This window comes from Ceratotherium simum, chromosome 12, assembly GCF_057802395.1.
Source record: "Ceratotherium simum simum isolate JZ-2026a chromosome 12, ASM5780239v1, whole genome shotgun sequence".
In the NCBI taxonomy this organism is placed as follows: domain Eukaryota; kingdom Metazoa; phylum Chordata; class Mammalia; order Perissodactyla; family Rhinocerotidae; genus Ceratotherium; species Ceratotherium simum.
Window position 1 is genome coordinate 5777723 of NC_141911.1, and position 144179 is coordinate 5921901.

General features: G+C 40.1%; 2 protein-coding genes across 12 annotated transcripts; one reads left to right on the forward strand and one right to left on the reverse strand.

Annotated features, from left to right (window-relative positions):
- Positions 1–233: 233 nt before the first annotated feature.
- Positions 234–31235, reverse strand: KCTD9 (potassium channel tetramerization domain containing 9). Of its 3 annotated transcripts, XM_004433570.3 has the most exons (12): positions 31138–31235; positions 21147–21268; positions 18984–19027; positions 15497–15593; positions 14822–14880; positions 14237–14365; positions 10532–10599; positions 10349–10444; positions 9464–9613; positions 5321–5426; positions 4204–4337; positions 234–2391 (listed from the first exon to the last, which is right to left on the reverse strand). In XM_004433570.3, the coding sequence occupies exons 1-12, from the start codon at positions 31183–31185 to the stop codon at positions 2275–2277; spliced, it is 1170 nt and encodes a 389-aa protein (XP_004433627.1). In that variant the 5' UTR covers positions 31186–31235; the 3' UTR covers positions 234–2274. The 3 variants fall into 3 exon arrangements, with proteins under 3 accessions (XP_004433627.1, XP_087293467.1, XP_087293468.1); XM_087437341.1 differs by lacking the exon at positions 10349–10444; XM_087437342.1 differs by lacking the exon at positions 21147–21268 and having other exon boundaries at positions 31138–31201.
- A 721-nt stretch (positions 31236–31956) lies between these two features.
- Positions 31957–86559, forward strand: CDCA2 (cell division cycle associated 2). Of its 9 annotated transcripts, none has more exons than XM_087437336.1 (16): positions 31957–32059; positions 32851–32914; positions 33007–33180; positions 34370–34524; positions 39118–39243; positions 46491–46641; positions 47912–48111; positions 49611–49695; positions 55577–55785; positions 57820–57904; positions 58623–58867; positions 63336–63411; positions 64711–64799; positions 65745–65882; positions 78354–78525; positions 80948–86559. In XM_087437336.1, the coding sequence occupies exons 2-16, from the start codon at positions 32851–32853 to the stop codon at positions 82156–82158; spliced, it is 3180 nt and encodes a 1059-aa protein (XP_087293462.1). In that variant the 5' UTR covers positions 31957–32059; the 3' UTR covers positions 82159–86559. The 9 variants fall into 9 exon arrangements, with proteins under 9 accessions (XP_087293462.1, XP_087293460.1, XP_087293461.1 ...); XM_087437334.1 differs by having other exon boundaries at positions 31957–32048; XM_087437335.1 differs by lacking the exon at positions 31957–32059 and adding an exon at positions 32206–32291.
- Positions 86560–144179: the final 57620 nt, after the last annotated feature.

Consider the following 144179-nt stretch of genomic DNA (forward strand, 5'->3'; position numbering starts at 1 on the left):
CATGGTGGATTTTAAGAAGAGGATCATAAAATAATCATGCTTAAAGAAATAAATTTGAGCAGCAAATAAATTTACTTGAGCAGCGCTTTCAAAGAGACTAATAATCCATAATACATGTTATGCTGTATTTCCTCTTCCACCCAGACCCTGAGGGCTGGTGACCAACAAATATTGAAGAAATATAAGTAAAATACAGAAAGTGCTGATTTTCAAAAGTAAGACAAGAAACTCTCTTTCAACATTTCATATCATTTATTAATGCAGTATACATGAGATCCAAAATCTGCAGCTTCTAAACATACCATATTTAGAGCTTTCAGATTCTTCTGCAGTTTTAGGTTATGTGTACAGAGGTACCCTTAAGTGGATGAACAACACATTCTATAATTATTGAAAATATAGTACAGAGTGAAATGATTTAAATATAATTGACTATGAAAATAGATATCTCTCAATACTTCTCTGTTTTGGTACAAATAATAAAGCAAAGAAAATAATTCATTTCTGAATTTGCTTTCCTTCACCTGTAAGGGTCTAATCTCCTCCCACTATGCATATGTACCCTTCACCTTTAAGGAAAGCTTTGCATATGTATAGAAGAAAAAGCTACGTAAATACTGAAGACATGTCATTCTTCCAAAGGAGACAAAGTGGTTTTAATGATTCATTGCCTCAAATTGATGAGTCTGTAGAATTCAGAACTCATTTGGACACAGCTTATATCCCTGCTCTTGGGGAAGACATAAGGACACGGGTTACTGGTAAGGAGGGACGGGCCCTATCTCTGCTTCTGCAGACAGATGATGACTCAAGAAAATCAGGCTAAAAGTGAAGACAAAACCAGAAAATATAAGTAAAAGGACCACAGGTGCTGACTGATTGGTATCATATCTTGGACCAGCCAAATGCCTTGATTTTTACTAAGGTTTTTGGTGGGTATAATCAAACTGTCAGTTTAAAATCCTCTCATTCCCCATCATACGGTTTTCAGCTGTGATTATCTTATGGTGACTTCTAAAAGATGACTTGGCCATAGTCATTCATATTTTATAGCTTTGATTGCAGTGGATTGGGATTTAATACCCATTTCTAAGCTGCCCTATTTACACTATTTGGCATATGAATTAAATGAATAATACACCTTGAGAGGCCGGCCTGATGGCACAAGACGTTAAGTGGCCGTGCTCCGCTGTGGCGGCCTGGGGTTCACCGGTTCGGATCCCAGGCGCGCACCGACGCGCCGCTTGGCAAGCCATGCTGCGGCGGCGTCCCATGTAAAGTGGAGGAAGATGGGCACAGATGTTAGCCCAGGGCCAGTCTTCCTCAGCAAAAAAAGAGGAGGATTGGCAGATGTTAGCACAGGGCTGATCTCCTCACACACACAAAAAAAATACACCTTGGTTTTTTGGTTTTGAAATATCTTGCTGTTTGTTTTGACAGTAAGGAGGAACTAAGCTAGTAGTGTAAATAGATAAAACTGCCTGGTCTGGCGTTGAGTGGAACTTGCTTAGAATGAAATTCTAGGGAATGCTCATTTAAAAGTTGTAGCTATAGGTAAATTCTTCCTCCATCTGGAGAGTTCCACTGTAACTTCAGCTGACAATGATGCACAATGATGTCTTTCCTTCCACTCTGCCTCAATCAGTAAGAATGAAGGATTTTCTTAATTTAGCTACTGTTTTGTTCTAAAAAAATAAACATTATAAAAATGAACCTGAAGAGAAAGCCTTGGGGAGCCTGATCTCACCATATTCACACGGTAGGACAGGTATTCAAAGGAGGGGAGGCATCACTAAAGCTATTCATAAACCTGAACAAGCTTTTCAAACTTTTCATAAAGTTTAACAATTTAAATATCCATACTACATCTAGAGATTCCATAAATATAATTGTATATGTTGTGCTTTTCATAAATTAAAATCCTCAAATGCATTTCAAACCAAGATGGTATTTCCACATCATGCCTATTTCAAAGCAAATATAATAGATACTATTCCTGGTCATAAAGCCAGGCCAATCCCCCTATTCCACTCAAAAGGCAGCAGTCTAATCTAGCTTCCCTACGTCTAGTGCGTGCTTCTCTGTTAAAATCAGAATGTGGAAAAAAGTCACTTTTTTCCCTTATGCACCACTGAGAACAAGCATAATCCACTAAATGTTTTTTTTTAATTCCCTTACAGTGTTATTTCTTCTAGACAACTGAGTGGGCGGAGAAAGAAGAGTGATAAGGAAAACACTGTTCATCTTGTGCATCTTCCAGCAGCCCTGGAATTCTCATCTAACGCTCTGTGACATGTGCAGCGGTGTCAGCATCTCCTCAAATATAGCTCCTTTCACGTTGGAACCTCTCAGGTTCGCTTCTTGAAGATCACACCCAGACAGGTCGCAATTCTGTAAGACAAAAACCGTCTTCACGTAACGAATACAGACATTTAAGGCCTCATCTGTTTCCTCTCAAAATAACTCCTGGGGCACATTAGGAAAATGCTTCTATATAATAAAACTCAGTTATTTCTGGAAAATTTCCATTTTAGAGGAAAGCCAGATCTTTTTCTTTGTTTGTGGTCTCTAGCTGGTGCTCAAGCCGACCACCACAAACACACATAAACACGGCTTAAAGGGGAAGCACGTCCCTTCTGCTCACGCGTCTTAGAATCAGTCATTTAAAATCCAGAATGTAGTAAATATCATCTAAACAATTTTACCCCAGTTCAAGAACAACGACGAAAGGCATGAGGGCAGAGAAAGACTATTAAAAAACACCTGAGAGAAAGAGATTTTACCTAATAATTAAATTGTGGAATAGATTTTTCCATTCCCCAACCCTGACATTTTTATAGCAAGGAACTGCCTTTTTTTTAACCCCCAAATTATGTGTACACTTCAATGAGTTTTAACAAATGTATACAACAGTGTAACCACCACCACAGTTGGGAGCTGCTTTTAAATTTCTCTTGAGATCACAGAGTGACAGATGACAGAGATTCTGGGTAAGCCCCTGGGGATGGTGGGGACAATGGTTAGAGAGAAGGGTGACTGCGCATAACCTTTCAGGACAGAATGTCAGCAGCTGCCCCTCAACAGTCAACCTGATGAGTCTATGCAATCAGTAGGACAGAGGGAGGCTTTTGCTTTTTAACCACAGTGACTGCATGATAACTAAAACCAAGGAAAAAATCATCACCTTAGGTGACAGTAACAAATAAAAAATAAATAAATAATTGTGCTTATGATAGGTTTATACCTTCAGCCTTATGCTGGTTCTTTCTTGCCTTTAAGTTTAACATGGCCTGCTACTCTGCTGCTAGGAGCTATCAAGAGAGCAAGGCCAAAACATTTAAGAAAAGTCAACAGCAAGTTAAATTTTGACATATTGTCCTCTACAATCCCATCTTTGCCCGATTTTCTTGTATAGGGCTGTACTGTTCAATATAACACCAGCCACATATGGCTATTTATATTTAAATTAATTACAATTAAATAAAATTTAAAAATCCATTTCTCAGTTGTGCTAGCCACATTTAAAGTGCTCAACAGCCATATGTGGCTGGTGGCTACCGTACTAACCAGCCACAGAACATGTCCAGCATTGCAGAAGGTGCTACTGGAAAGCGCAGACGTAGACCCGTCAACAGCTATTGAGTCTGCTAGCTAAATGTGCAAATCAAGACAACATACAGAATACAATTCGGATGAAAAAGATGACTGGACAAAACTAAAATCTCAAGTTGAGATTCAAAAAGAATATAATGCCAATTTAAAATAGGCTTTCCCTGAACCTGATTTCAAACCTGGATATCATTTAAATTTTTCAAGCAGTTCAAGAAATAGTCTGGCCTCATTTAGCTGTGTGGAATTAAAACTTAAGGAAAATACAATGAATTACATTAATAAAGCATCTATCAAATTTATCTACTTGAGAGAGACCCAAAGAAACGAGGAGAGATGAAATCAACTTACACTGAATGCCAGATGGACCTTCAAATCTGAAACTGGCATCTACCACTTAGGTAACCGAATCCTGCTCTGGAATTCAGCTTTGTTTAAATAAGCAATTGAAAGGAAAACATCCCTCCAGCTGCGCTGGCATGTTACCTGGCAGTTTTTACCAGACACCTACTTTGTTTATGATTTCAATAAATTTTGCATGAGATACTCAGCAATTCTAGAATAACAATAACTCTTTAAAAATTGATGACTCACCTCTAAATCAGTTCCTGCCAGAGTTGCTCCTCTGAGGTTACAGTTCTTCAACTTTGCATTTTTTAAGGTAGCAACTCTCAGGTTAATTCCTGTCATTTGACTTCCTTCCATATCCACCCCTTTCAGATTAGCACCTAAGGTGAACATATTGAGGGAGCAGTTAAACTTAAAAATATTTATAGTCATCTACCTTCAAAAACACCACAAGACAACTTAATGGAGGTGAATGACGACAGGCTCCTTTAACTTTTGGAAATGATTCTATGAACTATAAATCTCCCTCTCTCAGCCAACTGCCATATATAAAGAGTTCATTGTTAACGATCTGTTTGCTTACACTATGAATTAAGAATGTTTTAGGGCCGGCCCCGTGGCTTGGCGGTTAGGTGCGCGCACTCCGCTGCTGGCGGCCCAGGTTCCAATCCTGGGCGCGCACCAATGCACCGCTTGTCTGGCCATGCTGAGGCCGCGTCCCACATACAGCAACTAGGAGGATGTGCAGCTATGACATACAACTATGTACTGGGGCTTTGGGGCGGAAAATAAATAAATAAAATCTTTAAAAAAAAGAAAAAAGAATGTTTTAGTCTATATTTTTGAGGGAGGAATTCAATTCGGTCTTCTGATAATTAGCACTTTTATAATATGCCTCCATAAGTTTATGACAAGGGAGATAAGTACACTGTCTTCTAAATGTACAAATAAATGAAGTGACCAGTTCATAGATACAACAAAGCAATAAGGAATTCATAAACCAAACTTTACATCTAAACATGACAAAAACTGCCTGGCTTTGTTGCAAAATGAAATTCTTAATTTTGGTCAGTATAAGAGTGTGTTGTTCTGTTTGAAAGTTTAAGATGTTGATACTTAATTCTCCAACTAAAGCTTCTCCAAACCAGCTTAGAGGCTGGTTTTCCCCGAGTTCTCAATGTTGGTTAACGTATGACTGAGACCAAGACATGACTTATCCCTTTGCAAATTCTCCAAGAATAATGACAGAGGAAATCTACCCCTCTACGGTTATCATGTTTTATCCCTAACAACTATTTTCCTGAGCTTTTTACTTAATGGTATGTTTTCACCTTAGAAAAGGCAATTATAGATAGACTCTCACCTTCTAAATTGGCTTTAAGACCAGAAGGATCTTCAAAATTACACAGTTTCAGGGATGCTCCTTCTGCATTAGAACAGAGCATCTTGACTCCCTGGAGATTTGCACACTGGCAAAGAAAAGAGAAGAGTCCATGTTTTATGGTTCATAATTTTGTTTGGAAAAGAAAAAATTGGCTCAAACAGTAAAAGAAAAAATAGGAAAGGGGGGGAAAAGCTCAATTCAATACACTCACAATCAACATTTTCTGTTTACAATACTGAACTCAATAAGAACTGAGAACTGTTTTCAAGAAATAGTCCTTTTAAAAGAACTGTTTTAGGGGCCAGCCCGGTGGCGCAAGCGGTTAAGTGCGCGCGCTCCGCTGCGGCGGCCCGGGGTTCGCTGGTTCGGATCCCGGGCGCGCACCGACGCACTGCTTGGCAAGCCATGCTGTGGCGGCGTCCCATATAAAGTGGAGGAAGATGGGCACAGATGTTAGCCCAGGGCTGTCTTCCTCAGCAAAAGAAGAGGAGGATTGGCGGATGTTAGCACAGGGCTGATCTCCTCACAAAAAAAAAAATAAATAAAATAAAAGAACTGTTTTAAAAGAAACAAAAGCCAAATTAACAACAGCATGCCCAACTTACATGAAAGTTTAGATAAAGAAGTTGGAGAGGCAGAAATACAACATCCCTATTTCTATTTTTATAAACAGGCATGACACTACGACAGCTGAGATATATGGGTAAGGTCAATCAATGAAATTCTTGGGGTTCAATCATGCTATTACTACCTTCATTTCAAAGGTCAAAATACTAAGGCCAGCAACTAAAGGCATCACAGAGCTACAAAACACTAACAGGTTGTTGGTCGGGTCTTCCTATACCAACCATTGCTACACAACATTGTCAACTTTGAGCACCCAAATCACAGTGCAAAATACACAGAGTAAAAAGCTAGAGAACATATGTTAGAATTTTAAATTATGTTAAATCGTCTCAAAGGATTCAATGCCATCAGAAATGAACTCTAATAAACAGTAGCTAAGGCAGGAAGCAATCTATAAAGTTGCTATTAACATTAGACCTTCACAAGTTATAACCACCAAAGTAGATGATGAATGTAAAAGTGTTTTAAGAACTGTAAGGCACCATATAAATGATAACTGTAGCTGTTATTAGAATTAGAACAGTGGAGAAACCTAAAATCCTACGACTGATTAAGTTGTTATACCCATACCTATCAAGAAAAATCCTTATTTCTTAAGTGTAATTTCATTCACCCAACAGTCAATTCTAGTGAAAAGGAGATAAGCTACAGATCATTTCAAATCATAGATAATTGACAAATGCACCCATATTCCCATCTACACCTTCACATTAACACAAGGTAGTACAGAAGTTCAGACTGATAGGAAGGATAATGAGGACCTGGAAGGAGCAAAATAACTAAAAAAATGACTGGATTTTATATACTTGAAAATATAACAAGACAGGAAGCTGATACATGATTTTATTTATTTATTTATTTATTTATTTTTCTGTACGTAATGCTCCCAGGTAAAAGAGACTGTAAATATTATCAAAAGTTCACAAGATTATTATGTAAGCACTACTCTACACTCAAGGCTATACTACAGAATCTCACAAAGAAACAAATATACATGAAAATCAGCAAAGTTTTCTATCTTCAACCACAGAAAGCATTTCACTCTCTATTCATCAAACAGTAAGGCAAGTCACCAACACTGCGAGTTTAGAACCTAGCTACTAAGTACACCAGTGTCGCAACTGTAAGAGTTGAGCTTACTATATCAAAGGACGATGGGTTTTGATGAAAGCAGTTAGGTTATTACCATTATTTTTTAAGTATGATAATGGTATTAAGATTATGTTTTAAAAATGGTCCTTATCTTTGAGATATATAAAATAAATATTTACATTATAATAAATATAATATTTATTATTAAATACTTACATAATAATATTTACAAAATAATGAATTGCTTCAAAATAATCTGTGGAGAGGTATAGACAAACGAATTGTTTATGTGCTGATATTTGTTGAAGCTGAGTAATGGAGGTACAAGAGAGATTCATTTTATTATTCTATTTCTGTATAAGTTTGACATTTTCCAAATGAAAAAGTCATTAAAAAAAAGAAATAAGCAAACAAAAATACATACTTTAGAGTCTAGTTCCAACTCTGGTAACTAACTAGCCTTTTGGGCTTGGGCAAGTATCTAGGTTTCTCAGTCTGGAAAACAACAGGGTCATACTCTATGATCATCAAGGTCCCTTCCAGCTCTTAGTATTCTATAAGTCTTGGACTGGGAATATGCAATGGATACATAAGAGCTGAATTATTATACCAGCTTCTATGCAGCAGGTTAAAGGCAATAACGGCAGGCAGAGCATGTGGAAGAAACACTCCAACGCATGCTGACAGAATAGTGTGGTGTAGACATGGACTCCTTAACTGTGATAGCAACTGAGATCACCTGGGTTGACAGCAGAATTGAATGGTTCCTATGGAAATGTTTCACAGCCCACGAGGAATAAATTGGGTGAGAAGTTCAGCAAGAGTGGTGGAATCATTAGGTATATCATATGTTGCAGAGTGCTTAGCACACATCATATTTTGCGGACACTGCAATACATATGGCTATTCATCAGCAGTCATCTTCAAATGCCAAGGACAGTTAGCAATTAGTTTTGACTTTCACAGCCTACACACTCTGGGCAATGACTCTTCAACATGAGCCATTTTTATCATTAATAATTAAATTTACAATTCTATACCACTTCAGTTTATCAAATATATACATATATTTTATATATATATATATATATATATTTTGGCCTTCACATCAATTATACAATATGGGTAGAACAAGTATTTACAGATAAGAAAATTATGGTTCAGGTTCACAGTTAGTAATACTCTAATTAAATAGAACTCAAAACCAGTTGTATTGAATGATCCAGTCTGTCTTCTTATCTTTTACTTTTGGTCCTTAACAAAAAAACCTCCCGACATTTCACTATTTAAAGGTTAGGTCCTTTTCTTTGTGCTGTTGGTCTTTTGCTTATTTTGCTACCAATTTGATCCTTCATCAGAAGATGGAACAAGGAGAGTGAAAATAATAAAAAAGCACATTGGCAGATTTTGTTACCAGATCTGATAAAAGCTTCACGGAAAAATAGGTTGCAACTAAGGAATAAAACCAAAATTATAAAATTTGGTAAACATTTATTCAGTGATTACTAAAAGCAAGGTACTATACTGGATGGTGTTAATGCAAAAGACATACAGACATGAGCCTCGGTGTTAAGCAGTTGTTAGAAGTAGGTTTCACTTTTGGTTCTGCATATATCCTCTAACCCCAAATTAACACAGATACTTGTTACATGAATACATGCATTTACATATGTAAAAACACATACACATCTATATATATACATACACATAAGTAAACACATACACAGTCATGCGTCACAACAACAGGGATACGTTCTGAGAAATGCATTGTTAGGCGGTTTCATTGTTGTGCAAACATCACAGAGTGTACTTAGACAAACCTAGATGGTATAGCCTACTACACACCTTGCTCTATGGTACTAATGTTATGGGACCACCATTGTATTGTGGTCCGTCGTTGACCAAAACATCATCACGCAAGTGCATGACTGTGTATGTAGAGAGACAGAGAGAGCCACTGAGATACTAACTTACACAGACTGATGCATATCATGTTTATTTCAAAATATCTCTGCCAAATACCTCTAGAGCAATAACATTTTTCCACATCAGAAATGAGGTTGAACAGAAGATTTCAAAGGTCCTTTTCAGCTTTACTCTAATAATTTACTGAAAATATAAATCCTGATAAATAAAGTGCACTATAACGAGGAGATCAGGACCTAATTTCAAGATTTAATTTCTTAATTAGTTGCTAAACCTCTCAGGTCTCTGTTTAATAAAGGATATCGAAGTTGCAAAACCAACTCATTTCACTTTCAGAGCTTTCAGTGTCATTATCAAATTATCTGTTTTCAAGTAAAATCTCCAGTAAGAGACAGATATAATTTCTGCTTTTTGAGACTATTCGATAGACTAAATATTTAATTTTAATTTTCTCTTGTAATCAAAAATGATTCTTACATCAAGCACTGATCCAGAGAGATCAGCTCGCTCAAGGTTTGCACAGCAGAGATTAGCATGTGCAAGATTGCAGCGGCTTAAATTGGCCATTTTGAAGTTAATGTATCGAAGGTCCAAACGAGAAAGATCAGCACCACTGAAGTTTAAACCCTAAAATTAAAAAACACAAATTGTCACAACATTTAAACCATCTGTTGTATTAAATTTAATTACTATAGCTATCCACCAAGTTTTTTAAAAGCACTTGGCAGTTCAGTCATTCGGAGTTTATTACAAAACATGAGCAAATGGAACTCAGACACATAAAATCAGTGTCCTTAATGCGTTCTTAGTAAAAGAAACTCTATTTACACATAACATTCGAATGCAGCCTAGCTATACCTCATTTATGTGCAGAAGAGGGATTATGTTCTAAAGAGGGATCTCTGTTAGCCACGTACCTGTTGATAAGGGTTATTTTCATTAAACCTGGTTGAATTTAAATATTTTATTAATTTAATAATTCAAGATAGTTTTATTTTTAAAAATAAAACTGGTTTTTAAATAAATTTGGTTTTTAAAATCTTTAATGCTATAATTCATAAAAGTATCTGCCGCTGACTAGCCATACATAACAACTGTACAATTGACTTTTTATTTTAATTGCTGTAATTTCTATGCATTACTCAAAAACTGCTATATGAGGCATAACCAGATAATAAAAAAGGCTATTACATCTCTTTTTTGCTAACCATGTTAGGATTTAATCAATGCTATGACTCATAATTAAATCATACCTTGCATGAAAAAGGAAAAGGTAAAAAAAAAAAAATCCTAGAAGAATGTAAAACTTGATTCACAGATTTGCTGACATAAATAACTCATGTGCAAGTCTGCTTTGACTACCTGGCAACGCAATTCTGATTTGGTTGGAGTAGCTAGCAGAAATCGGACAAATTCCTTTCGAGATATTGGTGAATGATCCTCTGGTGGCTGAGAATTCTTGAAAAAGATATTAAGAAATTAGTGGAGCTTTTTGGGAGATAGCTACAATAAATGTAATATTGACTAATGTAAAAAGAGCCTTACCTTTATTGCCACTTCTAGGTGTTCAATCAATGAGTCAATACCAAAAAATCTGGCTTCTTCTAACACACCTATCATAATAAAAATGATTTGAATTTTACAGAAAACTATTCATTTTAATATTTATAGAATTCTTTATGCTAAATGGAAGTGAAATTCAACCCATAGGCTATCAATCAATACAGAAGAAAAGTAACTAATGCTTGGAACATACATATAGAGTATTTTTTAAATATTTTGAAAATAAAGTTTTCCTAAACAGTTCATATTCAGCAAAGAAAAAAATGGAAAATTAATGAATTAGAATGAAAGCCTTCCATATTTCAAAATTATTTCTAAAAATTACTTTAAATAGGCCACAGGCAAAAAAATCCTAATATCACATGTTCCTAAAATACCTGATAGAGTGATTTGATTGTGAATCCAATAACAAATGATTAGTTCACCTAATCTTAACATTTCATTGACTTTTTCAATGGAGCAGATCTGAATAGGTTTGTCACAAATATCTTGAACTTAATGAATCAGAAAACTGTAGAAATGAATAAAAGTCAGCCAGACTCAAAATGAAAGTCAAAAGTATAATTCAGAAACCTTTCTTATAGGAGAATCAACTTTTAAAAAAATTTCTAAATGATAAAAGGGATTTTATCTATCATTTACTTTTCTTAACTTGGTAAAAAGTCTGTATTTTCTAGCTGACTCGGTATGTATACTTTCTCACATGTGTTAATAAACATCTTCATCAGACCATGTGGGAATAAATTTGGAATCCATTCTCCTTCAAATGAAGACCTTGGTCATTCAGTTGGCTGAGTCTACTTGTTAAAAATCAGTAAGGACTCAGAAATGATAAAGAAAATAAAAGATGTAATCCTGCCCTTCAAACAGTTCCAAGCTAATAAGGGTAACTATACGTAGATAAAGAAAACCATGGCAGTTATTTGGGAAGAAGAGGACGATCTTTTCTAGAAAACCCAACTCCACCTCCAACATTCCAACTGCAAAACAAAGGTCACCTGAGGCACAGCACACTGCTCAGGGAGCCGCTCCAGCACAACACTTCCCGGTCCACACCAGAGCGGCTTCATCTCTGGCTTCCTCATGAAGGGGGCAGCTACACTTCAATATCTGTCCCTCGTAGAAACCATCGTGAAAGGTTCTAGTGGGCCTCACTCTTAGTGTGCCAAGATCTTCTGAGTAAATCAGAACCTCCCGGGGAACGTGGTAAGGTTTTTTTTCTAATTCTAGGTTCGGGACTAAACTTTAAAAACTTCCAGAGAAGCTTTATAAATTCAAAAGGCACCCGCGGAGGACAGTTGAGGAAAGGAAATAACATTTAGCATATTTTCTGTTAGCACCAGTAAGACCAGGATTTGAATTCCAGCTCTGCCACTCACTGCCTTTCTTGTTTTAGAGAAGCGACTTAATCTCTCTCTTAACTAAAATCTCACATCTGCGAAATGGGGATATTATTACCTTCCTCAGAAAGTTGTTAGAAGTATTAAAAGAGATAACGCATATATACTACCTGGCATAATGCCCAGTGCCTGGTAGGTCCTCAATAAATGATCATCATCATTATTATTAAATTATGTGTTCTGACATGACATTTAAGACCATTCTCTTTTTACTATATGAAACTGGGGTTCAGAAAATTCATGTTAACGTCAGGGAAATAAATATTGAAATGCTAGAAGAGTTCTTGAGTTAGTAGACTAATTGGATTGAGGTGAGACTTAGCTAGGAGGTAGGGAAAAGATGATTTAAGTCAGGGTAAGAGGGTTTTGAAGACAAATGAAAAGGAGGACGTGAAATCATTGGAAGAAGTGAAGGGCAGTAAAGGCAGGGAGCAAAATGAAATAATGAAGGTAAACAAAAAACACACTCTGATAAAAGCATAAATTAGGAAGAGCAAGAAACAAGGTCATTTAGTAAGTGGGAGGAAGATAAGTTACTTCAGATTATTTTAAAGCACATAATTATGGGGCAACTTGTAGCCCATGTAAAGAGTTTCGGTGGAAATTGTACTAATTAAAAACAACGCTTTATAAAAGGAATCCAGGAGAGAGCTCTGCTTGCTGAACGACTAAATAAATAAGATCAATGGCCGAGAAGCATGAAAGAGGAACAACCAACGGAGGCTGGTAGCAGCCTGCCCTGCTGAAGGCTGAGAGCACACAGATATGGTATTTCTGATGTTATTTCCCAGGCAAGGAGAAGACGAAATGCTGTCAATGATACAAGGAAAAGTTAAAATGGGACGCGTGAACGAGCCCACGGGACACCTAAAGCTGAGGTTTAAACTGCACTCGGGAGAAGAGGGTGGCCATTAGAGTGAAGAGTAGCAGTGACACAGGTGCAGAAAAGAGTGTGCAAGAGTGGATCACTGGTTATTTTCATAATAATATTTCATAATAATAATTTCTGCAGAATGACTTAAATAGAAAATAGGTTATAGAAGGTTTAAAGCAACAGTTGGTAGAAAGTAAAAAATAAAAAAGCAACAAGAGGGCCGGCCCCGTGGCTTAGCGGTTAAGTGCTCACGCTCCACTACTGGCGGCCCGGGTTCGGATCCCGGGTGCACACTGATGCACCGCTTGTCTGGCCATGCTGAGGCCGCGTCCCACATACAGCAACTAGAAGGATGTGCAGCTATGACATACAACTATCTACTGGGGCTTTGGGGGAAAAATAAATAAATAAAATTATATTAAAAAAAAAGCAACAAGAATTTAGTTTTGAATCGTTATGGAGCTAGATGAAAGGGTCAACCAATATTTTTTGTAGTGGGTAGGCTTTAAAGGCAATATAAAATTTAATACAGCAACAACAAAAGTTATTGAGTGTTTTGTATTTTACTATAGAGATTGTAAGCTAGCAGCCCCCAGGCTGATTCTGATGTGTTTGTATGTAGTGTTTTCAAAAATCAGAAGATTTCACATAAAATTTTAGATTTCCAGCTTTTCTTTAAAAATCAAGGCTCTGGCACCCTCAGTCCACACCCTCACATGGCAACAATCTGCGCAAGCTGAGTAGGAATGTGCACTCAAGATCACCACACTCCCCACCATTCCTCAAATCAGATCAAGTTTAGTCACTTGGAGGCCTATGAGCTTTGAATATGCAACCACTGCTTTACAAGGGCCCTTGTCTACAACAGCTCCATGAAGCTTCACAGAAATCTTGTGATGTCATCAGGGATGAGTGTATTTTTAACACTCAGTTTTCAAAAGGGACTCAGAGAGACTTTTCCCAAATAAATCTTCGAGTAAGTTGTAGAATTGAGATTCTAATCTGATCTTATGATTCCAAAGTACAATTTACCCACTCGACCACTCTACTGCTCAATATAATGGGAAGGTCCATAACGTGAAGCCAAGTCACAGTCACAATTCAATTTAAAAAACGACAAAAAAATCCTTTAAAGTCCCTTGTGAAAAAATCTAAATTTATTTAGAACCTAAAATTGGAATTTACAGATTAGACATATGCCCATATATGCAAAGACCATCTACCTGAAAGACTACCTGTGCCTGTACCTATTTCCATATACATATATACTTGTATACATATAAAAACACTTAATTTTAATAATGGAAAAGATATACATTCACTTTATGAAAATATACTATGTTACTAAGCAAGTGAAAACAAAATAGAAATCATAAACTTAAAAAAGTGTGAGGAATTATACTGAAAACTCACCCAATAAATTAATGCCATCATTTACAATGAGCTGTCCATGACGCAAATAATTCAAAATGGGTTCAAAGTACTCGGGACTTCGGTCAATTAAAAAAGCTCCTCTATGATCTTGCTTATTTCCCCAGACACCTGTGTTGCATTAAAATGAAGAAAGCCCCCCATAAACAAAAAACACAGTTAGAAATTCATGGAAGAAAAATTGTAACACACCAGTAAGTTTTTACTCTTATAAAAATTATTGATCTCAGGGGCCGACCCAGTGCCGTAGCGGTTAAGTGTGCGTGCTCCACTGCTGGCAGCCTGGGTTCAGATCCCAGGCACGCACCGATGTACCGTAGCTTGTCAGGCCATGCTGTGGCGGCATCCCACATAAAGCAGAGGAAGATGGGCAAGGGTGTTAGCTCAGGGCCAGTCTTCCTCAGCAAAAAGAGGAGGATTGGCATGGATGTTAGCTCAGAGCTGATCTTCCCCACCAAAAAAAAAAAAAATATTGATCTCATTAAAAGTACAGAAGGACAGGATTTATAAAGTCAATACAGCTACAAGCAGATCACACAAATGTGAAAACAAATGCACTGCACTCACCTTTGTCCTTAAACATGTGGGCCAGCATACTGTCGGGTTCTTTATTCACTAAAGTGCTCCTAAGAATTCAGGGAAAAAAATGGATTTCTCCATTTGTCTTTATAAACAAACATATTTAAGTCAAGAGTATACTCGATCCCAGCTGCTCTCTCAAAAAGATGCATGCTATAACCTGGTAGGAGTGACGCTGGGAAACAAAAATGTGCAGTAAGTTGCCACTTATCCAAATCCCTTCTAATCTGGCTCTTCCTTTGATTTAAATATTGTTTAGTTTCCTCTAATTTAAATACTAATCTATCCTTCCAGCAAGCTATCACATCACAATATTCTTCATCTAAACTTACATTTTTCTTATCCCTTTAATATAAGCAGTTGCGGTCTCTACAAATTTCAACATTGTTAATTTTTACTTGTGTTGCATATATATCACTGGATATCTAAAAAGCACGTTCTAAAACACTAAATTCAGGCTTTTCATGCTTTCCCTGGAATGACCTGTGAACCATTTTTCTATTCTTTTATTGAAAAAAAGCTTTCTAAAAAATGGTTTCAGATCACATAGTATATTTAAGCAGCATTGGAATATCTTCTAAAGAAATCAGCAAACTGAAGGAAAAAACAAACAGTACATAGTGCCCCCAACATACAAACACACACCCATGCACACGCACCTACCGTGTAGTTGTAAAGTACCGCCCTCCAACATTTAATGTTAGCCAGTCTGTGTGTGATCCTGACAACCCTTCAGGTAGTTTAGAATCTGTCTGAGGATCTAGAGATGACATGTAGAAAATAATAATGCCATTAGGATTGGGAATTTCAGGAAGATGGTGATAGCATCATTTTTTAAACTAAAAACACACGCAAGAGCATACCAGAGCTAGCAGGACAGCTAAATCCACAGCCATAGACAGCATCTAAAACAAAACTAAGTGATAAGGTATTCCCACCAACACCGACAGCTAGAAGAGCAACTTGCTATCAGCAGCTTTGACGGAAGAAGCTGAGAGAAACAACAGGGTATGTGATGAACCTAAGAATTCCAAAGTAATCCACACATACTCACTTCAAAGCTCAGCGAGTCTATGTAAGAAGAGCAGACTGAAAGTGGGAGGGGCATGCCCACTCCAACCGTGGGTTATGCAAGTAGTGTGCAGTAAGATCTAGAGAGGTTGGAAATGAACTCTCAAAACCCACCAGCCACAACTCCCTTCTAGGACAAAGCCCCATATTGAGGATAAGATGTTGGGAAAAGAACTCAAGTTGAAAAGAATAAAGACAACAGAGACTAAAGAAAAAAGAATCCACACAAAAGTCAAAAAGGTCTAACAGAACCAAAATCTATCAGAAGGTGACTTCCATATTTTTTAATACTTCACAAAAACAACAGAAAAGGGAATTCTAGAGCCATGAAATTAGAAAAACTTTCCTAAGTCAGCCCTCCCTTCTCAAGTTAAGGAAAACTAATTTCATGTAAAAATGAGTAACAGAAAATCCCATACAAAATTTTTAAAGGAATAAGGAGAATTACACATCCATAGTCAATGAAAATGTGCCAGAACTAAACGTCCATAAAATAGATAAACACTATAATCTAATATTGCAAACCATTCTAAAAGAAGTAAATAATGCAAGGTATGAAAGAACAACATAAACCAGAATTTAAAAATTCAGAAATGAGGTGAGAGAAATCAGGAGAGAATCAGAAATAAAAAGAAAAGCCATTTCAGAAACGAAGATTCAATTAGAAGAAACACAGGAGTGACTAAACACAACAGATAATGCCTTAAGGGAAATAAAAGATGAAGAGGAGGAGAGCTTTAAAAACCAAAAAGAAATGAAGAAAGAAACAAAAAGAATTTAATAGAAGATTTCAAATACAGAAGACAAATGTAGAAGACCAACATACATATAGTAGGAGTTCTCAAAAAAGAAAATCAAAGCAAGGGAACAAAATAAATACATAATTTAAAGTTCAAGAAAACTTGTGAAATTAAAAAAGATTTGAAACTACATATTGAACAGGCCCACCACATATCTGAGAGAATCCGACCAGAACAACCTAGAACACCAGAAAGAGTGTACTAAATTACTATACTTTAAAGAAAGACAATAATCCTTTGGGTGACCTTGGAAAAATAATCACTTATGAAAGATCGACACTTCATGCTAGAATAAAATGGAGTAACATATTTAAGATATTTAAAGATAGAAAATGTGAACCAAGGATTTTTTTAATAGCTTAATTGAGGTATAATTGATATACACCAAACTACACATCTTTAAAGTTTACAATTCGTTCAGTTTTGACATATGATTTTCAAGTACAGAAGCCAAACTGACTTTCAAGTATAGAAGCCACAAATTGTTATTAACATGCACGATGTTAGAGAACACTGTTCTCACAAGTTCTTGTAAAGAATCTGCTAGAAAACAAGTTTCAGACAACCACTGAAGGCATCAACATAAGGATTGGAGGTAAGTATTAAATATAGTTTGACGCCTTCCAGTAAGTGACGGCTTTAAGGGAGAAACTATAGTATAAAAATAATGGCTATATATTCTGACAATGTAGAAACCACACAATTATTTTTTAAGTAAGGGAAGAAAGGAATGAGCATATGCAAATAATGTTTAACTGTCTTTAATAATCACATGGGTATTGAAAGTATTAGGACTGTTACTGACACTTTTATTGTGTTTTGTATGGGATGAAGTAAATGAATAATTAATTGGGTGACATTATAATTCCATCATTCCCTATGTCCCTGAAAACCAGGATCATTGATATGGAAGAAAAGAGACATAGATGTAAGATAGAAGTTAAATAAAAATCTTATAATCCTGATTATAAACCAAAGTATTGGTATGAACCCATGAGATATTTTATCTATCTATACATTATGTTATACATGATATAAAGCTTTATATCATATAATGTATATTATATATAAATTTTATCTCTAGCTAGCTATATATTTCCAACTTTGTCCACCAAAAAGCCTAGTAACAATGACGAACCCAGTAGCTATGAGCCTCCCTACCACTCAGATTGTGTCTTGAAATGAAATTTCCCACTGAAAGAAATCAAGGCTTCTTGGAAAACACATTGATCTGGGTCTAGGACAGGAGAAATATAAGATGAACACTTTGTTACTCCAGATAGTAAGGAAGGTATAAAAGACTAACGAGTTATGTTAAAAGGACTTGAAAAGGTTTCCATTGGCCAAAAGTAAAATAATCTAGGCATCAATAAAGGCAGAGGATGAAAACACGGCAAATATTTTTAAATCCAAGAGTTCATAACGGTAAAACAAAAACACTAATCAATCACTTTTGATTTTGTTGTTTGTATGTATGCAATGAACCAATTAAGTAACCAGTGCCTGCCAACCACTCCATGAGGCTAATGGATAAAACAAGATGAAAATGAATGTTTGAGCACAGTTTTAAGGTAGAGACAGAAGAGTATGCACCTACTTCTAAGTTGGCAACCGCCTGTGCGATGATCCTGAGAACTCCCTCCACTCACCAAACACAATTACTGTGATGGCTTAAACAAACACTTAAATATTCAGGGTGTCATTGTATGGAACTAAATATATCAAATATTTGTTAAAGATTATTTACCTTACTTAAGCCTTAGGTTCTTTCTTTTGAGATACACAACTGTATAAGCTTTCCTCCAAATCAAAGGGTAGTGTGTACATGCGTGCATGTGTGTGGTTCATCTCAAGTCACTTTTGACTGATTTGATTTCACTACCGTGAATAACTGTCAAACACTACTTATTTAAGCAACAAATGGTTAAAAAGATAGCACTTAGAGAAATTCTGACATCAAAGAGAAAATTTTAAAAAACATTTGTAGTTTCTAAAATCAAAACTACCCTATCATATCATATTTAATGAATATGTGCACATCCGGAGCATTTTAAAGGCATGTAAAAGATGAGGTATCCATACTAAAATGAGATCATATAATTCAAATTAAAAATTTACTTTAACACACACATCCAATGCAGAATCAAAAAAGGTACGAAGATCCGAATACTGCCACAGGATGCTTTTTAATGTTAAGCTTAGTAAGCACATGTAAAATATTTGCCATTTCATCTTTTTTATTTTGGCAGACAAAATTGGCTTTTAAGGAATTTACTTACCAATAAACGGTTCTCCTTCACACACAAACAAAACATCATCGTCCCTGGGGAAATCAAAATTTAAAAATCCACCATCAAAATCCAGAAATCACATTAATTATCTGTTGACTAGAGGGACTATTCCTTAGAATTACATAGAAGATAGGTCTACATCACAAAGAAGTTGACGATCTAAGTTTCCAGTGATTTGCTTAACCCACTGGATTAACTGTCTTTGGATTTAAATTCAAATAAGACCCTGCATATGAAAGTACTTTTGAAGTGGAAAAACAAAACCTACTATACAAATTATGTGAATTCAGCTTTCTTATCAATTGAAGAATGTACTATTATCGTATCAAAGGATACGATTAAAGCTATAGCCCACTCTTTTTTAACTTTAATTCTGTAACTCTAAATAAATTATTGGGGGTTTCTCCCAAATTATCAGCTGCTTTGTGCTTTGGAAATGAAAATACACTTTCATATTAAACCTAGGAAGAATATAACTGGAAGTACTCTGCTGTAAATACTTACCCACTATACACCCATCACAACCCCAAATGTAAAGGACTGCACATAATCCACAATTCTAGATTATCAGTGTATGCCTTCCTCCTCTGCCCCAATCTATCCCACCATTAGTGTAAATAAACAATCAGAGATTGTACTGTGTACCACAAACTGTTAAACAGCTTGATATTTTATAGTTCAGAAGGCTTCAGTCATAACCTTTTATGTTGTAGAAATTTTTATTTCCTATAAGAAATCATAGGAATATACTGAATTTTTCCTAGAAGCGGAGACTGTTTGTTAAGGAGAAATTTAAGTTGATGTAAATCATTCAATAATGTGACTCAATTATCCATAAAAACTAAAAGAAGCTGAGACAGATACTGAAAAACTAAGAAATTCTCCTATCTTATTTGAATTTTAAATGCAATCTATAATCTTTTCTACTTGCTCACCATGCCGGTTAACTTTTTAAGACTAGTATGAAAATTTGTTTGCTTCTCATTAACAAAAATCAACTACTAAACTATATGACCTGGGTAAGTCATCTAACTTCTCAGATGTTTAGTTTCCTCATTTATAAAATGAAGGAACTAAAAGTAATTAACTTCCAAGGCAGTATATTACGTTGAAAGGTCATTCCGATCTGGGTTTAAACAAAAATTAAAATTTGTACACTATTATAATTTAGAGAATCATTATCTTCACAACTTCAATTAAAAAAACCCACACTGGGGCCAGCCTGGTGGCGTAGCGGTTAAGTTCTCCAACTCCACTTCCGCGGCCCAGGGTTTGCAGGTTTGGATCCCAGGCATGGACCTATGCACCGCTCATCAAGCCATGCTGTGGCAGGCGTCCTATATATAAAGTAGAGGAAGATGGGCACGAATGTTAGCCCAGGGCCAATCTTCCTCAGCAAAAAGAGGAGGACTGGCAACAGATGTTAGCTTAGGGCTAATCTTCCTCACCAAAAAAACCAAAACAAAACAAAACCACCCATGCTTTGCCATTTAAATGAGACAACCTGGGCAAAGCAAATACAACATAACTGGCACAGAGTCAGGACTTAATTTGTCTTCCCTTCCCATCTTCTTTCTTAAGCCTCTTCCTGCTCCAAAATTCTATGATCTTATGAGGATGGAACGAGGTGAACTAGGCACTTGTTTTAAAGAGATAAATCTGCCTGGGATATTTAAAAAACAAACAAACCAAAAACCACGATTGTGGTGGGTCACTGGTGAGTTAACTCTGCTTAAAACTGTATTATATTTAGCAAGTTTTCACCCAAGTAGGTCTCTGTAATGTTTTCAAAATTCAAAGTATTCTTAGGAAATGAACTGAACAGTAAGCAGTGGCATATAAAAATTAAAGAGATTAATTAGATTTCTAACATTAAAATATGCATCTTATTAGATCCATCTCTAGTAACATAAAGAAATTCCTCATAGCCAAATGTGAACTGTGCATGGGTATGCTGGAATGTACTGAGGATTTCTATTTGTCATTTGGACACATAAGTCCAAATGATTTAAATCCAGAGAACAAATTCTAGGCAATCATTTGCCAAAATCCTGAATTCTTAGCAGTGATTAAACTACTGCTTCAGGGAAACAGCACAGCACCAAGAAGCTGGGGCTCACTGTAGACAGCGTATAAAAAGGGGAGGGTTACCTGATCAAAGCAATATCATCAATCAGTCCACCTTTCCCATTATACACACTGGTGGCTTTTATGCCGAGTTTACTGCTGGCCACAGAAAGCAAATCAGATAAAGTTCCATATACAGCGACCACCTGTAAACACACCACATTAATGTGAACAACTTATATAATGAATTTCATCACTCACAAATTCCAAACCACCACTACAAACAGGACTAAACAATCAGATTACCATATAAAAGGAGATATGAGAGGTTCTTAATAGTGTCCCTCTTTCTTCCATGACTCAGATATTTACTTAGTGCCCCATACTGCTGAAATCCAAGACTAGAGAATAAGAAATCCTGACTAAAAACAACCTACAATCCTAAGGATGTTGAAGAGTGCTCCAGTTCTTCAGACAGACTGCACTTGAATTTAGATTCTGACATTTTCTAGCTGTTGACTTAGACAAATTATTTAACCTCTTTGCTTCTGTTGCTTTACCTAGGAATGAAGAAAATAGTCACACCCATATCACAAAATTGTCATGAGTTAATGCATGATAAGAGCTTAGCAGAGCGCCTGAGATCTATTAAGTCTTTATGATTATGTTTTTACATTATCCCTGTGTTATAGGAATGGTTTATTTTTAAAATAGGAATGATTTACTGCTGTCTATTATAATATTTATTACAGCAACTACCACATGAAAGGTAACAACTTCCCACTTCACTTATTTAATTCTTTAATAACTATTTATTTTATAAAAGCCAGATTTTAGCTAACATTTTAAATACAGCAAACGGTTGGGTTACAATGACTTGGTTTGTCCTGCTTTAAATCAGGCACAGTCTGATATATGTGCAAGATATATCCACCGGCTTAGGTAGTAGGGTGAGAATCTCTACATGTAGTGAATTTTTTGCTCCAGCCCTAACTGTAACTATGTGTTCCCAGTGGCTGAGTGGTACAGCTGTCCCATTACCAGTTAGGATCTATGAAAGTTATGAATAAAAAGTGGTGAGGAGCTGAACACGAGGCATAAACAGCCAGCTGACTTTCCATAGGACAGTGGATAAAGGTGCCATATGAAAAGGGAAGCAGCTGGACCTTTGTTCACAAATGACTGGAGTACAGTAGACACTGAACTTGTAGGTTAAACGAAGTGAATAGCAGGGTATGGAGGGAGTTGTTTGCTAATAATGAAGTGTGCAATTTTTCACTAGCAGAGTACTCAGATTCCAACTGTTTTTTCGTGGATCATACGGATAAAAGGCCAGAGAAGTGTTGTAAGCTGGGGCATTTTGGGCAAGGATTGTAGGCAAGCAAATTTATTTATTTATTTATTTTTTTGTGAGGAAGATCAGCCCTGAGCTAACATCCATGCTAATCCTCTTCTTTTTGCTGAGGAAGACCAGCTCTGAGCTAACATCTATTGCCAATCCTCTTCCTTTTTTTTTTCCCCTAAAGCCCCAGTAGATAGTTGTATGTCATAGTTGCACATCCTTCTAGTTGCTGTATGGGGGATACGGCCTCAGCATGGCCGGACAAGCAGCGCGTTGGTGCACGCCCGGGATCCGAACCCTGGGCTGCCAGTAGTGGAGCGCGTGCACTTAACCGCTAAGCCACAGGGCCGGCCCTAGGCAAGCAAATTTAAAGGGAACTAGGTGGATTATTAAAAATCATGCACAACTCAAGTGTCCATAAACAGATGAATTGATAAACAAAACGTGGTGTGTATACACACACACACACTCACACACAATGGAATATCATTCAGCTACAAAAAGGAATGAAATTCCAATACATGCTACAACATGCATGAATCTTGAAAACATTATGCTAAGTGAAATAACCCAGAAACATAAAAGGACAAATATTGTGTGATTTCACTTATATGAGGTACTTAAAACAGGCAAATTCATAGCGACAGAAAATAGAGTAAAGGTTACCAGGGCAGAGGGCAGAATGGAGAGTTATTGCTTAATGGGTACAGAGTTTCTATCTGGGATGATGAAAAGGTTTTGGAAATAAATAGTGGTGACGTTACACATACTGTGAATGCACTTAATTCCAATGAATTGTACACTTAAAAACGGCTAAAATGTTAACTTGTATGTTATGTATATTTTACCAGAAAAAAAAAAAGAACGCAAAGCACTTGGCACGGTGTCTTGCACACAGCAGACACACCATAAATGATGTAAGCCTGAATAAAATGTGCCCCTAGATCTCCTATCATTTTTCACCTCTGTAACAGAGCCTGGAATTCTAACCATTATTGCAGATACACATTCCTGGGAGAAAACAGAAAGTAAACGAGGCATTACGTACATTAAACCTGGCTGTGCTAAGGCAGAGGGCGTAAAAAGAGAAAACAGAGAAAAGAAAGGACCAAAAATGCAAAGGACCAAGAGACTGACCAAAGCAAATGCAAAAACAACTTTTACAGTCTGGAAACTGCTCAGGGAGGGTAACAAAAATTCCCTTTCCAACATCAGCATTCTTGTCATAGTTGCGATTATACTAAGAATTTTCTAAATCTTGCTCTTTCTCCTCTTATTTATCTTTGCTTCTTGTGCATCTTTACAAGGCTGTATTTTGCCTGACGTTATCCCCTCATTGCCCTAACATCAACCTTCTCCCCCAGCATTTTGTTTCACTTCTCTCCCTCAACTGGCCATGTCATAAAATGGATGGAAATTTAATACATCTCTTTATATTATGCTTCTGTATCTAATTTAAATATTAGAGCATAACATTTTATATCACTTACTCTTCAAAAATACAATAAATTGTTTTCTACTTCCATATGATTGACGATTTTTCCTGTAAGTCAATTTTTCCTAATGAAAATAAAAGCCACCTGCCACGTTGAAAAGCTGCACTGTCCAATTTGGAAGCCCCTAGCTACAACAGGCTATTTACATTTTAATTTATTAAAATTAATTAAAAGTTAAAAGTCAGTTCATCAGTTACACTAGCCATATTTCAAGCACTCAACAGCCACACTGGTTAGTGGTTACCATATTGAACAGCACATATATGGAATATTTCCATCATCAAACAAAGTTCTATTGGACAGTGATGTTTCAAAGAGCAGAGTACAATGAAGAACAAGAAACATCTATTTTAATTCTCTTAGGCTTGACCACGACATAGCAACCCACAGTAACAAAGTGATAGCCTCCAACTCAAAACCTGATGGTTGTTTTATATCGACAGTTGAGTAGTTGCCATCGTCCATTTCTTTCCCATCAAAGTCAAATTTAACTATAAGATTAAAAAAAAAAACCCACACATACAGACTGCCAACTCTCTGGGTAATGAAAGCACAACAGGTGTTTCTTTGGAGGTTGCTAAACTATTAAGGAACACATTCTAGGTATAAATTGAGTTCAACTCTATCATCACTTAAATCAGCCCTAACATAGTATGGAACACAATTTACCATTTCACCAAATGTTTTCCAATCTGACTTCTCACCTAGATTGTAAAGGTTTAATGAAAAAGTTTTGATTTATAAAAAGCTGTTCTTTCTTCTGTGAACGTAGGGAACCAACCATCCCCTGGTAATGCTGATGAGCAGCGCTCAAGAAATACATCCTTGAGTACTACCACCCGAATTGCCTGCGACATCCAGACAATAACCCAGCCAGTTGCAAAAGAAGGATCCACCCTAATTAAATGCTATGTTACCTGGTTTATAGACCTTTGACAAATATTTCTTGTATGTCGGATGAAATTTTCATTGCTTTCAGAGTGTTGAACTAGGACACACCTTTTCTGTATGTGAGTCAGTTATAGCCTTTTCCACTCACATTATTAATAAGTTTAAAAAGTACACAGTAGAAATGCAATTATAAAGTAATATCCATAAAACTACTGAAAGTGGCTGCCTTTAGATAATGGAATTATGGTTGACTTATTTTCTTGTGAGCTTTTTGTTTTATTTTCCAGATTTGTTACAATGAATGTATTATTTACGCAATAAGGGGGAAAAGTTATAATTTAAGGTCTCCATTGCTCTACTCATTTTACAAATAAAAATTATTTTAACAGCTGACAATTAATCTAGCCATTGACGATTTCCTTTAAATGAAATAACCAAAGGGCCATCAATTAGAGAAAATAGCACTGAAATTACTGCAAAGAATTTGAAAATTTCTCTGAAGTTGGGCCAACATACTTGCTTTTCATTTGGAGGGCATTTTTGGCATTTGTTTTTCAACTGGATCACTTTAGCTTGATTTTCTCAAGCATACTAATACTAAGAAATAGATGGAATTATATTACAAATATAATATTCAAAATTAGTCTTTTATATAAACCAATCAGAACATCAGATTTAAAAATAGATATATGTCAACATGAAGTGTTGATACACATGGAGAAGATTTTAAGTCGGTGAGAAAGTTTCAAACAGACTGGCACATGTACCTTTTTTATATGACAACTTTGTTGGGAAAAAGCAGCAACGCAAATCTTGTATATCACGGATATGAGCTGTTACATACTAAGCTTACTCTAGTCCTCCGAGAGGCTGACATTTATAAAATGCTCATGCTTACAAGGGCTATTTGCTTCACGTGTGTTACACTCCCCAGTGTGGACCTAAAGCTTCCATGTCACTGTGATTATCCTCTTTAATAACCTAGGCACTATACGTAGAACGGAAGCATTCTATGGAGTAAATTGGAAGCACGTCTATTAAAGTTTATGACTACTATATGATACTACTATTTAACTTAATTCTTTCTAAAGTTCAGATCCCCTGACAAGTGAAAGCTATCTACAATTGCGAAAGTAAATGGTATACTGTGCCTAGCAAGACATATCAGTTTGTTTTAATTTGCCTTTAAACACCATTTTCCAATTGTAACCTATGTTACTCAAATTTAAAAATTAACACCTGCACATGTATTTAAAACATTTTTTTCTTATATGCCCAGAATATCTATTACCTCATACACAATCAATAAATACTTGTTGAATTTATGCAGGACGATTTACGTAAGGGAACCACCAATCACAATTAATAACTAAATGTTGAACTCAATTTACTCTACCTACACTTTTAGTTTAACATATTTAAAAAATTAAAATTATTTTATTCCCAAAAAGGATGACATAACTAACTTTAGGTCAAGAAGGAAAATCTTAGAATTAAAAATTAAAAAGTCTGAAAATACCAAGAGTTGAAGAGGACGTGGATCAATGGGAAGGTTTATGCAATGTTGGTCGGATATAAATTACTGCAATGACTTTGAAAAACAATTTGGCATTATTGTGAAAAACGAAACATTCACATACCCTAACACCCAGTAATTACAACTTAAGTATATACCCTAGAGCGGTGGTTCTTAAAAGTGTGTTCCCTAGGCTGGCAGTATTAAGATCACCTGGAAATATGTTAGAAATTCAAATTCCTAGCCCTGCCCTAGACCTACTGAATCTAAAGCTCCAGGGATAGGGCCCAGCAATGTGTTTGCTCAATTCCTCCAGGTGATTCCAATGCATGCTCAAGTTCTCGAACCACTGCCCTAGAAAAATGCTTGCACGTGTACACCAGGATCTATATACAGGAATATTCATGGCAGGACTGTCAATTTAATAGCAAAATATAAAGAAAATAAACCACCCAAATGTCCATTGACAGGAGAATAGATAAACTGTGGTAGTATTTTTATATAATGGACTATGATAAAGCAGTGACAATGACTAAGCTATCACTGTGTGGGACATTATGGATGGAATCTTAGAAACATTATATTGAATGAAAAATGCACGTCCAAAAAGACCACATACAATATGACACATACATATAAAAAGCAAAACTATTTATTAAAAGAGATTAAAAAAACATGGCAAAGAGAAACACAAAATTCATGAAATTGGCTGCCTTTATGGGAGAAGCAAGGGGCTAGGAAAGCAGATGCCGAGCCCATGGAGTTTTGGTAATATGCTATTTCTTGGGTTGTGTGGCGGGTTTACTGATATTTGTTATATTATTTTCCTTTTAATTTTTATGCATATTAATATTCTTTATTATTTTATATGTATCAAATATATTTTTTAAATGTTTGAAGAGCAAGCCCTCCCAAGGTTCTTGTTAATGTTTAGATTTCAATAAGCAAAGGTTCACCTCAATTTTCACCTTTCTTCAAATCAATTCAATATAATGGGTTCAAATCTGGATACTTAATACCAACAACATACTTCTGACCTCATATCAAAGCCAGAAGAAAACAGTTATCCTGGAGCAAGACTGTCAACATCAGTACAGAATGAGGATCCACTGCATATCCCACTATGTCTGCAGTGCCTGGCACAGTTCCTCACTCAGTTCCGTGCTGGCTGAATGAATGAATACGCGATCTAACAGGCCTATGACTTGCATAGCTCATTACTGAATATTCTGAAGTAAAAAAAAAGCACCTTATGTTCAAGATGTACATCATCGTCACTGGACATCAGGTTGCTCAGAAGCCACTCACTACATTCAGATATGAGTCCTCATTTCAAATTCCTTAATGCCAACTTTTACAAGAAATACTAAAAAGATAACAATGCAAATTCTGAGATTTTGAATTCATACGGAGAAAGGACGAAAAGTGCAAGCATAGGGCCGGCCCCGTGGCTTAGTGGTTAAGTGCGTGCGCTCTGCTGCTGGCGGCCCGGGTTCGGATCCCGGCTGCGCACCGACACACCGCTTCTCTGGTCATGCTGAGGCCGCGTCCCACATACAGCAGCTAGAAGAATGTGCAGCTATGACATACAACTATCTACTGGGCTTTGGGGGGAAAAAATAAATAAATAAAATCTTTAAAAAAAAAAAAAAAAAGAAAAGTGCAAGCATAAATGACTTTTTTGGAGCAGTTTAAGAAAACAAACAAAAGAATCCCCCAAACTTAAAGATCCTAATTTTTTTTAGAACTGTGGCCTTCAAAAGTTTTTGACCATGGAGCTCATTGATAAAACATATTTGGGCATGTGCTCAAACCTTTGTGTATTTACTTATTTTTGAACTATATACCACTATCAGAAAGAATGTTTTCCCAAATGATATGAGGATTTTTATCGACTTAGACAAGTTGGCCAGTAAGAATCCCCTAAGTATTTATCATTAAATTTAGTCTGCCAAATATAAGATTGACTTTATTAAAAAAAAAAGAAAAAAATCTGAAACTGTTGTCTTTATGTGCTGGAAAATATTTATTTTTAAATGTCCTGCTAATTGGGATGACCCTATTGTCTAGTATTTCAAAGAACAATATACACTTAGGGAGAGGTTTACTGTTACCAGCAGTTATTAAATAGGCCTTCAAATAGTCTTCTTTAAAATTTGGCATTTTTTACTTCTTCTCAGAGCCAAAGAGATCCCTAGTTTTTCCCTCATAGTTCATATCAGGAGGAGTGGCAGCGCAGCTCTTTCTCTCTGTTTACTCACGCTTGCATACCTAATACCATCTTCAGTCTGCTGCTTCTTTGAAGCAATCTTTTACAGCCACTTGGCATTTTGGTGAGGGGTTTAGTTAAAACTGCATAATACAAGTCTTAACCTGGCACTTGTAAGCTAAAGTCCAGCTAACACATTCAGTGACTGAAGGCACCTATGTCTTTCCAGGTTGGAAAAATCAAGTTTTAATATTATTTTATATTTTTAAGTAAAAAATAAAAGGTATTGCTTCTCAAACTCTACTAGATCCTCTCGCACATCCTCTGTGGTGTAGCATCTCACTCTGGAAAGCACTGTTTTCGGGAATGCACAGGCCTCTCTTGAACATCAAAACATTCACTAGTTACGCTTATGTTTATTCGGTATACAGAAGTCAAGTCACCGGGAGCACACGATAGAGTCCCCTGCAGTGACTCTGTGCCTCCCCAACCTCAGGCTTCAGGGCCCAGTCTGGCAACCACTGAACAAGCTTTATAGGAGGGAAACTTATTTGAAAAAACAAATATTATTCTTATGACCAGGAAGTAAAAACAGAAACTAGGTAAATAAGGAGATAATGAAAGTGACACAGATATTTCAACTGGTAGATGGGAAATCAAACTCTACCTTGTACTAGCACTTTGTTTTAGCACATTCTTCTTAACATCATGTCATGATCATGCCAATCCTGGCTAAATACACTTTATTTACATAAAAATGCAGGCTGTTATGTATTATTCTGCTCTTTTTTGTCAAAAAAGAGTAATGATTTTTTTTTTAATCAGCTGAAGGGAGAGGAGAGGAAACACTGACAACTTTGGCATAGAGTATGTTTTCCATTTGAATAGTAAAGATTATGGCATGATTTATTTTTTAATACTAAATCATACTAGTATTCTCCAGTTTGGGTTTTTATGATCTTTGTAACATAAACCTATTTATATTTAATTATTTGAGATGTGTTTTTTCCAATCTTCTGAGATTCTCTAGCAAAATATTTTTAAAGCAAAAAAAATTTAAATCCAAAAACCTAACCTAGTCAAAACTAGACAGCTTAAAAAAACCCAAAAACCTTATTAAAAGAATATGGTACAACTAACCCAGCCAATCTATGACAACAAAATTCTGCAGTTTCAGAAGAGATTTAGAGCACAGTTAAATCTTTATGACCGAGTCTAAACATCTTGTCTTTCAGGGAATAACAAAGACATGATGGATAAAAAGGTCAATCAGAGGTCTGTTTTTGAGAACATATTACAATTGTAACTTTGGATATACTAAATCTTTCTTCCAGTAACAATATAAGTTTTAGATTATGAGTAGCAGCTAACAACAGACAAAACAGGTTTAGAAAAAGTTAATAACGGTCAGAAATAAGTAAATCTTGTGAAGCATATTTTGAAGTAGCATTTATGAAAACTCAAGAACTTGAATTTATGTCAGTTGTTTCTTATGAATGTTTTTTATGAATATTAAATCTCTAAAAACAGGAAAACAAAATTATAGTCAACAAACTACACTGTGGTTCAAATTTTTAGAGCATGTTTACTCAAAGTTGCAGAGTAGTTGGAAAGCCATTTTTTATATCGTGGCACAATTAAGTTATTTAAAATTTCACGTTTCCAAAATATGAAGGAAACAAAGTACTCTGGCAAATAATAATATAATGAGGCCAATTTACCTTTACCTTAGTCTCTAAGGCTTAGTTACTTCTAGACGTCATTTAGCCACACCATATATGTCTGCCTCGAACAGTCAAATTTTCCAAAGAAGCCGACCAACTTTCATGGGTGGGGCAAGAGGCTGAGAAGGAACAGGATTCATTTTGGCTTGCTCCAGTGTTGGAAAAATATTTAGTACCACGCCCTCAACAAAGGCCTAACACAGCAAAGAGTAATGTCAAATCAATCCATTTTGGTCTACTGTCACAGTCCTCTAAGGTACTAAAATAAGGCGAAACAACAAAGCAAGTACACAAGTTTGGCGGCAGCGGGACTCGGGGCACCTAAAAGATGGGGGGAAGGAGACCATCAAGAAAATGTCTCTAATTTTTAATCCTCTATTCGACCTACGACGGAAAAATAGTTTCTTTATCCACTGATAAAGAGTTTAATTCTTTTATCTGATCACCCTTACATGTCTTAGTGGTTACCACCACTTTCTGGAGCAGATCATTACTCAGCACGAAGGTGGAAACAAGCGCCTTCTATAGCGGGGGGGGGGGGGGCAGCGGGGTCTTCGGGGAGGAGGTGGAAAAAGGAACATCAGCACCAAGAGCTCAGGTGACAGCGGCCCTCCCTGCCCCGCACCTGGACTTGGCAATGATGAAGCACAAGATGACCTGCGCTGGTCCCCGGGCAGCTGGGGAGTCGAAGGGCAGGCTCCGGCTGGGAATCCCGGGGCTGGGAGGAGGCCGCCAAGACCCACCTTCAGCTCTCGGACGCCCCCACCCCGGCGCACGCCCACCTCCCAGCTCCCAGCCCCTCTCCCCAACTTCAGCCTCTGCCCTGCCGGCCCGCTCCGCACTCCGCTGCCCTCGCCCCCCAGCCGGGCCCGCCTCGCCTCCTTCCGACCCCCTTACCTTTCCATTCTTGGGGCTGCCGTTAAGGAACAGGGTCACCCGCCTCATCGCGCTGCCCCCACTGGGTCCTGAGTGAGCCGCCACCCTCCCACTTGGCTCTCCTCCCACCTTTTTCTTCTCCCGCCCCTCCCCTCCCTCCACCCACTCGAACTCTCCTCCCTTCGCCACCTTCTTTCTTCGGCAGACAGACACACACACGCACTCTCCGTCCCACACCCCGGGGTTGGCCGGTCCTCCTTCCCACCCCGCCCCTGGGCTCCTCAGTCCGCCTGGATCCCTTCCCCCACCTCTCCCAGACTGACTCTAAGCTCCACCAATCAACCGGCAGCGCCGGCCGGCACTCAGCCAATCATCGCCCTGCATTGGGTGGGTTCATACTAATCCAGCCCAGGTGGACGGAGAGAAGAGAGACTGCATTCTGTCGGACGGGAGGGTTTATCAGCCAATCAGAGCAGACCCTGGAGCCAAGCGGCGTCTCAAAGCGTTACTGAGCAGGCGCAACCCCAACACCAGGTAAAGCTTATCTGCATACAGAGGCGGGGTTTGAGGGAAGGAGGTGGAGCGCTAGAAACGACCCACACCAGTCAGCACCACCCCGCTGTAACCACCCCCGTTTGCTCAACCCACAGAGGAAACGGCTGCCGTCAGGACTGGCTGATTGGGTAAGCGCCAGCGGCGGTTCTGTCAAGATTGGTCCAACGATTCTTTTCGAAGTTTGCAGCATCCAATCGAAAGGCGGGGGGAGGAGCTAAAAGAATAACCGAAGGGTTCTTCCGCGAGACTCCTGGAAAGTAGTCCCCGCGGACGCAGGTTAGTCGCCGGACCCTCCGGTCCGTGCGTCACCCGCAGCTAGCGGTGGCTTCTCTCTGAGCGCACGCAGCCACTGCTGTTCCTGGGACGGCGAGGAAGAGGTCTGGGAGAGGTCGGAGAGGGCGCGGACACTTGCGGGTGGCGGCGGCGTAGAGACTCGCCGAGTGACGCCGGACGCTGCGGGGCGGGGCCGGCGATTTGAATCCGGCGGCGGGCGGCGGCGAGCCGAGGGGAGGGTGCGGTAACGCGGCTGCGGGGTCGGGGCGGTCGCGGCGGCGGCCGGGGACGAGGCGGCCTTCCGGCGGTCGCTTTCCCGAGCGAACCTTCAGGACCAAAGAGCCGAGGTCTGGAAGGCCGACCGGCACGACGCCCGTCTGCGGGGCCGTGCTCGCGGTGGACCCCGGCGGAGGAGAGCCGAGCGGGCGGGAGAGGTGGGGCAGTGGCTCGGCGGGGTTTCACATGCGGGCCGCAGAGCTGTGGGGTCGGCCGTTTCTCGAACTGTGCTCTGCTTATCCTGCCCCACCGAGGTGGGGGTCCTCCTGCCACCTGAGCTGCTCACCCGCGGGCTGTTTAAAATGCAGGTTCTGGGGCTCAGCCACACCTCCTGAATTGGAATTTCTGCGAGTCTAGAAAGCTGCGTGTTTCCCAGGGTGCGCGGATGATTCGGATGTTCGCTGAGGATGAAAAGCCGTGGCTTGTAGTATGGGGTCTGCTTTGTTTCATCCTGAACAGGTTTCCTCCGTTTCTCTCTTTAATTTGAGCTCCAGAGGTACTTTCTTGGCATCTATATTCATGCCAGCATCGATTGCATTAGGGTTCAGTCTTGCATGAGGATCTCGATAGAATCACATTAATCTGAGCGGTGTGGTCATTTTTGTTTCTTTCTTTCTCTCCTTCTTTTAGATGGATACCAACTTCAAGGACAGCAAGCTCCCTGAAACCAAGGAGTCTGCTGTTAATAATGCTGGTGTGTAGTAATCTATTGCCGCCTTGTGAAATTTAAGGTTTAGGTGTTTATCTTGAGAATGGTGTTTAATCTCCACAACATGTCTGTTTCAGAAAATGCCTCTTTAGTTTTTGGAAATGGGAACCTTGTAACTCCTCAGAAACACTCGCGCAAAGTGACTCCTAATTATTGCACACCGGATAGTTTTAAATCACCTTTGAACTTTTCCTCAGTAACTGTAGAGCACTTGGGAATTACATCTGACAGCTTTGTGAAGAACTCTTCTGGTAAGAGAAGTTGTCATTCTTTGCAGTGCTTTTAGAATTTAAAAATAACTTTAATATAACTCAGTTTTGTTCATCTATTGTGTCTTATTACTTGACGTATTTAAATTGACTCTGCAAACTTGCTTGGTCAAGGAGACTTCTGTGCACATACACAGTTCTAGCGCAGCAGGATACCAGGGCCCCCGGGGCATCCAGCATGACAATGCTCCTAAGTCAGAGTTGTGCTCTGTGCCCGAACTGGAAAAGAATATGTGTATGAATCACTTTTTGACCAGACACATGGGATACCGGAGTGTGTATACTACAAAAAGTAATACATTTTGTGGTTTTGTATGACAAAAGTAAAAGAAGTTGAAGTGATTAAGAAAATACAACACTGAAAGATTGGAGTATGCCTCTTTTAAAATTAGAAACAGAAAATTTACCCAAAGGCTAATCTTCAAGAAGTAGGAACGAAATTCACAGGAGCCTGTGAAGTCTGACTTAGATGGCGAAGAAGGAAATAGGGGAATGGAATTAGATTAGAGAATAGCATTTAGGAATGGAGGGTAATGGGGAACTTGAAAGTCAGAGGGCCCTAGGCTAGGAAATAGGTGCTTGAGACAAGACCAGAGGAGCATGCCACTCTATGTTCCCTTCTCAAGAACATCACTCTTAGACTTTTAAAAAGCTAGATTTATATTGTGCGCTTAGGTGTTTGGCCAGAATTCAGGGTAGTGTGCTGGAGGTAGGTAGGTATCTAAGAGAGAAATTATCTTGAAGAACTGGAAACAGAGAATACATGTGCCTAGGTGGAGTTCTTTCCTTTTAGTCTTGGGGATGAGACTAGTTCAGAAAAAGAGAAATTCTTAGTCCAAAGGAAGCCATTACCCACCTCTGTGTGCAGGAAATATGAAACAAAAATATGAGAACTATTAAGTAAAATATGTTCATGCCTTTATTCCACAACTGTTTGATAAATGTCGTCTGTGTGCTGGGCACTGTTCCAGGAGCATGGAATAAATCAGTAGACAAAACAAAGATCCCTACGGAGCTGATCAGAACAATTTTGCCTATAATTTTCTATTTAGATTTCTGTACCGTGTGTTTATCATGTTCTCTCTCAGGCTGGTACATTATGGGTAATCAGGACATGATTACTGATGATTGCCTTGTCTTATTCCAGTTTAAAAGAGAGTTTTCATTATAGGAAAGTCATCATCCTACCTTAAAAAATCCAGACGACGCTCTACAGTCGGTGCCCGGGGCTCTCCTGAAACAAACCATCTTATTCGTTTCATTGCTCAACAGCGGAATTTAAAGAATGCAGAGAAATCTCCTTTGACACAGAATTCCCATTTTCAGGTATGATTTTCTTCTAAGCCCTGTCTAGGGGGAATGTTTTCCTCTGTTATGAAGCTTTTTTACAGTGTTTCTTCATTCCAGTGCATCTCATCTGTTTTGGATCTGGAGAGGAGAATATTTTCTCTGTTTTACAGAGAGTGTGCAGTTAGCATAAATGGTGATGTTGAGCATGGATATATTAAGAGTTATGAGATCTTGGATAGAAATGGCATTCTATAGGAGCTTTCTATTTTATTTTGCAAATTTTTTTCTAGTTAATGTCTCTTTTCCTATAATGAAGCAAGGCAGTGTTTTCCAACCTTTTTCTTTTAGTATCTTGTCTCTAAGTGTCTAATTTTTTTGTGACTGCTAAGTATTGGCGTGTAGGGGCAAGAGTTCCCCTAAAACAATGTATTTGGGATAACCTTCTGGAAGGGAGCAAATTATTTGTCAGCTGATGGGGAAGTATTTAGATATTTTTGCAGATTTTTATTGGAATGATACAAGCTCCCCAAAAGTCAAATAGTAGTACAAGGCTTACTATGAAAGGCACAGTCCCCAGCTTACCTTTCTTGAAAGACGACTACTTTTGACTCTTGGTATTGGCCTTCCTACTTTACAGTGTATTTATATTGCCACTTCCTTATTTTTCAGTGTTACACAGCGCATGCGTGAGGCCTATAGTGCAGTGCAGTGGTTCTCAAAGATTATCTGCAGATCCCTAGGGATCCCTGAGTTCCATTCAAGAGGCCCATGAGGTCAAAACTATTTTTTGTTACAGCACTAAGATGTTATTTGCGTTTTTTCACTGTTGATGTTTGCATTCATGGTACAAAAGCAGTGGTAGGTAAAACTGGTGGCATCAAACTGTCATTTTATTCAGCACTGCTACACACTCACAGGAAATAATAATAATGCCACTTTCACTTAACATCCTTGATGAAGCAATAAAGATTATAAATAATTATTAATTCTCAACCTTTGAGTATTATGTGTCATGAAGTGCGAATTATGCATCAAGGACTTCCAGCGTACATCCAGAAATATGGTGGATGTTTCGAGAGAAATCGTGTGTGATTGAGCTGTGAGCTGAGCTAGCCACTTTTTTTCACGGAACATCATTTTTACTCGAAAGCATGACTGACAGATATCATGGTTAGTCAGACTTGGGAATGTGGCTAACATTTTCTTAAAAATGAACTGTGAACCTGCTATTTCAAGGAAAAACTGAAATATTTCTTACCAATGATAAAATGAGTTTTCAACAAAAAAATTAGAATTTTGGAAAACTGGCATTTACCACCATGAGCTTGACAACTTCCCAATAGCTAGACTTTCCTGATAGATCTGTGGGGGTATTAATGAATGTGATATTTTTATATTGTATAATAAAATATGTTAACATTTGGAAGATCTGCGTAACTGAGTGAATCAGTATTTTCCAAATGACCAGTGCATGCAAAATAGACTCTCAAATTGCACCATAGGCCCATGAATTTTAACATAAGAAAATACGAAAAGTTCGTTGATGTGATTTCACATTTGACATTGCAATCAGCCTTTAAGAAATCTTTGCTAAATTTTGTGTCACATTAAAGAAGAATCCCCATAATTCTGAAAAGGCTATTAAAATACTCTTTTTTTTTTTTTTAAAGATTTTATTTATTTATTTTTCCCCCAAAGCCCCAGTACATAGTTGTCTGTCATAGCTGCACATCCTTCTAGTTGCTGTATGTGGGACGCGGCCTCAGCATGGCTGGAGGAGTGGTGCCTTGGTGCGCACCCGGGATCCGAACCCGGGCCGCCGGCAGCGGAGCGCACGCACTTAACCGCTAAGCCACAGGGCCGGCCCTAAAATACTCTTGATAGTTATATCCAATATGGACTGAGTCTTTGGTGTTCTCAGTAATTTTTGAGAATGTAAAGACTTCCTGGGAACTGCCGTTGTTGTAGATATGAGCATGGAGAGTGGAGCGGTATTGCTGGGGTTTGATTCTTTGCTTTATTATTCATTAGTTGTGACTTTTGGCAAGTTACTTACATTCTCGGTTTCCTCATGTATAAAATGGGGGTGATAATCATGGCAAGGGTTTCATGAGGATGAGTGAATTAATATCAGTAGTTAGAACTGCCTGGAACATGATATGCTTTAGATTTGCTATCATTGTTATTTCTGTGAAAAACAAGGATTTTGCTCTCAATCACATCTCCTAGCCACAGCTGTCCCAACACTTTCCCTTTTCCCCATCCTTCCAATACAGTCACTTACAAATTTTGTTTACATTAGGGTTTAGTATGTGTTATGTAACCATGTAGATGTTTTTTTGTTGTTGTTTTTGTTTTTGTGAGATCAGCCCTGTGCTAACATCTGCCAATCCTCCTCTTTTTGCTGAGGAAGACGGCCCTGGGCTAACATCTGTGCCCATCTTCCTCCACTTTATATGGGATGCCGCCACAGCATGGCTTGCCAAGCGGTGTGTTGGTGTGCGCCCGGGATCCAAACCGGCGAACCCCTGGCCGACGCAGCGGAGCGCATGCACTTAACTGCTTGCGCCACCAGGCTGGCCCCCATGTAGATGTTTTTAACAAACGGCTATGTAGTATGTTATGGTCATATTTTCTTTCTTGCACAACATTTGTTTTTCCTGTAGTTAATAAGTACTTCTTTTTTTCGTTTAATCTTTTAATTTGTTGTATAATCTCATCCCCAAACTTGACAGAACTGTAAGCCTTAAGAGTCTATAGGTTCTTTTCTTTTTCGTTGATGTCTTCTGTCTTCTTCCTCCTGTTGGCTTGATTGCCATTTAGATTTGCTGGGTAGCTGTCACTTTTGATTTCCTTTCACTGTGCTTGGTAATTCCCTTTTCCTCTCCCATTTGGATTTCCTGTTTCCTTGACCGCACATGTTTGTCTTTTCTTGGTTTGCTACCTCATTTTTCTGGAGCTTCTGTATACCTGATGAAGTTTATTCTACTAGCACATTTGAATTATGGTTTGTCTTAGTATAGAAATCTAGGTTGGACGTAGTTTCCATCAAAATTCTGAAGACATCGCTCCATTGTATATTAGCTTACAGAGGCAAAGAATTCAACATATATTTTGATCTCCTATCCTTTGTGTGTCCTGCTTTTTCATTCTGGAAGCTCTATTCATGGTGTTATAAAATTTCAGATGAAATATCTTTCATTGTCGACTGTCGAGGACATTATAGTTTTGTTTGAGTTTTCTTCCTCATCTCACAGAATCTCTCTTCTTTCAGGTTCCATTTTGCTACCTGAGTATTTTAGGCTCTGTCTCATGCTGAAATCTTTCTTCAGTTGGCTGGTGATCCTTGACTGACTGTTCATATTTAAAAGTGAGGCATTTTAAAAAGCTGACTGGGAGCTTACTGTGCATGGTCCGGGTTTGTTGGCTGGCAGATTTCTGTGTAGGACAACAGGACCACTTTTTCATTGGAAGAATTCCCAAATGTCAGAATCCTATGGCTGTTTTCTCTTTGGCAAATCTGTTTTCTCTGAGAGGGATTCCTAGGGCTATAAACCTGAGCCCTAGAACTCTAGAAGTCAAACGTGGAAAATGGCTGAAAGTCTGACTGTTCACTGAGAAGGCTTGGACAAACTCTGTTTTCAGTACAGGGCCTATCCTTAGCTGTTATGGAGTCTTAAATCTCATGGAGTCCTAAATCTCTGTGTTCCCTCCAAAATGTAAAGACCCTTTCTTACTTGTGGAAAGATCTGTGCTACTGATACAGTTTCAATGTTGTTGTTTTGAGTCCTGCCCTTGACCCTTGTTTCAGAAATACCTGACAGTTTAGATACCTGAGCCTTTCTGTGGGTCTGCCCCAGGTCCGCTTGTTTCTTGTCAAACCTCCCTGAGGAGCCCTGTCAGTTTCAGCTTTCTCTGGCCTAAGTTGGTTTTTGCTGGTTGGCATTCCATAGATGCTGTTAATTTCTCTCTCATTTTTTTTCTTAAGAATATACATATAGGGCCGGCCCTGTGGCTTGGTGGTTAAGTGCGCGCGCTGCGATGGCTGGTGGCCCGGGTTCGGATCCCGGGTGCGCATTGGGGCACCACTTCTCCGTCCATCCTGAGGCTGAGTCCCACATACAGCAACTAGAAGGATGTGCAGCTATGACATACAACTATCTACTGGGGCTTTGGGGGGAAAAAATAAAATAAATAAAATCTTTAAAAAAAAAAAAAAAAAAAGAATATACATATAAACATAAACACACCCCCATACATATCATATGACTATACTAAAAGAATTGAATATATAGTTCTGGTATCTAGCATTGTGAAAAAGCAAGGGCTTTTACCTTGAGCAGTTTTTCTGAGCAAGGTCATGCTGTCCTTACCTTTTGAGATTTGCCTCTATTGTAAATATCCCTCGTTGCTCTGCTCTTTCAGTTGCTCTCAACAATTTGCTCTTTCCTTGCTCAACAAATTTATTGAATGCATGAATAAAATAATTTTAAATAGTTACATGTTCTAATTTACTGGAATGTTTTACAAATACACTAGTAGAACATTTTAGTTTTTTGTAAAGTGTAAGAGCCTGTATGCTTTAGTAATTCATCCCTTATTTATTTTCTCCACCTTCCCTCATTTTAGAGAGAAAGTATTTGGAGGAGAAGTCAAAGAGAAATGGCTCTCCATCTTTCGTCCACTGCTCTTGTTTCCTTCTTGAATATCTCAGCAACCACGTGGATGATCCATCCAGCATCCTGGTGGTCTCAGGTCCTTGACTTCCACAGCTCCAGTGATGATCTTTTTCCCTCTACCTCAGCATCACTTGCCTGGTCACTGCTAGTGTGTCACCTTTGCAGTCTTTAGTTCAACCATCTCTCTCTTACCTAGATTGCATCCTTCCAGTTTACTTAACAATTCTCTCATGTCATGAAAACCTCCCGACTATTGACCTTATCACATTTGCTCTATTTCCCCTCTTATCCCTTACCCAATCCAGATTCTATCTTCCAACAGTATCAAATTTTCTTGCAAATACTTTTTTAAAAATTCAAAAAATTTATATAAATAAAAAAATATATGCACATAGTTTAAAGAATCAATTAATAATATAGGATTTATGTATAAAAACAATAGGGTATAGCTGCTGTCTCCTCTCGTTTCTCTTTTTACAAGGCTTTCATTTTCAACTTTTGTAGCTGATGCTTTTGATATTTGCTTTCATATCTCTTAGTTCCATGCTTATTCTGCTATTTCTTTTTTTTTCAATTTTTTTAATTGAGGTATAATTGACATATAACATTATATTAGTTTCAGGTGTATAACCTAAAGATTTGTTGTTTATGTATAATCCAAAGTGATCACCAAAATAAGTTTAGTTGTCTATCATCGTGCATAGTTAGAAAAATTTTTTCTTATGAGAACTTTTAAGATATACTCTCTTAGCAGCTTTCAGGTATGCAGTACAGTATTAATAACTGTAGTCACCATGTACATTATATCCCCAGGACTTATTTATCTTATAACTGGGAGTTTGTTCCTTTTGACCCCCTTCACCCATTTTGCTTTATTTGTTTTTCGACTCCACATATAAGTGAGATCATACAGTATTTGTCTTTCTTTGTCTGCCTTAGTTCACTTGGCATTGATGCCCTCAAGCTCCATCTGTTTTGTTGCAAATGGCAACACTTTCTTCTTTTTTTCTGGCTGAATAATACTCTAGTGTGTGTAAAGAAAATGTCTTATATATTCATTTATCTGTCAATGGACACGGGGTTGTTTCCATATCTTTCCATATCTTGGCTATTGTAAATAATGCTGCAGTGAACATAGGGGTGCGTATATCTTTTTGAGTTGCTGTTTTTATTTCTTTTGGATAAATACCCAGAAATGGAATTGCTGGATTGTATGGTAATTCTATTTTTAATTTTTGAGGAACCTCCACACTGTTTTCCATAATGGCTGTACCAATTTGTATTCACACTTAACAGTGCACAAGGGTTTCCTTTTCTCCACATCCTTGCCCACGCTTGTTATTTGTTGTCTTTTTGATAATAGTGAAGTGAAATGTCATTGTGGTTTTGATTTGCATTTCCCTTGTGATTAATGATGTGAGCACCTTTTCATGTCCTGTATGTCTTTGGAAAAATGTCTATTCAGATTTTCTGCCCATTTTTATTTATTTTTTTTAATAATTTTATTTATTTATTTTCCCCCAAAGCACCAGTAGATAGTTGTACGTCATAGCTGCACATCCTTCTAGTTGCTGTGTGTGGGATGCGGCCTCAGCATGGCCGGAGAAGTGGTGCGTCGGTGCGTGCCCGGGATCCGAACCCGGGCCGCCAGTAGCGGAGCGCGCGCACTTAACCACTAAGCCACGGGGCTGGCCATCTGCTCATTTTTAAATCAGACGTTTGGGGGCCGGCCCCGTGGCGTAGCAGTTAAGTCTGCGCGCTCCACTTCTGGCGGCCTGGGTTCGGATCCTGGGCACGCACTGATACACCGCTTGTTCGGCCATGCTGTGGTGGTGTCCCATATAAAGTGGAGGAAGATGGGCACAGATGTTAGCCCAGGGCCAGTCTTCCTTGGCAAAAAGGAAGGGGATTGGTGTGGATGTTAGCTCAGGGCTGATCTTCATCACAAAAGAAATAAAATGAAATAAATCAGATTTTTTTTTTGCTGTTGAGTTCTTTATGTATTTTGGATATTAGCCCTTTATCAGATAGATGGTTTGTAATTGTTTTCTGCCATTTGATACATTGCCCTTTCATTTTGTTGAATGTTTCCTTGGCTGTTGAGAAGCTTTTTAGTTTGATGTAGTCTCACTTGTTTATTTTTCCTTTTGTTGCCTTTGCTTTTGGTATCAAATCCAAAAAATCATCGCCACGACTGATGTCAAGGAGCTTACCCTATGTTCTCTTCTAGGAGTTTTATGGTTTCAGGTCTTATGTTCAAGTCTTTAATCCATTTTGAGTTAATTTTTGTGTATAGTGCAAGATTGAGGTCAAGTTTCATTCTTTAATATGTGGCTGTCCAATTTTCCCAACACCATTTAATTGGAGAGACTGTCCTTTCCCCCATTGTATATTCTTGGCTCCTTTGTTGTAAGTTAAATGGCCATATGTGCATAGGTTTATTTTTAGACTCTATTCTGTTCCATTAATCTGTGGGTCTGTTTTTATGCCAATACCATAGTGTTTTGATTACTATAGCTTTGTAATATAGTTTGAAATCAGGAAGTGTGATTCCTCCAGCTTTGGTTTTCTTTCTCAAGATTGCTTTGACTTGGGCTGTTCAGGGTCTTTTGTGGTTCCATGCAAATTTTAGGATTGTTTTATTTCTGTGGTAAATGCCATTGGGATTTTGATAGGGATTGCATTGAATCTATAGATTGCTTTGGGTAGTAGGGACACTTTAGCAAGATTGATCCTCCAGTTCATGAACACAGAATATCTTTCCATTTATTTGTGTCATCTTCAATTTCTTTCATCAATTTCTTATAGTTTTCAGTGTACAGGTCTTTCACCTCCTTGATTAAATTTTTTTTTTATTTTTTTTATTTTTTTTATTTTTCCCCCCAAAGCCCCAGTGGATAGTTGTGTGTCGTAGCTGCACATCCTTCTAGTTGCTGTATGTGGGACTCGGCCTCAGGATGAACGGAGAAGTGGTGCCTCGATGCGCACCCGGGATCCGAACCCGGGCCACCAGCATCGCAGCGCGCGCACTTAACCACCAAGCCACAGGGCCGGCCCAATCCTTGATTAAATTTATTCCTAGGTATTTTATTCTTTTTGATATAATCATAAATGGTATTGTTTTCTTAATTTGCCTTTCTGATAGTTCATTATTGGTGTATACAAACGCAGCTGATTTTTATAGGTTGATTTTGTATCCTGCAGCTTTACTGAACTGATTTATTAGTTCTAATAGTTTTTTGGTGGAGTCTTTTGGGTTTCTGTGTGTAATAGCATGTCATCTGCAAGTAGTGACGAGTTTACTTTTTCCTTTCCAATTTGGATGCCTTTTGTTTTTCTTGCCTAATTACTCTGGCTAGGACTTTCAATACTGTGTTGAATAAGAGTGACAAAAGTGGGCATCCTTGTCTTGTTTGTGTTCTTAGAGGGATAGCTTTCAGTTTTTCACTATTGAGTATGAGGTTAGCTGTGGGTTTGTCATCTATGGCCTTTATTATGTTGAGGTACTTTCCTACTATATTTGGGTTTTCTTTTTTTACTATATTCGTTTTATTCAGTTTTTAATCATAAATGGATGCTGAATTTTGTCGAATGCTTTTTCTGCATTTATTGAGATAACCATGTGATCTGTATTCTTCATTTTGCTAATGTGGGGTATCACATTGGTTGGTGTGTGGATGTTTAATCATCCTTGTAGGTGCCAGCCCAGTGGCGCAAGTGGGTGTGTGTGCTCCGCTTTGGTGGCCTGGGGTTCTCAGGTTTGGATCTTGGGCGCACACCAACACAGTGCACGTCAAGCCATACTGTGGTGGTGTCCCATATAAAGTAGAGGAAGATGGGCACGGATGTTAGCTCAGGGCCAATCTTCTTCAGCAAAAAAAAAAAAAAAAAAAAGGATCGGCATCAGATGTTAGCTCAGGGCTGATCTTCCTCACACAGAAAAAATCATCCTTGGATCCCTGGAATCCCACTTGGTGTATCATCTTTTTTTTTTTTTTTTTTTTTTTTTAATGAGGAAGATTAGCCGTGAGCTAACATCTGTCACCAATGCTCCTCTTTTTGCTGAGGAAGAGTGGCCCTGGGCTAAGATACATGCCCATCTTCCTCCACTTTATATAGGATGCCGCCACAGCATAGCTTGACAAGCGGTGCATCAGTGCGCACCCAGGATTTGAACCCCAGACCGCCGCAGCGGAGAGTGCACACTTAACCGCTATGCCACTGGGCCGGTCCTGGTGTGTGATCTTTTAATGTATTGTTGTATTTGATCTGCTAATATTTCGTTGAGGATTTTTTTGTCTATGTTCATCAGCAATACTGACCTGTAATTTTATTTTTTTGTGTTGTCCTTGTCTGGTTTTGGTATCAGGGAAAAGTTGTCCTCATAAAATGAGTTAGGAAGTGTCCCCTCCTGCAACTTTTAGAAGAGTTTGGGAAGGATAGGTATTAAATCTTAGAATGTTTGGTCGACTATGCCAGGGAAGCCACCTGATCCTGGACTTTTGTTTTTTTGGGAAATTTTTGATTGCTGTTTTGATCTCCTTACTAGTGATCAGCCTATTCAGATTCTTGCTTTCTTCTTGATTCAGTTTTGGAAGGTTGTATGATTCTAAGAATGCATCCATTTTTTTCTAGGTTATCCAGTTTGTTGGCATATGGCTTTTTATAGTATTCTCTTGTAATCCTTTGTATTTCTGTGGTATCTGTTGTAATTTCTCCTCTTTCATTTCTGATTTTATTTATTTGAGCCTTCTTTTTTTCTTAGTGAATCTAGCTGAAGATTTTGTTTATTTTTTCAAAGAACCAGCTCTTCATTTCATTGATCTTTTCTATTGTCTTTTTAGTCTATTTCATTTATTTCCATTCTGATTTTTATTTCCTCCTTTCTACTGATTTGGGGCTTCGTTTGTTCTTCTTTTTCTAGTTCCTTTAGGTTTAATGTTAGACTGTTTATTTGAGATTATTCTTATTCTTGAGGTAGGCCTGTATTGCTATGAACTGCCCTCTTAATACTACTTTTGCTGTATCCTCTAGATTTTGGTATGTTGTATTTTCATTTGTCTCCAGGTATTTGTTGATTTCTCTTCCGATTTCTTCGTTGACCAAAAAAGCAGTACATTTTGAACGTTTCATTTACTTTGTGTATTCTTGTTCTCCATCAGGAAATAAAGAAAAAACAGTTTTGACTAGGGAACCTTTAATTTGTTTTAGGCAGCATTTCAAAGTGCTCCAAATTCCTAGGACATTACTCCTACCCCTACCATGTTCAAATATGAGTACCAGAAAAGCACATTCAAGGTAAATTAGATGACTTTGGGATAACCCCTTTCTTTCTCCATATCTCATATAGATAAGAGTTGACGACCAACTTTTTATGAGTGTTATGTGTTGTTTATGTCATAAAGGTTTACCTCATCAACCATATTTGAATTTAAAATATTCTGTTATTATGTAACAGAGTTTGCTTTATGAATGTGTTTAAGTGGGAATGGAATCAAGTGTGTGAGCAGATTCACCATCAAACATGCCTTCAAGATTTTAACTGTTTTTTTCTCCATATGATATCTTAAAGGGAGGTAATTTTTTACCTTACTTTTACCTATTGGTTTAATTTCTTATATTGCTACCAGCTCCAAATCAGTGGAAATATGTTAGTCTAAATAAAAAAGAGAGGGAGAAAAGGGAACCTGTATAGAGAACTTAATCAGTAATTTATTTTATGGATAAATTTTATGGAACTCTTAAATTGTGTATTACAGTCATCTCCACATAATGACGTTTCAATCAACAACAGACCACATATACAATGGTGATCCCATAGGATTAGTACCTTACAGCCTAGGTGTGTAGTAAGCTATACTGTGTAGGTTTGTGTAAGTGCACTCTGATGTTCACACAATGACGAAATCACCTAATGGGATTCCTAATGATGCGTTTTTCAGAATGTATCCTTGTCATTAAACAACACATGACTGTCCTTGCATTTATCTGGCACTACTATCCCTGGTAGTATCAGTTTCATTTGATGACTCTTTGGCTGAAACCCTGTTACCAGAGTTTCCAGAGAGCTGTGCTTAGACCATATAACTATTTGGCTTTGTAGTTTTAGTGAATGGCTGGCTTTCGATTCTGAGGAAGTAACATCCCATGAAATCAGGAAAATTTAGCTGGGGAGGGCCAAAAGAGAGAGGGTAAATTTGAGGGTGGGTATCTGAGCTACTGTGGAACATCTGTGTCTTGTTCTGGCCTCCTGGGGAGAGGGTGTGTATGGATGGAAATGAGTAATGAGACTATCTTCGGTTAAGCTAAGTATGCTGAGACCTGCATGTCACAGAGGTGTCACGCAGATGATTTTCACTGGATATTTTTAGCAAACCTTTGGTAAAAGTTTCAAATAGGCAGGTTCTTCCTGTCCCTTCTTCCTTGCCCCATCTCCAGGATTCAGTGCTTTCTTGTGTTCTCCGTATAGTCTCTTAGACTGGCCTCTCTCAAACGTTTTTGTGCTAAACCTCTTTCCCCTTCAAGTTTAATTCACTGAGGTTGTCTCAGGTTATGGACTCTAAGTTATAAAAGAGGGTCCTTAAGCCCCCTCAGAAAGAGTCCTAGAGTTTTTTAGTCCCCAAGTAACTGGGGATACATTTTATCTGGTGCTTTTTTAAAGTATTTTCCACACACTCCAACCTTTTCTTGTCTGATCCATGGACTCATCAGTATCAGTGTTGACCAGCCTACAGCTGCACATCTACATCTGTACATACCACACAGCTCTTCCTCTTTTTTTTTTTTTTTGTGAGGAAGATCAGCCCTGAGCTAACATCCGTGCTAATCCTCCTCTTTTTGCTGAGGAAGACCGGCTCTGAGCTAACATCTATTTCCAATCCTCCTCCTTTTTTTCCCCAAAGCCCTAGCAGATAGTTGTGTGTCATAGTTGCACATCCTTCTAGTTGCTGTATGTGGGACGCGGCCTCAGCGTGGCCGGACAAGTGGTGCGTCGGTGCGTGCTCGGGATCTGAACCCGGGCCGCCAGTATTGGAGCGCCACACTTAACTGCTAAGCCACGGGGCCGGCCCACAGCTCTTCCTCTTTGCTCAGGTTAAAAACTGAGGGAGGAGCAGAGGAGAAACTAAGATGATGGCAACACACCGAATATTCACACAGATGTGTGATTCAAGGGAGAAGAGGCTCTGCTACACTACTTTATTACCTCTGATCTCCAAGAAGCCTTTGTGTATTTAGTTTTGGATTCAATGGTTATAGGCCTAGAAGATAGAAACTATGCTTGATTTGATTTATAATACCCTGTCTGTCTCTGTATTTTAACAGGGCAGCCCTGTACTATATCAAAATGTTAATTCTTTAAGAGAACGAATATCTGCTTTCCAGTCGGCTTTTCACTCCATAAAGGAAAACGAGAAAATGACTGACTGTCCTGAATTCTCAGAGGCAGAAGGAGAGTTCAAGACAACAGGCTTGAGTGAGTAGGAAGATTTCAGTCCATTTGGACTTCTGTGTTTATTCAGACAAGCCACTGAGATATAAAAAAGATTTAGTTCCACAGTGTGAAAGTAGTCTTTTCTGAGCAGAGCTGTATTTTTAAATGGAGCCTAACATTTAAAATTTGGGACATTTCACACAAAAATCTGGATTTCTGGTTTCTCTGGAAAAACTCTGATATCAAACATTCCTGAGCCTACGTTTCCACATGGCCACAATTAAGTTTTAAGGGTTAAAATGTCAGGGCTGGTTAGTTCATTTCATCTTTAGAATAGGGCATGTGGCAAATTTGAGTGTACAAACCTTGATTTTTAGAGGGGGATTATTAAGTTTCGCAAGCATTTATATGAATACCAAACACCCAGCTCTGATATTATAAACAGATATATCTAATCTGACATCTTAATAGCCTGCCATATTCTTTGCAATAACTTTTAGATTGTAAATCATTTGGTTATTTTTTTTGTCACTTCTGATTTTTCAATCACAAAGCATTTCCAACACCAGAATTAGACAAAATCTTGTCCTTACTGTAATCATCATAACCATTCCTCTCGTGGTCTGCGCCCTAAGGTTCCAGATGATTTTGTTTTGGTTTCTTGAACCATCTTCAAGTCCATTTCAGCACCTCCTCGTGTGCAGTGCACTGTTGCTCAAGACAAGTCCAGTTCATCGACCTCCACAGGTCATGACCCATGCCAGTGTACTCATTTGTATTTGTAGTTTGTAACTTAATACTACTTTCCGATTTTTTACCTGAGTTTTAACATATTTTATTTACATGATTACTATCATTCTGCAGATGATTAAATTCCCTTTTTGTAGCCAGGAAGAACTGAGGCACATGTGCCTGTATTTTTCATAAAATACACAGTCAGAGCAGAATTAGTATTAGAACATAATTCACATCCTTTAAATGTTCAAAAGAAAAGATTTCATTGTAAGTTTAAAAATAGGATGAGATGCTATATCAGAAATGCAAATGTATTTTAGCATATCTTTGTACATTTTAAAGTCTAGAAAAAATTCTAAAAATTAAATTTTTATCGTCTTTTTAGTAGTTATGTTCTCTTGCCTTTTAGTTAGATTTCCTTTTCTGAATTAAAGAAAGTACTGGATTTTTCTTTTTATTGATAAAGTATTTAGACTCAATCATTAAATTTTACTAAAATTATTATGATGTATACATTTTAAAATGATATTATAAAAAAAATATTTATGCCTATGTTATTTTTGTTTTGCATATATAGCCAAAAAGGAAAATGTTGGTGAATGTCAGCTCTCTGAGTTCCTTGCAAAGTCATCGTCCAAACGTCAGAGAATATCCTCTCAGAGCACCTCTGATGAAAATCTAACTGGTACAGTTGGTCTCCAGATAGTCAGTATTGCTACTTCTTCCGATGCAGGCAGAATGTGCGCTGTTGAAACTTCTCTTGCAGATCTCTCTGAGGTAATCCACTTACTGGAAACATAGGAAAGTGAAGCTTTGGTTTTCTGGCTAGGCAGTTAGTTGTAAGACTGTCAAGACTGTATGCAGTTAGAGTACTTTGTACTGCTGTATTGTAGCTGAGTTTTAAATTGCATGTGTGTGTGTGTGTGTGTGTGTGTATTTCCTACTAAATGTTTTTGTTGGTTGGCTTATTGGTTATTAGAGACAGTTTGATTAATATGTTGCTTTTAATTATGAAAAAGACTGTGAAAAAATTAAGCCTTGTGGTCTTCTGCTTTCGAGGTATTGTTCTGGATGCTGATGGTACAACAATGGGAAAGTCACAGTCCTGCATGAACAGCTCTTTGTCTGTTGGGGGAGGCAGGCATATGAGCATATCATTTACACGTAACTGGTAAATTAGGTGAAGTTAAGATATGGGCTGTATCCCTCAGGTCTGAGGGTCTTGCACTTCTGCCTTGCTGCCCTTCACTGGTTTAATACTGACTGGGAAGCAGGATGCTATTTATCAATTTTTTCTTTGCTCTGCTCACTTCTTTCAAGTAGCTGTAGGGATTTTTGTTGCTTATAACTACCTTAAAGCCCATCAAGATTTATCAAAAGACAATAACTAACGTGAATGAAATAATACAGTTGAAGATCCTTGACCTTCACTCAAATGTAGACAGGGAGCTGGTTCTCTCGTGACTGACTTGCTTGCTTCGTGCTGTTGGTTCTGGTTTAATGCAGCAGGTTCCCATTTCTTTCATGAGAGGAGACACTAGAGTTGAAAGCCATTAGAGTTGAGACTTTTTTCTCTGTACTTTCTCTGTCACACAGATCCAGTACATGTCCTGTTGATCTTATTTGGACCAGCATAATAAATGTCTGATAGTCATTAAAGATTCTTCGGAGTCCAGTAGATTTCATTTGTATCTGAGTTGCAAATAAGTCATCATCTCTGCTCCCTCTGCTTTATTCTAGTTAATGTGAAATCGTCATCTGACAGAGCCAATGATAATTGTTTCTTATCAGAACTTTGATTAACTGTATGGACATACACCATGATTTAGAAATGGTTTCCACATTAATGAGTGTATTTTCTATCCTAGCCATTAATGGTTCTCCTGTCTTAGTTATTGTTTTCTTTTCTTGTTTGATTAGTAATTATATAACAGTTTTCGTTATTTTGAGAGTTTCTTCTTTAAAGGAAGCAGTTAACACAGTTTTCTAGACTTCAAACATTAAGGCAACAAAGAAGTGTCCTGTAAACTTTTCCTAGGGAACTGAAAATTGTTCAGTAGAACGCTTAGGATGCAGTTACAATGAATACTCTGTTTTTAGTTAGATTCCTCTATACTTTTGTAACAATTAACTAGATAATGAAGGTGATTGATTGATTGGTTTAACAGCAGATTTCCAAATAATGTGTAATGCTTATTCAAATCTTTATAAAGATACCAACAATCCTGTAAGTAATAAGATTTAATATTTATTTACTCTAAATTTTTTTCCCCAAGAAATCTTCTGAATCTGGTTTAACACAGTCTGGATGGTTAGTTGAAGAGTCTGTTCCACTTCCAGAACTCACGGAGGATTCAGGTGGTAAGTATGTAATTCTTCCTTAGTGCATGTGCCAGTTCACCTGTTGGAACATTTGTTCAGTAGACATCTGGGGTTGGTGTACCTGTATACTAAGATTAGGGAAAACGGAAATAGTTCCCTGCATTTTAAGAGCTCATGGTCTAGTAGAAATGTTTCAGAATTCTTATGATGTCAGAGATGACATTTTCTTCTTTGAACTGCTACCAATAAGAATTAGTGAACTATTTCCAAGCTGAGAGAATCTGTTATAAAGAATGGGATCTTTGAACAAATTAACAAAGGTATTTTGTTCAAGAAAACACTACACGTCATTTTTTTGATTTTTAAGTGTATAAAAAGGGACCAGCATTCAAAACTTACTTAGCCTTTCCCAAAATCAGTATACTTGTATGGAATGAAAGTCACCACTAAGATGTTAGGTTTACTTTCAACCTACCTGTGTCTTTATTTTTGTGTGTGTGTGTGTGTGTGTGTGAGGATCAGCCCTGAGCTAACATCCATGCCAATCCTCCTCTTTTTGCTGAGGAAGACTGGCCCTGGGCTAACATCTTTGCCTATCTTCCTCCACTTTATATGGGATGCTGCCACAGCACGGGCTGACAAGCGGTGCCTCGGTGCGCGCCCAGGATCCGAATCCGGGCCGCCGGCAGCGGAGCACGCACACTTAACCGCTACACCATGGGGCCGGCCCCGTACCTGTGTCTTTAAAATAAGATTCTTGGGCCGGCCCCGTGGCTTGGTGGTTAAGTGCGCGCGCTCCGCTGCTGGCGACCCAGGTTCGGATCCCGGGCTCGCACCGACGCGCTGCTTCTCCGGCCATGCTGAGGCCGCGTCCCACATGCAGCAACTAGAAGGATGTGCAGCTACGACACACAACTATCTACTGGGGCTTTGGGGAAAAATAAATAAATAAAATCTTTAAAATAAGATTCTTGTAGACATGTAGTTGGGTCTTGCCTGTTTATCCATTCAGGGAATCTTTGTCTTTTAATTGGAGTATTTGGCTCATTTACTTTTCAAATCATTATTGATATGATTTTATTTAAATCTACCATTTTATCATACGTTTTCTGTTTGTTCTCTCTGGTTTTTTTGTTCGTTTCCTTCTTTGTGTCTTTTTTGGGTTTGTGTTTTTTTGAAATACATTTACCCATTACCTTTTTTTGTGTGTGTGTGTGAGGAAGATCAGCCCTGAGCTAACATCCACGCCAATCCTCCTCTTTTTGCTGAGGAAGACTGGCTCTGGGCTAACACCTGTGCCCATCTTCCTCCACTTTATATGGGACGCCGCCACAGCATGACCTGGCAAGCGGTGCATTGGTGTGCGCCAGGGATCTGATCCTGGGCCGCCAGCAGTGGAGCGTGTGCACTTAACCTTTACACTTGGGGCCGGCCCCTACTCATTACCTTTTAGACTATCTCTTTGTGTCTTTTTCTTTTAATGGTTACTCTAGGGATTGTGATATACATTCTTAACTTTTCACAGTCTTCTTAGAGTTAATATTGTATAACTTCATGTAAAATAACAGAAAATTTACAAATTGTATGGATCTATTTTCTCTCCACCCACTCATGTCTTTTATGGTCCTTTATACTATAGATGTCATCTATATTATATTTATCTTCATTTTAAACCCTACAAGATATTTTTTTTGCTTTAAACAACCATGTGTATTTGGGGGAAATAGTCTTTTATAATGACCCAGATAGATACCATTTCTGGAGCTCTTCATTCCTTCCTGAAGATCTGAGTTTCCCTCTGGTGTCATTTCCCTTCAACCTGAAAAAGAACTTCCTTTGGCATTTCTTGTAGTGCACGTCTGCTCTGACTTCTTAATTTTAATCATCCGTCATGGATGGATGGATGAGGCTCAGAGCTGGGTTCTGAGTTTGTATCTAGATGAAATAGGCGTTTCTTAACCAATTCTCTTGCTTCACTCGCACAGGACTTTGTCTTAGGAGTGACATATTCTTTAACAGTATGAAGTGTGGTCATTAAAAACTGTCATCATACCAGACATCTCCCTGTAGAATCTGTCTTAAGTGGGAGCATCACAACAAGAGCCAGCGTATCCCATTTTAACCGCTCTCTAGGCCCTAAGCAGAAACATTGTACAAGACAGGGAAAGACAAATCTGCCTTCGGTGACGGGGCCTTGATTAAGGGAGTCTGGTGCTGATTCCAGTGTTTTAAACTGGTTATCTGGTGGCACCTCAGAGGGCATTATATCTCAAACAGGGCACCTTTAGGAAGAGTGAAAAGATCTTACAAAGTGGGATAGAAAATACTTAGGTAAAGGAGAGCTTGGAGAGGAGAGCCCACATGATCCCTTTGTTATCTTCCGTTATCGTCTGTTTTATCCATCTAGCCAGAAACCCAGCTCGATGCATCTCTCTGCCCACTGTATTCCTGCCCCACATATATCTAAATACTTTGCACGTTGACAGCCTAACCAAATTTTCATCTCAGGTGGGCCTCAGCGCTGCTTGGCAGTGCTTTGTGTTCTTCATCAGTTCCCTCCATCACACCTTCTCTTTTCCATCAAGCTTCCAGCCCTCCTTCCCTTGCTTCTTTTTTTTAAGATACTTATAAGTTATTTCTTATAAACAAATAATTCTTTAGTATATGCATGTCTCACGCATTATTTTTCTTTTATGTCGGTGTGCATATGCATAAGCTGGTGCATATGCACCAGCCCTGGTGGTCTGGTGATTAAAATTCGGTGCCCTCACCACCACGGCCCAGGTGCATTTCCCAGTCAGAGAACCACACCACCTGTCTGTGGTTTTCATACTGTGGTGGCTGCATGTTGCTATGATGGTGAAAGCTATGACACCGGGATTTCATATACCAGCAGGGTCACCCACGGGGACAAGTTTCAGCAGAGCTTCCAGACTAGATAGACTAGGAAGAAGGACGTGGTCACCCACTTCCAAAAAAATAGGCCATGAAAACCATATGAATAGTCTGACATACAGCTGGAAGGTGAGAGGATGGTGCAAAAAGACCGAGCAGGGTACCGCTCTGCTGTCCACAGGGTGGCTAGGAGTCGGAATTCATTTGACGGCACTAACAACAATATGCGTAAGTAATTAGATAAAATTCAAATTTAACTGGATCTCCTGCATTTTTATTTGCTAAATCTGGCAGGCCTACTCCTGGGCGACTGAGATCAAGTTCTCTTGGTGCCCCTTTGCAGTCACTGGCTTCTTCAGTAAAGTTAAGAACCTTTCTTCTTATGTCACCAAGAGAACGAAAGCAAATGTTCTGATCCTCCACCACCAACCTCTCCTGCATCTCTGGGCAAGTGTACTCCACCTTTCCTCCTGTTACAGTAGAGTCTCAGTGCTCTGATCCAAGGCCAGCCTTTCAGTGTGGCCCCCTCCCTTTTCAAGAACCTTCTGTCTAGGAGGTCCTTTCTTTTCTGAATTGTTCATTTTTCCCATTAACATACAATGTGCTGTACAATCTCCCATCTTAAACTTGCCCTTGTCCCAGGATTTTCCTCCCGCCAGAACTCTATTTCTTTGCTTTCTTCTGTAGCAAAACTTCCTTTCAGAGCAAGCTGTACTCTGTCTCCTTGCCTCCCACTCTTTCTTGATCCAGCTCCAAACAGGCCTTCGTAAGCAGCAGCCACCTCCCTGCCACCCCAGTAGTCATTCTCAGTATGTTCCTCTCCTTGAGGTCTCAGGAGCATCCCAGACAGAGCCAACTGTGCTCTCCTGTGACAAACAGTTTCTTCACTGTGCATTGGGACACCATTCTCTCGTTTGCCCTGTTTCACAGACCATTTCTTCTTTGTTATTTTCCTTGTTCCTCCTCTTCCATCCTGACCTTTAAACGTTTGACTGCCCGGGTTCAGCACTTGGACCTTTTCCCTCCATACTCTATCCCTAGTGATTGCAGGCATTCTCACATTAAATACCGTCTATATGCTGTTGACTTCAGAATTTAAATATCTGTCCTCGGCCTCTTCCCTGAACTCTCAACGTTAAGTGCCCAACTGCCTTTCTTGATTTCCACATGGATGTCTATTAAACATCTCAGACTTAATCACACTCAAACAGGTCTTGATTAGTTTCCCTTCCCCAGTCTGCTCATCTCCATTTTCTTCATCTCTGTAAACGATATGTACTACCATTCATCTAATTGCTTGTGCCAGAAACCTTGGAGTTATCTTGACACCTGCCTTTTTCAGGTTAAACTTCCATTCCCATTAACAAATGCTGTTGGCCTTATCTTCAAAATATATCCAGTGTCTAACCACTTCTCACCTCCTGACGACTGTCGCTGAGGTTCAGGCTATCATCTTCTCATGCCTGGACTATTTTGTTTATCCTCTTAAGTGATTTCCCTGCTTCCACCCTTGTCCCATCCCTTTCTTAGAGTCTTCTACATGGTGGCCAGCAAGCTTCTCTTAAAATGCAAGTCACGCTAGGTCATTCCCCTTCTTAAAATCTTTCATTGGCTTTTCAGGATACTTAGAACAGAATCCAGTCTTTGTCCTTTCTGCTGGGCCTTACTTGACCTAGTCCTTAGCCTTCTCTCTGAACTTATTTCTTAGCTCTCTTCTCCTTGCCGGCTCTGGGTTCAGTCACACTGGCCTTGCCCTGTCTCTTGTATGCCAAATACATTCCTGTCTCAGGTCTTTGCACTTGGCTTCACGTGTGCAATCTTCTTCGTGTGTGCAGTGAGGCTCGCTTCCTCACTTTATTCAGATGCCTGCTGAGTAAGCTGTCCCTGAACACCCCAAAACAGCAACACCCTCTTCCTACTGTATCATACCCTGTCCCCTTATCTCTACATTTTTTTTTTAATAGCAGTATTACTACTTGTTGTTAGATATACATTTTTTTAACTTTTTGAGATGATGGTAGATACACATACAGTTGTAAGAAATAATACAAAGACCTCCAGTATACCCTTCCCCCAATTTCCCCCAGTGGTAACATCTTGCGTAGCTGTAATCCATTGTTACAACCAGGAAATTGACACTGATAAAAATCCACTGACTTTTTTTCAGGTTTCACCAGTTTTACATGCAGTCATTTGTGTGTGTATTTAGTTCCCTGTAACTTTATCGCCTGTGTAGATTCATATGACCACACTGCAGTTAGGATATAGAACAGTGCCATCACAGGGATCCCTCATACTACCCTTTTACAGCCACCCCTCCCACGTACTATATTTTATGTTGTCTGTTTGTCCTCTGACGGTATGGGGGCTTTGTATGTTTTGTTCATCGTTGTATCTCTAGCCCCTGTAGAAGTGCCTGTCACATCTTAAGTGCCTGATATATATATTTGTTAAATGTTGATCATTTAACAGTACTCTCTTGTGAGAAAGAATTTGGGAGAGGGGAGGAGGGCTGCCTTGTTTTGGAGCACATACAGTGTGTTTATGTTTTGATTTGATAATTTTTCTCGTCAGCATCCCATCTTCTCCCTCCCACCACCCTTGCGTGCTGAAATGCCTCTTACTCCAGTAATAAAATAAGTCATTATTTACTGCCTGGCTCAGGTTAGTTGTATGGTGCAAGTTATAGGTGTCATGAGTAGAGGCAGACTAACAGTTAATAGCTGATTCAGATACCTTCTTAGGTATACCTAAGGATACCTTCTTAGATTTCCATAAGAGGCAAAATGCCTTACTTACCTTGACTCTCAGTAGTTAGATTTGAATTCAAAGCTGTGACCAGTGCCACGTCTCTGTCTTTTTATATTTCCAAATGAAATCCCAGATGTTATTCCCTAAGAAGAATATATTAGAGTTGAATTTTTTAATAGCATGTTATTCCCACTGCAGATACATAATATTTTTGGTGTAGAACAGACTGGTTCAGATGTCTCCCACTTCTCATGTTTACCTGTTTATTTGGAAGGAATCAAGGTTGCTGACTGTGTAGAGGGCAGAGGATCATGCGATGCTGTTTCACTTGACAAATTTACACAAGTGAGCACAGATACAGCTCCTGAAGTCAGGTCACCGGTCATTGCACTGTGCAGAAGGGACAGTCCGTCCTCTGAGACCATCGTTCTGCGTTCTGTGCTGAAGAAACCTTCTCTTAAGCTATGTCTAGAAAGCCTCCAGGTAAGTATAGAGCTACATTTCCTAAAGCAAAGTGAATAAAAATTCATTTTGGTTCAAAGCAATACCTTTGAAATGTTACATGTCATACCGATTTAAAAGGAAATGTGCCACCCTAATTTTTTTCCCTCTTTTTCTCACTTAATAGCACTGTGCAGAGTTTTCTTTTTGTTTTGTTTTTTTTAATTCAGTATGGAATATAGTATGTAGGATTTAATATATGTAGACTGTATTTTATAAAAGTTCTTAGTTATTAATGAGTTGAGTGTTAAGTGTTTCCACCTAAAATATTTGGTCTTAGAGATGCTCTTGTATGGGCAGGCTTCTTTCTCTAAGCTCACTTGGTCTGAGAAGAGGAGGTCATTGGGAACCATCTGGCGTCTGTTGAATACTCCTGTGCACAGTTCAGGCATGTGTCATGTACATGCAGCAGTAGTGCTCCAAGAAAGGTATTAGCCCCATTTTATACAATCGTAGGCTTGAGGTTGTTGAATGAACCCAGATAAATCGGATGTTAAAATCCATGGTGGGCTGTAATCACTGTGAAAGGCTGAGAGGATGGGCTCTGGAGTCAGAGGGCCTGATTTCAAATCCTCACTCTGAGGTTTAAGAGCTGGGCAAATTAGTTAACCTTTTTGCACCTTGGTTTCCTTATCTATGAAAGGAAAATATTAGTAACTACCTTATAGGGTAATTTGAGCAATAAGTGGGATAGTAATGTGAAATTAGCACCAGTGCCTAGCAAATGAAAAGTACAATTTTTTTTTTTTAATCCATAGGCATTTTAACATACAACTATGCCTACATATCTGTTTCTAAAGCCAAAATGAACTAGACTGTTTTCTATCTACATGGATATATGGTCAATTGTTATTTTAAGTGTTTTGACACTTTTTCTGGTTAAAGAGCTGATTTGGATCTCTGTACAGCAATGCTCATTCATGTCTTCTATTTGTTATATCTTCTCCTCAAAGAGACTTAGCATCTTAATGATCCATATAACTCTCATTGATTAACAGTATTGCATAGCAAACACCAAGTCCTGCCACAAAAATCGTATGAAGACTGTTACACCTGATGATCTTTTTACTAAGCTGCCCAAAGTTTGTAGGTGTATACAGTTTGAGTTTGCTAACTTTCATGGTGGTTTTAATTAAAAATAAATCTAAAAGTTAGCATGATTTAACGTGTTATAATTTCATTTATTGCACAAATATTGATATAGGAGATAGTTGATTAAGGAGGTTTTTTAGGGGCAGGACTGTTTCTTGGAGAAGGTGATGCTCTTGGAATCCGTGTGCTGGAGAAAGTGAGTAGCTGTAGAGAGCAAGGGCTGGTCGGGGGTGAGGAGGAGACTGGGCAAGCAGGTGAGGATTGGGAGGGGACGCCCAGCCAGCCCACAGTCCTGGCTCTCCGGCTTCGCTTCAGCGGCCCCAGGCTACGCCTGCCCCGCCCTGTTGTTCAGGGTTCACACTGTCCCTTCCTCACCACTTGCCTACTCTGTGATCTTCTTGTGGAGAAGCTTAGAGGGACAACTCAAGAATGTAGTCATGGAAGCAGGAGATTTGTACACTTATAAAAGGTGTGGTTCCCAGGTTTAAAAGACAAAACAGCCTGGTATACCATTTACCTTGTTCGTTTTTTTCTTGTTTTAGTGTAATTCTTACACCTCATACCGTGTATGTGTGGTCTACCTCATCTGACACCGTCACAGTATAGTACAATTCTAGCCACTCACATTTTCCTTAACTTTGTTTGTCAGATCAAAAATGAGGGAATGAATTTAGCCCATATTACGGATTTCTGTTCTTTGATTTTGGCCTAAAATACTATTTATTGAAGTAATATCTAGGGAATCCAGTTTTTCTTTGTGGCTAATATCATGGTGTTTTCAGCCAGAACAATTATGAAAGTAAAGGTAATCTGCAATAGTATAGTATCTACCCTTGGCAGAAAAATTTAAAAGTTGCCATTCTTAATGACTGTGTGTATGTATTTATATATGTAAAATTATTCCTTGATGTTTACTGTGCTCAGGAGCACTGTGACAACCTTTGTGACGATGGGACACATCCAAGTTTAATCTCAAATCTTACAAACTGTTGTAAAGAACGAAAAGCAGGTAAGAAATTCGTATTTATTTTGAACCTGAGGATATCATTTTCTTGTTAAAAAAAAATCTGATCTGGGACCAGTTCCCTGGCATAGTGGTTAAGTGTGCACGCTCTGCTGCTGGCGGCCCAAGTTCAGATCCCGGGCGCACACCAACACACCGCTTGTCAGGCCATGTTGTGGCGGCGTCCCATATAAAGTGGAGGAAGATGGGCACGGATGTTAGCCCAGGGCCAGTCTTCCTCAGCAAAAACAAAGAGGAGGGTTGGCATGGATGTTAGCTCAGGGCTAGCTTCCTCACAAAAAAAAAAAAAAAAAAAATCTGATTTAGTATATGGTATTTTTAATGATCTGCCAATACCTTAATGCTTCTGAAATTACATGGGAATGAAGAACAGTTGGGAGGGATGGAATCTCTTTGGAGAGTCTCAGAATTGGTCTATCCATTTTATCTATTCATTTTTGCTTAATGGTGAAACTTGTAAAGGAAATTGGTATTCTAATTTTGTAAACTTCTAAGATAATGCAAAATTTACTTTAAAATCTGTTACCATATTTTAGTTAGAAATTTGCCTATCTTTTCCATTTTGAATTTTTTCCTCTACAATCTGTGTTTTATGTTATACAAATAATAGCCAAATCTAATCATGTTAAAAGATTCTAGGATATGCCTTTTAGGTAAGAAATATAGCTTAATTTTTAAATATATTTCCATTTGTTATCTATAGAAGGTGAAGAAAATTGTAAAGTATCGGCCTGTCTAAATATGAGGAAGAGGAAGAGAGTTACTTTTGGAGAGGAGCTAAGCCCTGAAGTGTTTGACGAATCTTTGCCAGCAAATACACCATTGCGTAAAGGAGGAACGCCTGTTCGTAAAAAGGATTCAAGTGATGTCAGTACCCTGCTACTGGAGCAGTCACCAGTTCCTGAGCGGTTACCGCAGCCAAATTTTGATGACAAGGGGGAGAATCTTGTAAGTGCGAAAAACGTGGAACAAACTTGTTTATGTCTTCATCAGACCTCACCTGTTTTGCATGAGCAATAATTATGCTTTGAAATCGTGAAAGGGACTAAATGATATGTAATGGTATAAATTAATGGATTTTTCCAGGTATAGTTTATTACCAGTTTTCTCCTATTAAAACAATACTTCCATGACTCCTTGTACATAGCATATTTCATGGACCCTAAATGCTATTGATGGTAAGATGTGCTGTTATTTTATGTAGCATTAATAAAAAATGCTGGCAGTTAAACTGTATTACACCATGAATTGTATAATGTATTTAGATCTCAGAGGTGTTAAAATGTGAAAGGGCAACAGTCTTATAATTGATATACTATAAATATAAGCTGTTTTTCCCCCTAAGATGAATTTCTACAGGTGGAATTAGTGGATTAAAGAATGTGAACATTTTTGAACTTTTTGGTACATATTGATAAAATTATCATCCAGAAAGTGAGTACTAGTTTGGACTCACAGCAATATAAATGGTTTTATACCTTCGTAAGCCCTAGGTAATAGCTTAATAGGAGAAAAAGCTGACTTGAAAATTTTTAGTTGATTAATGAGGTTTGAACATTTTTCACATGTTTATAGGCCATTTGAATTTTTCCTCTTGAGAATTACCTATTAGTCTTCCTTACCAATTTTAAATTGGGACCTTCATTCATTCTCTCTCTTGCTATTATACTTTGAAATAAGAGTATTCTGCTTTCGGCCAAGATGGAGTACGAGGGACCTAATTTACACTCCCATGAGAAACAGCTGAAAAACCAGAGATAACATACAAAACAGTGGTCCTCAGACATTGAACGTGGGGAAGCACAGATCAGTAATCCCTGAGAGAGGAGTGACAGATGAGGTGAGCCTTACAGGAGCCCCCACTTACTGCCTTGGCTGAATTTCCAGGCCGCAGCAAAGGGAGGGGTTCCCTCAGTGGAGCTTGGCGGTCTCCATGAGTTGAGAAGATGGAGTTGGGGTCTGGACAAGCCAAGGAGGCTGGAGTTCACAGGGCAAAGTACCAGAGAGGAGAGAGCTGCACAGAGAGACAGCTCTGGAGAGATCTGCAAAGGGTCCTGCTTGAGTCTTCAGCTGAGTACTGGTCCACACATGCTTGTGAGTAGACTCCCTGAGGCCAGGGAGAGAATGACCCAAATGGAGCAGAGGCAGCAATCCCTAGAGCTCACACAAGGGTAGGAATAGTGTTCCTACCAACCTGAGCAGAAAAACCTTGTAATTCAGAGGCATCAAATACTCAGGAGAGTATTGCCTCATTAGTGGAGCAGAATTAGACTAAAACACTAACAAAGCTTAAAAGCAAGCTTTAAAAGGATCCGACTTGCATCCAAGTAACTTAACTGCATTGCCTAAAAAAGCTCAAGAATAATAAAACTATCCAGCACCAAACTGTGTTAAATTCAAAATGTCTGACATTCAATTAAAAATTAATTGATGTGTGGGAAAAGATGCCCCATAGTGAGGAGAAAAATTAATCAGTAGAAATAAACCCAGAAATGACCCATGTGGTAGAATTTGTAGACAAAGATGTTGAAAGAGTTATTTTAACTATATTCCGTATGTTCAAGGAGGTGGAAGAAAGATTGAGCTTGTAAAGAACATGGAAGATATAGAAAAGACCCAATCAAACTCTGTACATGAAAATTACAATCTCTTCATGAAAAATATGTTGAATGAGATTAATAGCATATTAGAGACTGCAAATGGACAGTTTAGCAAACTTGAAGATGCACCAATAGAAAGTATTCTCGGGGCCGGCTCCGTGGCTTAGCGGTTAAGTGCGGGCGCTCTGATGCTGGCAGCCCGGGTTCGGATCCCGGGCACGCCCCAAGGCACCACTTCTCCGTCCAACCCGAGGCCGAGTCCCACGTACAGCAACTAGAAGAATGTGAACCTATGACATACAACTATCTACTGGGGCTTTGGGGGGAAAAAAATGAATAAATAAAATCTTTAAAAAAAAAAAAAAAAGTATTCTCAATGAAATGCAGAGAAAAAAAGACTGAATAAAAATGAGCAGACAGTTGGTGAGCTGGGACAACTTCAGATGGCATAATATGCTTGTATACAATTAGAGTCCCCAAAGGATTGGGAAAATCAGAAGGAATAGAAAAAATATTTGAAAAATAATGGCTGAAAGTGAGGAGGGAGGAGGGTGAAAGGGATGATTAGGCATGTGTGTGGTGATGGATTCTAATTAGTATTTGGGTGGTGAACATGATGTAATCTATGCGGAAATAGAAGTATAATGATGTACACCTGAAATTTATACAATATTGTAAACCAATGTCACCGCAATAAAAAGAAAAGAAAAAGAATGTCTGAAAATTTTCACAATTTGATAAAACTATAAACCCACAGATCCTAAAGTTCAATAAATTCCCAGCACAAGAAACACAAAGAAAAGTACACAAAGACACATCATTGCTTAAAATCAATGATAATGACCTAAAAGGAGCCAGAGAAAAGACACATGACCTAAAGAAGAAGTAGAAGACAGTGCAGCAGCATCTTGTAAAGATGTGCTTAAGTACTTAGAGCAAAAAACAAAAACAGCTGTCAGCCTAGACAGAATTCTCTATCCAGTGAAACTATCAAAATAAAGGCTTTTTCAGATATATGAAAGCTGAAAGAATTCATTGTCCTAGCACGTTAGCATTAGAAGAAATGTTAAAGGAACTCCTTTAGTCAAAAGGAAAATGGTTCCAGTTGGAAATTGGCATCTACACAAAGGAATGAAGAGCACTGAAAATGCTAAATATGTGGGCAAATATAACAGACTTTTTTTTCTTATTATTAATAGCCATAAAAGATAATCGTTCAAAGCAGGAGTAACAACAATGTATTTGGTTTATAACTTATGTAAGTAAAGTGTACAACAAAAATAACATGCCAGAGAGGCTGAGAGGGCTTCTTGGGCTCTACACAGAGTGGGGTCAAAGATGTACACTGTAAACTCTAACCCACTAGAACACGACAACAGAAATGTGGGAGGCAGCTAACACAGTGCTTAGAGGGAAATGTTTTAAAATTAAAGCTTGTATTTCAAAGTGAAATATCTCAAATTAATGATCTCAACTTCTTACTTTAAGAAACTAGAAAAAGAAAAGCAAATTAAAGCCAAAGTAAGCAGAAGAAAGGAAGGAATAAAGATAAATGCAGAAATCGTGAAATAGAAAACAATAGAGAAAAATCATTGAAATCAAAAGATTATGCTTTAAAAAAACAATATTAGTAAACTTCTTATCAGACTATTCAGGAGAAAAGGAGAGAATTTCAAAATTACCAATATAAGGAATGAGAGAAGTGACATAACTACATATTCTAATGGATATTAAAAGGATAATAAAGGAATATTATGAACAGCTTTATACCAGTAAATTCAACAACTATTTAAATAAACTAGAACCATTCCCTGAAAGACATAAACTATCAAATCGCACACAAGAAGAGATTGCCTCATCAGCCCCATATCCACTAAAGAACTTTATGTTGTAGTTAAAACTTGCCCACAAAGAAAACTGCATGTCCAGATGATTTTACTAATGAATTCTGCCAAACATTTAAGGAAGATATAATACCGATTCTACATACACTCTTCCAAACAAATTGAGAAGGTGGGAATACTTCCCAATTCATTAATGTCAGCATTAACTTGATACCATAACCAGACAGACACAAGAAAACTACAGTCCAGTGTCCTCTTTAACATAAAAATATATAAGAAGATAATACATCATGACCAAGTGAGACTACCCAGAGATGCAAAGTTGGTTCAATATTTGAAAACCAATCTGTGTAATTCATGTTAACAGACTAAGAAAAACCATATCGTCATTTCAGTAGATGCAGAAAAAGCATTTGACAAAATCCAGCACTCATTTCTGATAAAAACTGGGCAAACTCGTGATAAAAGAGAATTTCTGACATTTTATCTATGAGAAACCAACAACTACCATCATACTGGCAATTATGTGGGAACGAAAAGATTTGACGTCTGGGTTTATATTGCTATTTTACCTTGAAGTTCCCTTGAATATTGTAATGTTAGATTGTGTTTATTAATGGATTGCCTTATTTACTTTATAGGAGTTAGGACATGGCATTTTAAATAAAACAAAAAAGTAACTTATTAGTGGATCATTATGGCTACTTTCACTGAAAGTTTTATTTTTATTTTGGTGGTTTGCAGTTAGTAAGTGTGGTTTTATTAAAGATGTTTGGTAAATATTATAAAATATATTTTTATATTTGATGTCTTTTTGACTTTTTTTCTCTTAATCTTTTATTGATTTCCCATCTTTATGCTTATTACAATTCTGCCTACAAAAATGAATCCTTATTTTCTTTTGGGGACATTATTTATATGTTCACTAGGTTTAAGGATGTCTGATTTCTACTGTTTTTATTCTTTCTTTAGGAAAACATAGAACCTCTTCCTGTATCGTTTGCAGTTCTGAGTCCTCTTAAGTCTTCAATCTCTGAGACTCTTTCAGGTAGTAACTTTGGTTTATCTCATAATCATAAATGTCATTTTCAATATATGTATATATGGAACTTAATGTCCTTAATTTCCTTTTGAAATTTTATTTTTATGATAACAATGCATACTTGGTTTAAAAAAACCAAATAGTGTAGAAGAGCTTATAAAAAGTGTCTTTATCCATTCCTTTCCATTCCAAATCCTACACTTAATATCACCCATATGTATCATCACCCACATGTAACTTCTTTAGATGGGGAGCCCCATTTTGCAAGTTACTGCAAGCAGTGACGTTGCCCTCTCAACTCTTCAGTATCAACAGTAAGCTCCTTTACAGTTTGTGCAGTTGAAATGATACGGATCATAAGGGTCATTCTTAAATATCCAAAATTGTTCATTAACATTAACGTGGCATCTTGGGCACTTATACTTTCCAAGGTCTCTGGCTTTTTTTTTTTTTTTTTTATTGATGTTTTAATGGTTTCTAACATTGTGAAATTTTGGGTTGTACATTTTTGTTTGTCCATCACCACATATATCTCTGGCTTTTTTTGATCATGACAAGGCAACAAAGATCTCTCTGTGATTTCCTGACAAACCAGGACTTGGCTGGTAAATGTCATGAGAAAAGCACTTAGGATGGGAACCATTATGCATGTCTCTCACCTGACTGAAATCCTTTAATAGCTTCTCTTTGGCTGTAGGACACAAACCAAGCTCATTAGCACTGAATTCAAGAAATGTAGCATTAAGTTAGAGGTAAAATTTGAAGCGTAATCTATCTCATTCCAGAGGCTTTGCTCTTTAACACTTTGTTCTGCCTTTCATTTATACCATTAAAAGTGATCAAATTAAAATTTTCCTGAAATGTGTAAAATTAAATAAAATATTTTCATGATTGTCTTAATGGCCTTTATTACAATTTCATTGTATAAAATGTAGCTTGGAATAAATCGATATCAGAGAAATATGAGTATTTATTGTAATGTGATTTAATCTGTCATCTTAGGAGGGTAATATGTTTTGCAATCAATTAGCAGACATTTGGTCTTGTCCAAAATGTCCATAAGACATTCGGTTCATGCCAAAAGGTCCTTGAAATGTGATCCTGTCCAAAATGTCCATCAGCATATTTGGTCCATGCCAAATGGTTTTGGATCAAAACCATTAATTACCTCTTGGTAGTTAATTATTTATGTTTAGATATGAAATGATACTAACAGCAAAGGTGGATATCCAAAAGAATATCCAGAGTGTCTGAAAGATGGTGCATCTTAACAACTTTTTATTTTGCTTGTGTCTTGATCATCAGGCACTGATAGCTTTAGCTCTTCAAAGAACCACGAGAAAATATCCTCCCATGGAGTTGGTAGAATAACACGGACCTCTAACAGAAGAAGCGTAAGTGTTTGTATTTGGCACTATGTATTTGTTTTTAAATCTTGCAGTAGTTTTTTCTGTTTTCATGATCAAGTGATTATGGGTAAAATCTTGGTTTGATCAATGTCATTAAGAGTTAATACCTTATCCTACCTGGCATGTAACCCAGGGTAATGATGTTTTTTCCCAGTTTGATTTTAATTAATTCTGTTAGAAGAAAAATCCAATAAAACAAGATACTTTCAGAGTTTGTGTTAATGTGGAAGGTAATCAGTTTGAAAAGTTGGTTTGAGCTCTATGTGGTTTTATGAATTTTATTGAGGTGCAAAGTGGAGAAGAGTGGCATATATTTAGCAGAGCTAGAAAATGGCGTAAATATAACCTTTTTTAAAACTATATTTTCTTTTTGTTTTTTAACACGAGGTTTCAACTGTTTTCGGTATAAACATAATTCCCATTGAATGCATGTCTTGCTCTTTTACTAGATTTGATAAAACTGGATTTTTGTCTATAGCATCATAGCGTGTAGACCTATAGTATACTGTTATAGGGGTTTTAGCTGATATAGTTGGATGATAAACCCAGAATTCAAACTTAGATAATCTAACAGTTCATGATGTTTTTTGCTCATAACCCAACAGGAGTTAGGGGCTAAATTGTAGATGCTCAATAAATGTGATGAATGAATAAATCAACTAATTCTTAATTTTTTTTTTTTCTTTCTTAAAATAATGGGGCAGAGTGCATATGCTTCTGGGTCTATGTTTGATAGATCGGAAGTTAGTAATTACTGTTTCCCCCATTTGAGTTTAAGTTGGTTAAAATACTTCTAATGGAATTTGCAAATTAAGAGGAAATGTGATATAAAAAGGTAGAAGCAGCATGGGAAGGAAAGTAAATGTGAGAGACATACATTAAAATGTAACTGCTGTGTTTTATGGATCCCTACTTTAAATTTCTTTATAGCAATTGCTTAGTTTTGCAGAAGAGAGTGTTTGCAGCTTATTTAATACAGAAGCTCAGCCCTGTAAAGAAAAGAAAATTAATAGGAGGAAGTCTCAGGGAAGCAAGCGCACAGACAGAGGACTTCCTAAAAAGAATCAAGTAAGTGTGTGTTTAAAGATACAATGAAGAGTAGAAGTGGTGCATTTCTTTGTTGTATGGTTAGAAAAACATGGAAACAAATTTTTTTCTGCTTAGCATTGGACCAAGAGTATTAAAGTCATCTTATCATAGAATAGATAGGGCCATAAGAGATTATATGCTCAACTATTAATTACTCAAGGGCCATTTTTGCATCTTCATCATTGTGTTATGTACATCCAGCACAGTAAATTGTCCGCACTCAAATGTTAAATTGATTCTTATCTTTGAATCTATCTAACCTCACCCTATTTGGAAAATCCTCTAATTTCTTAGACATGGATGAGTGCATCATCTGCCACTTGTTTGACTTTGCTTCTGCCAGTGGCTGGATCACTCCCCCATTTTTAAGGAAGAATTTAGAAACTAGCTCTCAGTCTTCCTAACACTTCAAGGCCTATGCTGGCTCAGATGGCTTCACCATCTGTTTATGGATAGCCCATCTTGCACCTTAACCCAGTTCCTGGTCCCCCACCACTTCAATGATCTGGACCTTCCTCTGCCATACGCTACAGCTTGTTAGCACCTAAAACCTTCCCACTTTTAATAACGTACGGTTATATGTCGACTCTCTGACCCCAGCCTCCTGTCCGTCAGCATGCTCACTCCCTTACTCAGGTACCTCTTCTAGTTCTAGTAATCTTGTGGCCCCTCTCATTGCTCGAAACCTTTCAGATATCCCTTAATTTCCTGTTTCCTTGTTCATCCTAAACCGTGTGAGCTGTTTTCAGCAGCTCTTGTCAGTAATCTCACTTCTTCATCCCTTTCATTCCACTTCATCTCTGGATCAGTCTAACCATTATCCCGTGTCCCATCTAACATTGCTGCTGGAGAGACTCACACAGGGTCTACTATAAATTCATGGTTTCAGATGTTATCTGAAATCTGGTCCCTTTCTCCACCACTTCACCACTTCACTTTATTTCTCCAAGGTATTTGGAAACTTAGTGACTGAAACCCAGCACACCCTTGGAGGTCTTGTTCTTACTCACCATCTCAGCAGCATAACTGAGAACACTCCTTTACAGTCTCTGTTAAAGGTTTATTTTCTTCCACCTTTCTTAGATGTTTGTATTACCTAGAGTTCTACTCTTTGCCCTTTGTGGATTATTTTCTGGATGAATTTATATGCATCATGATTGTTGACTCCCAAATCTTCCTGATCTATAAACGTGTGTTCACCTGCCTGTTAGACATCTTTTCTTAAAACCATCCTACATGAACCTCAAAAATCAACATTTTCAAAACTAAACACATCCATTTCACCCTAACACACAGACACCCAAAACAGTCAGTAAACTTCCCTCCTACTCCATGAAACAAAAACCATTGCCTCTCTTGGTTTAAAAATGGCACAAATATCCCCAAGTCAGCAAAGCCAGAGGAAACTGGAAGTTTTCCTGGTTCAGTCCCATTTTTAGGCCACTCACTCCTTTGAAAGGTCCCCTTACTGAAAAAAATACACCTAAATTTAAAAACACACATACAATTTATATTATCACGTTAGAAATTGGTTTTATTCGTGTATACTCTTTACAGAACTCTGTTACAAAGAATGTACACCTATTTCTTTATATAAAATCAATAGCCAGAAAGTTCAAGAAGGGTTGAGTGTTAAGTTTTGCTCCAACGCCTCCCAGGACCCCACTGAATCAAAATAATTGATGTACTAGAAGGAATAGGCTTAGAATAGCAGTGAGAAAAGGAAGGAAGTGAGGAGGGTTATTAAGCAACAGATGACAGCCTTCAATGAATTTCTGGAAGACAAAGCAGATGGGAGCCTGTTGACAGATAAAAGAAGTGGAAAGATTTACAGCCCAGAATGTGCTAGGAGGGAGCTAGAGAGGCGCTGGGAGCCAGGCTGCTTATGGGAGTCTCAAGAGACTCTGGCCCAGTATTGGCAGGGACAATGGATGATGAGAGTGACAAGTGGTAGTGAAAAGCAGAGAGATTTAAGTCCTATATGTGAAACAGTTTGCACCCGTTGGCACCCTACCCCCACCCCCCACCCTGAAGCTCAGAGCAGATGTTGTCATCTAGGTTAAAGCCCTCATTCTGGCATTGCGAAAGTACCCCAGTCTTGACAGCCAGCTCTTGCCCTAAAGCAAAGCCTGCAGTCAACACTCCCCATTCTGCCCTGCCCCGCCCTGCCCGGCACAGAGTTCCTAGTAGAATTTCCATGCAGGAAAGAGACTGAGCTGGAAAGCAGAAGAAACCCATACCAGTTTATCCAATCTTTTCTTAAATAAGAATCAGACAACTGAGTAGAACCAGGAGCATAAAAGACTAATACTAATAAGTTGAAAAAGAGAAAGGTTATTCAGGGAATGAGAGGAAACTTTATAAAAAAATAAATACTCTGATATACTCAGATTTAAGAAAATATTGTCTGCGTAAAATGAAAGATGCTCTGAAAAAGGAGCAGAGGAAAAATATTTGCAAAAATATAAAATTTAGTAGTGGGACTAGCAAATAAAATTAAGGAAAGTCTCCCAGATGGTAGAGCGAAGGAGAGACAGACCAGTAATAAGAGACATGGAAGACCAATCTAGGAGATTTCATAGGAATCTCAGAACAGGAAAGTAGAGTGGAAGAAATTATCAAAATAAGAGGATTTCCCAGACCTGAAGAAAGGAGTCTTTAAGTTACAAGGGCCTACTGAATGCCTAGTGCAGTGGGAAAAGGCTGGGAGCTGGACCTGTCAGTATAACGTTGAACAATAAGGATAACAAGAAAAGTGGACTTTCCCTTCCAGGAAACAGTTAGAGTGGTGTCAAGTTTAACGGCAGTCTGAATGCTGAAAGATAATTCAACAGGACAGTTAAAGCTTTGAAAGAAACTTAAATTTCAGCCCACTATTCTATACCCAGCCAAGTTCAATTAAATGTGAAAGAAAAAATAAGAACATCAGACACTCAAGGACTCTGAAAGTTTTTCTTTGGATATTACTGGAGGAGATACTCCAGCAAAATGAAGAAGCAAGCTTGAGAATTCGGGACCCAGTGGATCTAATGATACAAGAGAGCAGTGCAAGGGAAGTCTCTGATTGTAGCTGTTCAGCCAGCCCTGGAGAGCAGCCAGTCCAAATTTGAGCAAGAGGGAAGGGTGCTCCAGGGAGCAGGTCTCTGGAGGGAAAAGCAAAAAGACCTGTGACTGAGGAAATGGAAGGTGTGCCACTTAAGAAGAAAAAGAAAGATAATTATATACCATTTCAATAAAAGTCTGTATACAAAATTTTGGAGCAGATATGAAGCAAACTTCAGTGTGACTTCAAGCAATAGTGGAGTGTAAGGAAAAGTATATTTTATAGTGCTAAGAATCATCTACAGGGGGCACCTGAGGAAAGGAAAGGAATGTGAGCTCTGTCCTTGGCAGAGCAGGGAAAAATGTTTCCACAGTCATAGTAAGGTAAATGCTGTGTGTTTTCAAACAAGGGCAAAGCTAGAACAACTTGATTGTTGTGCAAGACAATCTAAATGTAGCTAACAGCAGAAGGTGAAATGTGATAGAAAAGATGGAGGTGAGGGTATTGACACTAACAGTATAGTGGTGAAGAGTGTAGCTCGAGAACCAGGCAACCTGGGTTCTAGATCCTGGCTTGACTACTTCAAGCAGTGGAATGGGGGGGGGCAGATTCTTGACTCCTCTGTTGGTTTTAAAATGGAGGTAGTAATGGTACTTATTTTATAAGCTTATTGTGAATATTAAATGCTTAAAACAGTGCCTGGACATAGTAAGCACAATGGCTGTTATCATAACTATCATCTTACAAATTAGGAGTTCAAGATATATTTTAAAAGTTGGTGAAAGTTCTGGCCTGGTGGCGTAGTGGTTAAGTTCATAGGCTCCACTTCAGTGGCCCGGGGTTCTCAGGTTTGGATCCCGGGCACGGACTACGCCCCACTCATCAAGCCATGCTGTGGAGGCGTCCCATATACAAAATAGAGGAACATGGGCGCAGATGTTAGCTGAGGGCCTATCTTCCTCAGTAGAAAGAAGAGGATTGGCAACGGATGTTAGCTTGTGGCCAAGCTTCCTCGCAAAAAAAAAAAAAAAAAGTTGTTGAAAAGAAATAGAAATGTAAATTCAATGGTAACCAATAGGAGAACCAAAACTAACATCGGGAGGAGGAAGGTTTAGTTTAAGTGAGCAATAGCCTCATCTTTCATGGCAGGAGTCAGTAGAGGTCTATACCATATTAGATACTTAAAACTTGGTGAGAGAGTAGATCTTAAGTTTTCTCACACACACAGAATGGTAACTGATAACTATGTGAGGTGATGGATGTGTTTATTAACTTGATTGTGATAATCATTGCACAATGTATATGTATATTAAATTGTGTTGTACACCGTTAAAAAAATCACATTGTACAACCTAATTTTATACAATTTTTATTTGTCAATCATACCTCATTAAAGCTGGAAAAATGTGAACATAAATAAAATTGCTAACTTGGATGTAGCATTAGAATTCATAAGTAAATTCCTTTATATTCTGGAAATGGAGAAATTTTCCAAAATGTGACTTAAAAGACAGAAACAGCGGGGCCGGCCCGGTGGCGCAAGCGGTTAAGTGCGCGCGCTCCGCTGCGGCGGCCCGGGGTTCGCTGGTTCGGATCCCGGGCGCGCACCGACACACTGCTTGGCAAGCCATGCTGTGGCAGCGTCCCATATAAAGTGGAGGAAGATGGGCACAGATGTTAGCCCAGGGCCGTCTTCCTCAGCAAAAAAAAAAAGAGGAGGATTGGCGGATGTTAGCACAGGGCTGATCTCACCAAAAAAAAAAAAGCAAAAAACAAAAAAAAACCAGAAACAGTAAGGTCAAAGATTGGTAAATTTTACTCCATTTGACCCACACAACATGGCATGCATGGGGGAAAAAACTCCATAGAAAATTTTAAAAAACGAAGGACAAACTTAGAAAACTATTTGCAATTCATATCAAACACAAAGGATTAATATCACTAATATTTCAAGAGCTTCTAAATTGAGTAGAAAAATGAAACAACTATAGAAAAATCTCCAAAAGATATTTTTAAAAGTTTGCAAAATTGAAATGAAAATGGCTCTTGAGTATATGAAAAAATTTTCAGACTTCCTCATCATAATAAGAGAACTGGAACTCTCACGTGAGTCAGGATACCATTTCTGACCATTTTAGATAAGTGAAAATTCAGAAGTTTGACAGCATGCTTAGTTGATGAGGGTGGAGGATATAAACAGGCGTGCTCGTACATTTCCTAGAAATGCAAATCTCTGTGGAGGGCAGTTTGGCAATATCAAACCAAATTAAATATTCATTTACCTTTTGACCCAGCAATCCCATTTCTAGGAATCCATCACAAATATCCAGTGACAACAATACAAAAAGGCATATGTACAAAGTTGTTTATTGCAGCACTCTTTGTAATGCAAAAGAGTAAAAACAAATTGTCAACATGAGACTGGTTGAATAAACAATGGTGTAGTCAGAAAGTGAGTATTTTGTAGCTGTAGAAAATAGTGAAGAAAAATTCCAAATACTGGCATAGAATGATGCCAGGATATATTTACTGTTAAGTGAAAAAACAAGTTGTAAAATGATGTATGTGGTAAGCTACCTCTTATGGGATGAATTGTGTTCTCTCAGAATTTGTATGTTGAAGCCCTAAGCCCAGGTCCCTCCGGATGGGACTGTGTTTAGTGATAGGGCCTTTTAAGAAGTGATTAAGGGGGCCAGCCTAGTGGCATAGTGGTTAAGTTTGGTGTGTTCCGCTTCAGCAGCCTGGGTTTTCAGGTTCAGATCCTGGGCATGGACCTATACCACTTGTCACCCACGGGTGGTGACCCACATATGAAGTAGAGGAAGAATGGCACAGATGTTAGCTCAGGGCTAATCTTCCCCAGCAAAAAAAAAAAGTGCTTAAGTTAAACTGAGGCCATTAGGACCGTCCCTAATCCAGTCTGATTGGTGTCCTTATAAGAGGAAATTTGGACATAAAAGGAGACAGCAGGGGCGCGCATACACAGGGAGAAGACCATGTGGAAAGGCAGCAGAAGGGCAGCCATCTGTACACCAAGGAGAGAGGCCTCAGAGGAGACCAACCTACCGACCTTGATGTTGGACTTCCAGCCTCCAGAGTTGTGAGAAAATAAAGTAGTATTGTTTAAGCCACCACGTCTGTAGTATTTTGTTATGGCAGCTAATATGGCAAACTAATAGATTACCTTTTATCCAAGAAAGTAGAGAACATTAAAAAATAATGTATGTATGTATTGTAGATACACACACATATACAAAATCTGTTAATTAAAAAAAAAGTGGGAGAATAAACCAAAGACAAATAAAAACTGACTATCTATAAGGAGAAGGGACAGAGTGGGGAGTAGGAAGGAATGAAAGCTAGACTTCCTTGAATGTGTTTTTTACTTTTGACTTTGTGTAAATGTTTTATACTCATGTGCCACATAATGACGATTTGGTCAAGGTCAACGACAGACCGCACGTACAACAGCAGTCCCATAAGATGAGTACCATACAGCCTAGGTGTGTAGCAGGCTGTACCATATAGGTCTGTGCAAGACCACTCTATGATGTTCCCACAACGACGAAATCGCCTGACGCATTTCTCAGAACATGTCCCTGTTGTTAAGTGACACACGACTGTACATGACTATGACACAAAATTAAATCAAACTTAGGAAAAAGAGAACAGTCTCTAAAAATTGAAAACAAAATGAAACAAATTAATCTAACTGTATGTCAAATTGGTGGCTTAACCTCACAAAGAATTTTTTCAAACCTAGGAATTTGAAAAATCCTGGTGGGATATATCCTAAGCACAAACATACCTGCAAAGAAGGCTTAACCAGTGTGAAGCACTCATACTGATAGAGGAATTCAGCCTAGAATAAAGAAAATAAGTAGGGTTTTTTTTTTTTTTTTTTACTATCATTAGGAATCAAGACTTTTCACTATGAGACAAACAGTAAAATGTAAGATCAAATTCAAACTTTGTTAGAATAAATTTGAATTGGAAATGTCAGTATGAACTCATTATGTTTTTTCCTTTAAATAATTTTCTAGCTCAGCCAATAAGACTTAGAAGCGGCGAGCATCCCTGGTACCCAGATTGCTGTCTCTAAGTGCCATTTCCAACTAAAAGGGATCAGGGTTCCTTAGTGAAATGGCTGCTTTCAGATTTATAGCAGCAGATGTAAAAAGTGAGCCTAGGCGGTACCAGTGTGCAAGGAAGGAAGCTTAAGAAACTACTAGGGCCATGTTAAAGGACACAAGACCATCTCAGAGGGGTCTCCACTGACCAAAGTGTGGGACAATGTGACCGTCAGAACTAATGACTGCAGTGGATTGAAACACAAGCATCAGATGTGAAAAAGTACTTTAGTTCATCATAATTAAAACAGCAATAACAAAACTTAAAGGTCACCTTAGAAGCCGTCTAGGGCACCAACTTATTTCTCTGAAAACTGGAAAATAAAGTTTGAGCTCTATTTCAGGTAGACAAATTGTTGATGAGACAAAGTTCTTTATAGAAGGATTTTTTTCTAATAAGTAAAAAAGACGTGTTCAAGAAAACTGTTGAGGGCCGGCCCCGTGGCTTAGCGGTTAGGTGCGCGCTCTGCTACTGGCGGCCCAGGTTTGGATCCCGGGCGTGCACCGATGCACCGCTTCTCCGGCCATGCTGAGGCCGCGTCCCACATACAGCAACTAGAAGGATGTGCAACTATGACATACAACTATCTACTGGGGCTTCGGGGAAAAAAAAAGGAGGAGGATTGGCAATAGATGTTAGCTCAGAGCCAGTCTTCCTCAGCAAAAAGAGGAGGATTAGCACGGATGTTAGCTCAGGGCTGATTTTCCTCACAAAAAAGAAAAGAAAAGAAAACTTGAATATTAGGTAGAAGGCTGATGGGGAAGCGTAATGGATGGATCAGACTGAACACCTGAGCCCACTGGTCAATCAGTGTCACAGAAGGAGAGAATATGGGCCTCCTAATGCAATAAGGAAGTCTACAACCATCCATGAAATGCTCTTTCCAAAAAAAAGTCAAAGCTGTATCTGATCAAGCCTAGAAATAATGACCAGTTCTTAGAAAGTACAGGGGACAGGGGAAAACAAAGACAAGCATGATTGCAGCCAACCAAATCCAGAGTTTGGCTAATTCTGTAGGATAGATGCCTCCGTTTATTCACCAAATAAATGGTAAAGGAAGAAAGAAGGAACCATAGATGAAAAGAGATCTATCAACAAAGTGGATCATGTGGAGACCTTATTGGGATCTTGATTTGAATAATCGTAAAAAGACATTTATGGACCAATTGGAGAAATTTGAACTCGGACGAAATATTAGGGAAAATTGCTATCATTATGGTTTTTTGTTTTTAAATTTTTTATTTTGAGATCATTGTAGAAACGCATAGTGTTGTAAAAAGAGTTAGATCCTAAGTACCCTTTACCCCATTTTCCCCAGTGGTGACATCTTGCAAAACTATTGTATAATATACAGTAATACAATATCAGTATACAGTCAAGATACAGAAGGTTTCCACTGCCACAAGGATTTCTCCTGTTGCCCTTTTGGGGCTACGTCCACTTCCCACCCCTACCCCCACCTTAACTCTGGCAACCACTAATGTGTTCTCCATTTCTTTAATTTTGTCTTTTTAAGAATGTTAAGTAAATGGAATCACATACTGTGTAACCTTATGGGACTGGCTTTTTTCACTCAGCATAATTCTCTGGAGATTTGTCTAGGTTGTTGTGTGTATCAATAGTTAGTTCCTTTTATTGCTGGGTAGTACTTGTAGTTGTTATAAAAAGAGGTAATCACTTTGCAGTATATACATATATCAAATCATTACGTTGTATACGTTAAACTTACCCCATATGTCAATTATATCTCCATAAAGCCGGAGAAAAAAATCTCCGTTGTAAAATCAACAATAAAATACAATGCCAGGTAATAAAATATTTCACTCTATTGTAAGGAAAAAAAAGCCCTTATCTCTTAGAGATACTCTAGGATTTTCAGATGAAATTATTTAATGTCAGGATTTGCTTTAAGATAATCTGAGGGAAGATAATAAATGAATCATGATTTCTATATATTACTAATTTTTGAAGCTAGATGATGGGTAGATGGGGTTCAGTATACTATTCTGTCTGCCTTTGGAGTGTTTGAAGTTTTTTATTATAAGAAGTTTATAGCAATATGAGCCCCTTATTTTGAGAGATGGAGCTAGCTACAAGAACTAAAAAATGGAACCAATAAATAAATAAACAGGGGTAGGGAAGTATATGCTTTCTCTCATAAGCTTTCCTGTACAATTTGATTTGTTGCTGTGTACATGATTTATTTTTAAAGCTACTCTCAGAAAACAATTTAAGTAAGTCTTAATTGTGGAAATAAAACAAAAGATGAGTGTTTACTCCTGTTTCATGACCTCCTTCACCGTATGAGAAGAAATGTCGGTGATTCTGGAGTAAATGGAGTCACTTTAGGGTAATACCTTCAGTTGTCCTTTGTATCAAGTCATAAAGCAGCATAACTGTTTCCAGGTCACCCAGCTTCTCTAGGATTCCAATCACATGAGGCTTCTTTTGTTTCTTACAGTATAAGCAAGGCTTTTTTTGTATTGGAGTAAATTCAAATTTTTATAAGGTTATAGCCTTTGAAATGAAACCTTCTCATGGGTAAGAGAAGCACTGTTAGATTTATTTCCATGACAGTCTACAGGTGCTTTAATCTTTTCTTTTCATTCTGGGTGGTATACTTCTGTTGGCACATGACTGTGAAAAAACAATATATTAGTCTTTCATCATGTTTAGTACATTTTATAAAGTTTAACTGTGCTTCTTTCTAGTTTTACATTCATTCATTCTTTCAGTCGTTCGTGTTTGTTGAGAAGTCACTCACTGTTTTAGGTGCTGGAGACATTTTATATAAACAAAGATTTCCAAAATCCTGCTAAAAGAGGATTTTCCTTGTCTATGAATCAGAGACTCTTCTAGATTACATTGACCATAGTGTATTAACTGACCGTGTGGGGCTTATGTCACACAGTAATACTAAGAGCACAATTTGATACTAAAAATATTCTTCCCCATATCAATTCTCAAGGTAGTAGGAAGGAATTTAAAAGAGCAAGAACAGCTAACACATAGCTCTTACTATGGAGTCAAGCCCCATTTTAACCATTTCACGTTATGTTGCCTTATACCACAGCTTTCTGTGGTGTGTGCTACCATGATTCCTGTTTTGCAGATGAGGGGAATGAGGCGCAAAGAGCTGAGGTAACTTGCCTAAGATTATAAAGCAGTTAAGTGACCGAGTCAGAATTTGAACCAAAGGCACCTGGCAGCAGAAGCCAAATGTTTCTGTTTTGCAACTCATCTGTGGAGCCCAAATGAAGATTTTTCTTTTGGCTCCCACTTCCATTGACCAAGCTGTCATTTCCCCAGCTGTTCCATAGAATGTCAACAGATGTTCCATGAAAAAATGTTTCATGAAAAAATATTTAACCCAGCATTTTTCTAATGTATATTGAGATTATTTATACTGAAGACTTCTCAGAGAGTCTAATGTTAAGTGTATGTTGTAAATCACCAAGAGGAGCATTTATCTTGTACAGTTCTAAAATTATTTTTCCATGGAATGTTTTGTTTTGTTTTTACAGGATATCTATAGATATCTCAAGGAACATACAGTTCTGTGCCATTTCTGTACTCTTGAATATCATCCACTCTTTCACACCATTAGTTTCTCTGCTGTAACCCAAATGATCATTGTCAAATGTAAAACCAAACGTTATCACTCCCTAAATCACCATGCAGAGAGCCCTCGTTGCTTTCAGGCTCATACTCATTGCATACCAAGGCCCTGCTTGCTTTGTTGGCTGCTTCTGCCACTTCTCCGTGGGTCCACCAACTATACACCGCTACTTACAGCTCTTTCTCTGTGCTGTGCTGCCTCACTAGAGCTGTTGCGTATGCCCTTCTCTTTGAAAAGCCCTTCTGCACCACTCCCATAATCAGCCGAAACAATTCTCACTTGTTTAAGATTTGACTTAGACATGACATTTTCTGTGGAGACTGTCTTGAAAACCTCCTGTAGGCCAGGTACCCGTCTTCTCCGTCCATGTAGAGTCTGTCAGGGTATGCGTGTATCACAGTTACTTGCCGATAGGCTGTTGAGCTCCCTAAAGACCACACCCTGTCTGTTTTTGTCTCATACCTAGCGAGTTATGACTTGCACAGAGCAGGTTCTTAATAAATATTTGAATGAATTGCATTTTCTGGAAGCATTAATTGTTAAAAATGTGTTCCTTATGTTGACCTACAGTCTGATTCTCTCCAGTATTATCACATGGAATGTATTTCATTCTTTTTGCTCCTTAACAGTCTATTATTTCAGTATAGTTTTTGAGTTTCTCTCAGGTCTTTACCATATGACACTTTTTTTTTTTTTAACATAGAACGTTAGTTCTCAGTTGCTGATGTGGCAGTAATAGAATACTGCATTCCAGGTATTAAAGAAGTTAATACTGCATTCAAGATATTATTAAAGCAGCTTTAATTTTTATAGAAACCCACCTGTTTTCCATCAATTGTTACCAAACTTTTGTCCCTCATTTTCTATTTGTGCTTATTAAAATCCATCTTATTTTGACCTATTCTTTTTTGTTTTGTTTTGTTTTTTGGTGAGGAAGATTGGCCCTAAGCTAACATCCATTGCCAGTCTTCCTCTTTTTGCTGAGGAAGATTGTCCCTGAGCTAGCATCTGTGCCCATCTTTCTCTATTTCGTATGTGGGACACCACCACAGCATGGCCTGATGCGTGGTGCATAGGTCCAAACCTGGGATCCAAACCAGTGAACCCCGGGCCACCAAGGCAGAGCCTTGAACTTAACCACTATGCCGCTGGACTGACCCCTTGACCTATTCATTTCAATATTGATTAAATCATCTCTTATTTGAAGCAGCTCGGCTAGTTTTGTGTTATCTTCAAATTTTACATACACACCTGTTGTTTCTTCATCCAGGTCTGTTAACAGAAAACAGTCCCACATAGCTTCCGGCAGATGACTCATTCTAGGCTGATCCTGAGTCATCCTAACTGCATCCTAGTTACAGATATCTCGCGTCTGAAGTCTGTCCAGCTCTACAGCATCTAATCTATTTTTCACTTGTCTAGAACTTATTTTGGCAAATGCTTTGTGGAAATAAGAACGTTAGCTACAATTTGTAAATCGAGTTCTGCTTCATATTTTGACTGTGTAAGCTACCTAGCCCCCTGCCCCTGAGTCAAATTCTAAAATTTTAAATGAAATAACTGGTCTTAAGGTTTTCTGTAAAAATTAGTTGAAGGCTCAAAATCATACTTGGTGCTATATCTTTCTCAATTACAGTGTTTTAACACATTTTCTCAGGTTTTAAAAAGTTGCAGAAAGAAGAAAGGAAAGGGAAAGAAAAGTGTTCAGAAGTCTTTATATGGGGAAAGAGAGATTGCTTCTAAGAAGCCGCTCCTAAGTCCTATTCTAGAGCTGCCGGAGGTCTCTGAGATGACGCCTTCGGGTCCAAGCGTCCGGAGGATGTGCCGAGGTATCCTGTCCTTCCTCTTGTTTACATTGTATCTCTTCTCTTCACCCTCTTTGTTGCAATTTCACTTTTTTTCCTTCTTCCCCATTTACTATGTAAATAGGACCTAAATAAAAAAAAACTTTTCCTCAGATTATCATGAGAATTTTAAGTTAAGGAGGTAACTTTTAGGTCACCTAGACCCTTTTCAGAATCTGTTGGATGCTCTGGATTCTCCCCGCAGAGAAACTCAGACACAAGATATTACATATAGTTTTAGGGGAAATAATTTTCTTTCATGCTGTTCCTTTTTGCTTTTTAAAAAAGCATTTTGTTAAAGTAAAATGAATTCTATATGCTGCTGTAGTCCATCATTCAAAGTGAACAAGCTGATGGCTCAGTAGTAGATGTATCTTCTATGAATTAGGGACAGCAATTAAACAAGCCTTGCCCTGTGATGTTTCGGTAGATTTGGCACTACTGAGCATCTTCTAGAAATAACATTTATAAACTGAACTTGATTACCTTGATAATTTTGTTTAAAAGTGAAGATTAAGTTGGTTGACATTATGGTTAGGAAAAAATTGGATTGAGTTGTATCTGGTTTGTGATGCCTGAGTTTTAAATTGACTAAATCATGCTAAAAATAATGAGTATGTCAATTTTGTATAGAATCCTTTAAAAAATAGCTGCCTTTGTCAATCATTAAATATTTATACCCTGCATTCTATTTGCAATATGCTGAATCTATTTACAATAGATGCATGTACCAATGAATATGGTACATGTCACTGTAGACTCTTGGCTTCCGCCCACTTCTTAACCTCAGGAAAACACCAAAGTTTAAGCAAACATACCTCCACCTTATAGTCGTGCACATGCTCCTGCAGCCCCTGGGCACCAGTAGGGACAGTGCTCTCCCACCCCAGCCTTTTCCTGTGGTTCGTCTTGGGGCAGGGGCTCGGCCACCCCCCTTCGTTTGAATCTGGCCCAGTGCTCAAGGCTGCTTATCCTTTCAGGTTTAGCTTGTGCTGGCTGCCTTTCCAGGAAAATTCTTTGTTCAAATTACACCTTCACCACCTGGTTTATAATGATCTGTCCACCTCCTTCCCCTGCAAATTGCAGTGCCCTTGAGACTGGAAACTAAGTCTTATTTTCATTATCTCCCCAGTTCCTAACAGGAGTTTTTCCAAAGATGTTGAAACGATAAGTGTTAGTGTGTATTTTCCATCTTGCATCTCATTAGAGAATTTCTTTTTAAAAATAGCTGAATCATTCTTTATCTATATAAGCCACGGTAATATCTGCTACAAGAGTTTAAAGCAGTTTCCCTCCTCTCCATCTTTGTCTTTTTTTCCTCCCTCCATCCCTCTCCCCTACCTTCCTTTCCTAGTATGTTAGTTTCATGGAAAATACATAAATGTCAATTTTTAAAGTTGTGTAAAAAGCCTGACTGACATATAGTTGGTTGGTGGTGTGTGGACCAACCCTGCCCTGTGTTAATCTCTAGCTGTACACGAGAGGGTTTCCAGTGCCCAAAGCGTGGATAGTGCCTTTTCAAATTGAAACATTGTTTTTTAAATTTTTGGCTCAGCTTATGCTTTGTATATCTTCCAGTTTTTATTTTGTTTAAAACATTTTTATACTCTTTTGGCCAATTAAAAACTTTATCTGAGATAACAAGACAGATGGCCTCTAACAGAACTCAGATTTAGAACTCATAGAGCCTGAATTCATTTAGGCTCTCTCTCGTACCAATTCTAAAAACCTCCGTGATACTTTTTCACCTGTGATGTGGCCCTGTGTGCCCAAAACACACGATAGGCTACACTCGCGTATCTTCTAATGAATTTGTCAGAGATTGAGGTGGAAGGGGGAGATTTTTAGAATATTGAAACAAACATGGCTTTATTTGAGAATACAGTACGGTTTATATTAATTTTTTAACATAAGGCCTAAGACCTGAGTGTCTTCAGGAAGTACCCTTTTATCTAAGTCCTCAAATCTCCCAGAATTCCATGTTTTGTCTCCACTATTTCAGGGGAAACGTTGATAGAAAACTTTCAGAAGCATGATGTTGCCCATTTTCAGTAATTCATTTTTAGGGAAATGGGAAACATGGCTGCCTCATGCTCACTGACCTTGTAGTGTGGAAAATACATTAGAATAGAGGAAGCAATTTAGGATGCAGTTCTCATTTTCATGGTCTGAGGTTATGTGCTTTATTAATTCATGCATTAAATACATATTTTCTTAACCTGTGGGTTGGGGAAGAACTGAAAGAGAGGACAAGGACGGATGAGGGCAAGTGCAGTGCAGCATTTGTAGGTCTTGTAAGTTTTGAAAGTTTAAAGCACAGAACACAAGATGGCACCTGTTTGATTTGTTAAAATTTATTTCCATTGCTGCTTTTTAATTAGATTTAACCTTATTTACATGCCCATAGATGATTTCAACTCAAATGGTGAACTTGAAGAAGTGAAGCTTGCTAAAAGAAAGACTCTCTTGCTTCAGAACCCAGAAGATTTGCAGATGAATCAAGGCTTTAATAAGTACCATGTATCTGAATTCTGCAGCTCTTACATAAAAAGTTCTTCATTGCTTGTTAATGCTACTTTTGATCAAGATTCAGATATAAATACTCCAGAAATTAATGACAATAAAAATATTTCAAAAGCAGAAATAAAGTTGGAAAGTCAAAATGAACGAAAAACTGGGACTGAGAATGGAAATAGTCATGTTTCTTGTGCTTCTGTGATTGAAAAACCCATTGTATCAGATAATCCAAAGCCTGATTTTATCCTGCAGTCCCAAGAATTTTCTGCTTCTGGTCAAAATGTGGAAAACCCTTTTCAAATATTTAAAATTTTAGAAGATATAAACATAAAATGTGAAAAACCAGATGATTTCTTAGTAGCTACAGAAGGAAAACTGCAGACCAAGCATTTAATGTCTGACTTACAAAAAGAATGTGATTGTTCAGAAGCTGTCTTAATTGACATTACAAAAGAAAGTAAAAATCAAAGTGAGGATTTGGGAAGAAACTCCGCAGAAAGTAGTGGTGTGAATTGTAGAGCAAGGAAACAGAGAAGACGCTCCATGTATTATTCTGATGGTCAGAGTTTACATTTGGAAAAAAAGGGAAGTCACAAAGCGTCCTGCAGTATGAGCAGCTCTGCAGAAATTAGTTTAGGAAATTCTGAACTGTACAAAGATTTATCTGACTCCATAGAGCAAACCTTTCAGAGAACAAATAGTGAAACAAAAGTAAGACGCAGCACAAGGCTCCAGAAGGATGTGGAAAATGAAGGGCTTGTGTGGATTTCACTTCCATTTCCTTCCACCTCCTGCACTTCTCAGAGAACCAAAAGGAGAACAATATGTGCAGTTGATAGCAGAGGATTTGAAAGCGTGTCCTTCAGACAGAAACCGTGTACGCCGCCCTCCACATCAGGTAGAGAAAACAGTGAGGGCTTTGCTGGAAGTTCTCCTTTACCTGGGAACAGGAGGAAAAGCTTTTGTACATCTACACTTGCAAATACTGAAAGCACTACTCGGTCAAAATGCTACAAAAGAAGATCCTTCCTCCGGCAGAAGGAAGAAAGCCCTCTAAATGACATGGAGAGAAGTGGACATACTGGAGAACTAAAGCAGTAGCTGACACTTCCTGCAGAGCATCTGGCAAGAGGGAAGGTACCGTCCATGCTTAAAAGATTCTTTCATTCTGCTTCCCGTCCTCTGTTCAACTTCAGTGTTTTAAAAGTTTCAAATAAATAAAATCATTTGAGTTGAACCTACTCTTAAGCAGAAATAAGTGAATTTCTTCATTCAAAAAGAAAACATTCTATTGAATATGTTCCCCCCCAAATGGTAAATGTTTTATTAGTATTTTGCTAAAAGGAATTTTTAGACCCAACAAACGTCTCTTAAGTTTTATTTCATGCTAGTATACATGTACCACTAACGGTTTAGAGTCTGTTGTAAAAAAACAGCTTTTAGAATTGACTTGTTCTATCTGGATGAGAAGAGGTTTTTTTTTTTAAAAAAAGACAAATGAATAGAATTAATGTACATTGAAAAATGTTAAAGTGGGGTGAGATGTATTTTTATTGAAAAATACTGCAAACAAAAACGGTTAAAGAATTTAAACAGGTAGGAAAGATGGAAATTATAGAACTTGTTTTCCCTTTGGGTTAAAGTTAAGAGAAGCTTTAATGACTTAATTTATCTGTCTCAAATGAAATTTTTATTTTAATAGATTAAAATCAAATCTTAAACATGGAATTTTGAAAATTCTTTCAATAACCTGAATATTATAAATCTATAGTTAAAAGCATTTTTTTTCCTTCAAGCAAGATTCTTACATGCTTTGTGGAGTGGGAGGTGGGGGATTGGTTTTTGGTGAAAATATAGCAGTTTAGTTGAAGACTCACTTCCCAGATTATTCAAATTAGTCACAGGTAATTTGGGATTTAATTCATGGTTCTTCATAAAAAAATTTTAAATCCAGAAAATCACTCGAAGGGGCCCTAGAAAATTAGATATTACTAACATGAAGCATGGTGGTGGGTCACTGATTTCTTTAACATGGCATTTTCCAGCATTTCTGACTTTTTATTTCATAATATCAAGTACTGTTGGTTGTCTCACATTTTGTAGGTAAGCTTCAGCAATATATCACTGTTTTGGTGATAGCAGTTTGAAAATCTAAATTGCTATATATCTGGAATTTGTGAATGTGCATAAATCATTGTGTCATTAAACAATTGTCTTTGAAATCCTTTAAATCATTAAACTCTCCCTCTCCATGATAGCAGAAACATGTTAACAAATAGAGCTCTCTATAAATAACACAACAGGGAAGAAAGCTCCTGCTGAGCCCCCGTTTCCCCCTCCTTAGATACAGACTATTTGTTACCTTCTTGGCACCAATAGGTCTGGAATTCCTGCTGCTCAAGACTAATGTATTTTACATTAACACGTGAAGTGATCCCCAATTTCTTCTGCTATAAGGGTGGATTGTTTAAAAAATTCTTTTATCTTTACACGTAACTTATTTATGGACTTTTTTTCTCGTTTATAGTTTGATGTTGTTGGCAAATCTCTACCACTGAAAAGAAACCAAAAAAAAGAATAATTAATTTATGAAGCTTTTTGGTTTTGGTGATTTAAAGAGGAAAAAAACACTTGCAGAAACGTAGGAGGTTAGAGGGCTTTGTGTTTTTGTTTTAATTTTTATATTTCTCTTTTGTTTAACTTGAAGGCTAAAAACTATTGATTGTTGTTTTCTCCCCTTTTTATTGTATAATGATATATGATCTCAGTGTATTTGAATTTTAAGAATTTCACATGCTTTGTTTTATTTCTCAAAAAGTGCTAATGAGGATGAAGGAAACATTTTGATCTGTGATTTTTTGGCTTGATTTTTCAAATGTATAATTGTTCTCATTTTCTAGCATCTGTAGTTAAAAATATAAACACTTTACAAGTTCTGTTGATTTCAAAATGTTTCAGTATAAATGTTCTGTTGATATTTGTAAATAACAAATAGGCAATTTTCCTAAAAAGAACAGGTCTGAGAAATCAAAGCAGCTTGGATGTGATTTATCCACCGTCTCCTTTATATCATAAGATTTGTGAAAAGTGCATGATTTCTGTATTTGATCATGCTTGATTGTATTTAACTGTTTCTTTTCAGTAATGGTCAAATCAAAAACTTGGCTTCAGAAGAGTTTTTCTGCCTCCCTTACCTTTTTTACTGCAGTAACCCTTGACATTTTGCCTTAGAATGTCTACTTACTTTTCCTGCTCCTGTAGATTCTTGTTTGTTCCAGAAGATGGCAGCATGACATCTGAAGTTTTTGTCCTGTAGGCATTACCTTAAAGCCAGGGCAGCTCTTCCCTGTTGCTGGGGATGCTTCCCGTTAACTTTTACTTTTACTCATTTTTATTATAAGTGTAATATGTGTCTATTGAAAAGAGTAGAGAACTGTACAAAATTAAAAACTGTCTTCCCTTAACACCATGTCAGCATTCTTCCTGCAGCCACACTTTCCTCTCCCCAGCTTTCTATGTGTTAACATTGTTAATAACTGTGCGGGGCCGGCCCTGTGGCTTGGTGGTTAAGTGCGCGCGCTGCAATGCTGGTGGCCCGGGTTCGGATCCCGGGTGCACATCGAGGCACCACTTCTCCGTCCATCCTGAGGCCGAGTCCCACATACAGCAACTAGAAGGATGTGCAGCTATGACATACAACTATCTACTGGGGCTTTGGGGGGAAAAAATAAAATAAATAAAATCTTTAAAAAAAAAAAAAATAACTGTGCGTACATTTTCCAGACCTTTGCCTGTGTTTTTTTTTTTTTTTTTTTTTTAAAGATTTTATTTATTCAGTTTTTTCCCCCCAAAGCCCCAGCAGACAGTTGCATGTCATAGGTTCACATCCTTCTAGTTGCTGTACGCGGGACCCGGCCTCGTGTTGGAGGGAGAAGTGGTGCCTCGGGGCGCTCCCGGGATCCGAACCCGGGTCGCCAGCATCAGAGCGCGCGCACTTAACCGCCAAGCCACAGAGCCGGCCCCTTTGCCTGTGTTAATGTGAGTATAGGTTGTGTTGTTTTCTAATGGGATCACTAGAATGTGCCATTCTGCAAGTTTTTTTTTTTTTTTTTTTTTTTGCTGAGGAAGATTTACCCTGAGCTAACATCTGTCCCAGTCTTCCTCTATTTTGTATGTGGGTCACTGCCACAGCATGGCCGCCACTGAGTGGTATAGGTCCGCCCCTGGAACCAAACATGAGCCGCCGAAGCACAGCACTCCAAACTTAACCACTAGGCCACGGGGCCAGCCCTAGCAACTTCATTTTTTTATTCAACAATATATCATGGATGTACTTCAGTGTTATTATGGAGAACCCTACTGCTAACCCAGTCTTTTTAACCTCTGCATAGAATTATAGACTTTGAATATCTGTAATTTATTGAGCCATCTCCTTACTAGTTGCTACCTGTCTCCAGTTTTTGGGTTTTTTTTTTGTTATGAAGCTTAGCCCTGAGTTAACAACCATTGCCAATCCTCCTCCTTTTGCTGACATAGATTGGCCCTGGGCTAACATCCATGCCCATCTTCCTCTACTTTATATGGGATACTGCCACAGCGTGGCTTGACAAGCAGTGCGTTGGTCCGTGCCCAGGATCTGAACCCGCGAAGCCCAGGCTGCCGAAGCAGAGTACACAAACTTAACTGCTACGCCACCAGGCTGGCCCCTCCAGTTTTTTGTTATTGAAAATTATGCCACATTGGGCTTGTGTGAAAATGTCTATAAGATAAATTTCTTGAAAGTAAATTAAATGCTTGTTCTAGTTCTCTTCTATAGATCTTACCTGGCAAAGTCCCTTTATAAAGATTTTGGCATCCTTTCTTTCTTTCTGTCTCTCATATTCTTCTGCCACTTTGCTTCCATTTTCTCTCACTGCCCCACTGGAACTTAAATTATGGAATTGAGGTTGAGGCTTAGACCTGGCATAACAAGGAGAAATGATTAATACTAATTCATGCTTTAGATTCAAAGAGCTTTTTTTGAAAGTCAGGTTTATTGAGGTGTAATTAACCTACAGTAGGGTTTACCCGTTTTTAGCATACAGTTTGAATTTTGGCAATTCATACGGTCATGTAACCACTACCACAGTCAAGTAAGAGTGTGTTTCCATCACCCCAAAAGAAGTTTCCTCTCCCACCTCCTTGCAGTCAGTCCCCTCTCCCCACGCCCCAGCCCCTCGCAACACTCATGTGATTTCTATCCTTAGAGTTTTACCTTTTCCAGAATGTCATATAAATGGGATCACACAGTATATATCCTTTCGTGTCTGCCTTTTTAAACTTAGTGTAATGCTTTCGAAATTCATCCATGTTACATGTTATAAATAGTTGATTCCTGTTTATTGCTGAGTACTGTTCCATTTCATGGGTGTACCACAGTTTGTTTTTCCACTTACCAATTGATGGATATTTGGATTATTTCTATTTTTTGGCTATTGCAAATAAAGCTGCTATAAACATTCACATATGGATCTTTTTATAGACACATGTTTTCATTTATCTTGGGTAAAGACCCAGGAGTGGGATTCTTAGGATGTATGGTTGAGATATGTTTAGCTTTTTAAGAAACTGCCAAGCTTTTCCTCAGTGGCTGCACCGTTTGGCATTCTCACCTACAACACATTGTTTTAGTTGCTCCACATTTTCACCAGCACCTGGTATTGTCAGTCTTTTTCATTTAGGCATTCTAGTAGGTGTACAGTAGTATTTCATTGTGGTTTTGATGTCTCTTTTCCTAATGATTGGTGTTGAACATCTTTTCCTTATTTGCCATCCTTATGTCCTCTTTATTGAAATATCTATCCAAATCTCTTGCCCATGTTTTCTTTTGTTGTTCTAGTCTTATTATGGAGTTGAAAGACTTCTGTGTATGTGTGGATACAGGTACTTTATTGGACTGTTTTGCAAATATATTTTCCCCGTCTGTGGCTTGTCTTTTTACTTTCGTAGCAGTGTCTTTTGAAGAGCAGGTTTTAATTTTGATGTAATCTAATTTATCAGTTTTTTCTTTAATGGTTCATGCTTTTGTGTCCTATCTGAGAAACCTTTGCTATCAGAAATATGGTAAGGAAGCCAACTTCCTTGAGGTACCTATATATTCAGCCCGATCTTCTTGTAGGCTAGTTTGCTACAGTTCATGATGTAAAATTGTCACCTTGAGTCACTGTGAGATTTAGTTATTGAGAGAGAATTCTTTTTGAACACTGTACAATGTAAGTAAGAAAATGAAGGGAGTTGAATTAAAATGAGGTTCAAAATTGTTTGCTAAATTAAATTATCTAATAAGTCTGAATCATTTCTTCTCATAAATTGGTTTTTGTTATAGTTTGGATTAGTATAAAAATTGTCACTTACTTGGAAAGTAGCCTTAGCATTTGAGAATTATTTCTTAACATGGGAAAATTTCCCTGCAACAGGTTATCCTAGGTAGGCAGATTGTAGATTCTTTAATATGTGTGCCAGGCATTAATTTCTGTTTGTGATCACTGCCTTCAAGATGCTCAGTTTTCTTTAAGGGAGCAGAATTACAATACAGAGTATGATTATAAAGGAATGCCCTGGACCTCTTAGCCCTTGCAGTGGCACCAGCTTCAGGTCACAGAAGTTTGTTTTGTTTCTTTCTGGAAGAAGTGATGCTGGAACAAAGTTCACTAATAGGAGTTTTAAAGGAATGGGGATCCATAAGGCACATTCTATTCCCAACATCCTTTCGTTATTATTTACTGAGACTAGGCAATGTAAGTTGGCCTCATCTCATACACTTTTTAAAGTATTTTTCTTAATTTCACAACTTCTGAATACATCTGGAAAGACTGAATTCAGAACTAGACTAGAGATCGTGAATTGTACATAAAGTTTTAAAGAAATTTCTCCTCTTGAGTGCTTGTGCATTTCTGTACTACCAGGTTTCTTTGTAGTCTGAAGGGTTGACTCTGGGCTTGGAATCCTAGATCAAGTGAGCAGAATAGAGAGAAATTAAATTACCATAAATAATTGCACATACAAAAAAATAATGCGGGTTTTGTTTTGGTCCTAAATTTATTTGAAGATTATTTCATAGCCTTGACTGGGCTCTAGAATGGACTAATTGCTAATGTACTATTGCCTAACAATTTCAAGTTTGTTTAATGTTGCACTGGTGTGTTCATTCTTGTACATTCTTTGATGCTTTTCTGTTTTTTATGAAATCATGATACAGACTACAAGTAACATAATAGCTTTAGTGAGAAGATGAGTAATTACTGCCATTCTCCTGATACATGTTTTTGTCCCACATCTTCAACCAAGATCATACTGGTTGTGACCTTAATTTTAAGATTTATTAAATTTATTTAATTTTTGGAAAATTTTAGGATATTGGGAAGCAAGTCTTTTCTGAAACTGCTTTTATTTTTTGATGTTTTAAGCATTATATCACTTACATGAAAAGAGAAAATAAATGAGCATGCATATTAAAGAAAAATACAAGTTTGCATTTCTAAGGGGTAGGTTGGGATTCCCAAAATTTGCGATGACCTGTTGGAGAGCAGCCTCTCTTAAGTCTTCCTTTTTCTCATTCATCCATGGCACACACATTGTCTGGCTAAATGGTTTAATTTACATTCTCTATGATAAAAGTGGCCTGCAGGGATGCCATAGCTGGCGCTTAGTTTTAGATATAATTCAAAAAAATTCAAATTATATGGTTTTTTTCAGTTCCAAGTTCCTAGCTGTATTTGTGTGTGAATTTTTAAGCTTTGCAATGTAAAGATAACTGTTTCATCTATTTACTACTAATAATAATTTCCTTATTTTCATGGCTTTGTTCGCCCACTTAAAATTTGCTTTTTTTAAAGAAAATTCTTCCACTTTGGTAGTGTTTTGTAATGTTAATGTAGTAGTGAGTTGTTGGTGGCATTTCTATTTTTGCCATTAAAAACAAACCGCATTTCCAGTGGTCTGAGATCCCGGGTGCTGTTGGTAGCATAAAGTAAATGTCAATTTTTTCTCTATTTAGGCAGCTCCGATAACTGCTAACTAGCATCAAGTGTTTGCAAACAGGTCCTTCCAAATGTGTGGTCCAAACAGTGAAATAACTTTTCTCAGTATAAAATTGGTGTCAACCAGTTGAAACTTCATAGAGAAAGTGAGTAAAATGATTTTGTTTCAACTAAGTTTAGTTCAGATGCCAGGCACTTGGATGTAAAGTCTGTGATTTTATGCCTAACATTTTAACACGTACAATGTATTCATTTTCTAATTTTTCATAACAGAGCAATAATCCAATGCGACCAGGTTTTTCTTGTTTTAAGTATACGCTGGGAATGAAGATTTCAGAAGTATTCCCTAACTCAAACCTGAAAAACCTGGTGTTAGTCTTGGGTGATTTCCAGTGACCCTGTGACTCCCTTCTTCCTGCCCCCTGTGTAGATTTGGAACTGGGCAGCCATTTTTGTTTTTGGAAGGGAAAGGAGACAGATATAATGAATGACTTTTATTGTGCAATATTTCAAACTCTCTTGAATGCATTCGAATGGGATGGAAACTGTTCTGCCCTATGTCATAGCCAAAACAAACAAAACATATTCCCTAAACCTGGATGTGTGTTTCTCTCAAACTGGCAGTAGTTAGAGCTCAGCTCTCAAACAAGAATTTGGTTTGACAATTTTTAGCCCTTGTTCAACTGAATATTAGGATAGGCCACAGCCAAAGCAAATACTGTGGGGAAAAATTAATACACAAATTTACAGCTTGCAGGTGGCATTTTTTCTTGAATGTTAGATATTTGTCTTAAGGAATTGCTTTTGTTGTGGTAATACTTTTAAATGGACTACTTTTTTGCTAATATTTTTTAAATGAACTTCTTTCCGATAATAGTAACTCCAAATGTAAATAAATTTTACAGAGGTCCCTGAAGAGTGATAAATGCTTGAATTTAAGTATTTAAACATTTAGAAAGACCACTAAGAATCTGAGAATTCTAGGCATATCAGACCCAGCAAATATGCAATAAAACTCCCTTGATGGTAGCCTTCTGTGGCCCCCAAAGAATCCACTCTAGTGAGTATCAATGACTCCTTTATGATGATACCTCCAACATTGTTTATCGACTCCAGCCACCCCCACTTAGCTTGTTAAGTATTCATACCCTTTGGATCGTGGGGAGAAAGTACTCTGCACAATCAAGATAATTAATTTTGTAATGCACCATTGTGCTTCATGACCCTGGCAAAATAAATTTTTTATTAGTTACAATAATAACTTTAAATTTATGGTCACCTTTGACCAATAGGCTCTTGGTTTGTGCCTTAACCAAGAAACACTGGAAACATAAATTTTAAGCCAGGCAATCGGCCTCTCAAAATGGCAGCATAGATTTCATCCACCTTTTAGGTCCTCCCTTTGAAACCTAAAGTTCTTTTGTCAACTGTTTTGTTGTACAGTATCTGACATCTGTGTGAGTGGAAATAAGCAATTGGATAATTGGCCATTAACTTTTCATATAATAAGCACTACAGATAACACTGCCTGCATCTGGCACTTCAGTTAGAAACATTGCACATCGATGCTAAGATTTCTACTTCCCAAGTACTGCAAAGTCCAGTTATGTTCCTATCAACTGGCCTGACGGGCACGTTCTGGACATAGAAATCATTTTAAAGGAGTGGGTGCCTAGGGTTTTGGAGTATGTCGGAATGGTGGGAAACAGACGTCCACGAGTGGATGAGTAGGTATTGCTGAGGCCCGTGGCTCTCAGGCTTCGAGAGGCAGTTGAGTGAAAAATTCAAGAGGGAGGCAGAATACAAACTTATTGGTAAAAAAGCTGGCTCTTGTTTTTCTAATTTAAATGTTGCTTTAAGTTCTTAGTATTCAAACTTAAATGTGATAGATGCATAGGGTTCTTTTGTCGGGTAGCACAGGAATAATTGGACACTCTGGTTTATCTAAATTCTACTTTTTTTTTTAATCCTGTGAGAGCTGAAGGGTTCCTTTTTTATGTAAGTAAACTTATTTTTAGATTTAAAAATAATATACCTTTCCCAATCAAATTGGAGCCTCTTGATTCCTACTGTGTCTGTCTTTCCCCTCAGAGAGAAACCCCACCAGTTTATACCCATAATCCTTCATCTAGGCTTGGACCCGCCATCTCTTTTTTAGCAACCCACACTGTAGTAAAGCATACAAAACATCCTTCAAAAGCATTGTCATGTACTCGCATATCTCTGCAAGTACATAGCAAGACGTACTATTGTTCCCATCCTAGAAATAAGATGAACAGGTGTTACCAAACCAAGTGGGCTTGCCTCCCGGTGAGTTAAATAAGACTCTACACCAGTGGAAGCTGTCGCACAAAGTAAAATGTATGTGCAGCAAATAGGAGGCCATGAGGAATCATTTCCAAAGTCATGGCGTCCCCGAACAAAGGGAAGGGGGAACTTTTATTTGGTTGGGGAATGAATATTCAAAAGGGAGAGGCGGGTTGGGGAATGAATATTCAAAAGGGAGAGGCGGGTATTTGCTTGCACAGGCTCAGTTGGAGAACATGCTTCCACATAATGAGGCCTAAGCTCCTCCTGGAGAGATCTTTGCATTAAAAGTAAGGCAAAGGGGGCCGGCTCCGTGGCTTAGCGGTTGAGTGCGCGCGCTCTGATGCTGGCGGCCCGGGTTCGGATCCCGGGCGCGCCCCGAGGCACCACTTCTCCGTCCAACGCGAGGCCGGGTCCCACGTACAGCAACTAGAGGGATGTGAACCTATGACATACAACTATCTACTGGGGCTTTGGGGGAAAAAAATGAATAAATAAAATCTTTAAAAAAAAAAAAAAGTAAGGCAAAGGCATGGGCGTAGCTCTTGTGGTGAGCCTTGGGTCAGTTTCAGGATGGCTTGAGGTTACATCTCCCTTGAGTGCTTCGATTGGTCAGTTTCTGGATTGCTGGTGGTTACATCTCCTTCACATACAAAAGGAAAAGAAACAACTTGGAAAAACAGTTAATTGCTTCCAAATCCACCTTTGAGTTTCTCGAGGCACCTAGGCGGTGACACAGGAGGGAAGTGGTTTTCTCTGTAGGGCAGCAATGGTCAAGCCTGGGAAGGGTTACTCTGCCTGTTGCTCATTTCACTGCTTCAGTGGGCCCCTCCCTCCTCCACACCCAGGTGCCTGAGGAGGTCAGGCCAGTGGGGTCCTTGCTGGCTGTTTTTGTAAGTTCAGTTGGAGCCCTTGAAATCAACAGCTACAAATGCAGTTTTGAAGCCATCCAGAATCTCACAAATAATCAAAAGTTGCATCTATTTTCTTAAAACTAAGTGAATGATGAGTGTTGATTTACCTTTTCTTCTCTAACATAGTTTTTTGGGGGAGAAGGGACTGGGAGCAGGAAAGAAGCCAGAAGAAATACTGTTTAAACTGGAAATCAGGACTGCATCTGCGTTTAGATGCCAGCGCTGTGAACAACCAGTTCTCAGCTCAGCCCCTGAAGTCTGTGCCCGTGTCCCGCAGCTGTCCTGTGAATGTGCAAGTGGATTTACATCCTGTGTTCCTCCAAGAGAGGAAGATGAGTCTAGGCACAGCCCACACACTTGGGAGGCGTGTGTCCTTTTGACATTTCCCTGCCTTCCCAGCTCCTGCTCTGCCATCTCCACCAGCAAAGAGCTGTTACCACCAGGCCAAAGCTGTAACAATATTAAGATGTTTTCCTCAACCTTGTCCCCAGAAAGATACTCGGTTTCCAGAAGATCATTCTCCCCTGGGCATTACATCATGAATTGATTCAGTTCTTGGAGGAAGAAATTGGACAAAATATAGTAGATTACCTCCTGGGGAAACATACTTAGGTTGTTAAGTATTCCCACCAGAAAACTAAGAAACTGCTTATATATTACTGCTCTGTCCACATTTAACCTTTCACCTTATGGCAGCTGAGCAGGGTGATTTTTCTGTAAAGGTTTTGTTTTAGTGGGGGTCAGAGAGAACATTTCTCCTTTATTTTTTTAAGGAATACAAGTATTCTTTGTTTTTGCCATTACCCAGACCTCCTCAATTTCATGAGCCAGCATGTGCCACCAGACCTGGGACCAGGTTAGGATGCAGCAGTCACGATAAGGGTGTCCTTCAAGGGGGCAGTGAGGAGGAGAGGGGGACACTGGGGGGAAGCACTCGGTGTCTTGATTGTCTTTCAGAGCTTTTGGCCTTGGGGGCATCAAGGCCGAGAGAAAAGGCCACACTTGTCGAACATTTGGGAGGCATCACCACAGTCTTAGTGTGATAGTGTGGCCCTGCAAGACAATCTGCTGAAGAAAAGGATCAAGTTTCCTCTTTCCTGGGAACTGCTTCTCTGAGAAGGATGTTAATGATTGATGAAATAACTCCCATCCAATAAATAATGCAGTAAGAAATGTGGGAGCTATTTTCTTTTCCAAGTTCGCAAGTTGGAGTTGAGAGGGGGCGGGGTAGAATTGGCCGTATACATTTGCTGGCTTCTGGCTTCGGGTAGTGATAACTTGGCTTGGTAAGCAGGATGGATGGAAGAACTGATGAACCAGAGGGACTGGTAATAAAGTAGCAAGCCTTTCATCACCAAATGCCCAGCTGGTGACTGGTAGCCTGTCGGTGTCCAGAGCCTGGTTAACAGATTAGAGGACCATGTAGTGAGCTGGCAGTCTCCACTGGCGGGATCACTGACAGCTGTAGTGGTAGGGCCAGTTTCCTCTTGTGAGGCAGAAGCTTTCTAACCATGTCAGCGAACCTCAATTATTGTCTTGTTTCGTAAGTCTCCACTCAGAAGATTAGTACAAGCTCCCCAGGACAATGAAATCTATTCCCTTATTCCTTTCTCCCAGTAAAAGCCCTCCAGTGGCCCTAACCATGCCCCCGACTGTCAGCCTCAGGGTTCAGCTCCACTTCTGAGGTGTGCACCTGAGGAAATGGCAGCAGCCCCTGTTGGACTGTAGTTAGGAAGCTGGGTGAAGGGGACACAGGACCTACTATTTTTACAACTTCCTGTGAATCTATAATTATTTCAAAATAAAAAATTTTTTAAAGTAAGGTGCTTAGAACAACAACAATAAAAGTCTCTTAGTCTCAGTCACCTCGTCTGTAAAATGGGAATGTTAGTGATACCCAGTTTATGTGGCTGCTATGAAAATCAAAAACATAGATATGGTGCCTGTTGTTTTCGTCAGCCCAGCTTCCTTCTACACTTTCTTGTTACAGAAGGCCATTTCCTTTGACAAAGTAACTAAGAGAAGAAAAATACTCCTGTGTATTGTTTATCTACAATGAATCACTGTAGTCGATGTTTCCTGTGTGCTCTCATTTATGTGATGTCATTATGAAGCCCATATTACAGATAAGGAAGCCGAGACTTTAGGAGCTTAATGTGACTTGCTCAAGATCACGTAGCTAATGAGTGGCAGAGCTGGAATTAGGAGTTTCACTCTCCAAGTCCATTCTCCTGTGTTGAAAATGCTGTAACTAGAAAGGAAAGATTTGGGGGAAGTGAAAGAGGAGAATAAGAGTTATGCAGGGAAGATGAGAGTTTTCTCTGTACTAGACTTGCTAATGCCAGCCCTGGTGGTCTAGTGACTAAGATTCAGCACTCTCACCGCGGAGGTCTGGGTTCATTTCCCAGTCAGGAAACCACAACACCTATCTGTTGGTTGTCATACTGTGGAGGCTGCCTGTTGCTGAAACCTGCCTTGTACTCTCATGGTTGACGTGGGAAACAAAGTAACCGAAGTTTCTGAGCTTGTTTTGCAGAACAGCAGGAAGACGGCTGATAAGAGAGCAGCTTGCTGACAGCTCCCCCCCCCCCCCCCCCCCGCCGCCACCAGCTTGACTAACCATCACGCAGGTGCATTGAGAAGCTGAAATAACCGATGGTAAACTTTATATCACAGACTAAAAATCCACCACATGCAACACATAGAATACCCCCGAATTTTCACATGCAATCCATGAAGAAATATGAAAAACAGTCACGCCTGCACAGGGGACTCTTAGAACTTCAGCTCCCAATGCCCTCCTACTCCCTCCCTCGTAGTCCCTCCTTCCCGGATAGATAGCCCACACAAAGCAAAGCCACTCTTGGAGACAGAGCTGAGCTTAGTCTCCTGTCTCCTTGCTTGGCTGCCCTGCGATAAAGCCCTTTCTTTCTGCAAAAGACCTTTGTCTCAGCATCTGGTTCTTCTGCAGCACATCGGGCAGATGGAGTCACTTGTGGTTGGTAACATTGCTGTGATGCTGAAAGCTATGCCACTGGTATTTCAAATACCAGCAGGGTCACCCATGGTGGACAGATTTCAGCAGAGCTTCCAGACTAAGACAGACTAGGAAGAAGGACCAGGCCACCCACTTCCAAAAACATTGGCTATGAAAACCCTATGAATAGCAGTGGAACATTGTCTGATATAGCACCGGAAGGTGAGAGGATGGCACAGAAAGACCGGGCAGGTTTCTCCCTGCTGTTCACAGGGTCACTAGGAGTCAGCATCTACTCCATGCACTAACAACAAAAGACTTGCTAATGTTATCACAAATGCCTTTGGTGGAAAGGTGCTGCCCTCTACCTCATGATTTCAGACACAAAGGCCCCTTTGCCCCACTTTGGGGGCCTCTTCCCACTTCTAGTCTTGCTATCATGTCCTCAGCCCATAGCCTCGACCTGCATGTCTTCAAAAGGAAATCAGTCCCATTAGTACCTGTCTCAACCACTGCACAGCCTACTGCGCCCCTCACTCACCCCTAGTTTAGATTTTTCTGTATCAGAGTCTGTGTTGGGGGGGGCGGGGCGGGTTATGTGTAACCAGTAAGTCATTGGTTGTGTAATCCTATACTGAATGCACCAGCTTCTGCTAAAATTTTATATCATCTTATTCAAAACTCTTAGCCTTGATACTGGTGTTTTCCTCGCCATGGAAGTCAAATACATAGATATTTTCACCACCCAAAATATATCCATCTGTGGTTTCATAGCGAAGTGTCAGGTGTGCAATTTGGCTTGCCAAGAAGTTCTTGCTAGAGTATAGCAAAAAAACAGAGTTTCCCTCAGGGGGTCTTGCCCATCCTCAATCCAGTTCTAGGGATAATTCGAGTCAGACACCTCTCCATCCTGCCAAGCACCCCCACCCCGGGAAGAAATCTATCTGAGCTGTGGCCAGCTGTTGCCATCTCTGTCCAGAGGGCCAGGAGGTGGAACTGGTACAGGTCCCATGTTGAGGGCTTAGAGCAGCCAGTGCCAGAAAAGATGTTTATTAAATGCTAATTATCAGACAGTGAGTTGAGCATAAATTTAGTTAACATGCTAGCTTTAAGTTGAGAGGCTGATTAAAGTTAAGGGGTGCCTCCAGCTCCTTGCTCTAGCTCAGACAGTGGTACCAAGAAATTTCAGAGTGAAAATGGGAGCTTCTAAAAGATTTGGCCTCTCAATTTGGAGAATGCTACGCGCTTTCCCCAATAGCTTCTGCAGTGGGCGTTGGGAGCCGATGTTTTTAAAAATTTACTTATGCTTCATGATGACCCCGTTTCACCTGTAACATGTCCCTATGCCCTGGACATTGACACCGTAAAATGTCAATGATAAAATTTTGGCATATATTATTTTGTACTTGTAGTTTGGAAAACTTGTGATATGCAATCGTATAAAACGATTTTGATGAAAAACAAAGAAGGGACTATTTTCTCCAACCTTCTCACTTTGCAGATGAGGAAACTGACAGCCAAGGACACACAGCTTCCAATGGCAAGGCCAGGACCAGCTCTGACCACAGGGCACCTGTCTTCTCCCTCTCCATAGTGCTTGTGTGGGATGTATGACATTCTATCACCTAATCAGCTTCTAACCTTTTAAAATGGAAGCCAACTGGGCTTTCTGTCTACTGTGTATCAACTACAGCTACTCCCTCCCTGCTGGACACAACATATTTAATAAATGCTTGTTGAGGGGTTGAGGGGCTATGCTATGCAGTGATACACCTGCAGGAGGTGCTGTGACAGTTATTTCTATTGTGAAAGCATGTAATCCAGGTGCATTCGACACCCTTGGGATAGTCATTGAGTGGAACGGACTAGATAAGGAGTCTCACTTAACCATTCCAGTATTTCTCAAAGTGTGGTCCACTTCAAACAGGTCAGGGAACTTATTTAAAACACAGGTGACACCAATCTTACCCCATTTTGAGATCAACATTTTACCACAGGACAGTGTCCCTTTTGACCCACTGCTTCAAGCAGCTGCTGGATGCTGGACATATTCATCCCTAGCTTTTTCAGCTCTCTGCTTCCTAAGCCTTTTGTAACTCTGCTTAGTCCTTTCCATGGCGGGAGCCAATGGGATCTGTGAGTCAGGGACATGGGGTTTGAAGTGAGACTTGAGTGTGAATCTCAGCGCCCCAGTTACTGTGTTGTTTGCTAAATTTCTTAACCTCTCTGAACCTCAGTTGCCACCTCTGTAAAATGAGGATAATAATAGTGTTTTTCTCTTACAATTATCATGAGGGTTGAATTAAATGGTGATAATGTATGTAAAGTTCCTTGTTTACTGTGTAGCATGTGATAGGGAGTCAATAAGATAACATTAATTTTTACTTTGACATGATTTCCGACTTACAGAAATAGAACAAATAACCTTCACTAAGAGTCCCCAAACATTGTCATTTTATTATATATACTTTTTTGAAAGATGATAGGTAGATAGATAGATAGAGGTATATATAGACATATTTTTTCAAAACCACTTAAGTTGTAGACATAATGCCTCTTTACCCCTAAATTCTTCAGTGTATATTTCCAAAAACACAAGATAACTTATTACAGTGATTACTTATTAAAGTGTCCTAATTGTAGCAATGGAAATACTGGAAGCAGCTCCAGAGTGTTTCTCTAACTCAGAATTAGATCATGATCCAACCAACTTCCACTGAGCACTTATTATGTGCCAGGCGTAGTGCTAGATGCTTGCAAATATATTCCATTGAAGTCTCTCAAGAGCATTGTGCAGCAGATATTATTTATGACATTGTGCAGATCATAACAACTAAGGAGACTCATGGAGTTAGAAAATTGCCCAAAGGACCTTAGTAAATCAAAGAACTGGGATTTGAACCCAGTTCTTAGGGCTCTTAGGGCTCTAAGACCTGTGTTCTTTCCAAAACAACACTCTTAACAAAAATGGTGTCCTTTATTGCCTAATATATTGCCAAGCACATTCTATTATAAAAATGAGAAAAGTAAAGAAAACAAGAAGCAACTCTACTAGGGCCCGTGGGTCAGTGTGTGCTAATCGCCACTAACCTGTCACGTGCGATGTGGACTGAGCTGTAGGGGTTTTGTTTTCACAGTTCTTTGTAATTCTGGTGAGAACTCCAGAACTTGATTTCAAAATAACTGTAATCCTTTTGCACAGTTCTGATACTGGCTGGAAACCAACTCTTCTCTCCAGATACCTCTAGTCAGGTTTATTTTTTAAATGAAGGTTTATCTTCCCAGGAAGTGCTGACAATGTTGTTAACATTTTAGGTGGTTAGAACTTTAGAGACTAGAGATGTCATCTATTGGCCTGCCTTGGCTCTGGTCAAAGACTCTAGGAGCAATCAAGAGCTGTCGATTTGTTCTCTCATTCCCCAGCCAAATGTGGCTGATTGGTCTTTCTCCATCCTTTTATGCCGAGACGTGGAGAACAGCAATAACAACACAATCCGTTGGGGTAACGTATCCTTTGGAGATTTTTAGTACTGCGGAATTCTGGCAGAACCTGTTTGGTACCAGCGTTAACTCTACTTCCAATAAAATCCTGTACTTTAATCAGCAGGCCTGGCTCTCACTCACATTAGAAATTCAATGGGAACAGAATCTTAATTCACAGACCATGCGCTTTCATAGATAAAGAACTCCAAGTCGCTTGGGAGCCATTGGTTAGCTGTTGTTTGGCCAAGTTGAGAAAGCACATCTGGGAATATCTGGGGTCCCTGCCTATAGAACTTGGAAATGGGGAAACAGTTCTCTCTACAGGTTGAAAACTTAGCCTCCAAAGTCAGAAGGACCTGGATTTGGATCCCAGCTCTGCCACTTTGCTGTGTGACCCTGGGCAAGTTAATCTCAAATTCCTTGTCTAAAATGGTGGCAATGTCTACCTTTCAGGTTTTTTGTGAGACGTAATGTAAGTAAAACACCTCGTATAGACCCTGGCCCTTAGAAAATTCTGAAAAATGTTGGCTAACTATAATAACAATAAACTTGACTGGGGAAAAACCTAATTTTTTCTGAACTCTTTTTCCTTTCTCCTCTCTCTCCCTTCCTGTCCTTTCCCTCATTCTTCCCACACCCTCGCCCCCAGGCCTATTCTGGATCATCTGAAGGAGGACATTAATTATTAAAGAACATCCGTTCTTGGCATTCTATGTAGAAGAAATCAATGATTTTGAGGACCCTGAAGAGAATCCCTGATTTTGCAAAGGCTTACTAAAAAGTCAACAATCAAACAAAAGCTTTTTCCCCTCTGAATCATTACGTTCTGTTGTTCCTGAACATCTGGGCAGAGGGGTGGGCTGCCTTCGCTCTGGCCTCCTCAAAACACTGCTTCTTGGGCTGTAGCTATGTCTCTGTTTATGCCTCATTTGGAACATAAGCCATCATTCCAGGATTCTCTTTCTGGAGCTGCCACTAACTACGTAGGTGAATTATTTTCCAACTTTGAACTTCGGTTTTTAAAATGGAACAAGTCAAGCGAGACTTGCTATAATTGATGAAAGTCGATGAAAATACCACTCAGATTTAATGCTTAATTGTATACTCTTATGTCGTTTCCTGTGTATCCATCTCGTTTGACAGCAAGCTCTTCAAGTGGGGGGGACAGTGTCACACTCCATAGGAAAAAACATAAGATTTAGAAGTAGGTGCCCTGGGTTCCAGCCCCAGCTCTGTGACATGCTAGCCCAGGTGACTTTTGGGAGTCGCTGCCCCTCTGTCGTCCATGCTTTCCTCCACTACAAGATGGGGCTGATGCACCCAAAACACAAGGTTACTGTGAGGACTAAGTAAGATGATAATTAATACAGCACTTGGTAAATTTTAAAAAGATGTTCGTTGTTAATTTTATTGCCCACAGGGCCTACCACTGTGCAACATTAAATCAGTTTTTGTTGAATTCCATCTGTTTTAAGAACAAAACTAAGACTTTTGCCATTATTGATTTTAAAATCACTGAAGAAGAGTGTTGTTGGTATGTGATTAAAACTGATTTCATCTCCAATGAAAAATTTTAAACACAGAAAATATGCTTTTAAAACCAGTAAAGACTTTGAGTAATGTTATGTAAATAATATTGATGTTAATACTCTAGGTGCCTTAAGATTTATGTGTAAGAATAAATATCAAAATTAAACCTGAAATGAAATAGTAATGCTCTCACTGGGATTAATTCTGTTGGGTTGTCTTTGCATAGTACATTGTTCTTAAATTTGCATAGGTAAATTTTAAAAATTATTTTCTAATGATAGAAATAATATTGTAGAAGATAGTAGAAGTATAAATGCAAAACTAGTTGTATTAGTTAGAGTTCTCCAGAGAAACAGAACTACTAGGATATATTATACATAAAGAGGTTTATCATAAGGAATCGGCTCATGCAGTTGTGGAGATTGAGAAGTCCTGAGATCTGCAGTTGGCGAGCTGGAGACCTAGGACAGCCAGTGGTGCAGTTCCAGTCCGAGTCTGCATCTGAAGGCAGGAGAAGACCAATGTCCCAGCTTGAAGACAGTCAGGCACAGAAGTTCCCTCTTACCTGGCCTTGTTATTCTTTTTTTTTTTTTTTGTGAGGAAGATCAGCCCTGAGCTAACATCCATGCTAATCCTCGTCTTTTTTGCTGACGAAGACTGGCCCTGGGCTAACCTCTGTGCCCATCTTCCTCCACTTTATATGAGCCGCCGCCACAGCATGGCCAGACAAGCGGTGCATCGGTGCACGCACGGTATCCAAACCTGGGCCACCAGCAGTGGAGCATGTGCACTTAACCGATACGCCATGGGGCTGGCCCCTGGCCTTGTTATTCTATTCAGGTCTTCAACTGATTGGATGAGGCCCACCTACACTGGGGAGGGCAATCTGCTTTACTCCGTCTACCAATTCAAATGCTAATCTCATCCCAAAACACCCTCACAGACTCACCTAGAAATAATGTTTAACCAGTTATCTGGGCACCCCATGGCCCAGTCAAGTTGACACAAAAAAACAACCATCAGGGGTTGGCTCCGTGGCTTAGTGGTTAAGCGCGCGCGCTCCGCTGCTGGCGGCCTGGGTTTGGATCCCGGGCGCGCACCAATGTACCACTTCTCTGGCCATGCTGAGGCGGCGTCCCACATACAGCAACTAGAAGGATGTGCAACTATGACATACAACTATCTACTGGGGCTTTGGGGGGAAAAAAAGGAGGAGGACTAGCAATAGATGTTAGCTCAGAGCCAGTCTTCCTCAGCAAAAAAAGAGGAGGATTAGCACGGATGTTAGCTCAGGGCTGATCTTCTTCACAAAAAAAAAAAAAAAAAGCAACCATCACACTAATATTATAGAATATTAGGGGAATGCAGGAAAAAAGAAAAAATTCTCTCAATTCCCCCATCCAAAGATAACCATTATTAGAGTTTTGACACATTTTTTTCCAGTCTCTTTTTTTTTTAACGTACCACCGATCAATTTTTTTTTTTTTCCGCTGAGGAAGATTTACCTTGAGCTAACATCTGTGCCAGTCTTTCTCTATTTTGTATGTGGGTCGCTGCCACAGCATGGCCGATGAGCAGTGTAGGTCTGCACCTAGGAACCAAACCCACAAATCCAGGCTGCTGAAGCGGATGGCGCCAAACTTAACCACTACACCACGGGACTGGCCCCTCACAGGTCAATTTTTTGATTACCTGTTCTATTTGACTAGAGATTTCACATTCTTTTCTTATTTACTTAGGAAAGCATCTAAAATTTCATTATGCCTCTGATTTTACACTTATAGAATGACTACTGTTAGAAAACCTGCCTCAAGTATATAAAAGACACTGTTATTATAACCAAATACAATGAGCTTGGCCCACAACCTCATGTCTCACCCCAAGGAGAGAAAAATGACAACTAAGTTAAGGGGGAGAGAGGTGTTAGCAATTCCCGAGAGAAACCAGGGAATTCCATCCGCCTTCTCCAAGCTGATGCCTGCCTTGGGAAATGTCCCTGGATACCCAGCCTGTTGCTTGTTCCTCAATCCAGCACCGAAGGTGTTAATGGCCCATCTCACACTCCCTGTGTCCCAGGGCTGAGGCATGAGTGACTAGGGAAACCCCCAATAAATTAGCAGTGGCAGCCTCTCTGAGGCAGGAGAGGTGGCTTGTTCAGCATTTTAAGCCTTTTAGCTGGTGTCCTTTATCACGGATTGATTTATTGGATATTTGCGCAGCGGGCAGGGGGATTTGAAATATAACATAAGCGCTTCCTGAGATGTCAGTACTCTAACGTTAGTGGGCTGCACAAGGATGTAATTCATATCTGCAGGTGCTTACTCCAGTATCAAATACTTCAATAACATCATGCCTGTGGAATCCACAGTTCCCGAGTGGCCCATTTGTATTCTGATATGCCCACGTCTTTTCCTATGTGTGTTTTCCTTTCTTAAGGAGCTCTCATTTCCTTCAATAGGATATGTTTTATTTCATCCCTTTTCCTGCATTTACTCATATTAATGTCACCGCATTCACTGGTAATAGCTGGGCCTGGAAATAGCCCGAATAGCCGCATAAATAGTAGCCTGAAATGCAACGCCTGGGATGCATTATTATGAAAGAATGGAATGGAATGGAGTGGAAGTAACAGTTTCTTTTGGAGTTCTAACTAAATGTTGCCCAGTGAGAGAGCACTTGAGGAAACACGTCAAGAGACCATGGTGGCCTCTAACTGGAGCTGGCGGGGTTGGGAGCCAGGAAGGAAAATTTAGAGTTTGGATACTTCATTTCCAGCTAGGAAGTTCCTGGTTGATTGATAGAAGCACAGCACAGTCAAAACATCCCTGTGGGTTTTGCCTTTCTTTCATTCCTCTGACTTGGTGCAATAACAATGTTTCCAATTCGCCAAAACAGAGGCCTCCTAAAAGTTTGGACTCCCAGGCCTGCAGGGCTGAACTCTGGTGATAAAAGGCTGTCTTTGGGGCAAGGTTCACTCCTCTTTTCTCTCTTTTTCTTTTGCCGGTTCTTCGTTGATTTATCAGGGAGATTGGTGTGTGCTGGCAAGGCAGGGTTGTTTAGTAGAAGGAAAATCTGCTCTGGCCCTCAAGTGAATTTGTTTTGTTTTATCTCCTCTCTAGCCTCCACATTTTCCATCTGTAAATTGGAGCTAGCAGTTTGCCTGCTATTTATCTCACAGGAAAGTATAGAAAGAAAACATATTTTTTGGAATGTGACAGGATATACTATATATATATTTTTTTTTAATTTTATTTATAAATTTATTTTTTTCCCTCAAAGCCCCAGTAGATAGTTGTATGCCATAGCTGCACATCCTTCTAGTTGCTGTATGTGGGATGTGGCCTCAGCATGGCCGGAGAAGGGGTGTATTGGTGCATGCCCCGGATGTGAACCCCGGGCTGCCAGCAGCGGAGCGTGGGCACTTAACCCCTAAGCCACAGGGCCGGCCCGGATATACTATATTATAAGCATGTGTAAAGAAACAAAGTTTCCATTCCTCAGTTCAAAGTTACTTATTTAGAACACAAAATACATTTTCCTCCAGAAACTACTTTATAATGTGGGATGCAGATAATTACTACACACCCCCAGGATTAATAAACTGGTAGATTTGTAGATGCTTTAATTCAAAATTCACTCTTTCCCATTTCTGTTAAATTCCTATTTTATCTGCTAGTATAAATGTTGGGTAGGGGGACCCTTGTCTCACTGTTAGGAACAGAGACTCTGGAGGGAAGTCTTGAGGATACAGGGAGACAGGTAAGGGCAGCCGTTCATAGGCATAGGCTGTTAATATTTAAGCTGTTTATAAGTCAGTGAATACAATATGTAGTGTGTTATGTTATATATTGTCTGTAATATATGTATATCATGTTGTACATATATATAGCTCCTATAATAAGATACAAGCTGGGATCACCGGGGTTTGCTTTCCATCTTAGGCTGCTACTTTAGAAATTTTTCCTTCTTACATGAATTGCTAGGGTGTTGGTTGGGAAAAGACAAGTACAGATACTGTTGATACCAAACCAAGTGGGCTCGCCTCCTGGTGAGTTAAATAAGACTCTACACCAGTGGAAGTTGTCTCATAAAGTAAAGTGTATTTGCAGCAAATAGGAGGCCATGAGGAATCATTTCCAAAGTCATGGCGTCCCCGAACAAAGGAAAGCAGGAACTTTTATTTGGTTGGGGTATGAATATTCAAAAGGCAAGGGGAGTATTCGCTTGCACAGGCTCAGTTGGATAACATGCTTCCACATAATGAGGCCTAAGCTCCTCCTAGAGAGATCTTTGCATTAAAAATAAGGCAAAGGGCCGGCCCCATGGCTTAGTGGTTGAGTGCTTGTGCTCCGCTGCTGGCAGCCCGGGCTTGGATCCTGGGCGTGCACTGACACACCGCTTCTCCGGCCATGCTGAGGCCGCGTCCCACATACAGCAACTGGAAGGATGTGCAACTATGACATACAGCTATCTACTGGGGCTTTGGGGGAAAATAATAAATAAATAAAATTAAAAAAAAAATAAGGCAAAGGTCATGGGCATAGCTCTTGTGGTGAGGCTTGGGTCAGTTTCAGGATGGCTGGTGGTTACATCTCCCTTGAGTGCCTCGCCTGGTCACTTTCAGGATGGCTGGTGGTTACATTTCCTTAACACACAAGAGGAAAAGAAACAACTTGAAAAACAGTTAATTCCTTCCAAACCCACCTTTGAGTTTCCGGAGGCACCTAATCGGTGACACTGTGACCTTGAGCCCTGCCAAAGTATTCGTCCTGGGATCTTGGAAACTTTGGTGAAAAATATGTTTAAGAGATGGGGTCTTGGGCCAGCCCTGTGGCTTAGCGATTAAGTGCGTGCACTCTGCTACTGGCGGCCCAGGTTCGGATCCTGGGCGCGCACCAACGCACTGCTTCTCCGGCCGTGCTGAGGCCACGTCCCACATACAGCAACTAGAAGGATGTGCAACTATGATATACAACTATCTACTGGGGCTTTGGGGAAAAAATTAAAAGGAGGAGGATTGGCAATAGATGTTAGCTCAGAGCCGGTCTTCCTCAGCAAAAAGAGGAGGATTAGCATGGATGTTAGCTCAGGGCTGATCTTCCTCACAAAAAAAAAAAAAAAAAAGAGAGATGGGGTCTTGAGGAACTTTAGAACAAATGTTTCTTGGTTACGGGAAGACCAGCTCAGTGGAACCTTGGTTTTGCAAACTTAAAGGTCCTTTCCTGGGCTGGCCCCGGGCGCGCACCGACGCACTGCTTGGCAAGCCATGCTGTGGCGGTGTCCCATATAAAGTGGAGGAAGATGGGCATGGATGTTAGCCCAGGGCCAGTCTTCCTCAGCAAAAAAAAAAAAAGAGGATTGGCACAGGGCTGATCTCCTCACACACACCAAAAAAGGTCCTTTCTTTCTTGGAAAGGATAGTTTTCAAATAAACTAGAGTCTCTAAGAAGATTAAGCTGTTCTGCAGAATAATGTAGAAGGTTGTCTTTATGGGCAAAGTTGTATCTCCACAGATTATTTTCTTTTTTAGGAAATATTTGCTCCCTATATATGGATTTAGATAGCGCTCCCACTAAAAATGGTTACTGGTTCTTGATAAAGCCATTCCTCAGCCAGGAGATCGGGGCTGATCTGATGGCCCCATGAGATGGGACCAGACTGGGTGCTTAGAACTGAGCTCGTGAAGGCCCACGGGCATGTCATTCCAAGCTAAATAATCCGTCCCAGCACAGTGTACTGGTGGTGGGTTACTGGGCTCCAATGGATGGGAGAGATTTAGGGTAAGCCACCTTGAGGCCAGGGGGCTGGGTTTCCCCTGCAAGTGAAAATCCCAGTCATCAATCACCCGGCCAGGCGACAGATCCAAGGGTAGAAAAGGAAGATGGGAGTGGTGTTGGAGAGCAAAGGGGTATTGAAGACACAAATTTTCCTGCAAAGCTCCAGTGGTGTGAGAGGCAATGATGGCCAACCCAAGTGAACAGACTGTAAGCTGGACTGCTGGGCATGGTGAGGAGGTAGCTGAGGACAGCCTGTAGATTCTGGGTGTAGCCACGTACGGTGTCTGTTTTCGGTTTCTCTGTGGTGTAGCTCCTCTCTGCTATCCTCAGTGCTTTAGCATGGCTTTGATGAAAGTTATAACATGGTCTTAGCTGAGCTCTGGGGCTTAAAGGACTTTATTCCCATTGGGGATGGAATGTCACAGGGGAGAGCAACCTTTCTGCCCTTATTCCACTTTTAATACCATTGTAGAGATGGCAGCTTCTGTTCCAGGGAGGACAATGGTGCTGGAACTCCTGGAGGCCGATAGTTAAGAGAGTGGGCCTGAGGCAGGGCCAAGAATAGAGGTCAGGAGTAGGCAGAGGTGGGGAGTGGTACAGTCTGGGGTTTGTACCAACACTGGAGCTGATGTAGCCCCCTTACCCCAAGGATGCTGTAAGGGAGGGGACACAGCCTCTAGCATCCAGCCGGTGTCTCCATCCTGCTACTATATGCAAGGGCTACCACACCAGGGGATGTTCAGTCTTTTGATAGAGTAATTTTCGCTGCCCTGCTTACAGCCTCCAAGTGGCTCCCCTTGAGCCCAGGGGAGGCCAAGACTCCTGAGCGTGGCTTACGGAGCACATATGAGTTGGCCCCTGGCTACCTCTTCTCAGATGGCTCATTCACCCTGTGTGTTCTAGCTCACAGCAGATGTGTATCGTTCGTGGTGCATGGCAGGCCCTCACACCTCCTTGAGCTCTCCGAGCTTCAGCCGTACTGACCCACTTTCAGTTCCTGGTCACACGATCTCTTTTGTCTCCTGGCCGTTGTACATGTCGCTCCCTCCTTCGGAACACTGCTCCTCTGTCCTCTTCCTGCTGCTGCACCTGCCGCTGCCCTCTGCCGCTCTCGCTTGTGCAGCGGGCCTTGGTTACACACCACTTCCTCCAGGAGGCCTTTTCCGATTCTCCCCTTCCCCCATTGCTGGATTAGGTATTGTTGTGGGTTGAATTGTGACCCTCCAAAAAAAGATATGTTGACGCCCTAACACCCAGTACCTCAGAATGTGGTTTTTTTTTGGGAAATAAGATCGTTGTGGGTATAATTGGTTAAGTTAAGATGAGGTCATTCTAGAGTAAGGAGAGATGGCCATCTGAAGACAGACACACAAGGAGAACGCCCTGTGACGACCAGGCAGAGACTGGAGTGGAGCAGCTGCAAACCAACAGGCCAAAGATTGCCAGCAAACCCCAGAAGTTAGAAGAGAGGCAAGGAAGGATTCCCTATAGGTTCAGAGGGAACATGGCCCTGACAACACCTTGATTTCTGACTTCTAGTCTCCAGAACTGTGAGACAATAAATTTCTATTGTTTTAAGCCACCCAGTTTATGATACTTTGTTACAGCAGCCCCAGGAAACTGATACAGGTGACTACCAAATACTTACACTGCACCTTGTACTTCCCCCATCAAAGCACTCACCACACAGTATGCTAGTAATAACAACATGTGTGGTAGCAGTAACAACAGCAACAACATAATAATAAATAGCAACTCTCCACAATTAGCACTAACCATGCATGAGCCAGGCACTGTTACAAATGCTTTGCATTTCATAACTTACTTGGTCATCACTGCAGCCTGAAGAGGTGAATACTGTTCTCATTTCCGCTTTACAGGTGAGAAGACTGAAGCACAGATTAGGTACCTTGCCCAAACTCCTGCACCCAGTGTGTGGTGGAGCCGGGGATCAAACATGGCAGTCTGACTTCAGAGTCCCCACTCCCAACCACCAGAGGTTGGTTGTGTCCTCACGGACTATAAACTCGGGTCTTGTTTACCATTGTCTCCCAGTCATTAGCTCTGTGCTCAGCGTCTGGTATGTGCACAATAAAGTTTTTTGACCACTAACTGAGTGCATTGCCCAGGCGACTGATGCCAACCCAAACAGGCGGTTCAGAGCCAGACTCACAGCCTGTGCCAAGTGCCACACGGATCTGGGGCTCACTCTCCTCCTAATTCTCTGTGCTGTTGCTGTATGTGTTGTCACTCAGAGCCCTTACATGTTCCTTTCCTCCCCTAGGCACTACCCTAATCCTTAATTCACTAAGTATTGGTTGAGTTCTCTTGTGTGTCTAATGTGAGCGGCTGCTGAGGGCAGAACTGCAGAAATGCAGCCAGAGCCCCAGAAACTCAGAATCACAGCTTCACAGAGTGTTAGAGCTGAGAAGGGAGAGCTGGAAGATTATTAGTCCAACTCCCTCATATCACAGATGCACAAAGTGAATCTTGATGATTTGTCTCAATAAATGAGTATGTACAAGGCAGGCTTTCTCACCCAGGTGTGTCTCCCTCTAAAACCTGTGCTCTTACGCATGGTGCCATGCCTAAGTGGACTGAGTGCTTGGGCAGCAACAGAGATGCCCCATCAGATGGCACTCCGAGAGCGAACTTGCTGCGTGGAGCTGATGGTCGTCAGCTGCTGCAGTGTTCATGCCAGGCCGCTCTCTCCCCTGGGCGCCCCCAGCCAATGGCCGAGCACAGCGGGTACTAGAGCCGGCTAGTTCTGCCCCATGCGGAACTCCTCTCGCGGGCCATCTCTGCTCTGGGGCTCCCCGTGAGCTTGCCTGCGACCCTCAGAGCCGCAGAGCCATCTGAGGCTCTTCCTACCCACGCCTCCTTGCTCCCCTCACTCCTTTCGCAGATGCTTCCTCCTGCTCCATCTCTTATCCTTCATGGCGTTTCTCCAATAAGTCTGATACTTCAAATGTCATCTTCGCGTCTGCTCCTTGGAGCACTGAATGGACACAGTGCTTTTCCACTATACCATGCCGCCTTCTTGAAAACCTCTCCCCAGACTTGATTCTCCTTTCCATGCTGTTCCTTTCCTCACAGCCATCACCCCATTTGCCTTCCCAGCACAAGTCCACCACCTGTTGTACAAAACTACAGTAGTTCTGCACGTGTCACATGGCCTCCTAAAATTGATACCAAACCTCTTAATCTGAAGTTCGTGTGCCAGATACCCAGCAAGCCAAACACTGAGACATCGGTACTTGGAGATGAGAAAGGTTTATTTGAATTGGCCAAAACGAGTAGGTGGGAGCCTGGGTTTCGCTCAAATCCACCTCTAGAACAGAAAGCAGGGGGGTTTTATAAGCTAAGGGGCTTGGCAGGAGGGGCTTCAGGGAAACAAAGTGGTCACTCCCGATAAGCCCCTGGGCAATCTGACTTCTGGGCTTCAACAGCTGCTGAGGGCCGGCCATCCTTCCGGTGATCGGCCATCCAGCCATCTGGCCATCTGGTGATCACAACCTCCTGGAAGGCATTCTCTTTCTCCTGCAAAACAGGCTCACAAATCCTCGAGACCCCTGAGTCACCCCTCAAGTTAAAAAGGAAAAATAGCAAATTGGTTTAATATCTACAGTACCCCTCAGATACCCGGCTTCAAGATCATTCATAGTAAAGGGAGCAAACATATATGTGTGTGAGTGTGGTGTGCGCTGTGTGGTCAGTGGGCCTGCTGCGTCCAGGAGGAAACAGAACTGTGTGGAGCCCAAGCTTGTTCCCACTATGCTTTAAATGTTAAATAATCATGCATGTGACGAGCACGTATTAAGAACCACTGTATGCCAGGCATTATCATAAGCACTGGGGATGTACACATCAGTCTTTCGGATTCACTGAGAATTGAAGGCTTTTTCCTCAATAAGGTGACAATCAAGTGTGACCATGTGAGTAAATGTTAAAAGTGTGGCACCAACAGTTAATGCTAGAGTGGCCTTGAGGGAGGAAGTGGACAAGCTAAGGCTTTTAAGAATCTAAGGAATTTATCTGGGCAGAGGGAGAGGAATGAACATTTCAAACAGGAGGATGAACTTGGGCAAAGCCTTCACAGCTGGGAATTAGCCTGTGTGTTTGGGGGATCTGAAAGAAAATCAGTTTCATCCAAATAGCGGGTTCCCTTTGGGAGTGATGGGGGGTGAGGCTGGCCAGATAATGGAAAGCCTCAAATGCCTGTATGTAATGAGGGGACCTTCTTAGTCAAGGGAATAACAGAGAAAATGCTGCTTCCAAACACCAAGGCCAACCTGAGATTTGAATGCTGCGAAGTCTTAGCCCCTGGTGACTGAAGGGGAGTCATTTCCCTGGATGAAGGTATATTCTTATTTCAATTGATTCCTAAAGTACTTTTTATATATTAAAGAGGATTATTCATGCATTTTAGGTGATTATACTAAAGTAGGATATGTTTTCTCCCTTCTTCTCATCCACCCCCTTCTGAAAGGCCTGAAAGTCTAAGGAATGGAAGGAGGCCTTTTGTACTGTACCTCAAAGCTATGAGGAAGGTAGGCATGGTCCAACATAAAGAAGAGAAGAAGGGGCCGGCCCGGTGGCACAAGCGGTTAAGTGTGTGCACTCCGCTACGGTGGCCCGGGGTTCGCGGGTTCGGATCCTGGGCGCACACCGACACACCGCTTGTCAAGCCATGCTGTGGCAGCGGCCCATATAAAGTAGAGGACGATGGGCACAGATGTTAGCCCAGGGCCAATCTTCCTCAGCAAAAGGATGAGGATTGGCATGGATGTTAGCTCTGGGCTAATCTTCCTCACACACAAAAAAAGAAGAGATGGAGTTAGCAGGAGGTTAATCTTCACAAAGTAAAAGGTGTGATTATGTTTTAGATACTCTCTTCCTGACATCTTATGCCAGAGGCTAGTCTCAAAAGGAGTGGGACCTTGGGGCAGGCTTCAGGCTGGGGGACAAGAGGTGGGGGCTGGGGAGAGCAAAGACCTATTTAGATTAGGAGGCAAAGAGGGAGAATGAAAGAGAGAATTTGTCCAGGGGAGATGCTTTCTGTTGATTGTGAATTAGTTGTAGGGTATGTCCTGAGAATTGTTTTCAGTGTACAAATCTTGTATATCTTTTGTTAGATTTATCCCTAAGTATTTCATATTTTTTGTTGCTATTATAAATGGTATTATTTTTAATTTCATTTTCTGATTGTTCCTTGCTACAGTTACCTGGCCCACTGACCCCGTAAGATGTTAACCACAACCCTTCTCAGAACAAGCCTAACATGTTCTCTTTAGGTTACAGGAAAGCACAAAGATAGAAAGGAGGGGATGGCTGAATCGAATAGTCAAAACCAGTTAAAACGGGTTGAAAGCAAAATGGCAATATGACTTGACCTGACATAGACCCTGAAGCTCGCCGCTCATTGTAATACATTTCCATATTATGGAATGGATATGACCACATAAGAAAAGAAAAAGGTGGTACCCTTGTTCCCCTGAAAAGCCTGCTGCCCAGTTCCCCAAATACCTGTGACTATTCCTTCCCTTCGTTACCCTGACCCCTTATAACAGCTGCTTAATCACTCCAAGAGCTGAGAAGTTGATTTGTGAACATGATTCCCACTTCTCCATTCTTTGGCCATTGAATAAAGCTTGTGTTGTGAATGCTCAACTTCGGTTTTGTTTCAAATCCATGACACCGAACAGAAAAGAACCCTCTGAGGAAGAAAAGAGCTGATTGTGGGTTTAAGGCCCACCAGAGGGAAGCAAAATTGGTAACACTACTGTATAGGTATGTAATTGATTTTTGTATATTAATTTTTCATCCTGAAACCTTACCAATAATCACTTATTAGTTCTAGTAGTTTTCTTGTATTTGTTCTAATAGCTTTCTTGCTTTGGTTCTTTTTAAAATGTCTTCTGTGTCTCCATTTAGCTTGTTCTGTCTTTCCTCTAGCATCTTGAATAGGCAGAATACAGTTATAAAGACTTTTAATGTCCTTTTCTACTACTGCTATCATCTGTGTCATTTCTGGGTCAGTTTCAATTGATTTTTTCTTCTCATTTCTTCTTCTTTGTATGTCTGGCAATTTTTGTTGTATACCAGACATTGTGAATTTTACATTATTTGGTGCTGGATATTTTGTATTCCAACAGATAGCCTTTAGCTTTGTTCTAAGATACAGTCATTTTAAAATGGTTCATTCCTTTTGGGTCTTGCTTTTAAGATTTTTCAGGTGAGACCACAGCAGTGTTTATTCTAAGATTAATCTTTCTTCAGTAGTGAAGCAGGACCTTTTTAGTACACTGATGCCTCATGTACTATGAGATTTTCCACTCTGCCTATTTGGAACAGTGTTATTCCTGGCCCTGTGTGTGCTCTGGGCATTGTTCCCAATAATCTTTTTTCTTTTTTTTTTTTTTTGTGAGGAAGATCAGCCCTGAGCTAACATCCATGCCAATCCTCCTCTTTTTGCTGAGGAAGACCGGCCCTGAGCTGACATCCATGCCGATCTCCCTCTACTTTATGTGGGATGTCACCACAGCATGGCCTGACAAGTGGTGCCTTGGTGCGTGCCGGGAATCTGAACCCAGGCCGCCAGTGGCGAAGTGTGCGCACGTAACTGCTACGCCGCGGGTCCGGCCCCCCCAGTAATCTTTTCGAGTGGTTCTTTTCCTGGCCTCAGGTCATTGACTCCCACACATGTGCTGGGTAATCTTCACCTGAATACTTAGCAGAGATCCTCTGCGGAGCTCCGGAGTTCTCTCAGTGTGGCCCTCTCTGCCCTCCCCGGTACTCTCCCCTGTGAACTCGAGCTTCCTCAGCTTCCCCAGACTCCCAGCTCCATCTCCTCAGTTTAGGAGCCTGTGGGTCTCTGCCTGGGTCACCCTCCCTGTGCTACACACCAGAAACCTTCTCCCAGCAATAAGTTTGGGCAATCATCGGCTCACTCCCTTTGTTTCCATCACTCAGGGATCATTGCCCTTTGATTTCTGATGTCCTGTGTCTTGAGAACCATTGCTTCACGTATAGTGTCTGGTGTTCAGTTGTTTCGTCCCTACTCCATCTGAGCCAGAAGTGGGTGCGCATGCCCACTCTCTAGAAGCCTATGCCCACACAACTCCGTTGAATTTCTACTGGTGAAAACTTGTCGTATGGCTCCACTTGGATACAATGGGGTGGGGAAATGGAGTTCCTGGCTGAATGGTTACTTCCCAGCCAGAACTCTGCACCAGGAGAGGGGAAGCATGAATTTTGGTGGCCAGCTCGCTCTCTCTACCGTGTGCTTATCCTTATCCTGCAGATGAGCAAACGGAGGCACAGCAGAGCGAAAGGAAGCTTCAGCCAAGGAGAATTCACATGGTGTTGGTCATGGTGGGATTTACACTGGCAGCTCCTACGGGCTTTAGTCTCCTACATCATGCTTCTGTTCAGGGGATTCTGAAAGCCACAAAATTGGCCACCCTTACCAACTATCTGGTAGAGCTGGGAGGAGTTTTGATTGTGAGAGCAATTCTCTCAGTATTCGAAGTGATATGTAGTGAAAGAAATTTTTAAAGTAAAACAGAGTTCTATTTCTAGGGAGCCTAGCTTTGTTTCCTTTGTTTGACTAAAACCTCAAGTAAGAGAAGGGAATGTAGTGGGAATAATTAGCCACAATGGGTGGTATAAATCCAAAGAGAAAAATAATTCATCAACTTTAAAGCAACTCATTTAAAACTGTGAGTGTGGTTTATTTGACCTGCATTTGGGAGCAAATATTAATGAAGAAGTAAAGGCAGCTTATGGCTTTTTCAGTTATTTCATTTCCCACTAGATGTCTTTGATAGAAACTAATTATCAATGTTCTTGATTTAATTTGGAAAAAAATTGGATGAAGGTTTCTTTTAAGTCCCATGTCAGTGTTCATAACCCAGGAGAACTAAAATTAACCCCTGATCCCTTCTCAGTAACTGCTCTAGCCAGTGGAGTCCAAGGAGCCCACTTTAGAAAACAAGAAAAATTATTATTATTATGGTGATTATTATTTTTTAAATAAAAATTTCTTGTGGGAATGCAGGAAGAGTGGAGGAAATTTTCCCAGTGCTAAAGTTGCTTTTATTAAGCCACTAAGCAGAGACCACAAAAGTTTCATTAATTGAAACCCAGCTAAATTGAACTCATTTTTTCCCTGCATTCCATTTTTAGGAAAAAAAGAGTCAAACGCAAGAAAACAAGATGCTGTTAGGAACTTATCCTAAAATCAACTTTCAATACCATATTTAGGATCCATTCCATATGTATCTCAACCATGTACACTTTCTATGCTTTCTCTGCAGTGTACTCTTTAATTATTGATGTTCTCCAGGGTTATGCCTTCAATTCCCTTCTCTTTTTTTAGATAGTGTAAGATTGGGATGAGGAGTGTGGGCTCTGGGTTTGAACCCTACACCATCACTCCAAGTTTTGTGACCTCATCTATAGAATGGGGAAAATAGTAATATCTACTCACAGGGTTGTTTAGACGATTAACTGAGTTGACACACGTCATGTGCCAGAGTAGCGGCTGGCACAGGGGAAGTGCTCAGTAACTGTTTGCTATCATTATTATTATTGTTGGTATTAATGATTTCCCTAGATGGCATTTTTCCTCCGCTATATCCATAGCTTCAACTTTCATTGAGATACTAATACTGATAGCACACAAAGAGAAATATAAAAATGTATGTGTGTATCTGTAACTATGGCTCTTTGTTCCATGGTTTAACTGTCTGCTGGACTTTTCTTTCCGTTGACCTTGACCCCTGAGGGACTCACAATATCACTTCCAAGTAGTCAGCCATTTACAGAGGGTTCCACATCTCCTTAAATTCCACCACTGCAGGACAGCCTAATGCTGCCCACCAAGAACCCACGTCGTCAGTCTTGACTATCACTGTCTTCTTCCAGTGAGGCCAGAATCGACTCATCCAGCAGACTAGGCCTCCCTTGAAGTGGAATCCATCCAGGCCCTGGATGACTTAAGACCTGAGTGTCCCTCTCCTCAGCCACCAGGAGACTGCTGTGACTTACTCTTTTAAAGATTTTATTTATTCATGTTTTTCCCCCCAAAGCCCCAGTAGATAGTTGTATGTCGTAGGTTCACATCCTTCTAGTTGCTGTACGTGGGACTCGGCCTCGCGTTGGATGGAGAAGTGGTGCCTTGGGGCGCGCCCGGGATCCGAACCCGGGCCGCCAGCATCAGAGCGCACGCACTTAACCGCTAAGCCACGGAGCCGGCCCTGACTTACTCTTTTAGAAAACTCACCACCAGTAAATCCGTCATGCCTCCCCTCCCTGTTACTCTTGGTCACCACTCAAGATCCTCTAACTTTCTCTCATCTTTATAGCTTTCTGCTCCCTCTCCCTGACCCACTTTCCCACTGCTCTCCTTTCTAAGCCTTGCATGGTCCCATAGTAAGAAAGTTCTCTGCATCTTCAACCTTTTCACTAAACAGCCCCTCTATTTCCATGCCTTAACTGAAACCAGACTGTATTCTAAGGACACTGTTACCTTTGGTAGCTATCTCAAATGGATAATTTTCATTTTCTGACTCCACACATGCCTCAAGGTGGGGGAAAAGCCCTGCTTTCTTCCAGCCTTTGCCTTCAGGCCATTCCCTCTGGTTGCATCACCAGCTGTCCTCCTGACAAACACCCTTCATTCAGTGAAGACACTGCGTGGGGCTCATGCTCCTAATTTCCACTCTAAGTCTTGCTTATCTCCATGAACTTTACTTTGTTCCTCATCAGCCACCCTTTCCACAAACACACCATGCGCCCTATCATAACCCACAACTGCTGAAAGGATAAGTGTAGACATCCTGTTACCGAACCAAGTGGGCTCGCCTCCTGGTGAGTTAAATAAGACTCTACACCAGTGGAAGTTGTCTCACAAAGTAAAGTGTATTTGCAGCAAATAGGAGGCCATGAGGAATCATTTCCAAAGTCATGGCGTCCCCGAACAAAGGGAAGGAGGAACTTTTATTTGGCTAGGGAATGAATATTCAAAAGGGAGAGGCGGGTACACTGCAGATTATGGTAATGAGGCATAATCTCCTCTTGAGGAGATCTTCCCATTAAAAATAAGGCAAGGTCATGGGCCTAGCTCTTGTAGGGAAGGTTTAGTTAGCTTCAGGGTGGCTACTGGTTGTCTCCTTAACAACAGTTAAATGCTTCCAAACCCACCCTTGAGTTCCTCAGGGCACTAGTTGGTGACAATCCCACTGTCGACCTGGACCTCTTATTTTTACAGTCACTCCTGTTCTACATGTTCCAAATCGTATGGTCTTGTTATTGTTTTCCTCCTTTAATCCCTTGAAGCCCAGTTCTTCCTCTATCCAGTGTTCACTTTATTTCCGACCCAGCCTAGACGTCACGGTTCATTGTTTCCACATTTCTCTTGCCAATTAGCTTCCTCGCCCCCATTTCCTTTTTCTGTTATGTTCACTCTAAAAATTCTGGATCAATTCGAGTGTCTGACTTCGCCTTGCCTAACCTGACTGCTGCATTGCTAAAAAAATAACATTATCATACAGATTGGTGCACTCTAAATTTATATTTTTCAGCCATAACTGGGCCCTCTGATTCTCTGAATTAATGATTTCAAATCTTTTTCATTCTTCTCAGTGGCCTACAACATCCTACATTTCAGGCCCTCCGTTATTTCTCTGACCTCACCTCCTACTGCTCTCTTGCTTACTCATACCTGTCCAGCCACATTGGCCTCCTTGCTGAATCTTGAACATGTCTGTGATGGTCAGTTTATGTGTCAAGTTGGCTAAGCTATAGTCCCCAGTTATTCAATCAAACAGCAATCTAGGTGTTGCTGTGCAGGTATTTTATAGATGTGATTAAAGCCCATAATTAGCTGACTTTAAGTAAGGGAGATTGTCTTAGATACTCTGAATGGACCTGATTTAATCAGCTGAAAGGCTTTAAGAACAGAACCAAGTCTCCTTGTGGATTACAGCTTCAGCTCACACCTGAGAGTTCCAGCCTGCCCTTCCTGACAGCTCTACAGATTTTGGACTTGCCTGGCCAGCTTCCACAATCACATAAGCCATTCCTTGCAATACATCTCTTAATATATATCTCCTACTGGTTCTGTTTCTCTGGTTGAATGCTGACATGAATTTTCATACCTGAAAGTGGGGTGCTGCTGTAACAAATACCTAAAAATGTGGAAGTGGCTTTAAAATTGGGCAGTGGGCAGATACTGGAAGAATTTTGAAGGGCATGTTAGAAAAAGCCTAGATTGCCTTCAACAGCTGTTAGTAGAAACATGGATATTAAAGACTGCCTATGAAGACTCAGAAGGAAGTGAAGATCCTTCACTGGTAAAGAAAGCCTATATTGTCTTAAAAAATACAATAAAATAAATTGTCATGAAGACATATTAAAGGTGCTACTGGTAAGGACTCTGGAGGAAATGAGGAACATGTTTTTGAAAACCAGAGGGAAAGGAATCCTTGTTATATAGTGGCAGAAAGATTAGCTGAATGGTTTTATAGTTACGTGGAAAGCAGAACTTTTACACAATGAATGCAGATATTTAGCTGAGAAGATTTCCAAGCAAGATGTTGAAGGTACAGCCTAGTTCCTTCTTCACATTTTCTTAAAATGTGAGAGGAAAGAGATAAATTGAGGGAAGAACTCTTAAGCAAAAATGAACAGGACTTGATGATTTTGGAAATTCTCAGCCTACCCAGATTGCAAAAGATGCTAAAATTAGGAGATTCACTATCAGGAAAGCTGTGCTCTGGAAAGAAAGCCAAGGGTGTAGCTGGACAACCTCTTGCTAGTGACTAGAAAGGATCAAAATTTAGAGTATTCAGTCATGCAGAAGGCTCTTTGAAGAGATTAGGCATGTGACTCAGTCACCTCAACAGAAGATAGGAATAGAGATGAGATTATCCAGAAAAGACCTACGAGGAGTTTTTGGTCTAATGGAGTCTAATGAATCCCCATGACTTACACAGGAGACCCACAAGGTTTTGAGAATGTTACACCAGCAGAAACACTGCCAGCTTGAGCTGAAAGAGAGAACAAAATGAAAGAAGGCTGTAGGACTCCCCAAATTCTACAGGCAGGAAACAGACTGGTAAAACTACTTAGCTACAAACACATGCTACCCTTCATGAAAAAGTAAGGATGGCCCAGAAGGCAGAATGTTTGGCCCAGGGGTGGAGCCTCAGGCCACAGGGTATTACTCACAGGACTTGAAAACTAGTGGTTTGCCCTGCTGGATTTCAAAATTGTTTAGGACCAGTTGTTATTGACTGGTGCCCCAAGGAACTCAAGGGTGGGTTTGGAAACATTTAACTGTTTTTCCAAGTTGTTTTTTTATGTTAAGGAGACACAACCAGCAACCACCCTGAAGCTAACCAAGTCTCCCTACAAGAGCTATGCCCATGACCTTGCCTTATTTTTACTGGGAAGATCTCTTCAAGAGGAGATTAAGCCTCATTACCATAATCTGCAGTGTACCTGTCTCTCCCTGTTCATTCCCCAACTGAAATAAAAGTTCCTGCTTCCCTTTGATGGGGGATGCCATGACTTTGGAAATGATTCTTCACGGCCTCCTATTTGCTGCAAATACACTTTACTTTGTGAGACCACTTCCACTAGTGTGGAGTCTTATTTAACTCACCAGGAGGCAAGCCCACTTGGTTCAGTATCACAGTGATGATTTTTCCTTCTGTTTTCTCCCTTTTTGAATGGAAATGTCTATAGCTGGCATCCTATGACTGTCCCACCATTGCATTTTGGGAGCAGATAACTTGTTTTCTAGTTTCACAGCTCCATAGATGGAGAGGAAATTTGCCCCAGGATTGATCATATCCACAGTCTCACTCCTACCTGATTTAGATGATGTTTGAGATTTTTGAGCTGATGATACCTAGATGAAATTTTGGACTTTGAATTGATGCCATAATGGATTGAGATTTTTAGGTATGTAGTGATGGGGGTGAATGTATTCTGCATATTGAATGGATGTGAATCTTTGGGAGCCAGAGTATGGACTGTGATAGCCTGAAGAATGGTCCCCACATATATCCAGGTCCTAATCCCTGGAACCTGTGAACTTTGCATATGTGATTAAGTATTTTGAGATAGGGAGATTATCCTGGATTATCTTGGTGGGCACTAAATGTAATAACAAGTGTCCTTGTAAGAGGGAGGCAGAGGGAGATTTTGACTACAGAAGAGGAAGTAGGAGATGTGAGGATGGAAGCAAGAGTTTGGAAAGAAAGGGGTCATAAACGAAGAAATGCAGGCCAATTCTAGAAGCTAGGAAAGGCAAAGAAACAGACTCTCCCCTACAGCCTCCAGAAGGAAACAGCCCTGCTGACACTTGGACTTTAACTCTGTGAGACTGATTTTGGACTTCTGCTTCCAGAATTGTAAGAGAATAAATTTGTGTTGTTTTAAACCACAGAATTTATGGTAATTTGTTGCAGCAGCAATAGGAAACTTATACAATGCCCAACATGCTCCCACCTTAGAACTTTTGCACTGGCTATTCCTTCCTCCTCAAATACTTTTTACCCAAATACCCATCTAACTCCTTCATCATATTCAATATTTGCTCACACATCCTATTCTCAATGAAGCCTACCTTTACCTTGCTATTTGACATTACCAGCTGCTCTCCACCTCCCCTACCCAGTTTTGTTTTCTCATAGTATTTAAAACCCTCTAACATACTATCTAACTTATATGTTATGTGTATTGTCTATTATCTGTCTTCCCACCCTGGAATATAAGTTCCATAATGGCAGGGATCTTTGTTTGGTTCATTAATGTATTTCAAGTACCCAAGACAGTGCCTGGCCCATAGAAGGTGCCCAATAAATATTTGTCAAATGAATAAATAAAACTCCTACTCAATCACTTCACTGCTTATCCTCAGCAGAAGATCTCATTTCCAATTTCACAGAAAAACAAACAAACAAACAAACCAACCATCAGAGCGGCAACACCAATTTTCTGCCTTTAAGTCTCTTCACTGTCTTCTTTTCTTCCTACCTTTTACAACAGAATAAGAACATCCCTTTCCATCAAGGTAAATCCCTCTACCAGGGGTCTGGTTTCCACCCACTCCCACCTATTCAGGAAAATTGAACATAAATTATCCCCTTTTCTACATTATCATTCTTTATCTCTCTCTTTTTCTTGGCTTTTCCTCATCAATATTTAAACATGTTCTTATCTCTCCCAATCTTAAAACAACAATATTCTCTTGATCCTTTCCCCTTCCTCCTTTATATTGCTTCTCCTTCACTGCCAAACATCTTGAGTTGTCATTATTGTTATCTCCACCTCCATACTACCCATTCATTCCTCAATCCACTGCCAGCTGGCTTTCACCCACAATTCTTTACTTAATCTGCTCATGCTAAAGTAGAGGATGATCTCTGTTGCTGAATTTAAGAGAGTTCTTTAGTCCTCATCTTAGATAAACTCTTCACAGCATTAGGCAATGATTGCCACAACCTTCTTGAAACAGTCTTTCTTGCTTTTTATAAGAAGAATTACTCTTCTGAGTCTCTCTCTGCTTTTCTGTACTTTCTCAGTTACCTTCTTTTTAATAGACGTTTTTAGAGCAGTTTTAGGTTCACTGCAAAATTAAGCAGAAGGTACAGAGAGTTCCCGTATATATCCTCCCCCACACATGCATAGCCTCCTTCATTGTCTATATCCTGCACTAGAGTGGTGTATTTCTTACAGTTGATGAACCTACATTGATGACACATCATTATCACCCAAAGTCACCCGTAATTTACATCAGAGTTCACTTCTGGTGTTGTGCATTCTATGGGTTTGGACAAATGTGTAATGGCATGTATCCACCACTGTAGTATCATACAGAATAGTTTCACTGTCCTAAAAATCCTCTGTGTTTTGCCTGTTCATCCTCCCTGCCCCAACCCCCGGCAACCGCTGATCTTTTTCTGTCTCCATAGTTTTGCCTTTTCCAGAATGTCATATAGTTGGAATCATACAGTATGTAGCCTTTTCAGATTGGCTTCTTTCACTTATTATTATGCATTGTTTCCTCCATGGCTTTTCATGGCTTGATAGCTCATTTCTTTTTAATACTGAATACTCCTTTATCTGGGTGTGCCACAGTTTATTTACCCATTAATCTACTGAAGGACGTCTTGGTTGCTTCCAAGTTTTGGCAATTATTATGAACAAAGCTGCTATAAATATCTGTGTGCAGGTTCTTGGATGGACATAAGTTTTCAACTGCTTTGGGTAAATACCAAGGAGTGTGATTGCTGGATCATGTGATAAGAATATATTTAGTTTTATAAGAAACCTCCAAACTGTCTTCCAAAGTGGCTAGTCCGTTTTGCATTCCAACCAGCAATGAATGAGAGTTCTTGTTGCTCCACATCCTTGTCAGCATTTGGTATTTTGGTTACCTTTTTAGATTCCTCTTTTTTTGCCCCTGAAATGTTGCTGTCTCCCAGAGTTTTGTCCTAAACTGGATTTTCTTTTTGTACCACACATTCTTTGAAGCACACAGCTTCAAAGATCATCGATAAGCCAATTATTCCCAATTGTATTACTTCATCAGATATGTGCCAGCTGCTGTTCTAGGTGCTGTGGCTAAAGCAGTGAATAAGACGGACACTGTGCATGGAGCTTCTACCCAGGATCTGAAGACAAAACTTCAGAAAAAATTTAAAAGCTAAGTAAGATCATTTAGAAGAATAGAAGTACTATTAAAACTAATTCAGGGTAACAACAGAGAAGGTAACTGGGCAGGTGTAGGGTTGGAAGTCTCCTTTGGATAGAGGATCAGGGAAGGCCTCTTTGAGGAGCTGGCCTTTGAGCTGAGCAGGACTGGGACTAGGTGAGGCTAGTGAGCAAAGAATTGGACACAGAATTTGAGGGTACCAAAAAACTCAGTAATCAAAATAATTAAGGCAATATTTTTAAAAAGCAAAATTAATGCCAAAAACATGAGGAACAAAATATCAAAATTTTAAATAAAAGAGGAATGGTAAGATGAAGCTAATTAACAATTATTTAAGATCATCACTTGGTCAAGAGATGTTGTCAAATAAGGAAGTTCTCTCAATTGAAAATGACATAAATGTAGAACTAGATTTTGAACATACTATTGATGAATTTACCTCTGTTGAAGCCAGGAAAGTAAAATTACAATAAATTCTGGTTTTTGTATAAATACAATAATGTGAGTTTTAATATACTTACTTTTCAATTTTTAAATTTTTTTTAACTACTTTAATGTTCTGGAAAAAATGTTAACCATTTTTAAACTACATGAAAATGTATATAGAGGAGCCTATTTTTCCTCTTGCCTCAGGCTCCTGTATGGTTTTGTAGAGCACTGGATCAAGATCTGAGTGACAAGGAGCCAGCCATATCGTTATTATTTGGAAGAGCGTTCTAGACAGAGGGAGCATCCTGTGATGGCTCTGAGGAAGAAAGGAGCTTGGGTAGTCAAGGAACTGACAGAAGATCAGTGTGGAAATGTAGGAAAAAATGTGCAAGATAAGATTAGAGACAGGCAGGGACTAGGTCCTATGGGCCCTTGTAGACCAGAGGAAGAAGAGGGGATATTTTTTCTAGTTGCGTTATTATCTATTAGGGAGTCATAGAAAAGTTTTAAGCAGGGGAGTGATATATGCGGATCTTCCTCCACTTATGATGGGGTTACATCCTGATAAACCTATCGTAAGTTGAAAACATCCTAAGTTGAAAATGCATTTAATACACCTAACCTACTGAACATCACAGCTTAGCCTCGCCTGCCTTAAACGTGCTCAGAACACCTAAATTAGCCTACAGTTGGGCAAAATCATCTAATACAAAGCCTATTTTATAATAAAGTGTTGAATATCTCAAGTAATTTATTGAACACTGTATTGAAAGTGACAAACAGAATGGCCGTCTGGGTACAGCATGGTTGTAAGTGTATCGGTTGTTACCCTCTTGATCGCGGGGCTGACTGGGAGCTACGGCTCAGTGCCGCTGCACAGGATCATGAGAGAGGATCGTACCACAGATAGCTAGACTGGAAAAAGATCAAAATTTGAAATTTGAAGTATGATTTCTACTGAATGTGTATCGTTTTTGCACTATCGGAAAGTCAAAAAATCATTAAGTCGAAACATTGTAAGTTGGGAACTGTCTGTCATTTGATTTAGTGTAAAAGATCAAATTTGCTGTTATCAGGGTAGGACTGAAAGCCACGAGAATTGTTAAGAGGCAACTGCAGGAGTGAGAAAGGAGAGTGATAAGTCTCCAACCACAGCACAGATGTCCCTACTCAGATTGAGACCCAGCTATCTGTGCTTACTGGACAGCTCCACGTGAATGTCCCACAGACACTTCAGATCAGCCAGGTTCCCCTAAACCTGCTCGGTGCTGCTCTTCTTTATCTCACTGGAAGGCCTCACTATCCACCTAACTGCTGAATCTAGAAACCTGATCCTCGACGACTCCTTGCTGGCTTCACAAATCCAGTCAATGATTCACTTCTTTCGAATCCAGCTCCTAATTCAGGTCACCTCTATCTCTCTTCCATATTGCTGCAGCAATCTTCTAATTGTGCTTCCTGACTCCATGTTTGCTTCTGTTCTCTTTCGTCTGTAGCTTCAGTGGCCTTGTTAAGATAAATTTAATCACACCCCTTCTCTGCTTAAAATTCTTCCATGGTTCCTCTTTCCCTCAGTATAGAAACTAGACTGCTTGACAGTGTTTACAAACCTTTCACATCTCTCTAGCCCTCACTTCTCCTCATTTTCCCTGCACATTCGATACTCCACAATTCTAATTTGACATTATTTGACTCACCAGCTCTTTTTTGATGTTGGTCCTACCCTCACATGATTTGCTCTGCTTTCTCTTTTCTCATCATTCAACTCATATTCTAGGTTTCAGCTTAGATATTGTTCCCTTGAGAGCCTCAAATCAAACTCAAATCCAGTTTTGTGGTTGCTCAGCACGCTCTCTTTGTTTATCTCAGCATGCAGCACAGAATTTCATGGCAATTACAGTAATAGCATTTACTTGCCTTTAAAACCACTCTTCTGTAAACTCCATGAGGGCAGAGAGTATTTCTTACTTGGTAAGTATCCCAAGCACACTGGCTGAATCTCTTCATATTTTCCTTTTCAAATTCTGATGGGAGAGAAAGGTTCACCTAGCTAATTACCTATTGGGTAGATGGTTTTATGCCAGATCACCTCACTGATTGGGGATCAGCCTGTAGATTGGCCAACCTTAGATCAGGTGCCCATTTCTGGTTCAATTAAAGGCTATCCCTTGCTCAAGGAACATCTTCCATCACTTGAGGACTGTGAGTGCTGAAGTCTCCTTAACAATTGCTGTTGGGCTTGTGGAGCATTCTGAGTGACATATCCAGCATGAACAGCAGCTTTGGAATAGGAAGCTGAGCTCCATTAGCCCACCTATTTATTCCATAGCATTTACTCTCCCCAAAAGAGAGTATTTGGTTGGATCAGGTGGCTACCATTCAATTGGGAGCACTTTCACTGAGCAGAGTTCACCTACCAATCCTCCTTAGAGGGGGTTGGCCTTCCTCAAGCCTAGAGGATGGGTTCCCTGTTGTTTGCGTTGATCTCTGGTTCTGTGTGGCCCATGAGGGTTTACTTCACTGAGAACACACGTGCAAGAGTAAGGCAACGTGTACAGGGGGAAAACCCTCTTGGGGCTTCTTCGCTCCCCTCAAAAAGAGGCAGGATAAGTGGCAGACTGAACATTCTGGAACTCTTTGGTACACTTATTTATCAGGCATCATTAGAAAATGAGGGCTTCTGCATCAGCGAATCTTCCAGACAACTGAAGGAATTCCATTTTAAACGCAAACTTAGGAAAAAATCTAAAGCGTCTTATAAAACTATTTCTAAAAAGTTTTTGATACTTTCCTTCTTTCATTAGCTAAGAACACTGAATGTTATTTAACTTTTTAAATGATGCCTTGATGTTCTTTATTATGTGCAACAGTCATTGTTCTAGGCCCTCAGGGCCTACTGAGCTGTGAAGAACTGTTTGCTCCAGCACTAAATGGCCTCACTCTGTTGACTTTTGTTAGTTTTGTATATGCTTTTAATCATTTTCTAGTATCTTTTCTAGACTGTGTGTCTTCCCCTAACATCTCTGTTTTGCCGCCTCCTCCTCTCTTCAGATGTGCTGCTCTGAACCTATTGTTGGCTGAGAATCCAGAAAACCAAGACTGCGAGAGGTGGCTGTTACGTGTTGGTAATTTCTGAGTGAGGAAATTCTCTTGTCCATGAGAATTATGACTTTCCAGCTTAGATGCATTTCTTTCTTACTTCTTCACCTACTTTTGTGTCATGTCTTAGATTCCTGTGGCCTGTACCATATTACCTATGTGCTGATTCTTAGAAGTTCTAATTGAAAATCACAGAATCAAAATACAGATTTGAAAAGATGTTTTTTCCCAGTTTTTTATTGTGGTAAAACACGCATAACACAAAATTTACTATCTTGACCATTTTTAAGTGTACAGTTCAGTGGTATTAAGTGCATTCATATTGTTGTGCAACCATCACTACTGTCCATCTACAGAACTCATTTCATCTTGAAAAACTGAAAGTCTGCACCCATTAAATAATAACTACCTATGTACTCCTCCCTTCAGTCCTTGGCAATCGCCATTCTGCCTTCTTTGTTTGTTTTTTATCTCCCTTGGATTTAAAAAGATCTTTTATTGTCACCTGGTTTCACCTCCCATTCACATATTTTAGGTTCTCTCTAGAGCATGTACTGAGACTAGTCGATTATTCAATATTCTTTACCTTGGCTTGTTTTCTTGTCAGTTAAGGGAAGTACCTTCCAGCATTGACATTGTAAGTTTTCAGGAAATAGGGATGATTACAATAACAATTAAAATAAACATACCTTCCCTGTCTGAAGGCAATTGTCTGAACCAGGTCTTCTTCCAGGTGAAAGATGTGTGGTTTAGGACAGAAATTGCTAGTGATGCAGACAGGATGCTCATCTTGGAAAGGTGGCCCAGAGGCATGGGAGAGAGTTGGGGAGTCACCTTGAGGCTGTTAGGCCAGAGAGACAGGCCCAGGAATGGAAGGAGGCCCAGAAGAGGAATGGCCATGGGCTGACGCAGGAAGATGGATGAGCCTAGTCAGCATCTTCTGTGTTATCACTCCCTTCTTTCTGTTTCCCTTCTCATCCTGGGATAAGAAGGAGCCAATCAGGTCATTGTGTGGGTTTCAATGACTGAGTAATTGAGGCTCCCTCCACCAAGCTTGGCCACAGTATCTTGGAATGGTTCCCATCTGTGAAGAGGAAGGCTTGGGAGGAAAACTGACCTATTGTCCACAGTCTGATAACAGGACAGGATTGAAGTCATATTTCAAAGGACCCAAGGGAGCTAGGGTGGGGACAAGGACTGTTACAAATGATGAGGAGAATTTTGGAGACCCCAGCAGATATTTACCAGCTGTATCTTCAAGGAAGGATTAATCTTAGTCTTCCCCAATTTTCTTCTGCCTGGCCTTGCAAACTTAAAAAGAGAAGCCATATATCTTCTGTAGAATATATTCTTGGAATAGTAGACAAAGAGAATTAGGAAAGAATAGCCCAAGTTAAATCAGATATATAGTTTATAAAATAGCCCAAGTTAAATCAGATATATAGTTTATAGTTATAAAATCAAAGATCTAGGACATAAAGGGCCTTGAAGATTTTCTAGTTAACTACATGCTGGCTCATGCATTCTAACTGGAACATTACAGAAAACAGATTGTCTCTTTTTGAGCACTTCTAGCAACAAGGAATTCAGAACGTCTTAAGATAGCCCGGGCCAGTCTTGGACAGTTCTAATTGTTAGAGATTGTTGTAAGAAATTTTATTTTTTGTAGTTTTTACCTATCGATGCTTGCTTTGTCTAGTAGAATAACTCCAATCCTTCTCCACATGCCACAGCTAAAATTTGTGGACAGCTATTTTTGTCTTGTCAAAGCTAAACATGCAAAGTTTTCGACTTTTGTCGTACTTAGTAGATTTCAAGCCTCTTAACTCTGCTAGTCACTCTTCTCCAAGGAAGTTTCAGCTTGTTAATGTTTCTCCACGTGGTACACAGCATGGTCTAATCGGCACAGGTGGAGCAAGATAATTCCTTCCCTTATGATGTTAGGATCATGTTGGCTTTTGGGCTCATAATCAACTGAACAGAAGTTACTGCTGCTCCAGTGCTTGCATTACTGGTTTTTGAGTGCAACTAACTTCAGTTGTCTGTCATGTGTCACAGAGGCGTTAGTCTCAGAGAGTTAAGGGGCAAAGCAGGGCTGGCTAAGACTTTTTGATGACATCAGAGATCAACCAGAGCCTGCTGGACAGAGCATAGTGCAACTTCACACAACAAGCCCACAACGGTCACCAAGGACAGAAGCCTTCTTCAGTCCCGTCACAAGGCAAATCGTAAGTGTTGGCTTTGTGAGTTCCTCACCAGGAAGGGGAGTAAAGCACTGGGGGCTAGAACTGTAGGTTGAAACTTGGAAACTTCTTCCTGGGGAGCAGGGCACCAAGACAAGGGACTGAGCAGTCATCTTGGGGGTCAGTACTAACAAGGGCCAAGGGATGAAATAAAAGATGTTGTGCATGTTATGCTGACCAGAAACAGAACAGGTCAAGAGGCTGGAAGGAAAATTCTTTCCGGTGGTCTGATCATGGGAAATGGAGGAAGCTGGGTTTTTCATCACTCAGGCAAAGTTTTCCTGGCTTCATCCCATCTGGTCTTTCAAGGAGCTAATGGGGGTGTTTGTCAGTGTGAACTAGGGCAGGTCCTCACATTGAAAATTTATTAAAGTTGGCCCATTGTCTCAGACTGAGAAAATTTGGGTCCTGAAATCTGTTATCTATCCTTCTTAGTTTCCTGTCATCTGCTGATTTAATAAACATACCATCACTGTCCTCACCTAAGTCGTGCAAATCTTTAGCAGAGCAAGCCAAGGACAAATAGTTCTACGGCACAATATAATAACCTCCCTTCAGGTTGACAGCTCTTTGAGGATAGCCATCCAATTGCTTACTAATCTATCTAATGATACCAGCATTTAGCTCAAATTTCTAAATCTCATCCATAAGGATCTAATGAGAGACCCTGTCAAACGCCTTGCTGAAGTGTAATTTATTGTGTCTTGTAATTCTCTGTGGCAAAAGCAGAATGGAGGTTAGACCGGCATGATTTATTCTTAGTGAACCTATTCTGACTCTTGGTGATCACTGCTTTCCTTTCAAAGCATATCCACAAACCATTTCCTTTAAAACCCACATTGAAATTATTCTAAAGATTACCATCAAGCCTATTGGTCTTTAGTTTATAAATCTTTTTTCTCCTTTTCTTGAAAATTGGGAAAATGTTCAATCCTCACCAGCCTACTGAGACTTCTCATTCTCCAGAGTTGTTCAGAAAGTGTCTATAGCATTTCAGCTTTCATTATTTCTACAAGACCCTGGTGGTATAATTTGTGTAGGCCTGGAAACTTGAACTTGCTGAGAGCAATGAGATGTGTTATAACCAACTTTGGCTTCTCCCTTGCAGTGTTTGCATTACCTTTTCTCATGTGAAGATCGATCTCCTTGAGATAAAATAGGAGGAAAAAGATAAACTGCAGGGCCAGTGGTGAAGCAGTTAAGTTTGCGTGCAGTGCTTCGGTGGCCCCGGGGTTCGCAGGTTCAGATCCCAGGCGCGCACCGACGCACCACTTGTCAAGCCATGCTGTGGCGGTGTCCCATATAAAGCAGAGGAAGATGGGCACGGATGTTAGCCCAGGGCCAATCTTCCTCAGCAAAAAGAGGAGGATTGGCAATGGATGTTAGCTCAGGGCTAATATTCCTCACAAAAAATAAATGAATGAATAAACTGGAGCCAAATAGTTCTATTTCTATCCGTGATCAATTAATATCAACCTCTGTCCTAAGTGTGAAGACTTCCTTATTCTTCTGGCCCTTGATATACTCTTTACAAGCCTTTTTTGTCATTTTATCATTGATGCTTATCAGGGCTAAAACTCCAAAAAGTGTGTATAGAGTTTTTACAGGTGTCTGACATCATGGTTTTTTTTAATATATATAGTTGTTGCAATTTATTCCAGAGCCACTCAATCACTGTGAGACCTAGCTCTATTTATATCTTTTTTGTGTGTGTGTGAGGAAGATCAGCCCTGAGGTAACATCCATTCTAATCCTCCTCTTTTTGCTGAGGAAGACCGGCTCTGAGCTAACATCTATTGCCAATCCTCCTCCTTTTTTCCCCCAAAGCCCCAGTAGATAGTTGTGTGTCATAGTTGCACATCCTTCCAGTTGCTGTATGTGGGACGCGGCCTCAGCATGGCCGGAGAAGCGGTGCGTTGGTGCGCGCCTGGGATCCGAACCCGGGCCGCCAGTAGCAGAGCGCGTGCACTTAACAGCTAAGCCACGGGGTCGGCCCTCTATTTATATCTTGATTTGGGAGGTCCAAAAGATCCAACCCCCTGTATAGAACAAGTACAGCCTTTTTACAACTACTGCCATCATTTGCTTAAGCTAATGTGGGTGGGTCTCTTTTTCATAATAACCAAACAACCTAACCAGAACCACTACCAACCGCTCATCCATCCAGTGAAGTTTCAGAGGGCTATGTGCCAGGGACAACGGAAACGGTGTAAGAGTGACATCTTTCTCTTCTCTTTGTTTTGCTCTTTTTCCTTTTAACAATCCCACAATTCAGAATTTGATTACCCTTAACCTGCTCATCGTCTTATACAATATTACCTGACTTCCATTTTATATAACTTCGTCTATCCTGTCTAGGAGTCCTATGTTCTTTCATGTGAGCTTCTAATGTTCTCTAGCTGCACTGCCCCGTGTGGTAACCACTAGCCACATGTGGCTATTTAAATTTAAATAATTAAAATAGAATAAAATTTAAAATCTAGTTCCTCAGGCACACTAGTGACATTTTAAGTGCTCAATAGCCATGTGGCTAATGGCTTCCATATTGGACAGTACAGATATAGAATATTTCCATGATTGCAGAAAGTTCTATTGGACAGTACTGGTCCAGCTATTTCTTAAGCCCTTCGAAGCTCTTCTCAAGCAGGAAGGCTGGGTGCATTTGGCACACACAGAGTTGGCACTTACTGACCGTGTCCTTGCAGGCCATTGGAATCATGCTAACTGTCCTTGCAGGCCATTGGCATCCCGTCCATCTGGAAGGCTTTATTGCAAGTGGACTCCTGAGGCTGTCACTCTTCAGGTAGCCCAGGTGCTTGGCTTAGGCACTCCTTGTAGAAGCAAGTGATGACAACGCACATCAGCTGCTTTTTTTTCCCCAAGGAACCACGGTTTGCAAACCAACGTGAGCAAATATTTCCCAGATCCCATTGGTGGTCATTGTAATTATCATGCCTAACAAAATGCTAGCACTTGCAAACACTCGAAATGTTTGCCTGAATGAGGAAATGAATTGAGAGGTCTCAGTAGTCCCTGAAGGTTCTCTCGAAAAGCCAAAGAAAAGTACCATGGAGTTAGGAAGAAAGAAAGATCCCACACATCTATGAATTTCTCTCCTTTCCTCCTTTATTTGTCTGCTTCCTTGTCAGAGAGAGACTTAGAGATGGGCTGGAACGCAGGTTACAGAGGAAGGAAGTAGACAGGGAAGGAAGGAGTTAGATGAGAAAGGAAAGGAAAGGAGCATCAGAACAGAGAGAGAGTCGCAGCATTTTAAGCTTAGAAAGGACTGCAGAGTCCATTTGGCCTAACTCCGCATGTCACCAATGAAATATGAGCATTTCATTTGGCATTTAATACAAATCTGCTGAAAAAAATGAAGCAGTTGAGGTCGAAAGACATAGGTTAAGCGACTTGTCTAGAGTTACAAAGCTAGTGAGTGTCAGAGCAGGGGCTAGAAGCCAGCCCACCTATCCAGTGATTTCCCACCATGCGCTCTGCTCCCCCCACCCTAAAGGAAGGAGGGAGAAGAGGGGGAGCAAGGGCAAGGAGGGGACTGTGGAGTGGGGGGCCAGCTAAGAGAAAGGAGAAAAAGTACATTTGTATGTCAGCTGTCGGCCTCCCTCGCGACTTTCTTTTCTCTAAGCAGAAGAAAATTTCACCGCTACTTCACCTACTCAGTCTAAACTTGCCGATTTCCTCATCCCAACAGAGAGTTCTAATTGGCAGGAGACCTTGCCTAGCCTGCACTGTGCCACAACTGGCTGCATGACCGTGGGCAAGGTGCTCCTCGACTAACTGACACCAACAGGTTGCATTTAGCTTAGTAACCTCTTGTCCCTCAAAAGCTTGGTCCAGATCCAAACCAATTTCTGAAGCAGCTTGGCGTTCCTAAAATTTCACCTACATTAGAACATAAAAACACACTGAGGGGCTGACCCCGTGGCTTAGTGGTTAAGTGCGCGCTCTCCGCTGCTGGCGGCCTGGGTTCGAATCCCGGGCGCTCACCGATGCACCGCTTGTCCGGCCATGATGAGGCGGCGTCCCACATACAGCAACTAGCGGGATGTGCAACTATGACATACAACTATCTACTGGGGCTTTGGGGAAAAAAAGAGAAAAAAAGGAGGAGGATTGGCAATAGATGTTAGCTCAGGGCCGGTCTTCCTCAGCGAAAAAAAGAGGAGGATTGGCATGGATGTTAGCTTAGGGCTGATCTTCCTCAAAGAAAAAAAAAAAACACACAGAAACAGAATTTGAAAAGGATTTTAAACAGAACTCTCACGTGACTTGATCCTGTTTCCTCCCCCGTTGATCTAGACAAGCAAGACCTGGAGCAAATTTGAAAATGTTTCACATTCCCTTTACTTCTCATCTCTAGAAAACTCTCCAGGTCAGGAACTTTGGCATCAGAGTATGGAGTTGGAGGTCATACAGATCTGATTTCAAATGCAAGCTGTCACACGGTAGTGTGACCATGCAGAGGGAACTTGTTGTCTCTGATATACTTTAGATGGTAATAGCAATGTGTGAGGACTGTGAAGACAGTCCTTAATCCTTATTGTTCTGTGGGACCACAGTGCCGGGGAACATCACGTGATCAACATAAGTTGCTTACTTTTGTGTCTCAGGGTGACCAGACCTGGGTTTGAATCCTGGCAACCTCGCTTTCTGGCAGTGTGACCTTGGGATAAGTTACTTGATTTCTTTCTATCTTAGTTTTCTTATCTGTATCAAAGGGCTACTAATGGTGTCCTCCTAGATGTGTGGACAAATTGAGATAATGCAGGTAGAATGCTTAGCACAGAACCTGGCACATGATAAACACCAGCTATCATGATTATTTCCTAACGTTGTGTGATTTCTTTAGGTACACTTCGTTGTCCTTGGGGACACCAAACAAGCTGGTTTAAAATCTTTGGGCGAAAACATCTGCCAAGTGGCGGCATTCACACCACACTTGTGATACACGTCCTACCTCCGACACAGCTTCAGCCGGGCTAAGTGAGGCTCAGGTTTTATGGGTCTGACGAAGATGTTTGAAATATTGTAGGAGACTGTCAAAGAATACTTAGACCCACTCCAAAAAAGGGCCGTTCTTAATTTTCATCTTTCCTGCAAGTCAGAAAGATATATACTCTCCAAATAATGGCAGTTTCCGTGTCCTGCAGTTATGGCAGCCTGGTGATACAATAAACAGCACCCTGTCATAAGGACCGCATAAAACATGGTCTGACATTTCTTTACAAGTAAAAAGAAGCACGGCTGCAGTAGGTGACCTTTCCTCCGAGGGCACAGCTGTTTTGTGTGGTTAGAGGGACCGTGGTTCCATACTTAGGGCTACGATATATGACTGGCTTTTCACAAAGTGTTTCCATGAGAAATTACAGTACGTTCTAGATGGGAGTGCCAATTCTGCTGCGTTCACATGAGGCAGGAGGACTTTCTTCCCTCTTGATGTTTTCCAAATGATGATATGCTGAATACTTGTGATTAGAAACTTGGTTAGTATGTGAAGGTTAAGTGGCATCAAGAATATGAAGCACCTTCTATTTCTGGGATTTAAGTTATGTGCCTTTTGTCGGGTTGGTGGGTGAGCACCTTTGAGGAGCTCTGCGTTTATGAGTCACTCAAAATGCGCGCTTCTGTGGGTGAGGACTGGAAGTCTACGGGGAGAATTTAAAATAGTCGCTTTGTTAGAGATGGTAGGTGATTTCCATTTTCTCTACAAATGTTTATTCCTCCTGTAAGCTGTTATTTGTGCAGTGCATTAAAGTGGTGATGGAAAGGTAATGGGTCTAAAGTTTCTAATTGTGCATGTGTTATGTTGGTGATACTGGATGTTTTCTTCCTTTGCTTGTTTTCCAAATTATCTTTAACATGTTTTATTTACTTCTTAATGAAATTAAAAAGAAGGGTTACACCTCCATTTAATTTTTTGGTTGAGTTACCCCTAGGCATCAATGGTTACTGCTAATATTCCATTAAAGCACAGGACACTCCCCCATCCCTAATTTCTATCCTCTAAGTTAGACTAATAAGTCCTTTGAGACGGGGGTTTAGCAGCCTCTCTGCAGGATGGGCTGGAGTGTGCGCCCATTATGGACGGCTGTGGTGCCAATATAAAAATGTGCTCTTATTGTTCAAATCCAAAACCCTGCTATTGACCTGCCAACAGTGGGGCGTCGAGGCCCGGCCCAGTGTGGTGGGAGATTTGTTCTGATGTATCTCTGCTCTCTCACCTTGTCCCCTGTGTGACCAAAGCTGGGCATATGCAAACTGGCTGGCTTGGTTTAGAAGTACAAGCTGAGGCCCTGAAACAGTTGACTTATTGGTAATTAGACCACACTGATATTGAACCCATGACCTCAGCCTCATTAGAGCTGCATTCGGGCTAAGTGAGCTGACCAGAAACAGATTCAAAACAGTGAGTGATAGAGGTCTTTGGTGCAGGGTCAAAGGCCTATTTACACTACCCAATGTCATAAGTGGATTCTTACTCTACCATGTTAAAGGAGCAGCAGCAGACGATAACGGCTCTCTGCTTCATAGATGTGGATCCTACAGCTTTGCTATCCTGGCCAATTCCCACCCTCCTTTAACTGGATCTCCATGTAACTCAAGGGTTAATAAAGAGAGAGACAAGTGTTTCAACAAGACTTTTTTTTCTTTCAGTTGCTAATGGCTAATAGTAACAAAAACACTAAGATTAAAGTCCATTACTTTAGGAATGATTTCCTTTGAAATGACACTCTTGGATTTAAAAATATCCAGGGTTGCGGCCAGCCCGGTGGCGCAAGCGGTTAAGTGCGCTCGCTCCGCTGTGGCGGCCCGGGGTTTGCCGGTTCGGATCCCAGGTGCGCACCGACGCACTGCTTGTCAAGCCATGCTGTGGTGGCGTCCCATATAAAGTAGAGGAAGATGGGCAAGGATGTTAGCCCAGGGCCAGTCTTCCTCAGCAAAAAGAGGAGGATTGGCAGATGTTAGCTCAGAGATCTTCCTCACACGCACACACAAATATATATATATATCCAGTGTTAATCATTATTTTCATTCTTTGCTTTTCAAGGAGATCTAAAAACAGGTGACTTACCTTCATTTTGTGTAGAAGAGGGGTCAGTTTCCTCATGGTGGAGCAGGATAAATGGAAAAGGCAGAACACAAGAATGATGAGCAACACTGTGTGCTAAATCAGTGAAACGGAAGGGAAATAGACTCACAATATAACAGAATTTTTATGTGATGACACTAGCATTTCAACTCAGTGGGAAGAGAGTGGATTACCTAATAATGGACAGCCATTTAATAAGTGTAGATTTCTGCTTCAGACCACACCCAAAGTAAAGATTTAAATGTGAAAATAAAGCTTTTCAGTTCTAAAAGGTAATGAAGTAATTTTTAAAATAATCTTGGAAGGCCTTTCTAAGTGTGCATGAAAGTAGAAAAACCATCAAGAAAAATATAGAATAATCAGATGCTGTAAAAATTTATCATGAAAACTTATGTATATCAAATACTAAATAATATTAAAAGGCAAACTAGGGAGACAATATTTTTGGTAACTATGGAAGAGTTAATCACAAGATATTTATGATGCATATGGAAGATTTAATAATAAGACATTTAGAAATCAACAAGAAAAAGAGGAACAAGTTAATAGAAAACAGACACAAGAAATGAACATAAGAACAACATTTTACATAAGAAGAAATGTAAATGGCCAGTAAACCCAAGAAAAATATATTTAACCTCCCTGGTAAATGTCAAGAATTGCACATTTTAAACAATTGAAAGTTAATTTTTCTTCCAAAAAATTGGCAAAGATAAAAATAAAAATGCTGGCAGTGTTGCAGGGAAATTAGTACTTTCTTTTTATACCACTTATGGCCATGTAAATTGTTATAACTTTCCTAGAGGGATATTTGGCAATACAGAAGAAAAGCCTTAAAATTTTACGTGTACTATGACCCAGAAATTCTACTTGTAGGAATCAATCAGAAAGGAATAATCATGGATATGTACAAAGATTCTGCTATTAGAATGCTGATCAAAGCATTTTTATAATAGCTAAAAATTGGAAACAGCTTCAGTCTCCGACAATAGGGACTCAGTTAAATATATCATAGTGTATGGTATATGATGGAACCTCATGAAACCTTAACATGTTGTAGAAAAAAATTATATTTCATTTCAGGAAAAATATTCACTATTATCTTTCTCAGAAAAAAAGTAGCTTTAAAATTGTAATATTATAAATTATATGTTATATCTGCATAGAAAAAGATGGTAGAATAAACTATATCAGAATGTTAACATACTTTTCTCCAGGCACAGGAATTATAGATGATGTTAAAATGTCTCTTTTTATCAGATTTTTTTTTTAGAGTGAACTTGTGTTACTTGGAGAACAAAAGATAAAACAATACATTTTATTTCAAATATCATAGCTAGCACAGTTTAATCATGGAGATTAAATGAGATAATGTAGAAGACAGTTCCTAACACAGAGTTAGAAAGATAAGGGGGCCTTGGTATCTAGGATTTGAATTTGAATCTGCAAAGTTACCACATAGTCCAAGAACTTGTAGCAAGCTCTCTCTATTAAAGGTAGATCGTGTGAGTCCAGACCCACTGTCTCTTTCTTTTGCTTTGCAGCTAGACTTTCTACTTTAATGGCTCATACATATCCCCATCAGATGTCACTCAGGCAAGGAACAGAGAAAAAATGGATTCCAGTCTGTCATGTTCAGATGATTCCTGTGGCATTCATCTGCTCCATTACACTGTGAAGCACACTATTGTGTGACCCTCTTCTTTAAGGCAAGCTGAGGCAGTGAGTCTTCCTTCTCCAGAATTACTGGATTCAATAGCAATTGCTGTACTATCTATTATGCTACACAAAAATAGGAATTATGTACATGCAACCGAAACATCAAGGTGAGGCACAAGGCTTGTGAACTACGGGTTGATTATGGAACCCCAGGGATGTTCTGATGACAGGAAGGGGAGGAGTGTTTGACAGGTGAAGTGAGTGCTCACATGCTGGGAGGCACGGGGCTGGAGGACAGCATTGGAGTTGTCTTGGAGCCTGGTTCCCCGTTAGCACCACGCATTCACATCTGGGTCCATGGGAAATGAAAAGAAAATATGAGAATGGAAAAGAGTACTCTGTACAAAGGAGGCCTTTAAGCATTTGGGGTATAACACACAGCTTCCTTGGGATCATTTTGACAGACCTTGTCACTAATAGGATGTGTGTGTGTGTGTGCGTGTGTGTGTGTGTGTGTGTGTGTGTGTGTACTCATAAGATGCAAGGCTAGTGGTTGGTGGTTCCTGTAGGTGGGCGTTAGGAGTTAGAAGAAGATTTTTCCTTATGTCTGTGGAGTGTGGTCTTGGTGCTTTGCTGGCATCTGAAGGACATAATGACAGTCATTTTGTGACTTTAAAGGGACAGAGAACGAGAGGATAGAAAAAAGAGTATGGAGATGGACTCCATACTGAGGCTGTCACAGCTTGTTTTTGTGCATGGTAAAATCCCCTCAGAGGTTGCAAGACATAATTTTGGGAAACTTGTTAGGGGGTTGGATAGACTGTCATAGCAAGTAGGGTAGAAAAACTCGGCAAAAATATAGATTGCTACTATTAATGTAACTTCCCTTTAAACTCGGAGCTTAAGTGCCCAGGGGAAAGTGTGTTAAATAGACAAATGTTTGTTTCTATGATTAATTCAGCTGGCTAGAGCTGGATGCTAATGAGGCCAAGGCCAAGGATACTGGCTCTAGCCCCCTAGGAGCTGTTAGCGTCCCATGGCTCCCAGACTGAGGTGACACCCTTCACCCTTGCACAGATAGGGGATTGGGTGAGGGAGTATGGTGCCTGATTCCACTTTTAATGCTTTTCCAACACCCATGCTTTCCCCTCTAACACAATGCCACTGCTCTGAGCACGCTTGCAGTCAGAATTTTGTAACGTGACAATCTAATCAATGACATTGTCTCCAGAGCCGCGTTAAAAAAGAAGCAGAGGCTGCTCGCGTTACAGACAGCACAGGTTGCTCTGTTAGCTATGGATACAGGTCGCTCTACCAGTTAGTTTTCAGAGACAAATATAGCTTGAAGGCAACCATGCGCAGGATACCCTGTTGCCTGAGAGTTTGACTAGGGTCTTGCATAAAATAAGCCTCTGTTCTTTCTCCACCTTCTAAGAAGTAGTTGGAAATCTGTAGCCATGTACATTTGGAAAGGAATCAAGTTTGATGTTTTAACCTGGGTCCCCTGGATCCTCTGCCTTGAAGTGAATCATCACTTTAGTCTGAAGCCTTTCATTGTGTGCTCCATCCTATAGGACTTATTTAATTACTCCCGTGTCCTCTCAATTTCTATATTTATCAGGATTGTTTGACTTGCAAGTAAGTGAAACTCAACTCAGACCAGCATTATTTGTGGACTCGCATACCTGGGAAGGGTACTAGGTATGCTCACAGAACCTAAAGGAGAGCTGCAGGGATCAGAGTCTTAGAAATTGGCAGGGGGACGCAACCCTACTGAAATCTCTCCTTTTCTTTCTTTCCCCTCTCCTTGTCTTGGCTTCATTCTGCAGAAAGCTTCTCTCCTGTGGTAGCCAGCATCTTCAAATGCACATTCTCCTGGCTTAGCAAACACAGCTGGAAAACTACCTTCTCCAGAATCTTGATAGTAATCCAAGAGAAGCACTCTCCTATGTCCATTTCTTAGACCAAACATTGTTTACTGAGGGGTTAAAGTACTAAGATTGGCTGGGTCTCAGTCATGTGCCCACTCCTGTAGCTGGTGTGTGTGTGTTGAGAGTGGGGGAAGCAGGGAAATTGTGTAAAAAAAAAGAGGAATGGGAAATTTGCAGACAAAGAATAATGGTTACTGCGGTTCTCCTTAACCTTCTCTAAGACTTGACTGGTCTGTCTCAACTGCTTAGAGCCCAACCTAACAATGGAATCTTCTAAAGGAGCCCAGAGTAGTACAAATACAAAGCCGAGGAGAGAAGTGTCTTTCTGATAAATTTGGACTTTAATTTTCATATTGTCGTAAGGAGTATCATCTAGGTTCTTCTCTAATGGATAAGGAAACTGATTCACAGATAACTGAAGTGAATTACCCGGGACAGATTGGCCAGTTGATGGGTAACTGGAAAAAACCCCAAATCTCCTACATCCAAGTTGACTGTTCTTTCCTGTGTTGGCCTGCCTTCAACAGATGTGTTATCAAACTCATTACTGACGATAATGGTGGGGATTTCAAGCAGTGAGTGAAGGTCAGCCTTGATGGTCTTCAAATCCCATTGCAGGGCAACTCTCTTGTCTTGCCTCTAGGTCAGTAGGCGCATCTGTTTTTAGGAGGTCAATGGAACACATGGGGCTAGTCAACTGTAGACCTGGGACTCCAAGAGAAAATCCAGGCCTCCTTGTCTTGGTCACGTGGGCTTTCTACGGCCTGTGTCACAACTTCTGGTGAGAAGGCCAGGAAGGGAGAGATCAAAATTCAAACTCAGTCTGGGTTCCACTTCCCCTTAAGAGGTAGAAAGCCACAAGAGAACATTGCTTCTGCCCTAACGATGAGAAAAAGCTGGATAATCTATAAAATCATAACCTTTTTTTGAGCCCATAGGGAGCTGAGGTGACAAGGCAACCCAAACTGAATTCCAGTGAAGGAGGGGTAGTGAGCCCCCTCCCAGGAGACACAGGACACATGAACTGCTTTTGCAGAGCATGGGAAGAAGAGGTAGCAGCCATAAGCAAGTGAAAATTCAGCAAATTCTTAAAGACCAAGTGTGGGCTGATGTTACTTGTTAGTTATTTGACCACTGACAGTGTGTTGGGCACCAAGCAGAGTAGGGACCTTTTCAAAGTGGTCAGCCTGGTTTTGACTCTTTTCCTTCTAGAGTACTGGAAGGTGGGTATATTGGTTATCTATTGCTGTGTAACAAATTTCTCCTTAAATTACCCCTTAAAGCAACTTAAAACACCAAACATTTATTATCTCACAGTTTCTGTGAGTCAGGAATCCCGGTGCGGCTTAGCTGGGGACCCTTGCCTCAGGGTCTCTCGTAAGGCTGTAGTGAAGGTGTCGGTCATGGCTATGGTCATCTCAAGGATCGACTGGGGAAGGATCTGCATCCAAGCTGATGCACATGGCTGATGGCAGAGCTTAGGTCCCCACTGGCTGCTGGCCAGAGGCAGGAGTTCCTTGCCACATGGGCTTTCCACAGGGCAGCTGACAACATGGCAGCTCACTTCCCTCAAAGCAAGTGGGTAAGTGAGAGAGCCAGAGAGGATGCCCAAGAGGAAAGGCACAGGCTTTTTGTCACTTAATCTCGGAAGTGACATCCCGCCATTTCTGCTATATTCTGTTCATTAGGAGCGAGTCACTAGGTCCATCTAAAACTCAAGGGAAGGGGGGCTGGCCCCGTGGCTTAGCAGTTAAGTGCGCATGCTCCACTACTGGCGACCTGGGTTCGGATCCCAGGCACGCACCGACGCACTGCTTCTTCAGTCATGCTGAGGCTGCGTCCCACATATAGCAACTAGAAGGATGAGGCAACTATGACATACAACTATCTATTGGGGCTTTGGGGAAAAAAAAAGGAGGAGGATTGGCAATAGGTGTTAGCTCAGAGCCAGTCTTCCTCAGCAAAAAGAGGAGTATTAGCATGGATGTTAGCTCAGGGCTGATCTCCCTCAAAAAAAAAAAAAAAAAAAATTAAATAAATAAATAAAAATAAAGTATCTTAAAAAAAATAATAAAAATAAAAATAAAACTCAAGGGAAGGGAGTCACACAAGGACATGAATACCAGGAGGCAGGAATCATTGGCCGCCATTTTAGTGGCTGCCTACCAAACAGAGGAGGACTGTGTTTGGAGACACAAAGCTAACTCTTGTACCCTTGGGGTAGGAGATGGTAAGCAGGAGTGAAGGGTGTTACTGTGCTAAGTCCTGCAGGGACTGGAGCCTGGACAGGAAAGCTGGTGCCAGCAAGCGTCAAGGATTTGAGACTTAGTTGGGTTCGGTTGGAAGGGCACCAAGTCCAAAGAATGACTGAAGAAGGAGGGAAACAAACACATGTGACACATGTTTTTGTTATGTCATTAAATTCTCAAAACCGCCCATATAAAAGGTATTAGCTCCATTTTACAGATGGAGAAATTAAGGCCCAGAGAGGTTAAGTACCTTTCTCATGGTTACACAGATATTGTGGTGATGGTTGCACAACTCTGTAAATACACTACAAATCATTGAATTGTACACATAAAACAGATACATTCTGTGATACGTAAATTATATTTCAATGAGCTATTGTTTAAAAAAAAGACCATGCAGGTAGTATGTTGTAGAGTGGGAAATTTCAGACCTAATTATTTTCTACTCTGTACTAGTTGGCTCGGGCTGCCACAGACTGGATGGCTTAAACAACAGACATTTATTTTCTCACGGTTCTAGAGGTTAGAAGTCTGAGATCAAGCTGTCGGCAGGGTTGGTTTCTTCCAAGTCTCTTTCCTTGGCTTGTAGGTGCTACCTTCTCCCTGTGTCCTCAGAGTCTGTCCTCTGGGCGCACATATCCCTGGTGTCTCTGTGTCCAAGACCCCTCTGCTGATAAGGACACTGCTCAGATTGGATTAGGACCTACTCTAATGGCTTCATTTTAACTTAATCACCTCTTTAAAGACTTTATCTGCAAATATGGTTATAGGCTAAGCTGCTGGCTATTAGGACGTCAAAATGTGAATTTGCAGGGGACACAATTCAGCCCATAACAGACTCTAAAGCTTATGCTCTTTTGTATACACCTTTTCAGACAATAGAAGTCTATTGTATTTGTGAATGAAATCTGCTAATAAACATTGTCCTGGCTTTATTAGTATAGTATTTGTTTTGTTCGAGTAGAACAGTTTTGGCAAAATTCTAATTCATACAGATAAATATTTGCAAATGGTAACAGTTTTAAATTAGCTCATATTGCAATTTCTAGATACCCTTCAAATAAATTGATGCAAAGCCCAAAAGAAGAATAGTTGGATTCTTAAAAAAAAAAAATGTTGAATTACTACTGATATTTAATATCCGTTAATATCATTTATCACAAAGAGATAAGTTAAATAAAAAGCATCCAAAATGTATAATAAATGCTAAAACCGTTTGTAATGCGATGTTATCATGAGGCTTCACGGTTCCTATACAACTGACGGGGAGAGCACATCCCCTGAGCGGACTGTCGGGAGCCTGGCCTGACATAGCCTGAGCACAGCAATGCTCACCAAAAGAACCTCCATGTGCAACATTACATGAGGAGACATGCCTAGGCCTAGGTTTTTAAAAAGTGCAGACACACAAGTTAACTTATTGGTGTGCTGATGCGTTAAAATTTGAGGGGCCAGCCCGGTGGCATAATGGTTAAGTTCACGCATTCTGCTCAGGAGGCCCAGGGTTTGCCGGTTCCGATCCTGGGCGCAGACCTACTCACCACTCATCAAGCCATGCTGAGGTGGCATCCCACACAGAAGAGCTACAACTCTACAACTATGATACACAACTATGTACTGGGGCTTTGGGGAGAAAAAAGAAACAAAAAAAAAAGAAAAAAGGAAAATTGGCAACAAATGTTAGCACAGGGCTAATCTTCCTTAAAAAAAAATTGACATGTAAGACATTTGATAGTGCATTTTACTTTTTCTAAAGGTAGAAACAACTTTTGAAGATACTTCTGGGATCCCAGTGCAGCCTGGGGCCCAGGGGTGTGCAGTCTGAAACTCCCTGCAATATGTCCTGAGGCTCCTCTTGCCTCCCAGGCCGTTGACAACTGACCTGGGGACCCGTCTGGCAAGACACTGTGGGCAGCTGGTCGTGATTTAGAAAGACAGCACCCTGGCTCCAGGCTTATACCCAGAGCATCAGAGCATAAATGAGAGGATGGGAGATCCACTGTGGGAAAAGCCAGGTATGTGCTTGAAACAAAAATTATAGGACGATTTGAACTGAGCTCTTCATTCTGGGTTAACTCACCCATGGATTTAAAGAGTGACTAGAGAATCCCTATTATCTGCTCTCCAGATCAACCACAAACTTGAGCATTCCTTAGGAAGAATCAAATGTCACTTAAAACTGCCTTTTTGTCTGCTTCCTCCCTCAATTAGAGAAGGCTTTGTAGCGCTGAGACCAAATGAGTCCATAAAAAGGGCTTATTTACCATTTGGCGCTCAGATGAAGCCGGAGTCTCTGCCCCTCTCCCTGGTCTCATTTATTCTCTCTCCACACCCCTCTCCCCCATCTTTTAAACCAATTAAGAGAACTGCAGATTTGGTTCAAGTGCCACAAAAGCTGTTCTTTTTTGAGTACTGTATTGAGTTTTTCCGTCAACAAGGAGAGGCCAGCCAAGATCCCTTTATCTCATAGACAAACAAAGGCAGCTAATGAGAGAGGTGGGAGGACTGGGGCAGGAGAGGGGACCTTCTGGAAGCTGTAGTAATTCTTTGGAGGAGATAACATGATTTTGTGCAGACTGAATTGTATGCGCCGAATCATTTCCGTGAAGAATCTCGCGCTCATGCGGCACTCGTCCACTGGATGGCGACAGAGAGCTGTCTCTGCCTCTGTCCCCTGCTCCTGGAGTAACTGAGCCTGCATGCTGCTGGAGGTTAGAATCCTGTTCACTGAAGGGAACAATACCAAGAATTTTGCTTAAGAAATGTCTGATTCTTGGCTGTTTAGACCCTATCTTCCCACCCTTGCCCGTTTCCTATATCTTCAAGTCCAAGTGTAGCCACCTTGTATTTTTCATTATTAGGAACACAAATTTGGGTATATGCTGTCACTCACGTTTTAGCCTCTGGGGGAAACTGCCAAGCAACGTTTTCCCCTTTCTCTTTTATGCAAGAGGGTTTATTGCTCTTTGAAAATGCTTTTTGCTAGTTTGTTTCAAATTGAGAAGAACTAAGTAGCCACTTTGCTGGGTATGAAATTGCCACGTACCCACAGACGACAGTTCGACCCTCCCTCCGTCAGACTCTGGGCTAAGGGTCTCCTGCCTTGTGCGAGTCTTGGCCTCCTGGCTGGTTTGCCCACTGAGGGGACAATACAAGGTTTTGTGGGAGGTGTGAGAGAAGAGCCAGGAAGGTCAAGTGGCTTCCTGCTCATGGGAGAGAAAACCTGGGTTATATAGGGAACATCAAGTCCCATGGGGGCTGATGCTCTCCAGGGACTTAATTGATGGTGTTGTTCTAAAAACAAAAGGTTGCTGAGGAGGAGTTGGAACAGGTGGGGAGAGAGGAAAACAGAGGCTTCTTGTTGTAGGCATACTGCAAATTTGAATAGTCAAAAAGCTCTTTGGCTCTTAGTGTGACGGGTGCCATTGCCTTGCCTATCACTTAGGAAAGGAGAGAAGGGGAAAGACAATTGAAGAAAGAGAAGATAAGAAAGAAGAAGGAGAATAATGCTAAGTGACAAAAGCCAATATAATTATATGACTATATTCTTATAACATTCTTGAAATAACAAAATTATAGTGATGGAAAACAGACGTGGCGGGGTGGATGTGCGTGTAACGAGGTAGCGTGAGCACACATCTTTGTGTGGATGGAAGAGTGTTGTGTCT

Coding starts and splice junctions, on each gene's coding strand:
- CDCA2 (XM_087437331.1), top strand. CDS start 32,650: ATGGGGTCTGCTTTGTTTCATCCTGAACAG. Junction 49,696..55,576: donor ACTCACGGAGGATTCAGGTG/GTAAGTATGTAA, acceptor TTTATTTGGAAG/GAATCAAGGTTGCTGACTGT. Junction 78,526..80,947: donor CGTCCGGAGGATGTGCCGAG/GTATCCTGTCCT, acceptor ACATGCCCATAG/ATGATTTCAACTCAAATGGT.
- KCTD9 (XM_004433570.3), bottom strand. CDS start 31,185: ATGAGGCGGGTGACCCTGTTCCTTAACGGCAGCCCCAAGAATGGAAAG. Junction 10,445..10,531: donor ACCTAGAAGTGGCAATAAAG/GTAAGGCTCTTT, acceptor ATCTTTTTCAAG/AATTCTCAGCCACCAGAGGA. Junction 5,427..9,463: donor TCTCTGGATCAGTGCTTGAT/GTAAGAATCATT, acceptor TTTCTTTGCCAG/TGTGCAAATCTCCAGGGAGT.